Source organism: Coloeus monedula, assembly GCF_965178545.1.
Source record: "Coloeus monedula genome assembly, chromosome: 17".
NCBI classification, from domain to species: domain Eukaryota; kingdom Metazoa; phylum Chordata; class Aves; order Passeriformes; family Corvidae; genus Coloeus; species Coloeus monedula.
Genome location: NC_138797.1, coordinates 7,898,177 through 8,038,221, shown reverse-complemented (window position 1 = coordinate 8,038,221; position 140,045 = coordinate 7,898,177). Strand labels below are relative to the sequence as shown.

The following is a 140,045-nucleotide window of genomic DNA, read 5'->3' as shown; positions in this document are numbered from 1 at the left end:
CATGATTCTATGAAAATTCCTGTTGCAAAACACCTGCCTGCAAGCCCTGAGCAGAAATCCAGCCCTTTCCTGTGTGCCAGTGCTGGGCACAGGGACAGGACATCCCAGAGGTGCCAGGAATACCTCGAGCGGTGTGAGCTCCTCAGCTGAGCCCTGAGGGCAAAGAGCCCAAATTCGGCCACTGAAGCCCCACATTTGCACCCTCAGCCAGTGTGGTGCTTGCTGGGTGGTGGTGCCATTGCTTTGCACTCCCAAATGGGATGATTACTTGGATTTCAGACATGGAGGTGCAAGAGAGGACTAAAACAGGGGCTTGCTTTTAATCCCTGTCGTCTCAGCTCCTAAATTAACACTTTTGGAGCCTGTTCTCACTTGATTATCACCCGATGCCGTGAAATCCTCTGAAGACAGGATGTCCTACTTAACAAATCAACTCTGTATTAGGTAAATATACATTCTGAAGTTTTAATTAGTCCCATGCTACAATACAGAGGTGCCCTGAGTACTCATCTGGAGCATCTGCTCCCCTCTGCACCCCAAGCCGAGCTCTGGTGTGCAGCAGGAGTTTTGCCAGAGCCAGCGGCAGCAGGTGCCAAGATCCCACAACAGCTGGCAGGGAGCGAGGTGCCTTTGAGAGTCTCCTCCAAAGCCGTTGGAGGTTTCAGTGACAATTAGCAGAGATTTCTAAGGGGTCTTCAACACGAGGCTTGCACCCTCAGCAATCCAGAGAACAGAGCTGGCATCAGCTGCAGGTTTGCTGGGAAGAATCCCCACGTAGGAGAGAGCTCAAGGGCGCGGTGTCTTGCCAGCAGAATGCTAATGATGCTGCCCTAATGGCATTCCTTAAAATTGTCTTTTCATCCCGTGATGCCCAAAGTCAAGAGTTCTGGCAGATGGACCAACTTTTCCCAAGGTGCCCAGTGATTTGGGCAGCTGCATGAGTTGGGTGAGGAGGGTTCCTGTGCCAAGGGCAGTATGTCCATGGTCCTGCCCTCCAGCCTGCTGTTCCAGGTTTATCTCCAACAACTGAGCCATCAGCAAAGCTTCTGCCTCTGGTCATCATTGCCCCAGAGCAACAGTCTCGGATTTGGGGGATTTTCACTCATTTCTGCCACCCAAGGTAGTGCAAGCTCCGACCATGGGCAGGGTAAGGAGTGAAGGTGAAGGTGAAGGCAAAAATGAACGTGAAGGTGATAATGAAAGTAAAGGTGAAGTGGTGATGAAGGTGAAGGCCTGCTAAATCCCCCAAAACACCAGGTCTCCCATTTGCTTCCCAGTTCTGTTATTCCCTGTCCCTTCTGCTCTCTTCATCTGCTCTGCATTCCCATCCGTGGCTCCTTCCTAAAAACCAGTGTCATTTGCCCCCTTCCATTCCCCAGACCTCTCTTCTTCACTAAGGGGTGACATTACAACCATCTGATCTCTGCAGCACCAGGGTGACAACCCGTGGGGGACACCAGTTAATCCATCCCACCATCCCCACTGGGACCAGCACTCCCTGCATCCTGAGAGATGCAGCCAAAGGTGGGAGCAGAACACAGAGCATTGGGATGCAGTTTGAACTCTGGCATTCCCTAACTTCTGATTTTGCAGCCTGGCTGCGTGAGCAACCAGCTTCCAGATCCCAGAGCAGCATGCAGTGGCAATCAGAGCACGGCAAATCGATTCATGCCAGGCTGTACCTTGCAATGTAAATAATAAATCGGATTCGGTAGCAATTGAATGCAGCCCGGAGCCCTGAAATCGGGCTTGGAGAGAATAAGAACTTGAAGCTGTTGAGATGAAGCAGGGTGGTGTATGGCCATTAGCTGTGAGATGCTGGAAAGCTCTGCTTGGATAATGGTTTTCATTTGTGCCCATTCTGGGCACTGGAGTAACAAATTCAGCACTGGGATGATGGCAATGCCCAACCTGGGGAGAACCCTGGTGAGGATGGCAGGATCCATCATGCTCGAGCTTCAGTTCCCTAATGGAGAGCAGATGGAGCTGGACAAAATTATTTTGGCCCCAAAAAATTACAACACATGTAAAAATAAAACCCTGTAATTAGTGGGAATTCCATCAGGTTTCAGTTGGGATAGAAGAAGCCAGAGAGCAGCGTTCAACTGCTGCAGAGTTGCAGCTGGAGATGGGGCAGTCTCAGCATGGGGTGGGCTGAGCTACTGCAGAACCAGCAAAACCTACCCAATCCATCAAATACCCATGACCACCTTCTCAAAATACATAGTTTTTAATATATAAAAAAAAAATTAAAATGCTGGTTTTATGCTTATTACCCTTGCTGGGCATTGATTAGGAACCTGGCAGAGATGGATCCTGCCGTCCCGCTGTCCTTGCAGAGTTAACATCATGTGTGTCCTCTCATTGGATTAAGTTGCAAATTCACAGTTTCACTTGGGGAAACAAAAAGAAAAAACCAACTCTCTGTGCTGAGGGAAAGGAGATGATCAGGCTCTCAAATAATTACAGGCTGCCTTGAAAATAACCGTGACATGCCAAAATCCAATTAGAAATATATCTATATAAACCTCCAAATGGAAGAGCTTCCATCGTTTCAACCCCTCTCTGTGTCCCAGGGAGCAGCAAAGAGGGAGCAATGCTTTGGATGTCCTCTGCCAGTAAATCATGAACCTTGGGAAGGTGCAGATGTCACGCTGTGAGTGGCACAAGGGTTACCTGCCCAGCCAGGGGCCAGAGGACAGCACAGGTACTACCTGGGCTCTATAAACCAGAGCTCAGATGTGACCTGCAGCACCCTCGCCCTGCAGCACTGAGCTTTGGTTCTTTTATTATCAGCATGAAAATAAATTCTTTTCACGGAGAGATTTTCATAACACTAAATATTTCCATGCCTGGTTGAGATAAGCACCATCCATCAGCCCACACCAGGCAGGAGGCTTCAGCACGAAGCTGGTTTTGATTCTATCGCCTTGCTAGTGCCTCAACAAATTCATTTTGAAATCTCTGCACAAAAAAATCGGGGGTTGGGGGAGGGGGGGAGGAAATTTGGGAAAACCCTTCCATGGTGTTTAGCATGGGAGTGTCTGTTCCCAACCCATGGGGCTGTGGTGGGGGGGGTCCCCAATGCCCAGCTGCATTCACAGCCCCCAGGCCTGTGGTTGGGGGTGCCACAGGGGGTTTTGTGGAGGTGACATCCCAACAGGGCAGGATGTCCCAAGGCCACCGAGACCACGTGCCCAGCCACTGGTGGATGAGTGATTCTGGTTCCTCCCCCTCGCTGGGTGCTCCCTTTTCCTGCTGACGAGCGGTTTTCATTAACAAGCAGACAAGCAAAGCACCAGAGAAATTAGCCACTTTTCTCCTTGGACAAATAACTTCCGTCTGAAGGCTTTTCATCTCCTCCCTCTCATCCTCGCGGGGCGCGGCGGGAGGAAAGCTGATGTTTAATTACTTCCTTTATTCTCTGAAAAACGAACGTGCTGAATCATCCCAGCCTCGCACCCTCTCCGGAGCCCAGTGCTTGGGAGGGATGGGACCCATGGGAACACTGGTGCTCTCCCTACCCAAATCCATATGCATGTGGAGGGGAAGCTTGTTGGTCTGGGGCTCACTGGAGCCACTGTCACCAGCTTGTCCCCTTCCCACGCCATCACAATGTCCTGGGAAAAGGAGCCCTGGCTCATGCTTTGAGTGTCCCAAGCTGTGTCTCGGTTTAGGGCTTTTCCTCCCTGCTATTTAACTCCTGTTTAACTGTGGAAAGTCCTTAACCAGACATTAAAAGACCCAAAGTCAAACCAAAACCCAAGACAGAGTTGCTGGGGTTGTTTAAAAGATGCTCCACCATGGAAGGGATTGAGTGACAACCCAGGAGTGATGCTGGATGCTGTGAAACCAAGGATGGCTGGAGCATGGAGCAGGTGTGGCAATGCATGGGACCACCCCTCCCCACGCTGACCCAGTCTCAAGGTTTTTCTGAAAATCCTTTGGAATTTCAGATGGACGAGCAGTCTTAACTTCCCCAGGCACCCAAACCCCACCACAGTATCCCCAGGCCATTGGGATGCTGGGCTGGCACCAGGCTCATTTGCAGATGAGGGGGAAATAAATTCCATCCGCTGGACACGTGAAACCTTTCCTGGAGAAGTGCAATTACTACCAGAAAAATCATGGAACGCGCAGCACTTATTTTTAATAACAGCTTGGTGTAATCTGCACACATTTCTCAAGCGACATCAGCCTTTTCCTGCCAAGGCCCCTCTTTAAACGTATTTCTCTTGGAAAATTTCTGCCATGGCTCAAAAGCTCTGTGAATAGACAAAGGCTGAGGGAGAAATGGGAAATTCAAAAGGATGGAGACCACGTTCTTTCTTTATCTGCCTGCTACAAGCAGCATTGCCCTGCCTGCTCTCTCGAAGCAGGAGGAAGAATGCCAACTACCCCCCCCCAAAGAATTCTCGAGGGATCTTTTAGCAGTAGACTCTTTGCAGTCTACACACAGGGTTTGTGGCCCGATGTCCCCACTACACGCATGGTTCATGACTCGCTGTCCCCACTCCCTGCTTGGCAGCCTGGTTGGCTCACTGAATGTGTCAGCCCTGGCCAGCTCCCAGCGCAGAGCTGAGCCAGCATCCAGCCTTGTCAGGGGCTTGAGCCTCATCCAGAGCAGCTCCTGATTGAGCATCCAAAATTTTGAAAAGCTCCTATTGATTTGGGGAGCTGAATTTAGTTTTGGCAAGTGCTTCGCTCTCACACACACAGCTGCACAGCTCACATCCAAGAGGGTTTTATGCTGTAGCTATCCAAGGCCGATGAACAGCCACACAAACCCGGCACGAGGCTGTGCAAGCTCACTGCCACCTGCTGAACCTTCCCAGCCCACAGGGCAGTGATCATCACACAGTGTGCTTAAGATGAGTGTTCTTCCTCTTAAAACAAGTGTGAGGGTGCTGCCCTGTGCTGCCGTGGGTCTGTTACAGGGAACCCTTGCAAAGGTGGAGTATGGCAGCACAGGCATCTGCGTGTCCTTGTCCTGGACACCCAGAGGTGTCCCCACCCCTCTCCCAGCCCAGTGCAGGATGACCACAGGGTGCACAGCCAGAGCCCGGTCCCTTGGTGGCTGCAGGGATTGGCAGTGACAGTCCCTGTCTGTATCACAGCTGAAGACAGGCACCTACAAAAATACCTGTGGGGTTGTCCCCCCGGGGTAGTGACAGGTGCTGGTGACACCGTTCTGCTTGATGCTGGTGTGCTGAGCACCCATGAGGCTTGGCGGGTGCCCACTCATGCTGAGACCACCCACCAGCACCCACGGGGGTGAGCACCCTCCTCTGCCTCCCCCGTCCAGGGAGCTGGAGGTCGGGGGAGAGAAGAGACATTTGGGGAGGAGGGAAGAACCAGGTGTTTTCCGCTCTTTGCCCACTGCAAACATGACCAAAAACCTGTCCATGGTGCCCACTGCACCCTGGTGCCCCCAGGGCCCTCTTCCCCGAGCTGGAGAGAGATAGCGGGGATGATGCCCCGGGCAGGGATCGGGGGGTGATGCCCGCAGCCCCGGCCGGGATCGGGGGATGCTCGGGGATCCTCGGCGCGGGCGGCAGCGCGGGGCCGGCGGCGGGCGGAGCCCCCGGGGGTGGCGGATCGCGGCGCCGCCCCCGGCGCGGACACCGGGGCGGGGCGGGCGGGAGCGCCCGGTGCCGGCGGCGGCGCGGGGGGCGCGGGGCTCCGTCCCCGCCCGAGCGCGGCGCCGCTGCCGGAGGATGAGCTGCGGCCGGCCCAAGGACATGGAAGGTACCGGGCGCGGGCGGGGGGGCTCAGGTGCGCGGCGGGACGCGCTTCCCCCAGCCCTGAACGCGGCGGGCACGGACCTGGGGATCCACTGCATTCGGGGGGCTGCCCTCCATCTCTCCCCGATGCTGTCCCCTCCATCCTGGCGGTCTGTCCGTCCTCCATCCCCCTGTGCTGCCCCCTCCGTGCCGGGCGTCCGTTCTTTATCCATCCCCCGGTGCTGCCCCCCTTCATCCCGGGGGTCTGCCTGCCCTCGATCCCCAGTGCTGTCCTCTCCATCCCGGGAGTCAGTCCCTCCACGCTCCCCTTTACTCTCCCATTCCGGGGAGGGTCTGTCCCCGTGCCCTACCCTTGGTATTGTGGTGTACCAATGAAATGGGCTGGAATATTTGGCTAGAGCAAAGGGATGCAGGTGTGAGGGCAGGGCAGGCAGGCCTGGGGGTGCTGGAGCAGGGCAGGAGCCCTGGGAAGAGCATGTCAAGGTGGAAGGGGGCTCACTGCAGGCAGGGGTGTGGGCTCCCCCTCCTGCATCCTGCCCGGAGAGCCTGTCCAGAGCCACCTGGAGTCCTGTCCGCTGCCCTCACCCCACACTCTCACACTGTCCAACCCTACAGAAATCCCCTGTCATGGGGTGCTCAGGGACCTCTTGGCAGTACCCATGGGAGTCTCAGGAGCATAGATATCTCAAAGGCATACACATTCCCCCCCAAACACTGTGCCCACTCCCTCAGCGTGTGCCCAGGGCACCTATCATGCTGCACAGGGAGGATGGAAAGGACATCTGCCTTTTGTTCCCTTCCTCCTCCGTCCTCGGGAGGCACCAGCAGTGGGCAGCCACCAGCCTGAGCTCTGTCCCTGTGCGGGGCTCCCATCTCATCTCCACAAGCCGAGAATTCAGAGGGAAGCGCTGGGGTGATGCTCACTGCACCCAGGGCCTGAGCCAAGCACACCCCAGGGGAACTTGGAGAGGCTGGAGGGGGTGTCAGTTCTCTTGGAATCTGGTTTCATCTTCCTCAGATCTTAGAGGAAGATTGCTCAGTGCAGGACCTGGTCCATCTTATAGGCATAGCTTCAAAGATGGGATGTGTTGGGGGATCCTACAGAGCATCACTGGAATGATCATCCCCGGAGGCTCCACCAGCACAAGCAGCAGCTCTGCCCTGCACCCAGGTGAAGCCACATGGAAGGGCCAGAGGGGACCAGCACAATGGCAATGCCAACTGAGCTCATGGCTCATGCAGACGCCACTAAAAGCAGGATGAGTTTTTCACAAAGCTGCTCCCTGAATTGAGCAAGTTCCCTGTCCTAGGAGTCCTCAGAGACTTCCCGTCCCATCCACCCTTCACCTGCCTGGAGGAACACAAGAGGGACGACCAGCTCCCCGAATCCACCTGCAATTATAAGCAAATCCCTCACTGTATTTGGTGCTAAATGTCTCTTTCCCTCCCAAATGCGGTGTGATGACCCACCTTTAAGGGTCGTCACACACGGGTAGCCAGGCAAAGCAACGAAGTGATTTCATTCCTTGTGAAGCTTGTTTCAAGCTTCTCCCGTTAATCCCGGGAAGCCTGTCTGACCCCGGGAAGCCTGACTGCCCCCATTGCGGCTGCCTGCAGACATGGCCCCATCTGGAGGGCGGGTCTGTGGGACAACCACACGTGTGATGGCATCAAAGACACATGGATGTTCTGAGGCCATGCTGAGAAGTGGTGGCAGAGGACAGAGCAGGAGTCAGGCAGTCTTTGCTTGTCCAAACACTTGGCTCCCTTCGCTGTGCCCCTGCCTGCTCCTCCTGCAGCTTGGCCGCCTGCCAGCGTGTCCCCCGGGCAGGTCCTGGTCACCCGCGAGCAGGAAAAACCCGCGGAAAGTCCCCTGGCAGCCGGTTTGCTGGTAGTGATCAGCCCGGGCCAACTCAGGAGCCACACAGAAATGCTTTTGCCGGGGGATGCTGCCACATCCTGCCCCGAGGTGCCCACCCCCGGGAGGTTTCCCGTCCCTCTCCCCACCAGCAGCTGCTTCTGCTCTGAGCCTCTCCAGCGCTCACGTTTCACCAGCCATAAAAGTGTCTGGAGAGGGAATGGGAGCGGGAGCAGCGTTGTGCCTGGCGAGGAGAGGGAGCGGCGTCTGTCCCTGCCACCGCTGCAGACCCTGTCCCACCGCCGCTGGTCCCCCTGCGGTGACCCGGCCCTGGCCTCCCGCTCCTGCGTAGCTGGAGAGATGCCCAAAATGGATCAAAGAGCCATGGAAACAAGCCGGCAGCGATTCCCCGGCGGCAAGCAGGCAGTGGGGTGTCACTCACAGGGCGCAGGCAGACGGGACACAGGGACCCTGGACCAGCTCTCAGGGACTTGGGGCAGCGGGGTCACAGCGGCTGTTTGGGGACCTGAGCTGAGCTCTCCCCTCCCCTCCCCACTCCAGCTCGGGCTCGGCCAGCCTGGAAGCTCCTGTATTCCCGTTTCAGGATTCAGCACAGCCTTTGCTCTCCGACCCGCGCTGCCTCTGTGGAAACCCCACTTCTGCCCGGACCCCAACATGACCATAACCATGATGGCTTTGGCCGGGAGCAGGTGCAGCCCCCACTGAGCCCCCGGCCCCTTCCCGTTAAGGTTGTTCAGCACCACGCTCCTTCTTTGTTTTTTCCCCCGCATCCCGGCTGAGGTGACCCCGGTGCTGCCACACTCGTGCCATGGCTCCGCTCGACCCCAGGGCACTTTGATGCCCCCCTAGGCTTCCTGTCCATCCCAGTGCCAGCTGGCCCTGCCGCCGGATTAGGCGGGAGCACGAGAGGAAAGCATCGAGCATCTCTCCGGATCAAACGCCCACGGGGCAGTGGGGAGGGGGTGTAATTCATCCCCCTCTCCGTGTGAGACCGGCTCGGGGCTGCCTGGAGCTGGGATGAGCGTGCAGCCGGTGCTCAGAGGCAGTGGGAGGGAGGCGTTCGGGGGAATCAGTCAGGTGTGGACGAGGTATGAGGGGAGGCAGGGATGGAGCCGCACTCGTGACAGCGGTGCCGAGCGCTCACGCGCATCCCTCCTCCTGCCGAGATGCAGCAGGGTCGGCCATCCCTCTGCTGCGTCTCCACCATCCGCAGCTCGCAGGGACCACCCGAGCCAGGTGAGGGGTCTGCAGGGCATGGCCGGGGGGCTGTGGGGCCAGCGGGCCTGGGGGAAGATGCTGCATGTGCATTCCTGGCCGGAGGGCACAGCCTCCGGCTTAGCAGAGAGGGGCGGAGGGGATGGAGGGCGGCTGGGTGCTCCTGGGGGTGCTGTGGCTACTCCCTGTGCAGGGCAGGGGAAGGAGGGGAGAGCCCGTGTTGGATGTCACCCCCATGTCCCTGCGTGGAGCCAGCCCAGGGCTGTCCTGACACGGGGCTCCTCTGTCCCGTCCTTTCCTTGCTCCAAAATGCTCCCACATGCCCTGCTCAGCAGCTTCCTTCCCGTCCCAAGTCGAGTGCTGCTAGGTGATGGGAAAGTTGGGACCCAAGGGCTGGGCTGGGGGAGCTGAGACTGTGGAGGAGCTGAGACTGTGGAGGAGCTGCTGGAGCCAGGGCCTCTGGGCTGCAGGGTGGCCACTGCCTGCCCCGATTGGGAGCCATGCCCCCGACGCTCCCGGACCTGCCTTTCTTCCCAGCTTGTTTTTCCCTTCGACTTTCACCCCTCTTTCCCATCTGCTCCCACTCCTGCTCCTGCCTCCAGCAGTGTTTGCTGCAGGAGCAGAGGTGCCCATGTCCTGCTGCTGGTGCCAGATGCTCCATAGCTCCCTATGGATATGGGTCCTGCTGATGGCCAGAGCCCCCTTACCTCTACTCCTTGTAGCAGGTCCTGGCACAGCTGAAAGACACAGCTCTGGCACCAACCCCTCCAGACCTGCCAGGTTTATATCCACTGCAGCACCCAGTGGGATGGGCAGTTTCCAGCTAGGAGGTATCCCAGCACAGCTACAGTGCTCGGTGTGCCGGGGACAGGACAGTGGCATCTCAGACATCCTTGGCTGGTGGGAGCACAGCCCACTCTGGTCCTCACCCGATGGGCTCAGGGTGTCTGAGGCTGTTGGAAGTCATCAGAGACATCCCCATCTCCTGGGACAGGTGCAGAGACCACCCTTACCAGTCCTGTCTCTGCTCCCTGCTGAGCCTCTCCACTGATATCCCTCCACCTTGTTTTCCATAAAATCATTCCCCCAGCCATCAGACAGGTCCCCTGCCTCAGTTTCCCCATGGCAATGATTCCTGCTTGGTGTGTTTAAGAAGCAACACTGTGTGATGTGGTCTGGGTATCCTGGGACAACCTTTTCCTGCTCTATTTTGACATTTTTTGTCCAGTTCTCTTTGTCTCTTCTCCTATTGCATAAAGGTGTACTTGAGTGGTCTCTTTGAAACCTCCTCCCTCTTAAAACCCACTAATTAGGAAAACGAACTGCATCAGGGTTTCTCCAGCCCTCCCGCTCTCCCAGGGTGGTTTATCCTGGAAGTGGGTCTCCTTTGGGTGCTGCTCTGCTCTTGGAGGTGGTTCATGACTTGCCTGGTTCCCCGTGGTGGGAGCAGGTGAGCTGGGGGATGCTCTGGTCTTTGCTTCCGCGGATCAGAGCTGCTTATGTCGAGCCGTCTGGCTTTTATCCAGAGCAGACAGAGCATGAGCCCCTAATACCCACTCACCCTCCTCCCACGGCAGCCAGGTCCCTTCAGCCGCCCTCAAGGAAAAGCTTTGCAACCTCATTGCAACCCCAACACCCCCAGCTTGTTAAAACACACGGAATTGGACTTCAATGATCTTTGTGGATCCCTTCCAGCTCAGGATATCCTATGATTCTATGAATAAGGGACAAAAAGCACTTGTGGGTAAATGGCTCTTCGTGGCCATTATTGAAGGGCTGGTGTGTGTTCAGCCATCACTGGGGTGCACAGCAGCTGTCCCCAGGCACCCATGGTCTGTGCTGGAGGACCAACCTATGTTCCCTTCCCCACCAGGCTGCCCAGGGAGGGTTCCTCTGCTCCCCTTCCCTTGGTGATGGCAGTTTGCTGTCAGCCTGGTCCATGGAAAGCAGCTTCCCTTGGCCTCCTTCTGGTGCCTGTCCCAGCAGACTGACAGTAACAAGCAGGAGGTTCTCACCACGTGTCGGGGATCAGCTGTGGGTCCCGCGTCTGCTCGGCTGGCGGGTGTCAAAACAAGCGTCACTCGTGAGGGGTTTGTGTGGGCAAACATCTTGTCGGGTGCCTGCTGGATCCCAGCGCCAGCTGGCAGTTCCTGGGCTGGTGGATTTTCTTCCTGGCAATGGGAAAGGAAGGTGGGAATGGGGAGGTTTTGGAGAGAGGGGCCCACAGCCTTAGTCCAGCAGGTCCTGTGGGGTAGAAAAAGCACTTTTGGGTGCCCAGGCGTGGGGCAGATGGGCACCACGGCCGTCTCTCACCCCCCTTCCCTCTGCAGCCGCCGCTGCCGCCTCTGCTCACTTCAGCTTCTGCCGCAGCCTCCTGGAGCACACGGTGTCGGCCGAAAACCTCAGCTACCGCCTGCAGCGGAACCCGGGCAGCAGCCTCACCTGGCACGACGGCCGCAGCCAGCGCCCCGACGGCGGCCGCACCGTCAAACTCCTGCGGCAGCCGGGCACCGATGGCTCGCAGGTACCCCCACACCCCACCCCGGCGTGCCAAGGGGAACACGGCTCCTTGTGTCTGCCAGATCACGGACACCCCGCAGGAGCATCTCCTCTTTCCCTGCAGGATCAGGCCTTCAAATCTCGTTTTGCTGAAAGTCCTCATGATTATTGGGCATTTATAGTAATATATACAAATATAAAAAGTTAAGTTTTTTCATCAGGCTGCGGGCTGTGCTGGGGTGAACTCTCTGTGTTACCTCCCCTCTGTCTCCCACTTCCCCTCTGTGCATCACCTGCCTTCCCACCTGGAAGGCAATGTTAATGCAATTTTGCAGTAAATGTGCCAGGACCAAATTCTTTATAATGCCTTAAAATCGCTGAGTGTTTGGGTCTCTCTCTTAGCCAGGTTTCGGGCACTGTCTTCCTAAAATTTGAAACTTCATTGTTCTATGGAGGCTGTGAGCCAAAGGTTTCCATCCATTCACTGCCACACAGCCACAGGAAGGAGCTTCATCCCTGCAAGTTGCTCTTTGCAGTGCCCAGGGATGGCTTCCACCCCCCCGGTTCCCCCAGCCACCTCCTGCTTCCCTGCCAGAGCAGCCTCCCAGCCTTCCTGCCTGCTCTCCTCCACACTGGCGCTCGATATTCACGGCTGAGAGTTTTATCAGAGAGACAGCGCGGCTCAGCCGGCTGGAAAACGACCCCATGATCCCTTACACCTCCCCTGCCCCTCTGGGGAGCGCAGGGGCTCGCCTGGAGACCCTCCATGGGAAGCGGGGAATGCGCGCCGAGCAGGCAGCGCAGGGTTTAGGGATGCTGGGATGGCCCCCGGTGCAGGGCCGTGTCTGATGAGTGATGTGCGCGCAGCCGTGTGCGTGCCCAGGGAAATTGCCAGTTGTTTGCCACCTCTTCCCCCGCGCCTCGGAGGGTTAGTTGGATAATAGCTGTGGGAGGCTCTCGGTGAGCTCCCCGGAAGCTGGTTGTTATTCCCCCCAGCCCCTCCGCTTCTCATCATCACTCGTTAGTGAATCCAGAGCAAATCGCCGCCTCCTCCTCCTCCTGCCCACTGCACGCTCTCCGGCACGCTCAGCCGAGTGTGAAGGAGCCGCACAGCCGGCGTGGGCTGGGACTGCTCCTGCAGGCAGGCGACTCCCGGGATGCGTCTGGTGGAGCCGGGCAGCAGCCGGGGTCTCCCCCAACGGTGAGGGTTTGGTTTGGAAACTGCATCATCTGCACTGTCTATCGGATTTCCATCTGCTTTGGAGACAGACTCCTTAGTTATCAATGTACAGCCTCCCAGCTTTGCCTTATTCCCTCTTGCTTGAATGTTCCCAACGAGCTCTGCTTGAGGAAAAGTTCCTTTCCAAGCTCAAATGCTCCCCTGGGCACAGGCAGCAGCCCTACCAGGCTGGCTGGGCTCCATGGCAATGGCTGGCACGGGTCAGGGAACTCATCCCAGGCCCTGCTGCCCTCCACTGCCTCCTCTGCAGCATTTCTCAGGAATGTGTCATTAGTTTCAGTAACTGCGAGATATCTGGAGTCCCTCTTACACTACTTATCCCTGCTCCTATATTAGACATGCTTAATTAGCCAGCGTTCACATGCAGAGGTTGATGTTGGCACACCGCAGGCCACATGCTGTCGACCTTTCCCTTGCCGTGTGTCCTGCATCAGCTGCTGTTCCTGCTCTGTCCCTGCTGTGTCCTGGGCATGGGTGAGCCCTGGCAGTCCAGTCCCCTTGCACTGTGGGAAGCAGGGACCCATTTTCCACCCCAACTTGATCCAGCCTAGGACAGCCCCAGCAGCTTGGGCACAAGTGGATGCTTTGGAGCGGCAATGTTTGCTGGTGCTGCTCAAGGATGAAGTCTCAGCGTCACCAGCAGTGGAGAGCTCACCAATCTCTCCTGGGTGCTAAAAGCAGGGACAGGGAGATTCCTGCATCCTCCAGCCCCATTTCTCAGCCAGCTTGGAGGATTCACTAGGAGAAGCAAGCTTGTTCCCCTGCAGTCACAGCTCAAGATGTATGATTTGGTCCATACAAGATGAATCCAGGCTGCAACAACCTTGCAATGCCAGAATGGCTGAGATGGGGGAGAGAAAACGGAGTTACCGAGTGGCTCAGGGTGAGACTGGCCACTGCAGCAGATAGCTGGAGGGAGGGAAGGTGGGATGGAGGGATGCTGTCAGATAAGCCCCGTCTCCCTGTGGGCATAACTTGGTACTATGCATGGCATAGCCCAGCAGGTGGTAGAGGGTGACCAGGGCACACTCGTGTGCTGGGGACTGTGACCGTGCTTTATCCTGGGTGTCTCTGGACACAGCAGCACCCCAAGAATGGTCTGTGGGTTTCAGAGGTGGCCTCAGACACCTGCAAGGCTGCAGGACTTTGTTGTGATCAATCAGCTCAGTGTTGAAGGGGATTGAGAGAAAGGGAGAGTCCTTCCTGCTCCAGGGCACCAGCTGGCTGCCAGCTGCTTTAATGGGGACTTCTGGTGGGGATGAGTTTGCACCAATATCAACATCTGATGGGGATGGCTTTGCACCAGTTCCCGCTGTCCTGCGGGATCTCACGGGCTTCATCCCCACTGAGAGCTGCCAGAAAATGCCCATTTCTGCCTAGCGAGGGGGGAACCCTGAGGACCCCCCAGGACATCTCCTGAGCCTGTGCAATGCTCTGCTGGGCTTGGAGATGAGTAGGGGAGGGGAGCTGGGTCTCTTGTCTGCAGCAGGAGGGCTGGAAAGTTTGAAGTGTTGGCTCTATATACAACACAACAATGAGCTTGACCTTCCATGCCTACTCTCCCTGCCTCCCTCACTGGTTCCTCTGATTTCAGAGTGAGCCCAGAGACTCCAGAGGGTGTGGAGTTGAAGTCTGTCAGCATCACCACATGCAGCCAACCAGCATCTCCCCCATACCCATAGACTGACCTCTGTTTTCCTCCTTGCAGGGTTGAATCCCACTAATGCCCTTCCCTCCCACTCCCCTCAGGTCCGTGGCTGTGACCACTATGGCATCTACCACACCAGCCCCACGCTGGGCAGCCTGGTCAAGCCAGTGGTGCTGTGGACCCAACAGGATGTGTGCAAATGGCTGAAGAAGCACTGCCCACACAACTATCTCATCTACGTCGAGGCGTTCTCCCACCACGCCATCACAGGTACAGTGCAACCTCTGGACTGTTTGCTGTTGGATGTGCTCCTGGGAAAGGCTGGCTGGACGTTCGTGGTTCAGGAGATGGACATACCCGCCATTTCGGTCCCCTCTCCCCATGAGCTGCAGCCAGGGTGAGAGCAGGGGACACAGCGATGCTGACCCAGGCTGGGCAGGAGGCATCTGCCACCAGGGTGAGCTCCAGGACAGGCTGGAGGTTGTTTAAAATGATAAATTGGTTTGTTAAATGGGGAAGGGTCTTCTCATCACCTAGATTAATATAATAACAATATCCTTATAGTTTTTTAAATACTGAACATTTTTGCTGAAGAGAAAAATCTCTGCCCAGTTGGAGTCCAAGTTACAAAAGTCTTTGTCCAGGCCTGAATCCAGCTCCCAACCAAGTCCTTTGAGGAGACTCACCTCTACGACCTGCTCTCTCCCCTTTGCTCCCTGGGGACAGTGGCTTTCACCTCTGTGTGAGAGCATCATTCCAGTCCAACTTCAACATGTGCAAGGCCAGACTGAGCTCTGCCAGGGCCAGAGGACAGTGGCAGGGAAGTGAGGGCAGCAGCTGCCTGGGGGGGATGCAAAATCCTAATGCAAGAGCTCAGCCAGCCAGCCCTTGCTCAGGCAACAAAGACAGCATTAGCAAGTGTACGCTGGGAAACAAGGACAAAAGCTGGTTTAAAATCCCTCGCCTAATAGCCCCAGACTGGAAGGAAGCGGCTCGGTGGGGACTGGAGCGCTAATGCGTTGTGATGGGCACCCCCCATTCCCCCGGGACGACCAGCCTGCGTGGGGACCCTGCACTCGGAAAACATCTCCTCATGTGGGAGGTGGAGCGGAGAAATGGAAAGCTGCTGCCTGCGGGGATAGGTTACATGATTGGTGCCGGTACCTGTCAGAGGCTGGGGACATGAGCTGCCACCCAGCACTCTCTGAAAGTGAGGTCATGAACCAGAGTGGTTTCAGTTGGAAGGGACCTTAAAGCTCATCTCATTCCAGCCCCCTGCCATGGGCAGGGACACCTTCTGCTAGACTAGGTTTCTCTAAGCCTTTTCCGGCCTGGTCTTGAACACTTCCAGGGATGGAGCAGCCACAGCTTCTCTGGGCACCCTGTACCAGGGCCTTACCACCCTCCCAGGGATGAATTTCTTTCCAATATCCACTTTAACCCTATCCTCTGCCAGTCATTCCCCCTCGTCCTGTCACTCCATGCCCTACTTCAGGCAGTGAGAGAGCACTCCCTCCTCATTCCTCCGTGCTGATGGGCTCCCCTTTGTGTAGCCCTTTCCTGGAGCCATTCCCCCACTCCATGGGTCTGGTTGGGCACCGAGTGATTCCGTGTTTGCAGGCCGGGCGTTGCTGCGGCTGAACGGGGAGAAGCTGCAGCGCATGGGGATCACACTGGAGACGCAGCGCCAGGAGGTCCTGCAGCAGGTCCTGCAGCTCCAGGTGCGCGAGGAGGTCCGGAACCTGCAGCTGCTCAGCCAAGGTAGGGCCAGCAGGGCAGGGGGAGGCTCCAGCGCTGGGCTATGGCACACGGGGATGGGCTGTGGTGTACAGGGCCAGGCTGCCACACACAGCCCAAAATCCGTCAGTGTCAGTGGCATTTTGCACGGAAGGGAAGAGATTCTCCGGGGCTGGCAGTGGGTGAGCTGCAATGTGCCACCCTGCAGGCTGTTTATTCCTTCCTCTCCCACCTTGTTCCAGCTTCTTTTGGAAATGTCTCCTAGCTGATCCGTCTGTTTGGCAGATTGCACCAACACTGTGAACCGAGCTCCGCTGGGATGGGCCGTGCACCGCCGATATGAGACCTGAGCCACACGCTTGGAATAAGAAGAGACAGCTTCCCAGACACTCCGGGGCTCCTCTCCTGCTTCTTCCTTCTCTTTCTTTTAAAGGAATACATTCCTGTGCAGGGATGGAAGGTTTCTTCCAGCAGACGTGGCTCTTGGCTGGAGGAAAATCAGCAAACCAGCTGCTGGGACAGATGATGAACTTCCATCCACCTGAGCCTGTCGGTTCACAGGGAAAGAGATGGAAAAAAGGAGATGGCAAAAGGCAGGGATCAGCACTGTGGAGAAAGGGAACGCGGTGATTCCAGGGACAGCTCGAAGCCATGTGCAGGACACTGAAGCATTATGCACTTGGGCAACATCCCAGCACCCGGCAACTCGTGTCCTTGCCTCGGAGCTTATTTAGGGAGCTTTGGTTTCCTCATCAGACTGGGCTGTATTCCAGCATCTGGGGAGGTGACGTTATCAGTAGCAAATAAGATGATACAGTCAGCCAAAAAAATTCAAAGCAGGGCCAAGACCCCAGCACCCGGCTCCACTTGGTGAGTTAAAAAGGGAGCTGAGTCATCAGAGCTGGAAAATCTGGGAGTAAAAGCAGGGTGGATGCGCCTGGAGGGTGCCATGGCCTGGAGGAAGCTGTGCCAGGAGCTGATCCTTCATCCACGGGCAGACAGGGGAGCCCCTGCAGGGGCTGTGGGGAGCAAGCAGGGGGGTGCTGCTGGGTGGTGCTGGGTGGTGCCCAGGGTGAGGCTGGGGAATCACTGGGTGCCAGGTCCTCCCCAGCCCTCATGCCCAGCCCTGCTCTGCTCCATGCTCCCACCAGCTCTGCAGAACTCTGCTCATCCAGGCATTGGCAGGTTCTTGTCCTGACTTCCTGCCCAAGGGCTGGCAGTGGTGTCACCAAAGCCAGGCACCTTCCTGATGACCTTCACCATTATTTATGGTGAAAGTGTTTGCTGTTACACACCCTGCCCCCCAAACTCTCCCATATAGAGCTACAGATTGCCCTTGTGGGCAGATAAGGAAAATCCATGTGTAAATCAGGATTTTGGGCCGAGGTGGATGCTGTCACCTCCCCACATTCCACCTCAAGTGATGAGGGTAGGGCTGTGGGTCATGGGGGGTCCAGAAACAGCAGCACCCTAAAACCCCTGGGGCATTGGGATGTGGAGGCAGGTCACAGTGCCCCCTGGCCGGGCACCCTCCTGCCTGCTTCTCTGCTGGTAATAAATTAGAGACTGTTATTTTAACTCACTGCTCTTCTGACTCTTCCCACACCTGAACCTGCGCTGCAAATATGGTCCCTCTGGTCCTTCCGGGGACGGTCAGGAGATGTCTACAGCCCTAAATCCCTCCACACTGGGCTGAACATGAAGCCTCCAATTTTCCAAAATCCAAATTTTCTCCAGAAAGGCATAGTCTGATTGGTGCCTGCAGCTGAGTGATCCAGACCATGCAGCCAACACATCCCCTCTCTGCCTGTGGGTCAGGGGTCTGAGACCCTCAGCTCTGTCTGCAGGGAAGCAGCTCCAGGGCCCTGCTGTGTGTAGCCCCTGGTACCCCAGGATACAGGAATTAGAATTTCCTCCTGTTTCCATACTGACCTTTTCAAATATGCAGCAAAATTCGCTCTTCTCACCTCATTGGAGACTCACGAGCAACAGAGCTGGGAGAATTTATTGAGTTTGAAGAAAAGGAAAAAGAAGCCAGGAAAAAAGTCCATCTTCCCCACGGTGGGGTTTGTTTCTGTCCTGCTGGGGAGTCCGGGGGGAGCAGTGGGAGAGGTGGAGAAGCACAGGGAGCTGGGGGGTGGCCGGGGGCACCAGAAACCTGAAGAGCAGAGGACGGCTGCGGGTGTCTGCACATCGTTAGAGGGAGGCGCTGAGCTTCACTCCAGAGCTTGGGAGTCACACAGGGAGAAATGTCTTCTCCAGGCTCCAGCTGGGCTCATGCGGTAAGCTGGTGGAGATTTGGCTTGGAATGCAGCTGGGGTGCACAGAGCCCAGGTGCACAGCTGGGGCTGCCTTGGAGTCCCTGGAAAAGGCAGGGTCCCCCCCCCCAGAGCCTGCCTCAAAGCCCGGCTGCCCCTTGCTGTGCTCCTGAGGATGCTCTGGCTCCCTCCAGCTCCTAAGCATGTAAGAAAGGAGGCAGAGAAGAAAGCAGAAACCCCACCAGCTGCACTCGGCCAGAGCATGGCCCCTGTTCAGGTAACTTTCTGAGACCCACCAGCACAGGATGGGGCTGGAGGAACTGGGTGAAACAATATTCCCAGGGCTGGCAGGAGGATGCTCTCCTGCCCCCAGTCCCCTGCGCTGTGTCTTCATTCTGGTGAGGATGGCGATGGTGAGAGCAGAGCCATCTTTCCAGGCCGGCTCTGAACTACTGCTCTGGCAGTGTCTGGTGCCACCTAATGCCCATGGCTTGTCCAAGAAGCACCCAGGACTCTGCCCAGGGCAGCAGGGAAGCATCTGGAGCAGCCCTGACATGGTTTTGCCTTCTGTAGCTCTGGGCATACAGCAAAATCCATCTGCATGGTGGATCCAAGGAAGGGCAGTCCTCCTCACAGGCGAGAACTTGGAGTGGTGAGTACTGCACCAGGACCCTGGGAACTGGAGGCAGATACTGCTCGGGATCCTCTTGAACTGAGACACAGCTTGGTCACTCCTCATCTTTTGCTGAGCAAGAAAAATACCTTCTATTTGTCCAGCACTTATCTGCCAGCGATATTCCAGGCACTGCCCCAAAACAAACAGCACCAACAATGAAACACAGATGAATCAATTCATGCAATATTAAAAGCAGACAACAATTAAAGTAAACAGAAAACCCCAGCAAGCATCAGTCAGTCCCTTGAAGCAGGCAGGAGGATGCAGGCAGCAGCACCAGGCACAGGGGCAGGTGATGGCCACACAACTCCTGTCTCTGATGAATTTTTTTGCCACTTCGTTTGGTGGATTTTTTTTGCAGTAGGAGGGCCAATGTGTCACTGGCATCAGGAGTTATGTTCAGCATCTTCTTGTTGTAGAAAGGAACAATTCAGCAATCCCTTCCCAGTGGCAGAGGCAGTTTGAAGATTCCAGAAAGGTTTTCAAGCAGAAAATAAAAAAGCCAGCAGAGATGCCCATAGAAAATGCATGCAAATTTGTCTGAGTAATTACTGAGCCTGGCTTGATGATGTAAACACCTCCAGCTCTGAAGCACTGCTGATTGTGGCTCTGATGCAGGGAATGCTCCCCATTCCTCTGACACTGAAATTCACGCCTGGTGCTGAAGGCAGCCTGTGCTGCCCCTGGCTGAGGGGGGTGGGAGGACACGGTGTGCTGGGCACAGGGGTGGCAGCGCCTGCAACTGGCTCTGCTGAGTTGGAGCCGGTTAAAATTGGAATGCCTGTCCCCAGTGGATTGCATGCTCCATCTAATTAGGACCCTGTCATCCCATCAGGTGCACAGGGAGGATTACAAACCACCCCAAGTCGTTGGAAGGGAAGCTTGATACGAGCAATGTGTGCTGGCAGCCCAGAAAGCCAACCCTGTCCTGGGCTGCATCCCCAGCACCAAGGCAGCAGGAAGGGGGGTTTCTCCCCCTCTCCGCTGCTCTGGAGGGACCCCACCTGCAGTGCTGCCTCCAGCTCTGGGAATTCCAACATCAGAAGGATGTGGAGCTGCTGGAGTGAGTTCAGAGTACAAATACAAAGATGCTTCAAAGGCTGGAGCACCTCTGCAATGAAGACAGGCTGAGAAATCTGGGGTTGGTAAACCCGGAAAAGAGAAGGTTCTGGGGAGATCTTAGAGCAATTTTCCGTGCCTAAAGGAGCTCTAAGAGAGCTGGAAGGGGACTTTGAACAAGAGCATGGAGTGACAGGACAAGGGGGAATGGCTTTCAACAGGCAGAAAACAGCGTTAGGTTGGATATTAGGAAGAAACTCTTCCCTGTGAGAGTGGTGAGGCCCTGGCACAGGCTGCCCAGAGAAGCTGTGGCTGCCTCATCTCTGCAAGTGTGCAGCAGCCTGGAAGGGCTGTTTGGGTGCTGCTCCAAGTCAGAGCATCCCAGGGAAGCGTGAGGCACCAGCGTGTAGCAGGGGGACAGTGAAACAGCGACTCCTGGGATGCTTCAGCAGCCACATCCCAGCGCTGGCACACCTCCATCTACCTCATTCCACAGCCCTGGTCCCCATCCATCTGCCTGGTGCTGGAGGACAAGACAGGTCTTGGGAACACACACACAGACTCTCACGGTGATGGCAGCAGAAGTCTTCTGCCCCAGTATGTTCTTGCTGCACATCCAGGACTAATCAATCTTGATTCATTGCTAATGAACTTGAAAACAGTGTTGGGATGGATCAGGTGCCACTCAGGGTGAGATGGATAATATAATTAAGATTTCCTCAAAGGTCCCGTTTTTCTTACCTTGTTAATTAAGCTGATGTGGGGCCCTCCATGCAGAATGCATAATGAGAGGCTGCCAAGACAGAGATGGCTGTTAATGGGAGGTGATACAGGGGGGAAATCTGGCCTTGACTGCAGGGCTGGAGATATTTGGGCAACTCTTTGGGGGTTTGGTTCCCCAGAGCAGCCAAGAGCTGATCTCTGCTGAGAACTCACAACATGCTTTGCACAAATGCATTTGGAGCACACAGGGCAGAGCGTGCAGTCACAGGGATGCAGGTGGAGGTGTGTGGGCTCATCCCTGTTTGCTGGAGGCTGAGCATGGTAGCAGAGTGTGCAGCTTCCCAAAGCACAGCCCAGGGTGAGGGGACAGGGCATTTCCTGCAGAAATCCATGAGCAGCCCTGTGGCCTCAAGGAGCAACTCACGTGCCAGGGCTGGAGCCTGTGGTGCAAGAAGGGGAAGCTGCTCCACTCCCCATGGCCCAGGCATGTTTTTGGTACTTGCACTCTGGTGGTGACTTATGACAATGAATTAATGGCCTCTTAATAAGGGTGACACTTTTCTTAATTAGAAAGTATCAGAGCAGGGATAATTGCTTCATTTCATTTTGTTCCCCTATACTACTTCCTTCCTTTTTGGTCCTCATTCTCAGCTGCTGGATGCCCTCTGAATGCTCTGCCTCCCTGGAACCAGTAACACTCCCAGGGACTGTGGGCATGACACAGAGGCAGGAAAGATGGAGAGAAGTGAGTGTGGGTATGGCTGTGGAGCTTTCACTGGGACAAGGATGGAGAGGGGTGGGTGTAGATCCAGCTATGGTGGTGCCGCTTTCACCAGGGTGGTGCCAGGTTTGCAGCAGTGCCAGGTGCTGGCAGCACCTGGGCAGGGTCAGAGCAGGTCCCCAGCTGTTTTTGCTGGGGTTGGTGGGACATGGGACTGCCTGGCATGGATGGAGAAAGGGGAAGGCAGCATCCACAGGCTTGAAGCCACTGGAGGTAGGCAGCAAGTGGTGGGACTTGGGCAGCCCAGGGAAGGCGACAGAACTGAGATAAACAGTTGATCCAAAAGGAGCATCAGTTGGGTCGACCAGAGCTGTTCCCCAGCATGGATGCACCAGCAGCTTTGCTGCAAAACCAAGTTGAACATCCACAGCATTTCTCTTGGGCCTTTTTTGGAAAGGCAAGTTTGGGGTTTGGTTTTGATACAACATTCCCAGGCAGCACATTTGCACATGCTGTTACTGGGGCCTCCAGGAGAATCCTTCACATCCCCCACTGAAAATGAGCCACTTCACTTCCCATCAGAGGATGCCTTTTCTAAAACTAGGAAGGATTTGATGAAGCCGCATAGCCTCATCACCAGTCCTGTCCTGCATCCCCACAGCTCCCACTGCCCTCCATGGGGTTGTTGGTGCCCCAGAGACCTGAGCCCCCAGCTTGGGATGGGTCCCCATGGGACATGCCCCCCATGTTGCTAAAACCCTGTAAACCATAAACAGCAGCCTCAGGGCTCCTGGGAGCCTCATTCCTCCTTGAGGCAGGAGCTTTTCCCCCCTTAACCTTCCTTCTTTGCACTGCAACCATTTTGCTTTGTCGCCATATCTAAAATCGAATCTGTTTGGATTTTCTCTTGCTCTTCTTTTTTTTCCCCTTTTGCTTACATTTGCTGAGTGCATTCAAGCACAGGGAGGGGGGGAAAAATAATAAAAAAAATCCATCAGCATAATTCCTGGCTGTCGGAGTGATGGCGGGCTCCGGTTTCCAATCAGCGGCCCAGGCTGCGGAGCAGCGTGCGGGAGGAGGCTGGGGCTGGCCCGGATGCTGCCGCACAAACCAGCTGCAAATCCCTCTTTGTTCGGGAATCACTCTCCTTCAGCCAGACCAGCCTCTGCACAGCCCGTCCTGCAGATGTGTGAGCATGTGGCTGCTCCAAGGGGCTTTGTCCCCCTGCCACTCCAAGGATAAAGGGGATCCAGCAGCCAGCTGCGATCCTTTATCCCAGGATAAAGCCTTGGGAGATAGGGAATGTTGAGTCTCCCATGCTGGATCTGGGCATCAGTCATGTCCTTTCCTTCACCTGTCTCTGTGCCTGGTGCACAGGGCTCAGCAGTCATGGGCTGAAGTCTGCACTCCCAGCGCTCCCAGTGCTCCCAGTCCCACGCATTGAGCATCTCACCATCCCAGCAGTGGAGATGCTGGCCCTGCACAGCCCCATATGGACAGCAGTTAGTGGGAGTTTTTGGGATGTCTCCAGAGCAGCAACACATGGAAGAGGCTCTCCAGACCCAGCACACATTTTATTCTAACAGACTTAAGAGTCTGAAAGGTGGGCAGCCCATGGGTCAGACACTGGCACATGTTGCCCAGAGAAGCTGTGGATGCCCCATCCCTGGAAGTCTCCAAGGCTAGGTTGGACGGGGCTTGGAGCAACCTGGTCTAGTGGAAGGTGTCCCTGCCCGTGGCATGGGGAATGGAAATAAAGAGTCTATAAGGTCCCTTCCAACCCAAACCATTCTGGGATTCCATGATCCTAAAATGTGCTTTTAAGTTAATTTTGAAGTGTAAATGCCCCATCAGCCAGCCCCATTCTGGGCAAGGGGCATTGTCCTGCCTCCAGGTCCCAATATCCCGAGAGGATCTGCATCCAGAAAACCAGATTATTTCCTGCCTTTCCTTAAACGGTGTTTTTTACATTTGTGGAGTTTTAAACTCTTGGCCAGGTGTTTTTACAAGCCAGAACTGACCCTTGTTGGGGATACCCAAATTGCTGCTGGGTTGGGGTGGAGGTCACTGTGTTGGCTGCATCCTGACAGGCACAGGGCAGCTCCGGGAGATCTGCTCAGCACCAGCACGAGAGGCTGGAGAAGCAATGTCAGGACTGCATGTAAGATGGCAGCACCTAGCTGATACAAGCTATGTAATTGTTTTTTCCCTCATCTCCTCTTCCTGGGGTCCATATCAATTTAATTTACATGCTCAATGGCTTGGACTGCTTCATCCCCACTGCCAAGCACCTTCTCCAGCATTTACAGTTGCAGTGTGTGCTCGGCTGTCACTCCTTGGCCTCCTTCTGCCTCGAGTGGTGGCAACAGTGGGAACGGTGGGAACAGTGACCAGAGGGCCAGAGCACTGAGGAATCACCACGTGACTCCCTCCACAGCATCATGCTGGTTTGAGAGGACGAGCTCTCATCCACAACCCACCTCTGCAACAAAGCCACGGTGCAAGAGGAGATGTGATGGTTTCCTGTGAGCACATGGAAGAAGGCAGCACCACTGCCCCTGTTGCTCTTCCTCCTCCTCCTCCTGCCTTTCCCAGCACAGCTCTTCATGTGAAACAAAGCACTCCTCAGCATCTGCTCAACATTTGCTGTTCTTTTCAAGTCCATTCATTGGCCCCCTCTGCTCAGTGGAGCCTGAAAATAACAATAGAGGGTGCCTTGATATTGCATCATTTTGAGAGGTTCGTACCTCATCCAGCCCGTGGCTGCCTGCTCCCCCTGCCCCTGTCAAACCCCAGGGTGGCTAGGCTCCCCTATCTCCCCTTGCCCTCATCCCGTTCCTGGAGATGCAAAATTGTGCTTTGTGGATGCAGAAAATGAACATGGTGGCACTTTTGCACACGTGGAGCAGCTGCCAGGATGAGCAATGGACACTGCTTACAGTGAGAAGGGGACCTCGAAAGTACCGAAGGTGCTGCCTGGTCCCAGCAAGCACGTGGAGCTGCCCAGTAGCCACCCTCAGGCAGCCGAGCTCTCCCGGGAGGCAGCTCGCTGGCTGGGAAGCGAGGCCGCCTTGGATATGCCTCATTTTATACAAAGAAGGTGGGTTGTGCCTGTCCCTCCCATCCTGCTGAGCACCCTCCGCTCCACCGATAATCATACCTAGCAATTACACCGAGCTTTCCCTGCTCTCTGCAGACGTTAATTAAGCTCTTTTCCCGCAATGGAGACAAAGAGGGGAAAACCGCGGGGAAACTCCCGGCTTGGGCTGGGCTTTTTTTTGCACAACTGTGCCACAGGGCCTCCCAGTTCCCGGCAGCCCCGCAGGAGCCACGCACCGGTGATGGCAGGCAGGGTGGCCCTGACAGCAGTGGTTGCTCTGGGTTCTGCTCTCACTTGGCAAAATTTATGTGATTTTCCCTCATTTCTGGGCTACTGCTGGATCCTGGTGTGGCTGTGTACTCCCGCAGCCAGTAACCGAGGCTGGCTCTGCCCTGAGGCACCTTCCCAGGTGCCACCAGCTCTACAGGGGTGACATCCCAAGCCTGCGTGCTGGGAAAGTGTCCCATGGACATCGCAACAGGCTCACACCCAGCATCATTCCCAGGGGGTTGAGGTGGCTTTACAAGGGGACCTGGAGCACCCTGGGTTTAGATGGATTGATGGATGGGGAGGGCATCCTGCCTGCACTTTACGGGCAGGATGCTGAACAGGACACCCTGGAAAGAACAGTGACATGCAGGACACTACCAACACCTTGGAAGGTGGGATGATGAGCAGGACACCCTGGAGCAGAGGACAACGAGCAGGGCACCTTGTCGGGCAGAACGACAGGCAGGTCATCCTGTCCGCACGTTGGAGAACAGGGTAAGGGGAAAGGTGTCCTACCTACGACCTGGAGGGCAGGACAACAGGCAGAACACCCTGGAGGGGAAGATGACAGGCGGGACACTCAGTGCCTACACCCCGGAGGGCAGGAGGACGGGCAGGACACGCTGCCTGCAGCCCGGAGGGTGTGACGGAGGGCAGACACCTTTGGAGGTGCGGATGGGAGCTCCGCACCCTGCCCGCATCCCGCAGAGGCAGCGCAGCGCAGTCCTGCCCGCACCGGGTCCGTCCGCACCTGCCCAGGTCAGCCCGGTCCGGGGGGCACTGCCCCGTCCCGCCCTCCCGGGGCGGCGCCCCCGCCCGTCCTCCCGGTGCCGATCCCGGAGCCGATCCCGGAGCCAGGCGAGGCCGGCGCGGCCCGGTGGCGGCGGTGAGGGGCGCGGGGCCGGGCGGGCCGGGCCGGGCCGGGCCGGGCCGGGCGGGGCGGGGAGCGCGCATGAGCCGCGGCGGTGGCGGCGAGGGGCGGGCGGGAGCGCGGCAGCGGAGCGCGGCGCTGCCGCGGGTGTGGGCGCGCCGGGAGCCCCGCACGGCGGCCCGGGGGCGGCGGGCGGCACCGCCTGGCCGGCCGGGGGGTGCCGGCCCTGCGCGCCCCGCACCGCGGCGCGGCCCGCCGAGGTAAGCACCGAGCGGCCCCCGGCCCGCCCGGCCCCGCGGCGGGGACCCCCGCGCCCCGCTCCGCTCCGCTCCGCTCCGCCCGCCGCCGCGTCGCCATTTTGCCGCTCGCTCTTCCCCTCCCGGAGCGCGGCCGGGCCGGGCCGGGCCCTCCGTCCCCTCCCTGCCGGGCCCGGCCCGCGGGAGAGCCCTGGCCGCCTCCCGGGGATGGAGCGCGGGCCCGGGGGGTGACAGGCCCGGGCGGCGCTGCCCGCGGGGTGACAGCGGGGAGGGGCTGTGAGGGGACGGGGGTGGCACGGTCGGGCTGGGAGGTGACAGGGCAGAGGTCCCTATGCCCGGGAGGTGACAGCGAAACCGGGCAGGGCAAAGCTTCCCGCGCCCAGGAGGTGACAGCGGCGCCGGGCAGAGCTCCCCGCACCCACTGACCCCCGGGACAGGGGACACCCCGGTCCCCGCGGCACGGTGAGGACTCACTGTGTGCCAGGCATGTGCGGGCGCTTTTGCCTTCATGTCAGTGCCCGAGGACAGAGAGGGAAGGGACGGGATAACGCGCCTCGAACAGAAACTTTACACCCTCAAAAGCCTCATCTGCGCCTGGTCAGAGCCACGTGCGGCAGGAGCGGTGGGTGCATGCCTCGGGTGAGGCTCTCCTCCTGGAGAGCCTCCATGGATGTCACTCGGTTTGGGTGATAACGGCGGGATCCACCGTGTCCCTCCGGAGCTGCCTGGCCACCAGCCATGCCCAGAGATGCAGCAGCTCACAGGGCTTCACCTGCCACGTGCTTCCCTCCAGGGGAAACCTCCAGTGAGGGCTATTCTTCGAGAGGAAGTCTCTCCCACTGCTTCCTTGTCTTTATTCCCTGTAAGTTTCTCACAGCAGCTCCAGTTCTGCCAGGAGTTCATGGCAGGGAGCATGGCTGCTCTGACAGGGACAGGGATGGCAGTGCCCTTTGGCATCCATCATCTGTGCTGTTCTCATCGCATCTCTGCTGGCACACAGCTTGTGCTGGGACAGGCAGCTCCCTTGGCTTTTGGCATTCTGTACCTCTGGAGCTGTTGTTAAGTTCTTGATGATAGGTGGAGCAGATTGACAGGTGACGACACAGTTGTCATGCAGCAAAGTCCATCCGTGGCAATGGGACTGGGGTGGGAATCCCGGCAGGAGAACTTGGGGTCAGAATCTGCAGGTGACTTTTCCCCTGGTCATGAGAGGGTTGCAGCCATCCCTGGCTGCGTACATGCTCCTGCAGGCCTGACCCAAAGTCATGGACAGGCATTTCTACATGGAATTATTTCCCATTTCCCATTTTATTCCCAATTTCCAGCCGCGCAGGGCTGCCAGTGGTTTGGGAACAGCGCCTTTGGTTCCCAAATGTCACTTCCCCCTTCCTGCAGCCGTGGATTTCCTCCTTATTCTTGCTCCCAGCCGTGTGGGCTTGGCCTCCACTCATCACACACTCAGGAGCTTTTTTTTTCCTGGAGCTGGAATGGGATGTTTCAAAAATGTTGCCACAAACTTCTAGAAAGTTACCTAAAAGGAGCTGGAGGCCTCATGAGATGCTACCAGGCCCAACCTTCTCACACCACATCCCACCCCTGGATCATGGCCAGAATCCTGGATACCTTCTCTTCCCATTACCAGTTGCAAAAGAGTTTTCAGCAAAACCTTAAGGAAAGTGTGAAAGAGCACAGGCTATTGCCTATTTTCGGTGTGTGTTACTCAAAAATGACTGAAGTTTGAACATTACCAAAAAAAACCCACAACGGGCTGCTTTTTGCTCTGTGTCTCCAGGACAATTCCTGTGTGATCCCTGGGGCCGGGGAGCAGATTTTGGCTCTTGTTAACTGGTTGATGAGATTTTTATTTTTCATTTTGCTAAAAAATAAGGGGAAAGTGCAAAGGAGTATTTGGTGTGAAAAAACAGAAGATTCAGAACCTCTTAAGCTGGGCAGAGAGGGTTGGTTTGAGGGGACAGATGTGTTAAGGGGGATGAGAGGTGTCCAGCTGCTGCAGCAGGGCTGAGCTGGGCACTTTGGATGTTTTGGGAAGGGATAGTCGGGGTGATGCTCAGTGGTGTGCAATGTCACGAGGTGCAGGAGGTGAGCACCCAAGATGTCAACAGGGTCTGCCCTGGCTGTCACCCTTTGCATGTCACCTTGAGCTGGCCAGCGAGGCAGACATAGATGCTCTGTGCTCCATCCCCCTTTGCATTCTGGCACTAGCCCTGCCTGGCTAAAGGTGTCAGCCGTGTGAATTTCCTCTCGGTTTTCACCCCGTTGTAAGCATGGAAATCTTGTGTTCAGCTTTCACTTTGCTGGTCTTTTGTGAGTATTTTTTTTTGTTTCCTTTTTTCTTTGAGCAACTTGAGTGAGGACTGCTCAGAGGTGCCAGGAGGCAGCATGGGAAGGGAGGGGACTGGCACTTTTATCCCTGGAGGACTGGGGACAGTAGCAGTGCCCACACTGGTGGGAGTGGAGCAGTGGCTTGGGAAGGGACCGTGGGGACCCCTCTCTGTGCCTGCTCCAGGAAGGAGCTGCTTGCAGTCAGGCTACAAATTCCTACCCAGCTCTCCCACCAAAAGAGCCCAAATTAGCTGAATCAGCAATCCCCATGTTCAGCACCAAGTGCCACAGAACCAGTTGCCAAGGCTGGAATTTCTCACTTGATCCAATTAACCTTTGTGTCCATGCAAATGACCACATACCTGTCACCAGCCGAGCACATGCTAGAAGCTTTTGCCAGTTGTTCTCGGAGCATGTAGGCTGCATCCCACATGGAAAGTCCCCAGTCCTACACAGGAAGTCCCTGGGGACACCTCAGAAAGAGCTGCTGGACCCTCGTGTCCCATATGTTGGTGGCATGGCTGGCAATCCAGCCACACAGGAGATGCTTCTCCGTCCCTCTGGGCATGAGGACAGACAGGATGAGTGTGGATGCTTTGGGAATCAGCTCCTTTGAGTTAAATGATGCTAAACACGTGGGAGGAATTGGGAGTGATGACTCAAATCCGTGTTTTAAAAAACCCATGGGTGAACTTCATCATCCCGTCCCAGCCAAGGTCTCAAGGTCATGGTGGCCCAAGGAATCTCTTCCCAAGGGCCTGATGCTCTCATTGTGAGGCATGGAGGACTTCTTTTCCCCAAATCCATATATGGCATCTCCCAGAGCAGCCCCCATCCTCAGATGTGCCTTTGCTTGTGCTGTTGGGAGGGGAAGAAGGAACTTGAAGCCAGAGGCAGAGCCAGTCATGCCATGGGCTTCCTCTTGGCACTGCTGAATTGGAGGGGTGTCCTACTGCCCACTTCCATCAGGAGTGACAGTGGGCCTTGTGCGATAATTCCTGATGTTCATTCTTTATAGAGAAGCCAAATTGAATTATTAATACAGAAAATTCAGATAACATTAACAATTCTCAGTTTATAACAGTTTCCCATTAATAAGGAAAATTGGAAATTTATCATTACATCTGTTCATTAAAACTCACTATTTTTTTTTGCTTTTGGTGTCTTAAATGAAAGTGGAGAAATAAACGAAGAGGAAAAGCCATTTATTCACTACTTCTCTGGGCAAAGTCAGCTCATAATTTTTAATAAAGTCTTTGCCATTGTATGTGAAGGGGAAGCCAGGCTGTAATGAAAGCAGCTTTCCAGCCATGTCTGTGGCGTTCCTCAACTGTAGAACAAATACTCGGAAGCACGTCCCATTTCTTCTCTTTGTGGGAATCTTGAAGCTGCGTGATGGTTTTCTTGTTTCCCTCCCTCCCCAGCAGCTCTCCTTGCTTTCACCATGTGTTGTTCCCAGCTCTGAGGAGTGAATTTTAACGCCTCCCCTGCTTCTTTCAGAGATGGCGGATTCTTATACCTGTAAAGGTGGAAGGAAAACTGCAGGCTCTAGCAAACCCACTGCCAGCAAAGAAAGCAGGACAGAGACAAGGATAAACCCACCGGCAGAGCTGCCCAAGCTGGGTAAGGAACTGATTTGTCCTTTCCAGCTTTTCTAGGGGGTGGATGGGGCGGAGGGGATGAGCCCAGTGGCAAGACGTGGGGCGTGGCTGCCGAAACGAGTGGCCTGGGTCTCGATGTGTCTCTCCCCCTCACTTCAACTCAGCAGTGAGGGCTGTGCTGGCCAAAAAGCCCCAGCCCTGGGAGCTGCAGGGAGCTGGTCCCTGGGAGTGGGAGGGGTGGAGATGGTCTCTTCCTTCGGAGAGGCGTGTGTCTGGCTTAACGAGATGGGTGTCTCACCGCCTATTTATCGTGTTGGTAGCTAAGTGTTACATCAAAGGATGGAAAGGCTTAAATGAGTTCAGACCATCTGCTGCCTCCCGTGTCGCGGCCCCCAGGAGGGAGGCTTGCGAGCGTACGAGCCCCGGGGGACCCTCACACTAAGGGCTGTCATGCTGATGGATGGTTGATTTCTCTATCCAGGAATCTTCAGGCCCAAGGAGATTTTTCCTCCTGTCTGTTTATGCTAGGCAGATCCCCTCTGTGAGATACTTTCCCTGCCTTTACCTGGCTAAGGGCAGCTCAGGATGCTGAGGGGTACCTGCACCCCAGGAGAGGGTTGGACCCCAGCAATGTAGCTCAGACAGGGCTTCCAAAATCAGTGGCCTTGTGGGGAAATGCGTGTGCCCTAAATGTTTCCCAGATGCCGCTGTTACCTTGAGGGGATTGAAGCCATAATTGCTAACAGAGGAGGATAACTTATTGCTAAAGGGAATGAACTCCAGCTGTCCGCAATATGAACACGCCTGTGTTCAGGAGACCGTTTTTCCCTGCACCACATCTTATCAGCACCTCATTTGCAGGGGAGCTGGTGTTGCCTTCCAGAGGGGAATCTCCGTCCTTGGTAGGACAGAGAATGGCCAGCCTAGAGCTGGGGGGGCCAGGCAGGCAGCAGGAAGCTGGGGCTGGGCAGCAGGATTACTGGGACAGCGGCTCCTCCAGCACGGCTGGTGATGTGTGCTGTGTCTGTTTGCAGGAAATGCAACCAGTGACAAAACCGAAGGCAGGAAGAAAGGAAGACCCAAGGCTGAGAACCAGGCACTGAAAGACATCCCTGTGAGACCCCACACACTCCAATCCCCGAGCCCTCCCTGCTTCGCTCTTGTCTGACGTGCCCTGCACTGTCCACTCCAGCCAGCCCCATTCCAGGGTTAAACCTGCCTTCCCTGTGGTTTAATTTTCAGAGCAGCCTTGTCTTGGGCTGAGCAAGATCTTGGTCCCTCAACCCCTCCATACAGGCATCCAGCATCTTCTAAAACCCTGGTTAGGGAGCTGTACCCCTCTCCAACCTCACTTTTCCAGGGCCATGTCCCGATGACTGGATCCTGTCACAGCCATGTCAGGTTTAGCTAATGAGCCGGCAGCAATGGCACGGGGGTGATTTATTCCCTGCAGAGTTGTGCAGTTTAATTCCTGCCTGGTAGCATGGACAACACATGGAGCAGTTTGTCATGAGAGCAGGGGCACGGGGTGATTTATGGACTAGATGAAATGTGGGGTGATTAAATCAGCCGGGTGACTTCGGGCCTGATTTATTCCCCAGCCTGGCAGGGAGTGTGCGTGTGCTCTGGGAAGCACGGCAAGGTAACAGCACGGCAAGCCTCAGCAGGAATCATTAGCCTATGGAGCCTGCAGCATCTGTCCCAGCACCTCTCACTCGAGTGAGCACTGCTGCACTGAAACACATCCCTGAGGTCCACTTCATGGCTGTTTGGTGGAAGGGATGGATGGGAATGATCAGAGGTCCCATGTGCCCTCCCAGCTCCCTTGGGATGAATCAGCACACGCCCAAGGACAGGGTGTTCACTCAGCTATCTCTTGTTTCTCCTGTTCCCAGCTCCCCCTGATGAACCAGTGGAAGGACGAATTCAAAGCCCACTCTAGGGTGAAATGTCCCAATTCAGGCTGCTGGCTGGAGTTCCCAAGCATTTATGGCTTGAAGTACCACTATCAGCGCTGCCAAGGGGTAAGGAGACTGGAGAACTGTCTGTCCTTTCCAGTGGCTGGCTCTTCCATTACCATCTGCAGGGTAAAGCTGCTCTCAGGCCTTAAACCCCAGGAGAAACATGAAGTTAGAATGGGGAGGGCAGAGATGGGCCAGGAGCAGTTCATGAGGTGTGTGTGTGAGAGGAACTGAGGTCTCTGCAGCTCATTGTGAGGTCTGGTCCCTAGGAATCACGGACTTTTGGAAACTGTTTGGAAGGGCAGAAGGGTATTACACGTGATTTGGATTCATGCCTGTGTCAGAAAAAGCCTCTCTTTTGTGGTCTAACATCTGTGCTCACCTTCCTCTCCCTGCTCCACGCAGGGTGCAATCTCGGAGAAGCTGACATACTCATGCTCCTACTGTGAAGCTGCCTTCACCTCCAAAACCCAGCTGGAAAAGCATCGGCTCTGGAATCACTTGGACCGGCCAGTGCCAACCAGCAAAGCGGAAAACAAAGTGTCCAAGGCCATTGGAAAGAGCAGTGGAAAGAAAAGGTACCAGGCTGTGGCTGGGCTGCATGGCAGTGGCATAGGGATGGCTGGGAGAAGGGGAATGTGCCTGCCTCCATTCCTACAACCTGGGCTGGTGAGGGGGGAGAGGTGTCAGGACACTTGTCTAACAACCCCTCTTTAAACAAGCCCTCTGTGCTTTGCCCTAGAGCTGCTGAGAGTTCAGCTTGCCCCACCATCCATCCCAAACAGGCAAAGACGGAAAAAGCCGTGGCCCAGGAGCACACGGAGAATGGCGAGTGCCTGGTGGAGAGCCGGGAGAGCAAGGAGTTCCAGATTGCAGCGGCTGAGGCAATGGCAGCTGCCACCCCCACGGCCAAGTCCTCGAGTGGCAAGGACGCTGGGCAGCAGCGGGGCAGCCAGGCCTCGCTGCAGGAGGAAGATCCCGAGAGGATGAAGCACAGTAAGATTAGAGCCCGGGGCTACGCTGGTTCGGGAGCCCAGAGAGAGGTGTCCCACGGGAAGGGGATCTGCTGCAGCCAGCACTGCTGTGGCTGTCTCTCTGAATCCAAGGGATAGCCAAGCCTTGTGTCCTGACCCTAATAACTTGCCCCCACTCTCCAGTTTCTTGCAGCTTCGCTGGGAGTTAAAACTCAGTTGTAGCTGTGGTAGAAATATTTCTAAAGGACCTGTATGATGGTTGGATTTGATGATCTTAGAGGTCTTTTCCAACCTTAACAATCCTGTGATAGGATTGGAAATTGATTGAATTCCTGGCAGCACAGCAAGCTACCATGTCAGCCTGTCTGTCCTCACTGAGTGTGTTAGGTTAAACTAGGATGGTTCTAGCAAACCCATTTTCCTGAAGGATTGGGACGGGATGAGGAGTCTCTATCTGTCCATGGCCACTGCAGAGCTGGTGTAGGGCAGTGGTTGTCCCTGTCATGGTTTGGGGTTTCACTGCTTGCAGCACCAAAGCAAACCACCACAGCCACATGTTGGAATTGCTTGGCTTTTGGCACTAGACAGAGCCACCAGTTCCACTCCTTGAATTAACCCTGAAAAACATATTTGTCCTGGTTTTGTGGGGTGGGAAGCAGCAGTCTGTTGGTGTTTAGTGGGTGGGTGCTTCATTTGACAGCCCGTGACCCACTCCTGACATGGAGTGTGTGCCCACTCCTTGCCCCAGGACTGATGAATCCCCCTGGCAGTACAGTTATTTGACCAAATCTCTCTCTCTGTTTCTCTCTTTTGAGTCAGGAAGGAAACAGAAAACTCCTAAGAAGTTTACGGGGGAGCAGCCATCCATCTCGGGGACGTTTGGACTGAAAGGTAATACAGGACGGCTCCGTATAGGGTTGTACCTTCTCCCCAGGGCATTGCAGGGAAGCCCCTTCCCCAAGATCCCCCCTGTGGTGGAGCCAGACAAAGCCCGAGAATCTCCCACTGGAGGAGCTGGCGCCTTTTACCACAAGAGAGTCATAAAAGGAGTGAAAAGCAGCAGCAGAGCTGGGACTGATAACAACCCTGTCTGCTCTGTTCTGGAGCCTGGTGCTGGGAAATGAGGGAAGAGAGGAAAGGATCCGGGTATGTTCATCTGTAACACAAGAGTAACGAGCTGCTGACACCAGCAAGATATGAGAAACATCATCTCGTCACCATCCCACCATCCTGGGATGTCACAGTGTTTCCAGTGGCGTAGGGAAGGAATTCTGCTGCGTAGAAAGGCTGGTGACGCACCCATCCCTCACACTCTGAGGGCTTGTCGCCCACATTCAGGAGGATGAATCCAAGGGAGAGGAGACATGTTGCCGGGATGTTTTCTGAGAGGAAGCCCAGGAATTGGCTGCTGCAGCCTGACAAAGCAAGAGCAAGTGGGACTTTGGTCATGCTCCATAAATATACCCAACTGGGCTGGGAAGGAGGGGGAATCCTGGACCATCCCTGGAATGAGAGCAACTGGATTCAGGCTGACTATGGGATACATTCAGCCAGAGAAATAGAAAGCGGATTTCCAGGCACTGCAGGAGGCAGCACCTTCCAGTATGAGGCACTCAGGGGAGAGGCACTAATGGCTTTGAAGGAATTGAACACCGACAAGCAGGCTGGATGTGGTCTCTGTGATTTCCTTTCCTCTGGCTCCTGGGAAGTCTGGGCTTGTTTCCTTCATCTTCCCCACAGAGCCCCTGCTGGAGACTGAAGCGTCTGCTGTGGGTTCCTGGAGAACAAGGTGTCCCCATGACCCACTGCCTTAGATGGAAAGTGAAGATGGGGCAGGCATTCCCAAAGTTCCCTGTGGCAGTCACTCAACAAACACAAGGGTGCCCCAGCACATCATGGGGTGCTGTCTCCATTCAGACCCTGGGTTTGCAAGAGTCACCACCCCCAGGTTCAGGGGGATGTGGACCCCTGTGGGGCAGGTGTGGAGCTAACCCTGGTACTTCAGCTCATTGCCTCCAGCACCTTCTATGGCAGCACAGGCACAGGGCTGAACTGCGTGTGGATTTGGGGGATTTGATCCAGGGGAGTGAAACAGCCTTTCCAGTGCAGGAACATCAGCAAGAACATCCCTTTTACACACTGAATTTGCTGTTCCAATTCTCCCTTTCAGTTTCTTGTAAAACACCCTATTCCCTCCTCCCCAGCCTGTCTGCCTGGCTAGAGGCATCCTACCTTGCTTTGCCATGGAGTTTCCATAGTTCATAAACTTGTGTTGGGAGAAATGGTGCTGTTTATAAAACAGCACAAGCTGTTAGAATATTGCTTGTCATAATTATGGATCTAAGCCTACATGTACAGCCTTGGCAGACATGCAGCCAGCTCAGTGTCCCTGGCTTAGAGGGAGAGATTTTTTACCTGCTAAATGCAAGTTGCTCTGAAGGTATTAAAGCAAGTACTGAATAAAAATCCTCTTTCTTTACAGGTCTTGTCAAAGCAGAGGACAAAGCAAAAGCCCATCGAGCCAAGAAGCTGGATGGAAATGCCAACATGGAGGAGCTGAAAAAGAAACCTCCAGGAGTTGGTGTGAAGAAGGAAACATCTGTGCATCTACCAGCAGGTGAGGCTGGTGGGGGCAAAGCACAGGCAGCAGCTCTGTGTGCAGTGTAGCTACTTTCTGTGCACTACCCCAAGCTCGCATGGTCCCTACCTTCATGCCGCCATCCCCACCTTCACCTGCAGCTCGTGGTCCCCACACCCCTTTTGGCCCAGCGGGTTGTTTACTGGGTGAGTTTTCTGGCAGGTTTGTCAGGAGAAGCAGCACAAAGTCAGAGGTAGGAGCACAGAACTCCTGCCCTTTTGAGATGTAACACAGATGTAGGAACAGCCTCTGGTGCTAAAATGTTAGTGCAGCCAGAACTGACATCCTGAGGGCCACCTTACCTTCAGTTCACTGCCAGATCAATGTGATGAAAGTGCTGGGAGTTGAGAGCCAAATTCCACCTGGCTTCACTGTGAGTCAGCATGTGACCCATGTGGTGATGGCATTTTTCTAACATCATTCCCATGAATGACACCAGTGCATAACTCTGAGCATAATTACGCTTCCCTGAGCCTCGAGGTGCAGCCTACAGCCAGCACAGGTTGCTTGCTTTCCCTGAGAGCTCTGACAGCAGGAGGAATGCAGGATGTGCAAGATAAACACAGCTGCACTGCCTTGCACTGCTTTCAAATTCAAATAAACAACTCTCTGATCTCACAGCCATGTAAGAGCATCCAAATAAACAGACTTGGCGGATTTTATTCAGCCCAGGCTTCCCTTGGTGGAAGGTCAGAACTGCTCTGCTGAGAACACGGCGTGAACTCTGGGCCTGGGAGCTGCTTTTGGCCCCACATATCTCTTATTTTGGGTTTTTTAAAGGCCGGTCACAGCCATTCAAATAAACAGATGCCTGGAAGCCAGCAGTCCCCCAGCTTCCTCCGTGTCTGCCGGGAAGAGGATTGCCAGAGAAGCTTTCCAGGCACACGTCCGGATGGAGCTGAGACGCTCACCTTTGTTTCACTCCCGCTAATTGTTTCATTTGGCAGGGGGAAGTTATTCCAAGCAGGGCAGGATCAGGTGGCTGGGGGCATCATCGTGTTTTAACTCCCAGTGTGCAGGATACCAGCGGGGTTGGGAAGGTGAACCTCCTTTCCCCAGGTCAGCAGGTCTGGTAACTCCACATGAAATGACCCAGTGACCTGGTTTGCTTGGGCAGCTGCAGGAGAGTAGGGCAGGGACAGCTGCATGGTTCGTGTCCAGTTCTGGCTTTGCCTGGGAGACTGTATCTCTCTTTTTTTAACATCAGGAGCTTTCCCACTTCACTGCTTTTCAACTTGTCAAATCAAGTAGCCCAGGTGTTACATCCAAGGCTGGATGTAACACCTCTCTCCTCTCCCTCACCAGCAAACCCTGAGGACCAGTGGCAGCGGGAGATCAGCGAGAAGGGAGAAGTCTCCTGTCCAACCTGCAGTGTTATAACCAGGAAAACTATTGTGGGGCTCAAAAAGCACATGGATGTCTGCCAGAAAGTAAGGCCTCGGTTTATTCAGTCAAACACATGGGTTTTGGAGGGGAATGGATGTGTATATGTGCCACTCCTAAATGTACAGTGGTGTTCCTCAAACAATTTCTGGACTGTGTTTGATAGAGCACTTGTTGGTCATCTTCAGCTTGGTGGCTTGTTTGCATCAACCCAGAGGGATTTGGACACTAATTCTGAGCAATTCTGAATCCCTTTGCGGTCTGGGCCCCTTGCCCCAGTATCTCAGCAGAGTCAGGTATTTCTAGTAGCTAAACAAATAGTTGTAAGGCTGCAGAGATTGTTGGGGTTGTCTCTAATCTGTCCTCCTCCAGAGCCCTGGCTGTGGGGTTTCACTGTGTACTGTGCCTTGTATCAGGCCAGATAAACTGTGGTTGCATGAGAGCATGTCTCAGGGAGACTGAGCCTGGATGTGCTCAGGCAGGTTGTCAGGACGCAGGGGTTCAGTAATGGTGCAGTGAAAAATTGTCTCTCTGCCACACCACCATCCATCAGAGCGCAGGATTACGTCTTCATCCGTCACCTGGCGGAGCCGTCGCCACAGAAAGCCAACATAGGATCGATGCCTCCTGCTTTGAAAATATGTGGCTGGGCTTTGATTCCACATTCATTTTCTGTAAGTGCTTCCCCAGCCATTGCCTTGCTGTTTATACAGCAGTGGGAGGCTGCTCTCCCTCCCAAACCTCATACTACAGCAATGCTGGGCAGAATCCTGCTGCCTCCGATATCTTCCTGGCCTCAGTGGAGTGGGGATCCTGGCCATCACTGGTTGTATTTCCTCCACTTTGGAGCATCTCCCAAGCCAGGCTGGCTCTGTGCAGGCTGCACAGCCAGATGACCTGGTGAACACAGCTCTGCTGGAGCAGTCAGCAGTGTCTTCCCTGCTGGAAATATGCCAGTGGGTGTTCAGCCAAAGATTTGGGGCTCCAGCCCTTGGAGTGAGTGTTCTGTCACCCTTCCTGAGAGGGACAGTCCTTGCCAGAGCTGGTTGTGCTGCTCCAGGAGCTGGGATGCTTCAAGGAATCGCAGGCAGGACAGTCCCTAAGTTCCAAGTGTGTGACCACAGGTGCAGCTCTCACCATTCCATCTCTGAGATGAATCTGTGGCACAACCTTAGTGAGTGAGACCCTGCTGCTACAGGCACATGGGATCCCTATCAGAAGTCACCCTGGGGTTCAGCACCCCTTCTTCTTTAATGACTGATATATTCCTTAGCTGGACAATGGGAAAATGATGTGCAGGCTTCCAAAACTCTTATAAAAAAATGGAAATTGGTTTCTCTGTTCCATGTTTGTCACAAAGTAGTCTGCACCTGTTTGCTTTGGTTTTGGAAAGGAAAAAACGGATGGAGAGGGTTGCAACATTCTTGAGCCTGAAGGAGGCAAGGGCGGTTATATCCTCCTGGTATCCCGGGTGGGAGGGCTTGCTGGAATGTGGACGTGGTGTTGACCCGAAGAGTAAATCCCAAATTAGTTGGTAGTGGCATCTGGTAAGTCAAGGAGCTGTTAGCATCCACCTTGTTAGGATCAAGCCCTTGGATCCGGGACAAGATTAACTGATGGTAGCACAGGTACCATGAGTCACTCCCAACTCGCTGCAGTGAGTCTATTCTTCATTTTCCGGGAGTTCCATAATGAGGAGAGATTTGCAGATCCACCTTCATTGCCTCTCCAGCTTTTAGTCATGTCTTGATTGAAGAGAGAGTAGTGAAGGTGAAGCATCTGGCAGGAGAAGCAGGAATGACCACAGCTTGATAGGCAATGGCTCCCTATTGAGATACTCTGTGTCTTGGTGCCCAGAGCATGAATGTCCTGAGGCGTATATTCTCGTCCCTGCCCCAGCAGAAGTCAAGATTTGTTCACCCACTGTGCAAGTGCCCCTTGTGCCTTGGGGTGTGCAGTTAATGCATATCCCCATGCATTCAGGAGGCTGAGTTGGGTCAAACAGCAGGGCAGCATGAGGCAGGAATTATCCTCCTGTGATTGTGTCCTTAATTTCACACAGCCCAGGCACCCAGAAATTGCACTGTAAGCCAGCATCTGTTTTACTTAACAGGACTGCAAAGCACAGTCCACTGGCATTGGTAGATCAAAGCTTCTCCTCTCTCTAACCCTTTGACAGGAAGAGTAAGACACCAGATCCAGATGTCTTCATCAAGTGAGGCTTTAAATCTAAATCCAAAATGGAATGTTTTCCAAAAATTGGGGCATGTGGGTTTGATAACAATATCCAGGACAACAGAGAGAAAGCTCTGAGCTGCAGGCAGGGACTGGGATAGGAAACAGGGACGCTGTGTTGCCTGCTGGGTCCCACCACTGCGTACTGCTGCAGCAACAGCTACCCGTGGGGTTATTGACCACCAGCAGCAGCAGCACTTGGAAGGATGTGGCCTCTCTGGTGACTTGCCTTTAATTCCTTCAGCTGCAGGATGCCTTGAAGTGTCAGCACTGCAAAAAACAGTTCAAGTCCAAAGCTGGGCTAAATTACCACACCATGGCTGAACACGTCAGCAAGGTAAGGGAGCTGGGCTGTGCTTGTCTTCTGCCTCCTTTCTCCATGCAGGTGATGAAGCCATCCATCAAAAGTCCTCTTTCTATGGTCTTTGTAAAGGAGGGATCCACCTTTGCAGCATTTCACACACTGCTCAGCCTGGATGGTGGTCTTCCCCCTTCCTGCCAAGGAAAGCATTTCCTTCCCAGGTAGTGAGTTAGGCTCATATTGATACTGATAAATAGAGCAGAGGACTGAAAAAATAAAACAGGATTTCAGATCCCAGCATGGGGGAAGATCCGGTGAGTACCGTGAGGCAGATTTCGAGTGGCAAAGCTCTGCCTCCAAAACTGTGCCTGCAAATCCACAACTGATGGGTTCTGCCTTGCACGAATCTCAAAATCTGGTCTTTAGCTCTCCACTGTGCATGGGAGAAGCAGCCACAAAATTTATCATGAATAAAATTTTGCAGGCGCTAGTGTAGATGCTGTTCTAAAAGTCTGGTTTTGTACATCTCTGAGATACCATGGCAAGGCATAACTACATTTCTGCGTGTCCCGGGCTTACCAGTTGTGACTTGTCTTTTACCTGTGCCTTAATCTCCTGCTCTTCAGTCTTGCTGGTGAATCCTCTGTGCAGGAACTGCTCCTGCGTTTCTCAGCTGGGCCTTTAGGTGTAATCACAGGAAAGACATGAGCAGATCCGGCACATAACAACGAAGCAGTGGGAGATCCAGCTCTCCTAATGAGAGGTTCCCTCTAGCCCAGGGCAGCTCCCTGCAAGGCAGGGGCTTTCCATCCACTCCTGGCACAGAGGACATGAGTAAATGGTTGACTCTGTCACTTCTGTTACTTCCTTGTTTCCAGCCTGTTCCTGTGGAAACCGCTGGACTTGGTGAACAGGAAGAGCGGGAAAGGCTGAGGAAAGTGCTAAAGCAGATGGGAAAACTGAAATGCCCCAATGAGGTACGAGAACAATTCTTGTTTCTCGTTCTGTGAAAAGGTGGAAGGAGTGAGTCCCATGCAGAGTGGGACATGTACTCTCCAGGCATCCCTTGGCAAGTGCTCGATGTTTCCACCTTAGCTCAGCCATCCCAATCCCTGTCCCACTGGCTCTGTGCACTCCAGCAACGGGACAGCCCGGCAGGAGGGTGGGCACAGGGCAGACTGGGGAGCTCTGGAGGGCAGGTTCTGCCTCCTGAGCTCAGGAAGGAGCACAGCCTGTCCTGGGCACAGCGTAAAACCACACCAAAACCAGAGCCAAGCTGGTTGCAGACAAGTCACGAACAGGTAAGGGAGGCGTTGGCAGAGGTTTGTCCCGTGGGTGCTTTGCTCTCCATGCAGGCAGTGCCTCCCCAGTGCCTTCCCCTCCTGCTGCCTGCTGTGTGTGTCTGTCCAGAGAGCTCTATCCGTGTGTTGGGGCAGAGAGTGCCAGGGGCAGGGACTGCTCCTCCCATCCCTCCAGGGCACTGTCGTGCCTGTGCATGGCTCTTTGGGGACTGTCAAATTCTCCAACACTCAGATGGGATGGGCTGGAAGAGCTGCTCTTTGGAGTGGGCTCCTCGGGAATGTTCCTCCCTGGAGAAACGGCACCCCAACCTTTTCAACACGGGCACGTGAAGCCCCAGCCCTCCTTAACCCTCCCCTTCTCCCCATCTCCACAGGGTTGCATGGCCAACTTCTCCAGCCTGATGGGCTACCAGTACCACCAGAAGCGGTGTGGGAAGCAGCTCGCCGAGGCCGACAAGCCTGTGTTCAGCTGCCCACACTGTGGCAAGAAGTACAAATCCAAGGCTGGCCACGACTATCATGTGCGGTCAGAACACACGGCCTCGGTGAGCCCCCCGGACGCCTCCGCAGCCCGAGGAGCGGGGCCATCCCCCCCCGGGGGGGACTGCAGAGCTGCGGAGCCCGTGGGCAGGACAGAGCCGGGCAGGGCCGGGCCGGGCAAGGCAGGTGCAGACGTCGGGCCAGTGTTGTTTTCTCCCTCAAATCACCATGCACACGTGTTGTACCATGCAGTGTCAGGGGGAACAGGGTACACCCTCTTCCACCCCTCCAAAAATGCTGTTTATGGGAGTGGTCAGCAGCATTCCCTTTCCCCAGTGCCCACAGGGCTGTGCTCCAGCCCACCCTGCATCCGTGCTCTGCAGGAAAAAAAAACAGACCTCAGGCTGCTCCCTCACAAACACCGACTGCTTGCCAGCACCGGGGTGGCAGGATCTGTCCCTGGGGAGCATCCCTTTCTGTTCTGTTGATCCCTACTGGCAGTGCATCCGACACTAATCACTCCCTAACTCTAATAACAGGAGATATTTATACACATGGGAGCATGGAGGGACACAGTCTATGGCTACTGCTTGGCTGAGGGAGGCGGGTACTCCCTTTGCTCCCATGCTCCAGTGCAGAGGCCCAAAGCAAGTGTGGAAACACACAGCCCAAATCCCAGCATCCCCATCCTGGGGCCAGAGAGCTCGCCTGTTCTCTCGTCATGCCCTTCCTGACTCTGTCTCTCTTGCAGCCTCCAGAGGAGCCAGAGGTGAAGCCAGAGCCTGGTCCCATAGAAGATTTTGAGAGGACCCCGAGCGGCCGCATCCGTCGGACATCGGCCCAAGTAGCCGTCTTCCACCTCCAGGAGATAGCAGAGGACGAGCTGGCCAGGGATTGGACCAAGCGGAGGATGAAGGATGACCTGGTGCCTGAAACAAAGCGGGTGAGCAGTCTTTAGTTCTCACTGTACACAGAGATCCTGGGATTCTAGCCTGGCCCCAGCTGTACACAGAGATTCCAGGATTCCAGCCTGGCCCCAGCTGGTTGAGGCCCTCACATGTCTCACTTGCTGTGCCTTAAATTAATTAGCTGTGATGGCAGATTTATTGCTGAAGAGCCCACCCAGCACAGGCTGAGGCGCTGTGGTCTGGAGGCTCCCAGCAGCAGGCAGCTGTGCCCTTTGGAGGAAGAGGTGGTGCACTGTGGAGAGACCAGGGTCTGGCCCCAAGAGTGTTGGGGAGGGAGATCGGTTCTGGTCCATGCTGAGCAGGGAAGTAGAGGCTGGCAGCCAGGAGGAGCACGTGAAGAGAGCAGATCGGATCTGAAACCGCCTCCCTTGCACTGTCAGAGAGCAAAGATGCCCCAGGCAGAATTCCCTCCCTTCCATGTCTCTTCCTTAACTTCTGGGAGATGCTTTCCTGGAGGTAAAGATCCTGCAGCATCCCAGAGCAGTGCTGCTGGCAGCAGAGGAAGGCGGAGAGTGGAGACAGGGCTGAGCCCTGCAGGATCCAGCAGCAGTGCACTCGTGGCCCAATGTTGTGGGGTTTGCACAGGGCCCCAGCAGGCTTGAGCTTTTTGTAGGCATTGGAGTGAGTACACGTTAAACCAAACTTCCCTTCTGGCTGTGGGAGGAGGTGATTATTCATGGGAGTGTACTAAAGCTGAAATTCCCTCCAGGTATGCTCCTTCTGGACTGTAAAAGGAATGAAGCAGCAGTAAATCATAAACCTTTTCAGTGCAAAGGGGAAAAAAGAGAGGGAACGGGAGTTTTTTTGTTTTCCAGGACTCAATGCAGAGCTCTCCTGCAAGTCTCTGCATGAGCTGCAGCCTGTTTCCTGAGCAGGTGACTCTGCAGTTATGTGCCAGGCCTGTTCCCTGCTCTGAACAGTTGGGCATCTCTTGCCCAGTGCTCTGAAATTCACCCTGGCAAGATATTGGGCATGTTGCAAAGATGGGAGTGAGGATGAGAGGACATCAGGAGAGTGTGAATAGTCCCACCCCAGAGGACTTACCCCAAGCCATGAGAACAGCCCAAGTCTCAGAGCCAGCTTGGAGAAGTGATGTGGCTCACGTCAGGAAAAGGGGTGGCAGGACAGCAGCCTTGGGCCAATATGCCTTCCTGCTCCCACAGCCTGTCCCGTGCTGTCCTGGCACCTTTGTGTGCTCAGCAGAAGTGCCACCATGGTTCTGCAGAGATTCAGAAGAGCTCAGCCTGGCTCAGCTCTGGTCTACACATGGTGGGCAGCTGGAAAACCAGCACAGGAACAAACCAGCAGCTTCTTTACCCTCCTTGGCACCCCAGTGAGGCACTGGCACAGAAGGGGACCCAGCTACAGCACTGCCATCCACCTTGGGGCAGAGCTGGGTGTTTTAGGGCCAGAACTGCTTGCAAACATTTTATTTCCCTAGTGCTTGGTGTTGCCATTGTTGTTTTCCAGATGTCTTCAGCTGCAATGCATTAATAACATAAAAAACCCAAGCCCAAAGTAGCTGTTTCATTTCAGATACTGCGGGAGAAGAGGTGTGCTGCTCTCTTCTCCCCTCTCCAGTCTCAGCTCTTGCATTCTTCTCTTTCCTCTTGGAATTGTTCCCTTTACTCAGGACTTTGGGTATTTTCTTTTTGAGTTGAGGGAGCAGCCAGGACCCCAGGCCAGGACAAGGGCCACATGCTCAGGCTGACATACAAAGGCATTGTAAAGGTCTCAACACCGGCGTAATTGCTCCATGAAGTGCTGGTGGGTTTTTTAATGAGACATTTCTTGTGTTCAGAGTCTGATTGTTTGACTGAGTCCCATCTCAGTGCTAAAAAGCAAAGAATTGCTGTGAGGTTGGCAGAAGCAGTTTTGCATTGAAGTTGGGCAAGGGGGGAATTGGATCAGCTCCCAGATGGCAAAACAAGGCTCTTGGGTTAGAGAATCAAGAGACCTCAGGCTCTGCATGAAATCCCAGATGGATTTTGGAGGAAGTCAGTGCAGTGGGTGAATCCATACATAGCTGTGCGTGTGCCTGTGGGTTCGTCTTGCAGTGACTGTCACGTTCCCTTGACAACACTTTATAATCTGTTCAGTCTATGACATTTTTTCTTGACGAGCGATGCTGGGAGGAGGTGGGAGGCAGGTTCTGCCCAGGGAGGCTGGTGGGAGCTTGCTGACTTCAGCACGCTCTGAGCTGCTCTGCTCAGCCACGGCTTGCATTGCTCACGACCGCTCTGCCTTTACAAGTTGGTTCAGTTCAGGGTGTAGGAAAAAACCTCCCAGCAAGTGCCCAATTTGACCTCATTACAGCCCCAAAACAGAGCTGCCCTCAGAACTGCCTGTGGGACGGCCTTGTGCCACATGGGGGGCTCAGAGCAGCCAGCAGCATCCCCATGTCACCACCTTGCCGAGCATGTGTGGTGGCTGTCCCTGAAGGAGCTGACAGCCCAGAGCCACTGGAGCAGCAGGAAGATAACAGCAGTTCACCACGACCAGGGCACTGGGACTGGTGGGAACCAATGGAAATCCCAGAAGAGCCACCACGCCACCTCCTCTTTTTCCCACTGAGCCATACCCAGCCATTGGGAGTACACTGCTGGGCCTGCAGAGCCCGTACTGGACATGGAGAGAAGTGGGATGTCAGGGAGCAGCAGCAGATTGCAGCTGCTCCTTCACCTTTTCAGCAAGCCCTAGGGATTTCCAGGATTCCAGAGAGAGAGATGCTTCCCAGCTCTGATCTGTAACCAGTGGTGGATGGATACACCTAAACTTGCTGCAGCACAGGACAAGCTCCATCCCTGAACTCTCCAGTTCCCCACCATGGTCCCAGCAGTCAGTGTGGATTTTGAGGAAGCTGATGAAGAAAGCCACCCCTCTCCATCCCTTTTCCAGGCAGCAGAACGTTTTCCCAGGGGAAGGCACAGCTCCTCATCAAGCCCGTGGGATACGAAGGTTCGCAGCCCCACGGCAGGAACAGCCCCAGTGCAGCCCCTGTGCTGTGGCCACGTGGCAGCCGGTCCCAGCCGGTGAGAGGGATGCTGGGTTTGGATCCCGTTGGTGGCCTGTGGTGGGATGCGTTCGCCTTTCCCCGGGAGGATGGATTCCTTCACACCAAAGCAATGGCATCAGAATAAACGATTGCTGCTCGATCCCAGGCCCTGCGCTGCCTTCGGTCTGCGCTAACCAAATCCAGCATTTCTAAATATACACTGGAGTCTTATTTTCTCGCTCCGATCTTTATTTGCCTCCAGATAAGCTGAAACAGATGGGGTGTTTCACAACAGCCGCTTGCTGGGGATGTCAGATGGGGAAGGGCACACCCCTGCTGCTTTTCTGGGAAAAATCCCCTCTCCAGAAGCTCTGCGAAGATGATGCTGACCCTCCTCTGGCCTTTGCTGGGGCCATCGCTTGCCCATGAGTTGCCCATGAGCAACCCATGAGGCTGCAGGTTCCCAGCTCACGGCAGTGGGCTCTGGGGTATAGTGGGAGATGAGGAACAGTCTCCTCAAGCAGGGGGAAGAGGCATCTAAGAGGCAGAAGGGGAGAAAATGCTGTGGAAATCCCACTGTTTCAGAGTGTGATGCTTTCTTGGTAGAGCTTGAGGTGGGGTTCCTTGCTTCAAGGTGCTGGAGGTTGTGATGGGCTCACAGGGAGGGATGTAGAGCTCCACTGTGGGATACATGGACATTCCATTTCCCTCCCCATGGCTCAGGGTCTCAGTGTCAGTAGGGGCAGCCATGAAGTCTGCACATCCCCGTGGAGCCTGCTGGCGTGGTGTGCCAGGGATCTGGAGCAAAGGGCAGCCGTAGGCCAGTCATAAAGCTAAAGGGGAAAAGTCATCTCCAGGCTTGAGGTTTATACTGGAACCAGGATAAATTCCAGAGCAGAAGAGGCTGGCTTGGGTTTGTCCCCCAAAACAATGGCCCTGCAATCCAGGCAGGAGCCAGGCTGAGCCCTGCGGACTCATGCCACTGGGGGCCAAACCGGATCCCAGCTCCAGCTGCGGGGCCAAGTCCATCCTTCCTCCCCTTGCTCAGCAGAGCCAGCATGGTGTGACCCTCCTGTGGGACCTGGCTGCTGGCCAGCACCCCTAGGTGCGTTTTGCCTTCATGGCATCATCCACAACCTCCACAGGAAGAAGAGAGAACTGTGCCTTGTGCTGGGGACCTGGGTGAGGCTTCAGGGGCGCTCGCTGGCTGAGACGTCCCGCATGGTTCTCATTTACTGCGATATATTTTGGGGAAGGGGAGAGCTGTCGAGGGAGCAGAGAGGATTGAAATAAGAAAGTTAATTAAATAAAACCGTCAGTCAAAGGAAACAAACCTTCCCAGCCCAGCATCCTTCGACTGTTCAGAAGAGATGGGCTGCAGCCAAAACCAGTTGTAGTCGTTTAATGATTTGGCCATGAAAATTTTCACTTACAGGCTGTTTGAGGAAAATAAATGGAAAAGAAAAAAAAAATATAAAATATTCCATGCCTGGGGCTCCCTCTTAATAGAGACATAAAGATGACTTTGACATTCCCAGAACCACAGCGCCCTGGGAAGACATGGGATTTGCATGTTATTGTGCAGGACTGTTGGAGGAGAGCAGGGAGGGATTTTTCTCTGGAGTGGGAAAGCAGAGCAGCAGAGTCCACATCTCTGAACATCCCCCCTCGCCTCCTCCCCAGGGATGCGCGAGGGAGAGGTTGTTGCTGGGGCTGTGTGCGGTTACCGTTAATGTTTGCTCATTCATGGGATTGATTGGGTTTTAATTATGGAGGCCTTTTGGCATCCTGGCTCTCGGTATCAATGGCAAAAAGGGACTCCTGTGTTCTCCCCTGGAGGTGGCATTGCCTTCCCTGGGCTGGGGACCAAGCTCTTGGTAGATGCACCATCCCAGAGCTTCAAAGAGCTCTGCTGGCATCTCCCCCAGCCGCGAAGCACGACAGAATTGCGGCATGCTGGGGCTCGGGGGAGTTTTCCACATCCACATCCGTCCGTACCAGGGCTCACGGCGCCATTTCGCAAGGCCCTGTGCCCCTGCCCTTCACATGGAGCCCGGTGCTCCCTGACCCGGCCGTGCCCCGCCACGTGCCAGGGGGAAGGCTGCAGGGGCACATGGATCACTTCAATTTGAGTGGAAAGGAATAGCTGGCACCTGAGCCTTCTACAACGAGCTTCCCTTTGCAAGGGGGTTTGGGAACAGCTGGGGGAGCTGGACAAAGGCAGATTCGCAGCTTTATCGGCATGTTCAGGAAAAGTTACAGCTGGAAAAGAAATCCAGCCAGCTTCCTGCTGCCTCCAAACTGCCAGCTCCAGGTCCTCAGGGGCTGTTCGGCCCTCTGCGAGCCTTTGCACCTCTGCGAGCACCTTTTGGTCGTGCATCCTCTCCATCCAGCATGGATGCAGGGATGCAGTTGTGCCCCATGCTCGGAGGTGCCCATGAAGAGTGGCACGTTCTCACATACCCACACCTGCACTGTGCCGTCTGTGGGCTCACCCAGCACTGCTCCCACTCAGGGCAAGTTTGGGACCAAACAACATCCACTGGCTCTAGCAGAGCTCACCAGGCCGGGCTGGGAGTTGTGCTGGCATGGTTGTGCAGCCCAGAGTCCCCTGCAGACCTTGGCACGGTGGCTCAGTGTCAGGCAGGGACCAGCCCTGCAGGTAGGGCCAGGAACAGTGGCTGGGAGGCCCGGAGGTGCCTGAAGCTGCCTGGAGCTGCCACAGCTGCCTTGGCTTGTGCTGAACACGCAGAACTGGAGTTGAGAGGGCCGGCCTGCTATGCTAACCCTCAAAGTCGCTAATAAAGCGCTAATTAAAAGCACTTGAAAGGACCAGCCCTGCAGAGACACAAGAGTTTAACGGGTTGTGCCCATTCATCCATGGAAGGCAGCCATGGAGGCTGGGCCCCTCTGCCTAGTGTGCAGGGTTGTTTATTCCCCTGGTTATAAAACACGGCAGAAGGGCTGTGCTGACACCAGGCACCGAAAATGCTGGGTCCAGTCCTGGCCCTGTGGGCATGGACCCGGGAGCAGGAGCCTCTCCTCTCCTGTTTGCCACGGACTCCTTGCCAGTGGCAGGGCAGTGGGCAGAACCACCTCCCTGGCCTGCAGTGCCCGAGGGGAGAATGGCATTTCTGGGGAAAGCCAGAGTAGTTTTCAGCCCCGATTCACTTTGGGGCGGGGCAAGACCCGTGTGAAGAGGCAGGACCGGGCTGGGGTGTGCAGCTCTGCTAATCGACTGCTATTGTTCACAGCTCAATTACACCCGACCAGGGCTTCCAAAGCTCAATCCCAGGCTGCTGGAAAACTGGAAGAACGAAGTGAAGGAGAAGGGCCGCATCAACTGTCCCAACAACGTAAGGATTGTCTGTTCTTCCATGGGCTGGCTGGACTCAGTCTGCAGGAGGAAGGGGGGGTTTTGGGGGCAGAAACCCACCAAAAATGGTTCTCATTGGGCTGCTGATCATAGAGATGCTCAGACCGTCATTTCACCTCCTTTCCCTGAGCTTGCTGCGGTGCCTGGTGAAAGTGTGTCCCAGCTTTGGGATCCACCAGACTTGGGGACAGGGCCACCCTTGGGCTGATGGTGCAGCATTACCCAATCTGGGCTCTTTAGCTGCATTTGGGAAGCTCCCAAGATCCTGACAGGGTGAAGGCTGCTCATCCCGCACAGCCTTTTGATGCAGAGAACCTGCTTTTCCCAGAGTTAATCGAAGATAGATTTAAGCCGAGCTTTTTAAAGCCCTGTGGCAAGCACAGACCTCAGGGCATGGTACGTGTGCCTCATCTCACTGTGAAATACAGCCTTGGCCCGAGCTGACAAGAGAGGTGAACCCCACCCTGGTGCTGAGCCTGGATTTATCGTCCCAAACAAAGCCTTCCTAATGGGAGTTCTGAAGGAGACTGTTCCCACAAGGCCAGGGGAGCTGGGCTGGCTAATTAATGTCATACACGGGCACTTGGAAAAGACATTGCTCAGAAACTGGTCATGCTGCTGCCTGGGTGATTCCTCTTCTCCATTAAGCCTCTGCTGTGGCTCCAAGAACTCCTGTAGCCCAGCAGGACCTCCCGACAGCTCACAAATGTAGGTTTTCCACGGAGACATTTAGGGGAGAGGTTTTTTCAGCCCGTTGTAGAGGGATTTGGCCACATGACTCCCATTAGCACTAATGGGAAACGTGTGACCAGAGCCCTCGGCGCCTCGCAGAGCGTTAACCTCACGCTGCTCAGCCTGGACCGGTGGCCGTGCTGGTTCAGCAGGCTCCTGGCCACGGCTCAGAGGAAGGCAGGGGATGAGGGGGATCGTGTCTAACCCTGCTTTGTTTTTTCCTGCAGTGCTGTGAAGCCATTTACTCCAGTGTCTCGGGGCTGAAAGCTCACCTGGCCAACTGCAACAAGGTAGGTCCTGCCTTTTACACCCTTTTCTCAGAGGTGGCTTTGGTGTTGGGTTTTCTCTTCCCCCTAGCTGGTTTGGAAGGAACAAGCCAAGGGACAATGACACAGGTTAAAGGATGGTGGCTGCTGGAAGGCTGGCTGGCAGTGCTGCTCCCAGTGAGTTGTCACCAGGCAGATGGAGGCAGAGAGGCTCGAGCTGCGCAGATGGATTGGAGGGGATGTAGCTGCCATTCCAGGTGTAGAGAAAAGGTGCCACAACACAAACTTCTCACCCAAGTACCCAGACTTCTGACACACAAAGTGTCTCGGGGACACGGCAGTGGGACTAAGCCCTCCTGCTTCATGTCCTCCTGTCCCACAGCAGCCCCTGCCCCAGCTGGTCTCTGCAGCCCCTGGATCATTCACAAGCCCTTGGCTATCCAGCATGGCCAGCACCTCACACAACTGCGCGTCAGCCACAGCAGCTCAGAGCCAAGGTGCTGGGTGTTGGAAACTGAATGTGTCTTGAGGCAGGTGGGAATCAGGAGTCTTCTTCCATCAATTTGGGCAGCCTTACAGCCCCTCTGGAAGCCCAGCTGGAGGGATGTTGGTGTGGTGCCTCTGGGATAGGCTGAGACTGGAAGAGGCAGCTGGTTGTGCAGAGACCAGTGCCCTCCCACTGGATGGATGGAGCAGCCCTGAGCTCCAGTGCCCTGCAGCTGCCCCAGGGGAGGGATCAAGAGCTCAGTGTAGGTCCCTCAAATTGGAACCAAGTAAGAGCTGCTAAAGCTTTATACCCTGAAACATTTCCAGCTGCAGCTTCCATTGAATAGAGCTTCCAGGAGGCAGCTCCAATACGTACCCTGTGGTTATTAAAAACACCAACTCCTGCACTCCTCCAGCGCTAGCTGGAACAGCAGCCCTTAATGAGATCATTTAGAAAATGGGCTGCAGGGATCCAGCAGGAGAAGCTGGATTTATGCAGTATAAAAGAGCAAACACAGAAGACCAGGACAGCTCCTTCTCTGAGAGAAAATGGAGCTGGTTTCTGGGTGGTTCCATGCACAGGAAGCAGCCAGGATCTGCATGAACATTTCCATGAACCACAGAGCTGCACCCTCTGGATCTGGCACAGCTGGGGTCAGGTATTGGGACTCAGCAATGGGAAGTTGCTCTGTGACCCTGCACTGCCATCAGCAGGATTCTTCCCCTTAGGGGAGAGGATTTACTTTGAATACATGTGCCAACAAATTTGGCATAAATAAATCACAGCCCCTCCAGAACGGGTCTGTGATTCCCGCTGTAAAATCCTGCAGAACTGGTTGCAAAACATGATGCCTTAGCAAGAGCAGAGGCCGCTCCCAGGCAGCACCCCATCTTCAGTGGGGATTGATGCACCAGGATGATTTTGCACAAGGATTCCTGAAACCAGGCCTGTCCTCTCCCGAAATGAGAGACCCGTCTAACTCAGGATTTACAGCTATGGAGAAATTCCCAGGGAGGAAATATATGGCCCAGAGGGGCCCATCCATAACCCCCTCGTCAATAGAGAGCACATTATCTCCCGCGTGCCGTGACCTGCGGCAGAGCCGGCAGATCCGTCATCCCACCAGGGCGCTGCTGACAGGAATCCAGCAGTCACCCTGGCTCTCTGACAATGTAACAGGAGAATTAGGTGAGTGCTGGACATAAATCCAATGGTGGTTCAGTCCCAGGGGATCATAGATCTGCTGACAGCGAGGACACAGGGCGATGGCCCCATCACCTGATGTTGGGGACACACAGACATGCACGAGTGGCATGGACTGAAACTCAGAGAGAGCACGTGGCTGTGAGTTCCTGGCCTGGCACCGAGGCTGGCAGAGATGTGGTGGTTCAGACATGAGTGTTTACTTTGTGTCACTTTGAGGTCACAGGAGCATCAGGGCCAGGGGAGGGCCACCCCTTGGGGCACTTTGAGCTCTGCAGGAGCTGCTGTGTCTTGCAGGGGGACCACTCAGTGGGCAAGTACCGCTGCCTCCTGTGCCAGAAGGAGTTCAGCTCCGAGAGTGGCGTCAAGTACCACATCATCAAGGCTCACTCGGAGGTAAGGAAGGAGCTGCATCTGGACTGGGCTGGTTCCTGCTCCAACACACGCATCCTTGGGATGTCCCTTTCCATCCATCCATCCATCCATCCATGTCTGTTAAGAGCAGAGCACAGTGGCAGCTCCTAATCAGCCTGGGGGGTTCCTCCCTATTCCCCTTGATGTCCCTGACACCCCCAGGCTCATTGCAGCTGCTGAACAGTTTGACCTCTGGGAGGTGATGCCAGTGGGGTGAGGGGTGGGCCAGGCTCGGGTTGTGTGTGCTGGTGCTGGTACTGGTGCCAGTGCCTGCCCCCCGACAGTCACTAACCCCCGTGTCACCCCACGGACACAGAACTGGTTCCGAACCTCCTCAGAGGCCAGCCGGAAAAAGAAAAACAGGGAACAGCTTTCTTCCAGCAAAGAGGAGAAAAAGAAAAGCACAAACGGGAAGAAAAGGGGGAGAAAACCCAAGGAGAGGCCTCCAGAAATGTCCCCGAAGGGCAGAGAGAGCGTGGCAGCAAAGACTAATCACAAGAAAACCCTCGAGCACTGGGAAGGCTCCCGGGGCAGCCCCGAGGGGGACGAGCTCGTCCCCAAGCCCCCGAGCCAGCGGAAGGGAGGAGCCAGCAAGATGCCCGAGAAATGAGCAGCTCAGAGACTCGTCTCCGAGGATTCGTTTACAGCCCAGGGTAACAGGGTGGGGGTCTCTCCCAGTTTTATGTCCCCTCCTCCCCATCCCACCTCCCCTTGCCCCACCCTCCTCTCACCCTCTTTTTACAAAAAGAAAGGAAAAAAGAAAAAAAAAAAAAAAAGACAGAAAATATCAATTAACCACTTTAAACAAATCACGGACCTTGTTTCACACTGGAAAACAAACAGGATCAAGGAAGCTGGAACGTTCTTCACCCCCTGCCCGTGTACATACCCCTCGGTGGGGTCAGCTGCCTCCCCCGGCCCGTGATTCCCCTCCCCTGCGCCAAACTGGTGACTCTTGAGCGAAAGAGAAGTGCAATAGCAGCGGGGTCCCGTGGGCGGGGACCCTCCCCCAGCGGCTCCGTGCCAGGGTGGGAGCTGCCCACCTGTCCGGCGGCCTCCCAGCTCCAGGGTGATGTTTCCAAAGATGTTTGACCCGGTCGGGCGGAGGGTCCGGCAGCGGATGCTGCGGTGAGAGGGGGAGTTGGCTGCGCTTTTCCTGCGGCCGCAGGTCGGGGGGAGCGTGTTGGGCAGGGACCAGCTCCGTGGGGCGGCGGCTTGGCAGGGTTTGTGTGCGTGGTGCGAGGCACAGGCAGAGGAGGGGAGCAGGGCTGGGGGTGTGGGAGGTGTGAGCAGCAGAGGGGGGTGCTCTGGGACGGGTCAGGTTAGAGGGTTTAATGGGAAGTTGTGGGAATGCTGTGGGCACTGTGGAGAGTGGCAGTGCAGCCATGGAACCAGGGGTGCAGTGAGGGAGCTGTGCCTCGGTGCTTGGGTTGTGTTTGCCGGGCATGGAGTGCTGGGATGGCAGAGACACGAGGCAGTGGCAGGGTCAGGGGGCTATGGCAGCCAGCGAGCTGTCCCCCCCCCCCCCCCGGCCTGGGGGCATCCAAGGGTGGTTCAGGATCCCTCTGCTCAATCCTGAAGGTGTCGATCACCCAGGACGGAGGAACGGAGTCTCGGTTCCCCAGCTGTGGCCACAGGAGGTGTGTGACAGGGATGGGGGCAGCATCGAGAGACAATCACGGGTCCTGCTTTAGGACAAGCCCAGTTGCTGCCCGGGCACCTCGCATTCCCTTTGTCCTTTCGGGCCGGGACCCACCATGGGGGGAGTCTCTGCTCCCAAAGATGCATCTGAGCCCCTGACCGTGCCCCTCGGGGTGGCAGGCCCCTGTGATGCCAGGCCCCTGTGGTGCCATCCCTGCTTGTACTCTTGCCCTGGGCTCTTTGCTCCTGTGCTGACACTATCACACCTCGCTCCAGCCCAGGGGGAGCCATCCCAGACTGGGATGTGCCTGTCTCCAGACAAAACCAGGCTACCTCGGTCCTTGGGAAACGGGCACGTTTCCTCTCAGTAACACAACAGAAAACCTTAATTCGGTTTTTCCCCTATGCAGAGCCAGGAAAGAGGCATCAGAGGGGGAGCTTCTGCTTTTGCTTTAATCAATTCAAACCTCAGTCCTCGCTTTCCTCACTGCTCTGTGTCTCCTGCCAAAGGCTCGATATTGAGCAGCAGCTCAGTCATAATTAACATCCTCCACTGGCACGTTATTCCAGCTGGGGAGGGGGGGCAGTGGTGGCTGAAGCCAGGGTGGCTTCTCAGGGAGCCAGGGCTCCTGCTCTGTCCACAGCTGCAACACCTGGATCCATCATCTGCATTGCCCAGCGAGCTGGGCACGTGACTGCTGCTGAGGGAACTGCCTGAGCATTGCTGGCTGTGCCGGGCCTCGAGGCAATTAGTGAGAAAGCTTAATTAGTCACTTCGGCTCAGCCTGGTCTCTGCTTGCACTTCATCGGATCTGTGTTTGGATGGTGTCACTGGGGTAGATCCTGCCTCCCTGGGGAAAGGGGAGAGCTTTGGGAGCTGTAGGACAGCTTGGAACAGCTCCCAGGCAGCAGCAAGAAGGGGAGCACAGGCAGAGCTGTAGGCCTGGCACTGAAATCTCTGTGAAGGGGTAGAGGGAGCCACTGGATCCCAAAATCACATCCTACCATGGAGGGAAACCCCCAGGAAAGCTCCATGCCCCGGCCTAGGGAGGGGAGGTCTGGGTAGCCCAGGCAGCTGGCTTGGATGGTCACCACACAATCCCCACTGTCTCCCCTTGGGCATGGCCTGGGACTCCATTCTCATTAACATGCAATTAATTGGCTTGGCATTGATTAAATTAACAGGCAGCACTGTGCTCCATAGGCAGGGAGCCCTGGGAGTCAGGGTGGGGTAGACATGGGAAAGGGCCGGCTCAGGGGGTCATCGTGGGGTCCAGATCAAAACCACCTCCGCTTCTATAATGAGAGTGTCTGGCAGGAGCAGGGACAGGAGCGGGGACAGCTGCAGTGGCCTCACAGAGTGACACCAGCCTGGAGGGGACCCCAGGGACCATCTGGGGTCTCAGGGTAGGCAGTGGGAGCAGTGGGCCTGGTGCTGGGGCTGTCCCTGCCATCCTCAGAGCACTCACGGGCCCGGTGAGGGCAGCACTGTGGTGAGGCAAGAATTTCTATGAGAAAGTGAAATTTTCAGGATTTCCCCCCGCCCCCCAAAAAGATGTTTTTCCCACTTTTCATCACTCAGAGAGGAACATGTTCCCCCCCACCTTCTCCATAAGACATCCTTTACCTTCCTGCTTGTCCAGGGAAGGTTCCAGAGCAGTGCTGGGATCAGCAGCAGCTGCAGGTGCCACAACAGGTGAGCGGGCAGGGCCGAGTGACACCACAGTGGCATTGCTGGGGGCCAGTAGATTGTGCCCCTTCAGGTGCTCCCAGTGAGGCAGTGCCAGAAGGGAAACCACCACCTTTATCCAGAGGGACAGGCAGAGGCTGCGGGACCAGATGGGGGACAAGGTGTCCTGTCCCCTTCCAGCCCATCACCTGTGGGATTTGGGGATTTTGTCACCCTGGGCACAGTGACACTGTGTTCCCGCACCTCCACTGTTGGGGAAACCCACCATCCCATCACCCATGTCCCCAGGGAAAGGGCTAAACCTCCATGGGAGCAGGGATGGACTGCAACCCTGTGGGAAGACCTCATGGAAAGCTTGGATGGGCCGGGGACTGCTGTGGCTGGGGAACCCTTGGCACTGACACCATGCCCTGGCTAGGTTGGCTGTGCCACTCCAGCTCTGGCCATGGTGGATGGAGCTGCCTGGGCCTGGAGCAGCTCTCACCCCCGGGAACCTTGGGAGCATTTTGTTCTTTTCTTTCTCTCCTTGTGACACCCATCCCACGGCATATCCGAATGTTTCTCGTCGATGCCAGTTATTAGTGCATAAGTGTATTTTGGGGAAAAAATTAAAACAGAAAAAAAAACCAAAAAAAAGGAAAAAAAATTTTCAATTTATCACTTGTAACCATATATATAAATATATAAATATATATATTAAAAAGTGTTTATTTGCAAAAAATAAAATTGTTTTAACAGTAAACTATCTTATAATAAACTCCCGATTTGTGATGATCTGTTCTTTTGTTAATCATTGACAAATCCTCAGTTGGAGAGTATTGTCCGAGCAGCTCCGAGCAGCGCCAAGGCGCTCCCTGTACTGTATGTATGAAACAGCTGTATCGAATAAATGGTTATTGATTTTTTATTAGCACTGTCGTCACTGTTATTGGGCAGTTCGGGGGGAAGGTGGGACATGGGATCTGGTGGGTTTGAATTTGTCCTTCCTTTGTGGTGGTGGCTGAGGGGACCCCCCTGGTTGCTGGGGATGGAGTGTGTAGTCACCATCCCGGGGGTGCCCCCAAAACCGGGATGGGGAAGGCAAGGACTGGTGATGCTTCCTGCACCAGCACTCGGCACAGCCGGCAATCCTGGTGCCAGTAGGATCCTGGATGCCAACAGCCGAAAGCCCAGCTGCCCCCCACTCGCATGGCAGAAATTCCCCTAAAGCTGCTCCCAATGCACCCATCCCAGCAGCAGCGTCCAGCGTCCCCTGGCCCCAGGGGCCACATCCAGCCCAGGACCTCTCCTCCCTGGGGAGCTCTGCGGGACCCGGGGCCATCCCCCGGCTCTCCCAGCGTGGGAATAAATCCTCTTCTGCTCCCTAATGGCTTTTTTGGCTCTGAACCCAAGTCAGAGACAGATGTAGACTGAGCTCGCTGCTGGCTGAGAACGCAGCCTTTCCCCTGGGCGCTCTCGCCTCCCCAAAGACGGGTGGGGACCCCAGGAGCGGTGCTTGCCTTTCCCTCCCCAAACATGTGGTACCACAGACCTCAGCCCCGGGGGAACCCGGCGTGATGGGAGCGCGGTGCCGAGGAAAACCAGATCCCACCCAGCCCGGGACTCCCACACGGCCGGGGCCTCCCCAGCTCTCCCCAGTGCCCAGAGACGGTGTCTGAGCCCGGGGTCACCTAAATCGCGCTGCCCCGCAGCTGCAGGGTGTGTTGCACCCCTCAGTCTTGGGCAGGGGTGCTCCTGCGCAGCCGCCCCATGGCGCCCACAGGTACCCACTGCATCACTTTGAGCCCCACAGCACCCAACCATGCCCAGAACACCCACCTATACCCCAAAACATCCACCTGCACCCCACAACCCACCCCATGTGCCCTACAGCACCCAGGCGTGCCCACATAGACCCATGTCCCCCCACAGCTCTTACCCATGCCCACAGCCTCCATTTGGCCCCCAGAGCACCCATCCACACCCCAAATCATCCCCAAACGCCCGCCCTCCCGTTCCCGCTCGCTCTCCATCCCGCACTACAAGTCCCGGCGATCCCCGCGGCAGCGCCGCCCCCGCCGCTTCGCGCCGCTCCGCCTCTCCCCGCAGCACCATGGCCGCGGCCCCGGTGCCCGAGGGGGCTTCGGTAGAACCTCATGACAGGTAAGATACCTTCGCTTTCTTTTCCCCGAGATAATCCCTCCGCGACGGGACCGACACCGCGGCGCCCCGGAGCCGCCGGTTCCCGTTTCCCGCGGGCCCCGGGGGTTGCGGTGCCGGTCCCGTCCCCCCCGATGCCACTTCCGCGAGTGGGGCCTCCCCGAGCCCATCGTTCCGTGAAATCCCTTCGCTTTTCCCAACAACCATTTCTTCCCACCCCCGCTTTATCCCTTGTTTATTTACATCCCTTTTTTTTTCCTTTCACGTTGTTACCTTTTCCCTTATTTCCCTTATTTTATGGTTTTGCCCTTAATTTCCCAGCAGATAAACCACAGCCTCCCATTTTCCAAGCTTGCTGGTACATGCATCCACTCCACCAAGATGAAGAGTGGGACAACCTAAACTTTTCCACCCAAAAACCCCATACAGGGTAACTCCCCCCCCCCCCACAGTCATGTTTCCCCTCTATTTTCCACCCCCTTTTCCAGCACAACCCTCAAGGGGCTGACTGCTCCCAAACATCAAATATCTGGGAATTGCATTTGGATCATCACTGGTGCGCTGGGGATGTGGCAAAGCTTATAGGGATGGAGCATCCCTGCATCCCTGTTTGTAGGGTACCAACACCCCACAGCACCGACCGACCAACCCCGGCGTTAGTGCCAAAGCATCCTGCCTGTTCCCATCCCTCATGTTCCCATCCTGCATGTGCCAGCAGCTAAATCCATTGCTGGCAGCTGCCTGTGAGTCAGTGGGAGGATGAGGATGAGGATGAGGATGAGAGGAAGGAGTGTCCCTGAGTTGTGCTGGCCGAGTGAGGGATGAGTAACTGGGTTGTGTAACAGAGCCCCTTCCACTGTGGCTTCCACTCGCTATAAATAGCAACGGATAATTGGGTTTGCAGAGGGAAATATTTGTCCTTTTGTGGTGAGGGAGCAGAGACCATAATAGAGCTGGAAGGGAGCACCTGGAGCTGCTGGGATGAACCATCCGGCTCCAGGCGGCTCTGGCCAGGACAGAGCTTGGGGCAAGGCTGGGTAAACCGGGAGGGATGTTCCATGGGTTCCAAGATGGGCATGGGCATGACGTGGCATTGGGGTTGCAGCCAGCTCCCTCCACCCCTTGTGCGGGTTCCTTCATCCCTCAGGCAGGTTCATCCATCCCATGGGCAGGTTCCTTGATCCCTTGGACATGTTCCTCCATTCCTTGGCTCTGTTCCTCCATGCCTCGGGTGGGTTTCTTCATTGCATGGGCAGGTTCCTCCATCCCTCCCTTGGGATGGTTTCTTGGACAGGAAAGGCCCAGCCAAGGGCCAACATACACAGATCCAGCCCAACAAAGCTCAGCTCAGTGATGGAGGGAACAGGTTTGACCTCCACACTCCTGTGGGTGCTGCTCACAGGGTGGGATCTGGGAGCAGGACTCTCTCCTGGGAACAGGCATCCTTCCACCATGGGCTTCGTGTGTCTGCAACTCTTACACCAATCCACTGACAGTACTTGTGACCAAGCCAGGAAAATCCACATGCAGTCCAGCTTCCATCCTTAAATTCCAGGGGAAACCCACCCAGCAGCTGCCATCACCAGAAGGGAAAGGGGATCCTGGCCTTCGTGCCTGCTTTCCTCTTTCTCCCAATTTTATGTCTGCCATTAGAGGAGGGATTTGCTCTTAAAAATCACCTGAAAGAAAAAAGTCCAAAACCCAGGAATTTCAACCTGTGCAAGAGCTCAGAAAGTAGGAAGGGGCTGGGGAAGCAGAGGAGATTTGTGCCGGCAGGAAGGCTCATTCACTGCTGGCCTTTGGAGCCAGTGTGTCCCACCTGGGAGCCCAGTGGGAATGTCGTGTGGGATGCCGGGATACTTGCTCCTGTCGCCTGGACATTTAACAAAGGCAGGAAAGGTGGCAGCAGGAGCACACGATAAGGAACAATATCCCTGGGCAAGGGCTTCTCGCACCGTGTCCCGCATCCCTTGGCTTTTTTTTTTTTGCTTCTTTAATGAGAGGGAACAGAAGTGGCTCCGGAAGAGAGTTTTATTTTTAAACTTCTGAGAGAGCTTTTACAGCAAGAGGGGAGTCCAGGCAGAGATCAGGGATGCAAAAGTTCCTTTGATCATCGCTCACTTCCCTGACTTTGGGGCAGCAGCTGCGGCTCATGCTGGGGACAGGTTACCCCAAAACCCTCCTGTCCCTGTCCCCTGCCTCAGGACCAGCCCCTCATTCCTGGTTCACATCAGGTTTCCATCTTTTGAGGTGATGCTCTGCAGGTCCCATTGGTGAGTAGGAGAAGAGGGGGTTTCCTGAGAACTCTGTGAGGCAGTGTGTTTCCCCTGCCTCTGGAACAACCTTGATGGCTCGAGGAGGAGGCGGGAAGGGTCTTTTTCTGTTTCTGGCCCCATCTCCAGGTGTTGGTGCTAAGCAGGAGGGAGCACCTCCCCAAAACCCCTCAGCAGGGGGTGCACAGAGGCCAGGCTCCTGTCTCACCATGCTGGGGTGGGCTGGGGTCTCACTTGGTGGCCATGGGACTTTGTCAGGATGCTCCGTGTCCCTGGCAGAGCCTGGCTGCCCTCCAGTGTGTCCTGCACCACTTCCTCCCTTCCTTGGCAGCCAGAAGCTGTGGGCTGAGGGCTGCACTGCCCCAGCCTCTGCTCCAGGGCTGACCTGAGCTGCCCCTGCCATGGTGCCCAGCATCTCCCACCTTTGCCACATGTCCTGTCCTTCAGCAGCTGCCTGGCTCCCTGGGCTTCCCGCAGGATGCCCAGGCTCCCTGCCCTCCCTGGAGAGGCTGATGCTGGGAGAGAAGCCGGCTGGCCCGGGGGGGGCGAGGGGCAGCTGGCAGGGGGTGCTGAGGGAGTGGATGGCCGGGCACAGCAGCCAGCGGGATGTTATTCTTAGCCGCCCGCAGCCCCAGGGTGTTGAGTTTCACCCACTTGTTTACTCCAGGGCAGAGGGGACAGTGAGGGGCAGCTCTTGGGGAAGCTGAGTGACTGGGGCGGGGGACCCTCAGCCAGACCTTCACGGATGGGAGCCAAGGGAGAGGGGTGTGAGTCCTGGACCAAAAAGCCCAACATGGCCAGCAGCCCCCAGCCCTGAGCCCCAGCTGCTCCACCAGCTGCATGGGCAGTGCTGGCTGGCTACCCCTGCCTTGGGGTCATCCCCTCCTGCCCCCCTGCAGCCCCCTCCCCAATGGTGTCGAGAGCTCCCTGGGAACTCACCAGTGCCTGTGGATGTGGATGTCACTTTCCAGGTGCCCTCCCTGCTGAGCCCCCACGTCCAGGACAGCCGAGCACCCCCAGTCTCAGGAGCAGAGACACCGCGGCTGGTGTTTATTGCCTGTGCTGGGGGCGGTGAGGGGAGGTGTCACCTCACCCCCAACCCCCTCTCTTTTTCTTTAATCAAGCCAGTGCTATTAATATCAGGTAATGAACGTAATCTGGAGGTTAAGCTATCCTCTTATGCTGCTGACCGCCTCGCAGCTCCCAGGCATAGACACTCCCCCAGCTCTGCTCCCTTCTCCTGCCTCCATCTTCCAGCCCCCCAGATCTGCTTGGGCTCCACCTCACCCCAGCCTCTTGGGACCCTTCAGTGCCCATTCCAGGGAGACACTCTGTGCCTGGCTCCGTGCCCCAAGAATCGCCCTGGGAGCCCCTCTGGCATAGCCCCACCCTCACCCTGGTAGTGCCAGAGGTTGTGGGACAGGAGCTGAAGTGTGGACAGGAACAGGGGCAGGGGGTGACACCCTCAGTCCAGGATCACCCCTGGATCGGCGGCAGGGGGACATGAGCAGCCCCCCAGCGTTCTCCAGTGTCCGCATCTCGGGCTGCTGGGCCCTCGGGCCAGATGGCGGGTGAGTTTTGCTTCGGTTTTGGGTGGGATTTGCTGGTTTTCCTGTTTGTTTGCTGGAGTGAACTCTCGGTGGCTCCTGTCCCAGTCCCTCAGCCCCAACTCCCATCTGAAAAGATCAGCTTCCCATGGGGCATGGCTGCAGCCAGCCCGGCACCTCAGCAGGCTGTGGGGGGCTGGCAGGGGGTCCACAGGGCTGGGAGCTCGGTCAGTGGGTTGTTTACAGGGCGCAGAGCCCAGGACATGCTCTCCTGTCTGCTGCCAAGTTCAGGTTTGGGGCTGTGCCATCTTTCCTTGCTGCTGTGGGCACTTCTTGGACCTGCTGCCTTTGCGCTCCCAGCCTAGCACAGATCCAGGGTGCTCAGGGGTCTCTGAAGGCAGCAGGGTGCAGAGAGCCTGAGCACAGGGCACAGGGATGGGGATGGGAACATGGTGGGGAAGGAGAGGGGTGTCCCTCACACCTCAGTAAATCCATACCTGGACTAAGCAGGAGCAAATGCTTCCTTCATTTGTGCTGGCACAGCAGTGGAGCTGGAGAGCCCTTCTCAGGAGCAGGACCTCCCCCAGGCTTCCTCTGAGATGCTCCAGCAAGGATGCAGCAGCCACAGGGAAGGCAGAGCATCCCCAAAAGCTGGGGACAGCCTGGAGAGAGCTGTGGCAGCCAAGCCCTCCAGGAAGGCTTGGCAGGAGAGGGATTGGCAAGCCCAGGGTGATGTTTCCTTTCCTATTTGCCTGGCTTTGGCACCCCAGGGGTTTGCTCCACCGGGGAGGATCCATGTGGGACAAGGACCCTCCTCTGGGAGGGCAGTGGCATTGACTTCAGCTCTGAACAGAGTCCCATTCTCTGGGGGCTTCACCTTGCGAGTCAGGGCATTGCAGGGGCTTCAGCACTGCTGCAGGGAATTTTTAAAGAGGGATAGGGAGGAATGGCCAATGGAGATGGCTGAGATCGTCTGTCCCTTTGGAGCAAGAAGAGCCCCTTCCTGGCAAAGGCAGCCGTGGAAAACATCCACAAATCTTGAAGTGTAACATTAGGAGAAAAGGCATGACCTTTGGAGAACTCCAGGGCAGTCCTGCAGTCCCACAGCCCTGCTTCTCCCAAATAAATCATGGGAAATGTAGATTTGAGAGGTGTAGAATATCAGCCACCTGTAGAGGCACTGATGGTGTAGATGGTACTGATAGAAATAGGTAGAATTTTGGTGAAAGTCCAGAATTTGGATGAGGTAAGGCAGAATGCCAACTCTTGGAATGGGATTCAGGTGCTGCATCCCAGAGCAGCCCCAGGTGTGTGTGTGGGGGATGGCTCCGCTCCTCTCCCAGGGGTGTGTGTCCCTGCGTCCCACAGCGATGTCTCCTCTGTGCCAACACCCTGGGTGTGCTGCAGGCACCCTGGAGAGCAGAGTGGAGAGGTGACACTTGGGAAGGCAGGGTGGAGCTGTGGCTGTAATTCTGGGCACTGCTTGTAATTCCGGGTGGAGCTGTCAGAGTCCAAACCTCTTCCTGGCAGGAGCTGGATGATGTTGATGCTGGTTGGAGGCAGTGGGAGCAGAGCTCAGCCTTGCTCCAGCTCCACTCCAGCTCCAAAAAACAGAGCTTTGACCAACTTGGAGTCACTTTGGGAATAGTGGTCTCGGTCAGGATCTGCAGGCTGGCACAGCAGAGCTTGGTGCTGGGTGACACCAAGGAGCAGAGCATCCCGACAGGTTCGCCTGTCACATGGAGACTGACGTGCAATCCTGGAGGAAAACCATCCGAGCAGCCCACGGCACTGCGCCGGCAGCACGGCTCTGGAATAACCACGGTCCCAGGAGAGGGGCTGGGATGCGGATGAAAGGAACCGCTTTCTTCTCTGGTAAACAACCGTGTTTTTGTCATCTCTGCTTTTATCAAGCCAAAGTGACGTTGTTTATGCCCCAGCAGTACCGGCTGCTGTCAGCCCCGCTCTGGGAGTAGCACCAGGGGGTAACGGCTGCTGCAGCATCACCAGTGGGAGAGGAGATCCAAACATCCCACCTGGGTTTGCTGTTCCTCATGGAAGGAGCCATTTTTTCACAGGAAGACACCCCAGAAGGTTTCCTGATGGGTGTCATCTCCTGAGGTTGCTTTTTAAGAGTCGTAGTTGGGGTGTTTTGGGCTCCTGGTTGAACCCAAGGCTGGCAATGCTTGGAACTGGCTGTGTGTGCTGATGGGCTCCAGCAAGGGATGGGGTGTTGGTGTCTTGAACTCTTGTGGGGGACTCTGGGGGTGCACAGTTTAGGGTGGACATCAGTGGGAGAGGTCCTGTAACAGGGGCAGGAGCTGCAGCCTGCCTTTTGTTAGCAGGAGTTCGGCAAACCCAGGCAAATCCCTGTCTCCTTGCCTGCTCCACAGGATTGTGCTGGTGCTGGAGGTAGGGATGGTGTGCTGTGGGCATCCTGCCATGCCCGGGGGGTTTGCCAGGGGGATCCCACCCTGCCCAGGGGGCTTGTTTGCCATGCAAGGGTGGGGATTGCCGGGTCACTTCACACACAGATGGCCTGTCTGAAATTTTGATCTTTATCTAAAATTGTTCTAAAAAGGGCTGGGGGAGGGAAGGGAATTAATCTTCATACCAAAACAGCTTAAAATCAACCCAAAATCTGTAAAGCCCTGCAGTTTAAGCCCTTTCAAGAGCAAGCCATAACAGAGCAGCAGCAAAGCCCTGCTGGCTCGGCCGGCTGTACCAGTGACAGCTTGGAGCCAGTGGTGCCCAGATCTCTTGGTTTCCCTTCCAGCCCAGTCATGGCTGGGGAGAGGAGCAGCATGAGCCAGGAGAGCCCTTTGCACTTTCTCCCAGGGAGCAGACATTCCCCTGGGGCAGCGGAACAGGAGCAGGGAGGAGCAGGCACTGGCATAAATAATCCTCCTTGTCCCTTAGCTGGCCAGGCAGCGCTGCAGCTTATCTCCTGGCCAGAGGCTGCTTATCGCCTCCCGGCCACAGCTCTCCTCCTGCCAAGCTGGAAAGGGCTCTGGAGGGTGCCTTGTTCCTCTCCCTCTCCTGGAGGGAAGATAAGGGAGACTGTTCAGCAGCTGCAGGGCTTTGGGTGAGCTCAGAGCTCTCTCAGCTCCCAAGGCAAAGCTGATGGCTCTGCCCAGCACTGCCTAGGTCTGCCCAGCTCACAGGCTTGTCCCTGGGGGCTTCAGGACAAAAGGGTGGGAGAACTAGAGCTTGGGTGGGAGTGGAGTGCTCAAAGTGGGGAGAGAAAAGGGATTGGGGAGGGGGGGGGATGAGGATGGTTGTGCTGTAGCCCATGTGTTTGACTTCCATCCCCAAGAAAGGTCCCTCGGCACATCAGGGCGTGTTGTTGCCCCCTGTAACACACCCCTCCATGCTTTGAGAGCTCACTGGGGGATTTATTTCACACAGACGTTCCTCAAACAGCAGGAGTTTAGGGAGGGATGTTTGCATGGCACCTCTTCCAAGTTAAAATTGCTTCTGTGTGAGAATTCCTCGGTGTTGGCCGTGGGTCACAGAGATGTGGGTGCTGGTAGTGCTGCAGCACAGCTGTGCTTGGCTGTCCCACTCTTCCATTGCATCCCTCACCTGTACAATAGGATCCCCCAGGACCCCGCTCCCACACAGTGGGAACATGTGTCCTTCCCCACCCCCGGTAACTGTGCTCCTTCCCTTCCCCACCCCAGTAACAGCAGTGCTGAATCCCTGGACCGGCTGTATCCCGCTGTGGGCTCCACCAAGCCCCCTCGGAAGCGGACCACCAGCCAGTGCAAGTCTGAGCCCCCGCTGCTGCGGACCAGCAAAAGGACCATCTACACAGCGGGCCGGCCACCCTGGTACAATGAGCACGGGACACAGTCCAAGGAGGCCTTTGTCATAGGTAGGCCACCTCCACGCTGCCCAGGCAGCATTAGTACCACCTGCCCCATGGCTCTTCAGGAGATTGCGGTGGGTTTCCTGCCCCACCACCACCTTGGAAATTTGAGGTTGGCTCCAGCCTGGACAGGAGCAGGGGGAGTCCCTGTGGTTAGTCCTGCATTGACTGGGTGGGCTGAACCCAGGAGTGTGCAGGGGGGGTGATGGATTATAGGATACCACACTCTTTGCTTCTTGTTCCCTCAGCTCCTGTTGCCTGGGCTGTCATGAGTTCCTAGGGATTTAGGCTGGGCTGGTTCCCATGCCAGCACTCCCCGTGTTACATAACCATCTAATGATGGGTTTCCCAGCTTTTGCTGGGCATGTTGCTGGCAGTTCCAGTACATGCCATTTGACATTTTCAGGGATAATCTCTTGGAGTGCCTGTGACTTCCCTCTTTGGAGGTTCCTCCAGCTTAGTGCAAAAGCTCAGGGCCTGGGCTCCAGCCTATGGTGGGAAGGTCTGTGCCTGGGGTTGGTGGCTTCATCATCTTTTCCCTGGCAGGCCTGGGAGGAGGCAGCGCCTCTGGGAAGACCACGGTGGCCACCATGATCATTGAGGCTCTTGATGTCCCGTGGGTGGTTCTGCTGTCCATGGACTCCTTCTACAAGGTGAGGCTGCACCCCTGTTGGCCTGGCCAGGCTCCTCAGGCTGCCACTGCCCAGAGAAGCTGTGGTTGCCCCATCCCTGGAAGTGTTCAAGGCCAGGTTGGACAGGGCTTGGAGCAACCTGATCTAGTGAAAGGTGTCCCTGCCAATGGCAGGGCATTGGAATGAGATGAGTTTTAAGGTCCCTTCCAACCCACACCAATCTGGGATTGTGTGGTAACCCCTGGTGAGGAAACATATTGTGGATTTAGGGTAAGCATGTGGTTTTCCCTTCCAATGGCTCTTGGGGCAGGGAAGAGGTGACTGGGCACGGCAGTGGGGAGGGAACTGCCCAGCCACATGCCCTAAGCTCTGCTCTGTGGCAGGTGCTGACCAAGCAGCAGCAGGAGCAGGCAGCCAGCAACGACTTCAACTTTGACCACCCTGACGCCTTTGACTTTGACCTCATCATCGCCACCCTGAAGAAGCTGAAGCAAGGCAAGAGCGTCAAGATCCCCATCTACGACTTCACCACCCACAGCCGGAAGAAGGAATGGGTATGGGACACTGAGGGGGTGGGACAAGGTGGGGGACAGCCAAGGCAGGGGAGAGGGGGAGCCAGCTGGACCCCTCCAGCCCCTGCCCTTTGCAGTCCGATTGGCGCTGTCACCCTCTGCTGTGTGCCTGGCTCAGGGTGCATTTTTTGGTTGAGCTGTCACAGTCACAACCCAGAGAGATTCCCTGGGACAGGGCACCTCTGAGCAGGTGATCTGTGCCTAACCACATCCATTCTGACTCCACAGAAAACCCTGTATGGCGCCAATGTGATTATCTTCGAAGGCATCATGGCATTTGCAGACAAGGAGCTCCTGAAGGTGAGGAAGGGTTTCGAAGCAGTTCCAGGGTGAGATGGTGGGAGGATGCTCTCTCCTGAGGTCCTGCAGCAGGGAAGTGACCTTCTCTTCCAGGATAGACCAACTGCTGCAGCACTTCCCTGTGCAGGAGAAAAAGGCTTTGACTCTGCAGTGGCCAGGGAAGAGTCCCTGGAAGAGGTCAAGTGTTTCAGCAAATACCTCGATCTCAGCCGTTTGTGCCCAGGAAGCAGGAGCCGAGTGGTGACCTGGTTCCTGGCAATGCTGGTGCATAAACACAACTAGAAATAGCCCACCTCCACACTGCGTGCTGTGGCTTGTACAGCCATAGGCAAATCTGCTGAACTTCTACTGCACAGAGCCTGGTGTTCCTGGCAGGGAATCATCCAGCACTTCAGGCTCTCTTGGGGATTATTTGGATTTATCATAGAATCAAATGGTTTGGGTTGGAAGGGACCTTAAAGTTCATCTTATTCCACCCCCTGCCATCGGCAGGGACACCTTCCACTACCTCAGGTTGCTCCAAGCCCTGTCCAACCTGGCCATGAACACTTCCAGTGGTGGGGCAGCCACAGCTTCTCTGGGCACGCTGTGCCAGGGCCTCACCGCCCTCACAGGGACAAATTTCCTCAATATCCCATCTAACCCTGCCCTCTGGCACTGCAAAGCCACTCCCCCTTGCTCTGTCACTCCAGGCCCTTGTCCAAAGTTGCTCTCCAGTTCTCTTGGAGCTTCTTTAGATATTGGAAGGGGCTCTAAGGTCTCCCCGGAACCTTCTCTTTTCCGGGCTGTACAACCCCAGCTCTCTCAGCCTGTCTCCATCTTTGCAGCCGTGACAAATGCTGCAGCAGGCAGTGAGCCATGCACAGACTTAGCCAAGCTCTGTCTAAAGTTACCTCCCTTGCCAAGCAAGCACTTGGGTTGCACTTTTCTGGAGCAAGGATGACCTCCAGTGGACAGCTGGATGAATCCCCCAGGAGACTCCACTCAGCATCCACACTCCTGCCTCTCGCAATTCAGGGCAGAGTCATGAGCTGCCCTGCTATGCTGGGATCCTTTCCAGCATTAATTCCCTGCCTGTGGGAGGGGCTTGGAATGAGATGATCTTTAAAGTCCTTTCCAATTCAAACCATCCAAGGATTCTTTGATTAAGAAGCCCGTGCTTGGTGTGTGTCATGGACAGTAACTCCTCTTGTCTCCTCCTTGCTCTTAAATAACATCCAGCCAAAGTTTTGGAGCTGGTTAGCAGTAGGGACAGAGTTGGGAGCAGGACAAGTCTCAGGGGACACGAGAGTAAGGTGGCAGCAGGGGAGTCACAGCAGCACCAGCCAGGTTCCAGGGAGAAGCTCTGCGCAGGAGGGAGCACAGCGGATCTGGGCACTTTTAAATGGGTGCTGGGCCGGGTTGGGCTCAGCCCCGCCTAGGGCAGCAGGGGGTGATGGGTTGAGTCCCACACCTGACCCAGTGGGATTTGTCCCCTCCACTCTCCTTTCAGCTCCTGGATCTGAAGATCTTTGTGGACACGGACTCAGACATCCGCTTGGTGCGCCGCCTGCGCAGGGACATCAGCGAGCGTGGCCGGGACATCGAGGGTGTCATCAAGCAGTACAACAAGTTTGTCAAGCCCGCCTTCGACCAGTACATCCAGCCCACCATGCGGCTGGCAGACATCGTTGTCCCCCGAGGTACCTGCCCAGGGCTGTCCTCAGTGGCACCCCTGAGACCCTTCAGAGACCCCAGCCCTCTGCCCTCAGCTCTGCCAGCCAGTCTGTCTCTCTCTGGCTGGTGAGGACACAGAGTGGCTGTCCCATGCCAAAGCAAAGGTCCCTCCAGCTGAGGCTCTCCAAACACTCCCCAAAAGCATGGGGAAAGTCTGTACATTTCCCTCAGCCAGTCTCCTGCCCTACGAGCTCCTGCAGCACAGTGATTTAAGAGCTGGAGGTGACTTGAAGATATCCAGTAACAGATTATAGAATAAGAATTTAATAAAAGCAGAAATGTCTCCTGCTTCACTAGGAAAGAGCGGTTTGGGGAAGCAGTATAGTTTTGAACACAGTGGGAATTTAGGGAAGAAACATGGAAAAAACCTGTGGTGCTGACCAGGGTGACTTTTCTTTCCCTGGTATAAAGTGTCAGGACAAGAGGAAACAGCCTCAAGTTGCACAAGGGGAGGTTCAGCTTGAATGTCAGGGAAAATCTCTTCACCAAAAAGGCTGTCAAGCCCTAGCACAAGCTGCCCAGGGCACTGGTGGAGTCACCGTCCCTGGAGAGATTTAAAAGGTGTGTGGATGTGGCACCTGGGGACATGGTTTAGTGGTGGCCTTGGCGGTGTTGGATTAATGGTTGGACTCAATGATCTTAGAGGGTTTTTCCAACCTTAACAATTCTGACTCTCTGATACTTTTGCTTTTGGGTCACTGCAGGGAGTGGAAACACTGTGGCCATCGACCTGATTGTTCAGCATGTTCACAGCCAGCTGGAAGAGGTAAGAGCTGCCCAGTCCTTGGGTGGTGAGGGGGCTTCACAGCCTTGCCTGGCAGGGAGCCATGCTCTGGGTGCCCAGGTGGGAATGGCCTGGCTTCTCCTGTGCTCCAGGTGTGGGAGTCCCTGTGAACTCCTCTCAGCCCTCTCCCTCACTCCAGTGAAGGAAACTGCGTTCTCCCTGTGCTCTGGTTGGTCCTGGCTCCTCTGCCAGCTGTGGTCCAGCAGCAGCTTCCTTCCCTCCCTGGGACAGCAAATCATCAGGGGACAAACCAGCCACCCTCCCATGATCCTAGGGATGTGTCCCCCTGCGTGCATCCCTCCCAGGGCCAGCATTGCCCCAGACCCTCCACTGCTCCAGCTCTTGGGCTTCTCCTCTTCTCTCCCATGCAGACATTGCTGCACAGGCTTTCCAGTCAGGAGCCCACTTTTCCACTTCTGTGCTGTGTGCAGCTCTCGGGTTTCAAAATCCTAAGTCTGGTCACGTTTGAGCCCCAGTCCAGGCACATGCTCCATCACTTCCCCCCTGCTGGCTTTAAGTTTTCTGTTTGTCCTGGGCCAGTCCTGACTGGTGTTTTGGGACCCTGCAATGAACTGATGGCATTTTATGTTGCTGTCCCCGAACAGCACAGCCTCCTCCCGCCCCACAGTTGTAGCTTTGGTGATGTTTCAGTTGTGGAGATGCTCAGAGTGATGTCCTGGGAGGTGGAGGGAGCATGACCTGGAGATAGATGCACTGGAAAGTGTAGGGCTTGGTTCTTTCAAGTCTTTTTTGGAGCTCCCAGGTGGCAGGAGCTGCTCAGGCCTGGGATGGGAGCTGGCACACCACAGCATCTGGCTTCCCGTGATAGAAGGATCAAGAGGGACTGCTCTTGGGCAAAGGTGTCTTGGCAGGTTCCTCCTCCTGGAGTACCTGGCTGCCTGAATTCCCAGCACTAAACTCTGGCACGCTGGGAAGGTGGTTTCTAAACCCTTGGTCACAGGAGGAAGGATCAGAGCCCTAGCATCCCTGCTAGTTCCAGGCTGAGGAGGGCACCCAGCCCTGAGGCAGAGTCCAGGAAAGGGGAAGGAATGGCTGTTTCCCCCAGCTCCTGGGATCCAGCCAAGGAATATCACAGCAAACCCAGCACCCCCAGGGTGCTGCTGTGAGCCAGGCAAGGGGTTGGCTTGGGGGGGACTTTCATTGACCTGGGGAGGGGAAGAAGGGCAAAAGGCTACATGTGAATTCAGGAAAATACTCCTGTTTTTCCTTTTTTTTTATCTTGAAACGACCCTGGTGTTGACAATGCTTAATACCGGTTGCGTTGTGTCTTTGTGTTGCTGCCGCAGCGTGAACTCAGTGTCAGGTAAGAGCCCTCACTCTGTCCTGTCTGTGCAGCTGAGGCATTTCCAATGCCAGGCACCACTTGGCCTCACCCCGACCTGCGGCGGGACTGGCAGCTCGCGTAGCGCACGGCCTCGTCACGCTCCACAGTGACAAAAGGCCACCTTCCCCTTGGCTTTGGGATGGCAGGAACAGGGTTGCTCCCCAGGGAGGTACTGCCAGCTTGAGTGCAGACCCCTGAAGCTGGGACAGGGCCAGGTTTATAGCTGGGGATCCCTGGTCTCTGCAGGAAGGGAGGCTTTTCATCCTGAGACTCTGTTTTATTTCTCTTCATCCTCTAAGATGAACAGTTTTCAGAGCCACTCTCCATCCCTAATGATTAAATATCGTTAAACATCAATTATTAGATTAGTCAAAGCATCTTGAAAAAAGGGTGGAGAGTCACTTTTTAAATGGGCAGATAGTTATAGGACAAGGAGGAACAGTTTTAAACTAAAGGAGGAGCTATTTAGATTGGGTAAGAGGAAGAAGTTCTTCCCTGTGATGGTGGTGAGGCCCTGGCACAGGTTGCCCAGAGAAGTTGTGGTTGCCCCATCCCTAAAAGTGTTCAAGGCCAGGTTGGATGGGGCTTGGAACAACCTGGGATAGTGGAAGGTGTCCCTGCCCATGGCCCAGCCCAAACCAGTCTGTGATCTTGAGGGTGGTGGGAACCCTGGACCCCTTGCTGCACGCAGGGATCTGCCTGGTGGCACCCAAAGGAGCGTAGCAGCTTCACATGGCCAGAGGTACCAACTTTACCACAGCTTCTGGAGGATGCACAGCCACTTTTGGAGGACTGAGAAAATCCTGCTGCCTAAATCCAACAGGATTTCTAATTTCTCAGTATCTGTAGATGGATGCTATAACATATATGTTGATTTACTAAACCTCTTCAGAGTGTGGCCCCAGATGGGACTTCAGCTCTCTTGCTTCCATTAAGAAGCCAACTAGGCTTTCAGGTATTCTTGTAGGAAGCGGAGGGAATGGATTACTGGAAATGGGTTTCATTTAGATCTCCATCATTGAATGGAGATACTCAAGTCAAGTAACCTTAAAATTTACATTTGGCATACAATGAGCTTTTAAAATAACTGAGGTGAACAGGGAAAAGGCTCTGCTTTACTTATTTCTGCCTTAGCCAGTCATTTCCTAGACTAGACAAGTGGATGTTTTATTTTATTTCCCTTTGCTTGTTTTACACCCTGGGGCCTGACATTTCCGTACAGACACGTAAGCTTCCCTCTGTGTCTGGAGGTCCAGGTGGGAAAGTGCTCTTTAGTATGGAGAGAAATCTGTTGCTTTAAAAAATTGCAGGAATAACATTAGAGAGGAGAGTAATATGTGTGCAAATATGTATGTGTATATAGAGATAGATAGATAGATAGATAGATAGATAGATAGATAGATAGATAGACAGATAGTTATACACACATAAAATTTCCTTTCTCCTCTTTAATCAAAGGGGTGCTCGGTACAGGTGATCTTTTTCTGCACTTGAAAATCAGGTATTTAATATATCCATAAAGTATTAGAAGTTTTATGATAGCGAGTTTGGAAAGGTAACACTGACCTCCCAAAACACCTCCATGATCACTATAGCCGGTTTTATATTCTGTTTAAGGCTTCCATTTATGCCTTTGATAGAAAATCTGGAAAAAAATTCCTGCAAAAACACAAATCTGCTGCCACTGCTGGAGCCCCAGTGCTTTACTGCTGCTGTGGTTTCCCCTGCTGTCTCTCTGCAAGAGGAGTGGGGTGGATGGAGAGTCACATCAAGTGACATGTGCCTGGCAAATACGGGCTTTTCATCGCAAACAATTCCCCATCCTCTTGTCTGGAATGGCTTCATCTAAATGTCACGGTTGTTGTTCTGAAGTCACTGCTGTTTGGTGGCAGTTGGGACACAGGGAGGGCTTTGTGCTGGTAGGATAAAACCTGAATGCTCAGATCTGGCCCCTGTCTGAGGTGTCTCTGTGGTCCTTGTGCTGCAGGGCTGCCTTTTCTGGCCAAGGGACTGGCTGGGACAAGCAGGGAGTGCCTTTCCCCACTCAGGTGGGTGTATTCTGGGGAGTTTAAAGCAAGTGGTGCCTTCCTTGGACATGCAAGGCTTGTTTTCATCCTGAAACCCCTAGCTCCAGAGGACCATGCTTGCCTTCCCAGTTATTCCCTCAGAGCACAGGTTGTTCCTTAGCATTCTTGGGATATTTCTTGTCCAGCTTCCCCCATGTTTCACTGTGCTCATGCTGGAGATGTAGTTCCATACCAGCCCTCCCAGGTGGGTATTCCTCCTGGAGCCTGGCAGCAGGAGCTGCAGCAGCCAGCCCATGCTGAGGCACAGTGCTCCCAGCCCAGCCTGTTCTGCATCCCTCCTGCCACGCTCTCCCGCTCCTGGAGCCAGCGCTCTTTCCAGCCGGTTCCCCTCACCAATCAATATTCCCCACCCCCAAGGTCCCGATCAGCTTGGCGTGCCCTTTGCCAATTGTGTCTTTAAATATCAACCCGTGGCGCAGTTTAATAGCCCTTGTTTGAAATGTCAGCCCTGAAAGGCAGCCGTGTACGTGTTTGAAATGCCTTGACTGCATCATCTCCTTTGTAGCTCGATGTCTCTTGTCTGCTTCCTGCTTGATAGCATGTTCCACAAAGAGCTGAGGATGCTCCCTGAAGTCTTCCTGGGAGATGGTCACCCCTTCTCTCTCTCTCTCTCTCTTTCTTCTTCTTTCCATTTTTTTTTTTCCCTTTAAAGTTTTGTTCTCGGGGGAAAAAATAAGTTTCCAAAATAAGACGTTTTCTTGACGTGCTCACGGCCGCCCGTCTGGATGTTCCGTCACAGTCCTGTCTTGGCAGGGAGGGACAGGAGGCATTGCGCTCCCTCCTTCCCTCCCAGGATGGGCAGGGAGTGACAGCAGTGGTGGGATGGCTGTGGAAGGGCTGAGCTCTTCCCTCAGCCTCCAGTCCCTCTCCAGGTCTTCCCTGCAGGCAATGTTCTGTTCAGAGCCAGGTCTCTTTCCACGTTTCCAGTGCTGTTGGCTTTCCATGTTCTCCAAGGCTTGAGCAGATCATCAGCATGCAGGAGGGGGACACCCCTGTGAGCCCACAAGCAACTTCCCTGGGAGCAGGGCCGGTTGGGTGAAGTGGAGCCCTGGGTGAGGACTTGGCATGAGCCCTGGACATGTTGAGTACCAGGTTGGATGGGGCTTGGAGCAATCTGGTCTAGTGGAAGTGTCCCTGCCCATGGCAGGGAGGGTGCAATGAGCTGATCTTTAAGGTTCCTTCCCATCCAAACCATTCTAGGATTCTGTGGTTCTAGGTGCCTCCAGACTCCCAAGAGCCACCGTTGCAGTGTGGTACTGCCTGGGACAGAGGTGGGACAGTGTCCCTGCTGTGGCTCCAGGGCAGTGAGAGCAGACAGTTCTTTTCCCTCATGGAGCCGGGAGTGGAGCCAGTGCCATGGAGAGCAGTGGTGACATGACTTGGTCACCAAGGGAGGAGTGTTGGGTCTGTACAGTGATGGCCCAGGCATCAGGCAGGTCCAAGACCCATTGATCAGTTGAGGGATTTTTTTCCCCCTCTAATGACAGTGCTTTCTCCTCTTTTTCATGTCATGTTTGTCCCTCTCCTAAACTCTTGTGTCTCCTGTCTTGTCTCCCCTGAACATCCCTCCCACCGGGTGACCAGAGGAAGCTGCGCTGGGATATGTGAGGAGACAAACGCTTATGGCAGTGTTTTGGTTGTGACACTAATGGCGGGGAGTGGGCGAGGGCTGTGCAGGGTGAGCCGCCTCACTAACCCGGGCGGGGCATCTTGGGGCAGACAGCTCATGGGGTCCCGCTTTGCTGGGGCGGTGTGGGCCAGACAGAAGTGGGGGCACTTGAAAGAGAAGCTTTATCCCAAAAATGGGACCTGTTTCCCAGAAAGTACCACAGAGAGACCCCCACAACACTGAGTGGCTTCCAAGCAGGGTGGTATCCAGACCTCCCTGTCACCATACTGCATGGGTGTTGAAGGAAGGTGTGGAAAACTTGGTGACAGAATGTTGACAGCATTTCCTGGGGGTCTGTTGACAGCTCGGGGTGCAGGGGAGGTGTTCCCACTGCTCATGGAGGTTGGAAGACCCTTGGCATGTGTGGCAGGGAGCAGGAGTTGGGTCACATCACAACGGGAGAGGGGCTGCCCATTCCACTGGCATGGTGGGATGCTGTGACATGGACCTGGCAGTGATGCAGGGGAAAAGTGCCAGTGGCAAGCTCCGTCCTGTGCTCCTTGGTGAGCTGTGCTGATGGAAGATGACCCCACCAGCTCTTCTGGTTTAGGCAACAGCAGTTTGTCACCTGGGCAAACCCAGCCAAGGCCATGTGCTAAGGGTTTGTGGCTCTGTGTTGGGGGCCTGTCTCTGCCCCCTAAAGCAGGTGAGCTGGCAGCCCCCATGACAGCACCAGCATCTGCCCAAGGCAGGGCTCATGCCCTCACCACCACGTGTTGGGATTCAGGGGGTTGAGAGGGGTTTAGGTAGGGCTGTGCCCCTAGGATCTGTCCCCAGGCCAGCTCTGGCAGGAGGAGGGAAGGGAGGGCTGTGGGGGCAGAGCCGTGGGTGCTGCCAGCAGCACAGCCCTGGCACGGGAGCATCTCTGAGAGCTTTGAACCTGTGAGACAGCGACTAACAGAGTGAGCTCGCTTCACTGACGGCAGGGCCGGGGCCTTGAGGGCTGCTTGTCCCAAACCAACGATGGGGTCTGCACACAGCGGGCAAGCCCAGAAGGGAACCACAACCCATCCATGCTCTCTGCACGGCTGCCAGCTGTCCTGGCTCTCTGGAGCGTTCCCTGCACGGGGACTCTTAGCCGCTACACACGACTGGAGCTGGTAAAGCAAGAAGAAGCCCTTAAGTACCCACAGGCCTTGGGAATGTCTTGTTTGGTGTTGGTTGGCAAAGACCAGGAGATGGCTATGTGGATGGAGGCCTTGAGCTCTGCTCTCCTTCATGCCTATCCATCTTCTCTGTCTTCCTCTCCGCTTGCGTGCCTCTGTGTGCCATTAATCCAGGTTTCTGCTTGATTTGAAATCTTAATCATGCAGTGCTTTCATTTGCTCTCTTCTCTGCCTCCCTGACATCTCTGTGTTTTTTGCCAGATGCAGCCGTTGGCACATGTGTGATCTGATGTGTGGCTTTCAAACCCCAGCCCTCCTCCCAGACAAAGTTGCTTGTCCATCTTGCCCAGCCTTGTGGAAGCTAAATGTGACCTTCCTCTCATTACTGCCACTCTCACAGGGAGAAGTGACTAATGGGGCTCCATTGTGCGCTTCCCCATGAATGGTGTTCCCTTGATCCCAGAATAGCTTCCAGCCCTATTCGTTATGTGGAGTGAGTCACACAGAGCCAGTCCTGTCCAGCCATAAAGTCTTGAAGCTGTTCCCAATTTGGAATGCGCCAGGTGCTCTCTGAAATAGTCACATTCCAGATATGTGCCAGCACTGCCAGCCTGGATGCCTGTCCAGCTCCTGGTGACATCTGGCACTTGTAGGTCAGAGACAACCACAACAGCCCCTCCTCACCCCATGAGTCCAAGATCCATCAACAGATAAGACTCTGGAATAGGAGAAGGTTTTGATTTCATTGTCTACTTTCTTCCCAAATGGTGGAAACCAAGATGGGCCAGCCACCTTCAGAGAAGCTGTGGCTGCCCCATCCCTGGAAGTGTTAAAGGCCAGGTTGGATGGGGCTTGGATTAACCTGGTCTAGCGGAAGGTGTCCCTGCCCATGGCACAGGGCTGGAACAAGATGGTCTTTAAAGTCCTTTCCAACCCAAACTATTCCATGAACCTGGGTCAACTGCCCAGCAGGAAGGCCAGGTCCTTGGGCTGCAAGGTATCCCTAACTCCAGTGGCCCTGGTTTGTGGGAGCAGGTCCCTTTGCCATGACAGGGACCAGGCAGGGCTGGCTGCTCGCTCAGTTTAGCTGGATGGCCTCTGTGTGTGTTTGCAGTATGAGATAACATCTGGGAGGATGGCTCTGGCCATGTGCTGTGCTCCAGCCTTCAGGCAGCCTTCTCCAGACCTTCTGACTGTGTGTTTTGTTTTCAGGGCTGCCCTGGCCTCTGCCCACCAGTGCCACCCCCTTCCTCAGACCCTCAGTGTGCTGAAGAGCACCCCTCAGGTGAGGGGCATGCACACCATCATCAGGTAAAAAGCCCCTGCTGTGGCTCCTGGGGTGGGATGGGGCTCAGCTACTGGTGGGATGGGCTGGCCTGTCTGTATAGCTTGGAGACACAAGACAGGGCAGATGGTGGTGGCCCCTGCATAGAGGACCTGTGTAGTTACTGCTCAGTGATCTTGCCAATAATTTTTCTGCTTTTTACATTAAAACAGACAGCACAGTTTCAGGCTCAGATGGTGCAAACAAGAACCAGGAAGGGGCAGGGACTGCCAGACCCTTGCTAGCAACTCCTGGGACACATTTTGGTCCAGAGCTGACATTGCCTTTTCTCCCCCTCTAGAAACAAGGAGACCAGCAGAGACGAGTTCATTTTCTACTCCAAGAGGTTGATGCGGTTGCTAATTGAGCACGCACTCTCTCTGCTCCCATTCCAGGTGGGTTCAGGGCTGGTAGATGCTGGGTTTCTTCTCTGATTCCTAACCTTCAACTGCTGGGGAGCCAGGACAGTCCTGGTGCTGCTCCTCCAAGCTTCCCCATGGATCAGTCCTTTTAACCCTCAGATTAAAAAGCACCAGGACTCCCCAAGGCTGCAGAGCAATGCTGTGGCCCTGGGTAACAGCTCTTTGTCCAGCCTTGGTGTCCAAGGGTCCAGCCCCTGCAGCTGGCTGACTCCAGGGCCCCTGTGAGAGCCACATCAGAGCCCCTGGTAACTGTTTTCATGTGTTTCTTGTAGAGTTGCACAGTCCAGACCCCTCAGGGACATGACTACGAAGGGAGGACATACAGTGGGAAGCAAGTAAGTGGAAGCCAAAGCAATGTTGAGACCTGCCCCGTGGGGGTGCACTGGAAACCCTGTGGATGCAGGGAAGGACACCCCTGTCTGCCATCAGGCTGTGTTTGGTGCCTGTTATCATGAGTATGACACCCTGTACCATCAGGAAAGGCAGGTCGGTGACCAAGGGTGCCATCAGCAATGTCACTGTGCCACTTGTGCCCTCTCACTGAGGGTGGCAGCCTGGACTGGGAGTGGCGCAGCCCTCTTGGAAGGGATATGCTTTTGGGTTGCCCATTAGAGTCCCCCGCTGCAGAGACCCAGTGTGGGGTGGTGGCAGCTCCTAAACCATGCAACCACCCCGGCCGTGTGCTGCAGATCACCGGGGTGTCCATCCTGCGAGCAGGAGAGACCATGGAGCCGGCGCTGCGTGCGGTGTGCAAGGACGTCCGCATCGGCACCATCCTCATCCAGACCAACTGCAACACGGGCGAGCCGGAGGTAAAGCCTGGGGCCACTGAGGACATTTCCTGGTGTTAATCTGCATGCAGGGTAGGAGCATGGCTCAGGTGTTTCCTGACAGCTCTTCAGCAACCCAGGAGTTGGTCTTCGCAAGGGTTGAGTGCTTTGAAAGCTGCTCAAGTGGCTTTTTCCAGCAGGCTTGTGCATGCAGGGGCTGGTTTGCTGCCAAGTGTTTGTGCTGGCTCCGAGCCGACAGCTGGGGTCCCAGGGATAGAGAGGCAGGAGGAATCCTTCACCCCTCAAAGAGAAGGGCTCAGGTTGCTCCATTTGCCTGCAGCCTCTAAGCTGCTCTCTCTTTCCTCCACCCAGCTCCACTACCTGCGGCTGCCCAAGGACATCAGCGAAGACCACGTCATCCTGATGGACTGCACGGTCTCCACGGGCGCTGCGGCGATGATGGCAGTGAGGGTGCTGCTGGTATGGACGGTGTTGGGCAGGGGTTTGGCTCTGGAGCAACCTCCAAAGCACCAGCCACAGCCATGCTGAGGGGATGTGCCTGGAACTGGCTCCTCCATGGGAAGGAGGGTGTCAGGGCACACAGCACAGGCTTGGGTAACTCATCCTGAGCTGTCCCTGTGCATTTCCTATAGGATCATGATGTCCCAGAGGACAAGATCTTCCTGCTCTCCCTGCTCATGGCAGAGATGGGTGTCCACTCGGTTGCCTATGCATTTCCCCGGGTGAAGATCATCACCACAGCTGTGGACAAGAAGGTGAACGACCTCTTCCGGATAATCCCCGGCATTGGTGAGTGTCTTGGTAGGAATGACCTGTGGCGAGGGGATTTTTAGTGCTTCTGGTGGGGAGAGGACATGAAGCCCTGGCTGTCAGCAGCAGTTTAGGTCTGGCCTTACATTACCCAGAGCGCCACTGCCCCTCCTGGGTCCTGCTGCCAGGTGGGTGTCAGGATCACCATGCTGGCTCTGAGGTCTGCCAGGCAGCCATCACCTTGTCAGCAACAGGAGCCATTGCACATGCCTCCTCCAGCCCCAGGCAGAGAAGTCAGGCTGGGACAGCTGGAGCAGCCCTGTGTCCTCCTCCTTCCCTAAGCTGCCACCTTCCACCAGTTCACCCAAAACAAGCTCACTGTGTTCTTCTGTTCTCACTTCTGCTGTGCTGGGAAACACCTCCACCGGGTGCTAAGCCAGCCTACAGGCTGCTCCACTTTTTCTGCCACTCTTGTTTTCCTGCTGTTCAAGCTGTCAGATAAATCTGCTTTGGTCCCCTTGCCTGCTGTGATGAGGACAGGCAGGAGGATGTGTCCCAAGGCTCCCACAGTGTTGCACTCTGACTCTCTCTCTCCCCACAGGGAATTTTGGTGATCGGTACTTCGGGACAGATGCTCCTCCTGACTGGAGCGACGATGAGGATGCTCTTAGCACTTAGCTGGATGTGGAGGTGCCACTGGCACCAAGCAGCTTCAGCACCGCACCTTAACCCCTCTGTCCAGTGCAGATTTCTCCTTCCTCTCACCAAGCATAGATATTTTTTTCAAATCTTACACCGGAAATCTAGGGCATATTTTTTCAAAGAAACATAAATCCTAGTTTGACTTTATGGACAGTCACGTGTCCCAGCATAGAGTGGAGTTAATTTATTTTAATTTAAATATTTGCCTATGTAACTTATTTGAGATATTTTATAAAGGACAGTAATAAATTTTTTCTCTGGTTTTCTTGAACGGAGTCATTCTTTGTCACTTCCCATGACTAGAAGGATTTGTGACCCTTCAAGACTACAGTCCTGGGAGGGGAGATGCCATGAGCAGTGGTGGGAGGAGAAGAATACCACACCCTCGATCCAAATACTTGGTGCCAGAGTAGAGGCAGTTCCTCCTGTCTGAAGGGAAACCAAAGCTGTTATAAAGCGTCCAAAGGAGCTGCACGAGGATGGTGAAGGATGTGGAGGGAAAGCCATACAAGAAGCAGCTGAGGTCACTTGGTTTGCTCAGCCTGGAGGAGATGGAGACTGTCAGGGTCTGCAGCTTCCTCCTGAGGGAGGTGGAGGGGCAGGCACTGATCTCTGTATGACCAGGGCCAGGACCTGAGGGAACGTCTGGAGCTGTGTCATGGGATGTTTTAGGTTGGATATTAGGAAAAGGTTCTTCCCCCAGAGGGTGGTTGGGCACTAAAACAAGCTCCCCAGGGTGGTGGTCATGGCCCCAAGGCTGCCAGAGCTCAAGGAGCATTTGGACAACACTCTCAGGCACATGGTGCAATTGTTGGGGTGTCCTGTGCAGGACCAGGAGTTGAGCTCAATGATCCTTGTGGGTCTCTTCTAACTCAGGAGATTCTATGATTCTGCAAAGTTCAGTTTGGATCATATCACACTTCAGCTGAAGAAGCACGAAGTCCCTGTTGTGAGTTCAGCACCCAAAAGTGAAACAGAGCTCACCCCAACCCCAGCTCTTGCTGAATCAGAGCGGCTTGAGACGTGGCGAGGAGCACGTTCTGTATCTGTCCCAGGACACAGTGAACAGAGCAGGGAGACCTCAGTGGAAGGGAAGCCAGCCCCACATGAAGGGCATTCAGCCAGAGGAGGCTGTGACCTCCAAGGCTGAACATGGAGCATTTTGCTTTCCTGCAGGATTCAAAGTATCAACGCAACACATTTGTGCAGGAGATAAACATGCCAAGAGCAGCAAACTTACCTCTTGTCTGGGCGTCCCTGGTCCAGAGCCAGCTCCTGACGGGTCAGGCAAGGCTGCTGGCAGCGCAGGACTGGGAGGGGGATGCTCTGCCAAGCCCTCACCAAAATGGAGAGTCACCTGGTGATCACTCGGTGTGGGCTTGGGTGTGACGAGCCTGAAATAACCGCCACTGCTCTGCGGCACACTGTGTAAATTCTCAGCTAGATTTAAAAGAAAACACACACCCGAGTTCCTGCCAGCACTTGGTGAAAGAAGGAGCCCTCCACTGAAAGCCACGCTCAGAGCCAACAATGACACTTGATTAGTGTCTGCTAAAAATAGTTCTCTGCGTGGGTGGAAGGAGAGCTCATGAGCACAAACACGGGAGGACAGGCAGGCATGGGGGTTTAGGCTGGAGCAGCAGGTCAGCAGCGGTGGGTCACCGGGTCCATGGAAGAGCATGACATGGACAGGGAGATGTTCTACTTGGTTGCTCCAAGCCCCATCCAACCTGGCCTTGAATACTTCCAGGGATGCGGTATCCACACATTGCTTACCTGGGGGGGCAAAGCACCTCCTATTCCCCAGTATGCTCAGTCTCTGCCTTCAGGTAATGTGCAACAGGACAAGACAAAACAATTGTGCCGGGGGAGGTTTAAGAATGGACATTGGCAAAAATTTCTTCACCTAAAGGGTGCTCTGACATTGGAACAGGCAGCCCAGGGCAATGGTGGAGTCGCCATTTTTGCTTAGCAGATCCTGCTTTTACCTCAGATTTACACTTCCCCCAGTAGAGCCACATTTTCCTCACATCTGCACCATCCATTCTGTCTGAGTTCGAGAAGGGTTTGGATAAGGCTCTCGGGCACATGGTGTGATTTTTCGTCCTGTGCATGGCCAGGAGTTGGACTCAATAATCCTGATGGGTCCCTTGCAGCTCAGCATATTCTACGATTCTGTGATTATTTTGCTTCTGCAAATCAACCCTGTGCCCATGCCAGCAGCTCCCACAGGGTGGCTGCTCCTGCCACTGACAAACATGGAGCCATCCCTTCCCGCCCTGTGGGCTGCTCCTGCCACTGGAATATATGGAGCCATCTCCTCTCCTCCCACACTGTGCCTGCTTGAGGCAACCATGGCTGATTCATCCTCAAACGCTGTTTCTGGTGACTTCCACCCTCACTGCCGCCATTTGCCCTCACACCACGGCGCCATCTTGGATCCCTCACCCTCCCCGTCAGGCCGCCACGTTCCTCTCCCTCACACCGCCATTACCAGCGCTATCAGACCAAATTTAGTTTCAGGGCTACAAGGCAGAATTTATTTTGTTTGTGACAAACTGCTGGCAGCAAACGCCACGTCGGAAACACTGCGTGGGTGGCAGGCGGCTCCCTCCCTCCCCTCTGCCTGTGCCTCACTGCCCCCCCAGCCGGAGGCTCTGAGGCCATGCTGGCCACGGGCTGTGGTGGAAGAACACAATAAAAACCACTCTTTTCTTGCCAAGATAACGATCTAAGGCTTTCTGAGCAGTCCTGGCCATGAGGCTGTGTCACAGCAGGGTGGGGGATGCAGCAGGTCTCTTCACCAGCCCAAACCGCCCCACCAGGGTCACGCCATGTTTTCAGGTGGGAAAAAGGGCAAAAGTGGTGGTTTTTGAGCATGGCTGAGCCCAACACTCTGTAGACCCTGACCAGGACCTGACCTGGACCAGACTGCTCCATCTCCCACCTGCTGTTGACCAGCCCAGCCAGGAGCATGCGGCACACAGGGACACCATGGCGACCCTCCCTACTGCCTTCTCCATAACATGGAGACACTGGAGAAAAGGGCTGAAAAAGAAAAAAAGTCCTTTTTTTTCTCATTGTAAACCACACTTCCAGGTGTCTTATTAAATCAGACAGAAAAAAGACCAAAAATATTTGATTTATTGCTATCACAAGATGCCTGTGGGCTCAGCTGCAGCCCCCCACCATCACTGGTGTTCCACTTCCAGTGGCAAGACCCCCACTTCTGGCAATGTCTTCATCCTCCTGCCGCCATCAGGATCCCAAACTCCCCAGGCAAGATCCCTGCTCTCATCAGCCCCTGCAGCCCCCCCCCATCTTTGGGGTCCCACTGCCCATGTCAGGACCACCAGGACCGGCTGTGCTTCACTTCCTGCCTGGCATCCAGAGTGACCCAAACTTCCACTGATCTGACCCATGGCAGAGCCTCCTGAGCACCATCCCCTCACCACTAAAAATAGATCCGAGCGGTTAAAAAAAAAAGCCAACAGAAAAAAAAAGCCAACAGAAAAAAGTTGAACAATGTCTGCTTGACCATCAAAGAGCAATCACAGTCATTTCGAGGCAGGAACACCTGAGAGGAGGACTTTCAGGTTGTGTTTTCTCTTTCTGCAGCAGATGGGCTTGGTTTTCTCTGAAATAGATGAAATCTCTCCTTGCCTGAGGCAATGGCATGTGGAGCTCCAGTGCTGGGGGCTGCCCCTCTTGTGGGCTTGGTGGGGCTGGAAAGGAGCCAAGGGAACAGTGGGTCAGAAGACAAATTCGTTTTCCTTTTGAACTTGTTACCCGCTTGGTTCCTATTTGTACAGAAAGACACAGATCTTGTGGGTTGAAACGTGTGCTGGCCTCAACACTCATCTGAGAACTTGGCAATTCATTGCAGGAGTGGGCTGTGCTCAAGGTCACCTCCCAGACCTGGGTCTGGGTGAGCAGTGTGTCACAGCTCTCTGGACCTGGCATGTCCACAGCTCTGCATGGCACAATCTAGGCCAATTGTTAAAAAATGCTGAATTTCCATGTATTATCAACAAGGAGTTTTGTCAGAGCTGGCATCAAACACTCTGCTAGCGGAGGCGGGTTTTCAGAAGTCAGTATAGAAACGGTGGTGGAAAATGGGGCATTTTGAAGCTTTTGAATGAGTGATGTTGTGCACAGCGATCAGCCGATATATCCGACAGGCCATGCATGAACGTGTTTACCTGGTGCCACTGGAAAGATTTTCAGCAGCACTGTAAGTCAAACTCATGCCATCTTCTGCTTAGAGAGATTCTTGGCCAAGCTCACTCACCACAGAGGCATTTAGAAACATCAAAGATATTTAAAATACTTTATTTGACTTCAGTGCTTTTGAACAGGGGCATGGGGTGACAGGGGTAATGAGAATGGCTCCAAACTGACAGAGGGCGGGAAAGAAGTTCTTCCTCGTCAGACTGGTGGGGCCCTGGCACAAGTTGCCCAGAGAAGAGGTGACTGCCCCATGCCTGGAAGTGTCCAAGGCCAGGTTGGATGGGGCTTGGAGCAATCTGGTCTAGTGGAAGGTGTCCCTGCTCATTGCAGTGAATTTTCCGTTTGAGTTTGTTGAATTAGAGAATCCCACAATGAGTTGGAAGGGACTTTAAAGCTCACCTCGTTCCAGCCATGGGGTTGTTCCCCTCCAGACCAAGAGACACCTGCTCCAGATGGGCCTGGATCCTTCAACAGGTTCCTTATTTTCATGGCAGGCAGTTTTCCACCTTTCCCTTTGCCCTCCTATATTCTACAGCCAAAATGGTTCTTCTGCACACACTGAGGATAAATGAAAGGTAGAAAAAAATCGCTCTCCTCCAGACCTTCTCTCTGGGTTTTGCCTTGCTGGAGGATCTGCTGGCTGAGACAGAGTGAAGGGGGATACAGACAACCCCACAGCCTCTGGTCAGAGCAGGACAGAGCTTTGTCTTTTGGCTCCACTTAGTGAGGCAGCATTCGGGAAACATTTTTTAGTGTGGGGGTTGGGAAGGAGGATCTTCTTGTTGAACTGAGCAGGACCTCTCCATCCTCTTGGGGACAAGGAGGGGGAACCCAGAGCAGGCAGACTGAGACTGGAGGACAGGCTGCAGTTCCCACAGCCAGGGCATCCCTTCTCACCTCTGTCTCCACCTGACAGCACTTTCTCATTTTCAAAAGAGTCAAGAAAAGTCTCTGAAACACAGAGTCGTGTTGGGGTTTCATTTTTTGCCTCACTTCTCTCCACCACCCTGCCTGTCCAGTGTGTAATGGAAATTTTACCGCAGCCGCTCGATGAGCAAACAGGAAGCCAGCAGAGAGCGCGGCAGCTCGCTGTGGCCCGGCTCGGCTCAGCCGGCTGACGAGAAAGGCCATAAAAGCCGGCATGGGGGTGGCAGGGGGAGGAGAGCAGGCCAGAGGGGCTGGGGCTGGCAGCAGTACAGGGGAGCTGGTCCTGGGTTCACAGGTAAGGCAGGCACTGCCCTGCACCTTCTTTTTCTTCCTTCTGCAAATGATTCCTGAGTATTTTTGGAAGTATTTTCCACTGTTCTTCTTTGGGTCAATTGGGAGGATTCTGACATACTTCATTCTTTGTACCAAGCTTACTAAAACTTGACCTTGCTCAGAAAAACTAATTTTATTTGGCTTTTTCCTCTTCTTTTTTCATCTTTGCAAGCCCTTAATACAAACCTTAAAACCCCCCAAGCTGCTCAGATTTCCAGTGGAGGTATTAGAGAACGTAAAGCTGGGCAGGGGTTCCACAATTCCCTTGCTCCTGTCAGAAAGATTTTTCTTCCCTTTCTCCAAAGGAAATCCAAAGTGCCTCCATTGAATAGTCTTGGCTGTGCGTGGAGTACCCAGAGCTGCATCTGGCTCAGTCTCCACCGCAGAAGCAGGAGGGTGTTTGGACCCAAACAAAGTAAGAAATCCAGAAAGGGCCTGAAAACAGATCGCAGATTCCTTTCTTTGTGGTTTTTGTGACAGATTTCCAGGCTCACTCACTTCTTGCATGGAGCTCTTCAATGCCTAACTGGCAAAACCCTTCCCTTCAATTTCATACTAAGTTCACTCATTTTGATTGATAAGCTTTTAACATTCATTTTTCTTTCAACTCGCTGAAAGCAGAGTGTAGCCGGGTGAGGTTGGTCTCTTCTCCCAGGTAACAAGTAACAGGATGAGAGGAAAAAGCCTCAAATTGCATTAGGGAAAATCTGTTCACCAAAAGATTTGTCCAGCATTGGAACAGGGCAGTAGTGGGGTCACCACCTCTGGAGGGATTTAAAAGAAGTGTGGATGTGGCACTTAGGGATATGGTTTAGTGATGGGCTTGGCCGTGCTGAGGGAATGGTTGGACTACGTGATCTTAGAGGGCTTTTCCAACCCAAAATGGTTCTGTGATTCCATGATTCCCGGGGAGCATGCAGGGCAATGTGAGGAGGTTTGGGTGGCTCCCACATGTAACCCCCACCATAAAAACAGAGCCAAGGGGTGCTTCTTTGTTGTCTCCTCCAAATTCTTCAGAGGCTGGGAAATCTAGTCAGATACACAGTGTGAGGCACAAGGAACATGGCCGGGGGTTTGGCAGCTGCCCCAGCGAGGGGCACCTCGAGGACTGTCTAACCTGAGAATGGTGAAACATCAGGGTCAATCTCAGGTTCGTCAGCCCATGAGATGCCTTCTCCAGAGCAGGACGGGCAGCGCCAGCCCCCACCAGCCCCATGGCTGCCACCTCCACCTGGAACATGGAGAAGCACAGCAGGGAGCAAGCTTCGTCTGCACCCTGGCATGGCTGTTCGTGAGGTTGGGGAAGGACCAAAGTGGGTGTCAGTCCCCAAGGAGCAAAGGGAGGAAAATGGCCAGCAAATCCCACCTGTTCCTCAGGAGAAGCTGCTGGAAGCTCGGCCACACGTTAGCGCTGAAGGTGCCATGGTCGGCAATGCAGCAGCTGCCGCGTGTGAGTTGCTGCTCATGTGACAGGAGGCTCCGAGTATCAAAAGCACCTAATTAGGAACATCTCCGACTCCCACCCGGATCTGTGCCTCTGTGCTCAGTGAGTGCAGCCCAGGGGTGAGTTTGGCATCCCTGAAAGCATCATTAACACATCGCTCCTCATATTCCTCACTAGAGGAAGAGACAGTGACAACCCTAAAAGTGACGATAATGAATCCCCAGGCAGTGCACGGCACCCGTCAGCGCTGGATGTGTCAGTAATTTATGAAGGGAGCAGGAAAAAAAGGGTATTTTTAATTTTTCAAGTTGAGCTTCCTAAATAAAACACAAGTCCAAGATACACTTGTTGGAATCGCTGTCTTTCCTACAATTAAATGACTCATCCTAAAGATAAACGGTCTAAAATGTTACCAGCCACAGCGCAGGCCACAGGGGCAAGGGGTGAACTGAGCTGCCTCTCTCTGTGCCTGCTCCCAGCTATGCCAGTGGCAGTGCAGGAGCAGCAATCCCTGCCCAGAGCCATTGGATCACTCTTCTAAGACAAGGTAGCCCCCAAATCCCCCTGAGTGATGCTCTGGGCATCAGCCCCTCCTGCTGCACTTCTCCCTGCACCAGGCCCTGGCCCCTCCAAGCGTTGCTTCTGCAGAGCAGCCCCAGGAGATGGGGTAGAAGGGATTTTTCAGAGAGACCTCAGCCCCACATGTGGGGGAGCAGCCAAAATTGCTGAGCTGGACCCCCCTGGACCCACCAAGTCCTGGCATGACTTCAAAAAGATTTAAAACCATGCTGGGAGTCCCCATGAGCAGCCAGGCAGCACAGTGGAGGCAGCTCCATTTCCATGCTGGCCTCCAGTCACTGGTGGAGCTGGTTTCGTCTCCTGATGGGGTTTTGGGGTCTCATTTGCCCTCAGCCCCCAGCAGGTGTGGGGATGCCCTGGGAGCTGCAGACAGTGCTCCTGGCAGTGCAGCAGGGCCAGGCTCAGCACGGGTATCGGGGTAGGCGGTAGCACAGGGTCAGGCATGGGGGACAGGAAGAGAAGCGGGCTCAGGTGGAGCACTGGAAATGAGAGCAGATCTCGATGATTCAGTGAAGAAAAGGACTTTAAAAGCTCACAAAGACAGCAGGAGGCAGCTGCTCCCCCTTCCTGCCCACCCAGTGCTTGCTCTGCTGCTGCTGGGAGTTATTCTGCAGCTGAGGGGGCTCGGGCCCCCTCCCCCCCCGCTTACCACCCCCACAGACCTCTTGAACCTGTTCCAGTGACCCCCAGAACGCTGCAGAGCCCTTGTTTTTCATGTGGCTCTTGCCGTGGAGGAGGATGGAGGAGGGGGTTCTTGCCATTCATCCAAGTTCTACCTAATGTTGGTTTTTCCCCTTCTCTTGAAAATATGTTCCTCGGGAGGGAATTTTAATTTTAGACAGCAGTGCTTCTGCAAGGTGAAGGAAGTGACTGCTGAGCTCTGAGGGCCAGGCAATGGAGGCTCCAGCAGGGAGGGAAGGAGGGAAAGGCAAATGAATCCCTTGCATGGTTCCCTTGGATCCTGGGATGCAACCCCAGGTGTGTGTCTGTGCTAGGAACAGCCCGGGAGAAGAAGATGCCTTTGTGCTGTGTCGAAGGGGGGAAACTGTGTTCCAGAAGCACATTTTGCTTCTGCAGGGAAGTTTTCATCTGTGTGATAGCAGGAGAGGGATCACTGGGAGGAGCCGGGGCTGCCTTCACCAAACAGCTGCCGAAGGAGCCATCAGGAAAACTTTCCCTGCGACGTGAAACGCTGCAGAGCTCAGGGTGTGTGCCCCGGTGTGCCCGTCTGCCACGGGCACACGTGGCCCCGAGAGAATCGGGGGGCTCCACAGGGGTGTCCAGGGGCCAGGTGCCGGGAAACACTCCTGGTGCAAGGTGGGAGCGTGGGACTTGGCTGGCTGGTCCTGCTGCAGCCCGATCACCCCGCCACGCGCAGGGGGTCTGTCGTGCACACACATGAATTCACACACACCTCACACCCCTCCCGACGCCCCAGCTCCCCGTCACCTCCCGAACCCCCAACACACAGAGAAACGCCCCTCAAAACCTTTGTGCCCGTTTGCATACGCACCCCTGCACATCCCCCACACCCCCCCAGCCCCCAAACATTCCCCCCCTCACCCCACTTACCCCCCGGACTCACATGCCCATGAACCCGTGTCCCCTTCCTAGACTCTGCCCCCCCTCCACATACCCCCATGTTCCCCCAGACTCTCACCCCCCACGTGGTCCCCACACTGTCCCCTCCCTCCCTCTCCCCCGTCCCCCCATGTCCCCCCGACTCTCCCCCCGTTCAGCACCGCGGACAGATCCCGGCCCCGCTCCAATCACGTGGCTCCCACCGCCCCTATATAGCACGGGGCGCGGGCGGCACGGAGCGGCGCGCCCTGCGGGAGGAGCGGAGCGAGCGGAGCGCCGGAGAGCGGTGAGACGCGCTCGGGGACCGGGACCGCCACCGCCACCCGCCGGCAGCCCCGGCACAATGAAGGGGATCCCGAGCCCGGGGGTGTCTGGTCCCGGGGAGAGGAGGGTCTTATCCCGGGGTGGGGGGGGGGGTGTCTCCTCGAGGGGGGTCCCAGGCCCTGGAGGGTCCCGTCCCAGCTGCCGAGGGTGTCCCATGCCCGGGGGGAGTCCCATCCCGGGAAGCAGGGGTGTCCCGTCCCCGGGTGGGGGATCCCGGGCCGCGGGGGGTCCCGTCCCCAGAATGGTCCCGTCCCAGGGACGGGGGGTGGGATTCCCATCGGCGGGGATGGGGATCCCGTCCCGGGGGCCTTCATCCCCGGGGAGCTTCATCCCTGGGGCGGGGGTTCCCAACGAGGTGAAGCCCCTCGAGTGACCCCTGACCGCAGCGGGGGGGATGTGGGGGTTCGGGGTGGGCGGGGGGCTGCTCTTGCAGGCTTCTGGCCCCGGAGTGGCTGCGATGCGGGTCAGGATGATTTCAGCTGCCTCCGTCCTCGTCCTGCTCTTCCTGCCCTCGGAGACCTGCTCCCCCCTGCAGTGGCCCCGGGGTCCGTCCCGCAGGCTGACCCTGGCCCCCCAACTCACCTGGGAGTCCTGGATGGGAGCCCCGCGAGCCCCGGTCCCTGCCATCGATCCCCTGCCCCAAAGACTGTGCCAGTTCCATGGGGCAGAGCCCACCCCGGCCCCCCGAGCCCGGCGGGGGCTGCAAACCGGCAAGAGGCGAGACGGAAAACCCAACTCGTTGGATCTCACCTTCCACCTCCTGCGCGAGTTCCTAGAAATGTCCCGGGAGGAGAGACTGGCCCAGAAGGCGCTCAGCAATAAACTCTTGCTGCAGAGTATAGGAAAATGAGGGAGGGTCGTTGGAGGTGGGGGAATGAAGGAGACCGACCCCGTAACAAGACACCACGGCAGAGCGGAGAACGGGGGGGATGCCAGGGGCTGCAGCCGTGCCCAGGGAGTCCCCACCTTGCCTGGCAGTGTTCCTGTCACTGCATCCCACGTGTCGCTGTTGTACATTAAAGTCACACTTGTACCTGCCCTGCTGCTGTGCTCTTATGCTTCCCCATGGTCATAAACCTGTGGACCCAAACCAGGTCGCCCCAAAAACACCGGAGCACTCCCAGATGCTTCCTTGGGTGAGAAACATCAGCATAAAGAGCTCTGAGTGATGCAAGTAATGTCTCCCTGGCTGGAAGCTGAGATCCAACCAGGGCTTCTCCAGTACCCCCGTGAATGGTTCTGAAAGCTGCTGCTTCCCAACTTTGCAGCAAGTCTGCACCTTTTTGTGTCACAGTGGGTGCAGGAGGGGGACAGGGGAGCAGCTACAGTTCCTGCCCCAGGGACCCTGCACCCAGTGCCCATCCCAGGGATGGGTGACCTCTCCCACTTCCCAGCCAGCCCCACCGTGTCCCACAGCCCCTGCCTCTTGTGCTGAGTTCCAACATGCAAATAAAGAAAGAAAAATCTGATGGGCACTTCTGCATTGAAAACATTTATTTTACAACAGTGGTTTCCGATAACTTAGCAATCTTTATTTTAGTTTATATTTGGACATACAAGACACAAATTACCATGCTAAAACAGAAAATAATTCCTTCTGCCGTCGCTGCGGGTATGTACAGGAGCTCAGTAGTATCGAGTGTTACAATCCACGAAGTTCAGACAGCCACCTCTACTTACAGGCAACTCAAAGTATGGTCCTTTAGTAACATAACAAAATAGATATATGTCTATATTATAATTGCTTCTCAGATGCATTTATACTTCGATTGTGGTGGGTTTGTTTTTGTTTTTTTTTTTACTATTTTTTTTCTTTTTTAAAGATGGGCTCCCCCTATCCCCCACCCCGCCCGAGTTGAAGTGCAGTGCAAATGCAGGCGTGTCTCTCCCGGCGTCCTCAGCTCCCTCTGGCTCCATAAAGGGGCCAGGAAACCAAACCCCACGAGGAATTACACAGTTCAGGGCCTTGCTCACATGCAAAATTAACATAAACCGCCTGGGATGTCAGCAGTGACACCAACCGACCCATCCACACCCCGCCCCAGCAAGGCAGGCAATGGTGGGATGAGAGGGAGGAAGGAATGACAGCGATCGGCTCAGCATCCAGCAAGGAAACAGCGCATTTGGAATTGGCAAACTTGGGAGTTCATCAACCGTGATGGTGACAAACAGAACTTCAGCGGTATCAGCAGTAAAAATCTCTCCAATATTCCCCCATTTCCGCCGTGAAGCAGGAACCCCCGGTGTGCTGCGTGTCGGGAACAGCCCCTGGCAGGAACAGCCTGAGGAGGAGGAGGGCGGTGGCGACTCTATCCAGCATGGCTAGAGGGGACAGGGTGGGACTCACACGTACATCAGCCACAACCGTTGTGCCTTCACATGGATCACTGCCAGCTTCAGGTGTAGGAATTTCAGTAACTCCAAGTCCTTATGGAACCAAGCTGCAAGAGGAGGGACGGCGCCCGGCCGTGCAAACACCACCACACTGCTCATGTGGAAACTCCCCGAGCAGGGTGTGGGGAGCCGGAGGTACCTCTCCTACTCCTAGGACCCATTTATTTATACAACAGGCTCCTTCACTGTGTCCTCACCAGTCCCTCAACCCCACAGGTCGGGTTTGGGTTTTCCTGCAGCTGAGAGCAAAGAAGCACAACTGTGGCCACACAAAACTCACACCTTCCCCCTGTCTGGCTGAGTTCAGAGCACTACTTGGAGCCAAATCTCACGTTTTTACCACCAAAGAAAAACCCAAGGTGCACACCTGTTGTATAAATATATACATATGTGCATATATACATACATACACACACGTGATGCTGCAGCCCATGCCCTCAGCACGGGGTGGATCTTGCTCTGTGAGCTCACCCAGCCCCACTCCGGGGACTCCAGTGTGGTGAAAACTAGGGAAAAACCCAAATCCATGTGTTCTATCACAGCTGCAGTGCTGAGCACATTGACCACATCTAAACACGCCATGTGCCAGCTGCACAAGTTCCAGTCACTCCAGAACTGCCCCTGTGCCCTCTGCTAGGTCTCCCTTCTCTCCTCCTAAGGAAAGCTGGAGCACACAGAGCCCAGTTCTATCCAGAGGAGCTGGGGCAAGGGGCAGCTCATGGAATTCAAGTAGATTGTTAAATTTTTTGAACGGTTTGACAAACAACTGCTCACAGACTGCAAGAGAACACCCACAGGGCTGGGAGAGGGAGCAGAGAAGACAACGGCACTCGGGAATGAAGAGCCAGTTTATATAAGAGCTTCCTCTATACATATACATACATATATATATATAACCACCAGAAATTCCCAGCATCTATCCTTTTAACACGAAAATGAACTGTGCATGTAACATTGGCATAATGAAAGTTCATCTTCCAGGTTTCTGGCATTTGGCTTGTGCAAACATCAGACAGCCAGCTTCCCTCCCGTGGCTTCTCCTCGTAAAGGAAGTGTCTTGGAAGAACACGGGAATTGCAGTCTTGCTGAGTCCCAAACAGTCCCAGTAAGCCTCCAAAGGCAGCTTGTGGAGGGGACCATGGATCTTGCGGGAGCTGAACACGGACAAACTTCCTGCCACCTGGTGAGCTACTGGCTACAATTCTTTTGAGAGATTTTAAGCAGCTGTTGGTGCAATGAGACACTACAAACTAGATGATCTCCACTAGAATACAGAGAAGCAGCACCAGATGCTGAAGCATGTGAAGTTTATATCGACCTGACACTATAAACTATAACTGGGGGGTAACGGTTCAGTGCTCCAAGATTAATGCATTTAAACACCATTCGGAATTACTGACATGAGGTGGGGGCTGCAAACTGCCCTGACCACCCTGCCAGAGTGACCCGTTAAACATGATGCCAAGATACAGGTGCACTGAGTACAAAAAACCTGCAGCATAAATTTCCTAAATTATCCAGAACTGGCAAAAAGATCTAAGGACACAAAATAGTTGAGAGAAGCAGGTGCCTCTCTCAAGGAGCATGTATAGTACAGACGCTCTGGAACAGCCCCCCAGAGTGCACTGGTGTCCCCCCACACCACAAAACTGCCTCACAGATGGGACAGGAATAGTTTTTCTGTCAGGCTCCTGCCCTACCCGTGTGAGGTATTTTACAGGCTGACAGGAAGGGTTTGGAGAGCTGCACTCCCCTGACCACAGCCCTGCTGCAGGACTGGGTGTTTCTGTGCCATGCCCAAGCCCTCCTCCTCAGTTCTGCCCCTCCAAACCTCCAAGAGCATCCCACTTTAAGAACACTAGGAGTGCTAATATCTAAAGCAGTTTAAAAATATTACAAATCTAAAAAGAAGACTAAAAAGGGAACATGGCTCTAAAACGACACCCTATGGGACGCCACCGAGGTCTTACATAAATTTATATACAGATAAATATTTAAGAATTTCCTACAAAAATCACTAACAAAATGAGACTGGCATTTAAGGGGTGCAATGCCCCTTCAGTACAGTGCGTTTAGGATGTTCCCATCCCCAGGGAGGATGGGCAGGACAGATCCAGCACCTCCTTTTCCAGCAGCTCCACATGCCAGGAGGGACAGCTGGCACCTGAGCGCTCTCGGCAGCAGCTTTCCCTCCCACCTAAGCTAGGAATGGCTCTCCATGCCACACAGGGATAAATCAGTATCCTGAACACCAGCTCTCCAGATGGGATTCACCCCAATGGAGCTACAAGTGCTAAGAAATCAGTGCTGGAGAGGTTGGAGGAGCCAGATGGAGGCGGCTGAAGGACTGGAATGGAGGACTCAGGCAACTCGTACAAATGATACAACTTTAAAGAAACAAATAAATAAATAAAATCCAAGCTCAAATTTTAATTCTGGCAACACACTGGACAGAGATGGATAGTGCTCAGGTTTGATTTTGGAGGGAAACATTCTGCACTAACCCAGGTCAGGCCACAGCGCTGGAACGCTGCAGCTCTCCTCGCCCAAGCTCAGAACTCCTGTCTGAGCTTCTCTGCCAGATTTTAAACCATTATTCCCAATAGAACTTTGCATTTACTAGGAGTCTACTTGGCCATTATGAAGTGCAACTCGTGCTAGAGCCCAGGGTACTCTTGTACCTTCGCTCCAGGAGGGAAAAAGTGGGCATTAATGTACTTATGTGCCAATGACATGGTTTGGGCTTTAAAGATGGAATGTTTAAATCACTTCCTTACATAGTTCAGGAAGAACTTCATTAATACACAACAATCCTAAACTCAGAGATTAGACAGTAACACGGGCAAACTTGAAACAGCTTCAAAAAACATGAATATTCATCTAGAATTATGTTTTCCCATCATTCCCTGTAACTGAGATCTCGGAACGGTTTCCCTTGGAGCATCTAACATCACTCTGGCACATAACAGACTAATTTCCTGTTCACACACCACCCACAGACAGAACCGACAGGAAAGCAGTCTCTCTTCAGACTCATCCCTTGCTAAGCAAAGAACTAGAACTGCAAACTTATCCTGGATGTCATCTTTCCCCACAGATAACTGTTCTGCCTCTGGTCCTCACGTGCTGCCCACACTTCAGTTCCCTTGTCAGGAGCCTCTGGAGTGACTCCAGGTGTGTCACACACCTCCCTGGAGCCACAGCTTCCCACCAGCCTCTCTGCTTCTGTAGAAACTGCCCAGAGAGGTTAAGAAATAAGAGTATTATCCCAAATTAACAGTGACAACCAGCCCCCAGCACTGAGGGCAAAGCTTCTCTGCAGCGGAGCAACACCCAACAACCATCTCTGTCTTATCCACTGAGATGAACATGGGGACAGGGAATGGAACAGCTCCCGGGGAACAGCCCCTTCCTCATTCACTGACTCACTCTGATCAGCCACGCTCATTTACAAAGCCAAAAAACCTCAATACCTTTTTTTTTTTTTTAAATTGTGTTCTCAAGAACACAATTTGCACAGATATGGGCAATTTTAACTGGTGAATGTGGAGAGGACAAAGCCTGCACATGTCCAAGCATATTCCAGAGTGCAATTCTACACCAAGAATAGGCTTCAGGCAAAATCTACAGGGACAGACAAAGTGATATTGGGTTTAAGCCTAAAAATGGCTTTTTATTCCAAGGGGTCAAAGAAAGACATTAACTAAATAAGGACCTCAAGCCAAATCACACAGAAATGTCCTCAAGGCCATCCAAGTCAGGAAAAGTTAGAAGTATCTTGCAGTAAACCACCACATATCAGGTCTGTAAGGACCCTGGGCAAAGAAGAAAAGACTTAAGGAGTGTGCTGCTGAAACTGAGCCATTAATTAAAAGTAACAGGTTTTTTTGGGAATTTTTGGGGCCGGATGTGGTACTAAAATCATGCTGATCCGCAGCAAGCTCCCATGCAGGCAAACGTGCTTGTACCAACAGCCACAGCAAAGTCTGGGTGTGCAAGCACTCCTCACTGAGCACTGAGACCATGGGGAGAGCATGTTCTCCTCCCCAGCACACTGAACATGGTTTCATGGCAGATTTCATGTGCTCCATCCTTGCTGCTCATGCAAACACAGCAGGAAAATATATTCAGAATGGTTCTCTGGGTCCCTGCCCTTTCCTGGTAGTTTTTGTGCAGACCAATGGATCTTTACCCCGCTCCAAAGCACCACCTGGAGCTTAGCTGGTGAGGGAGCAGCAGACACAGAGGGAAGGTACCAACAGCCCCTCCACAGAAAGACGGGAAAAACAAATCAGGGAGATGGGGGTACAAGGGACAGTAGAGGCATTGTGATATAAAACCGTAACAATCACAATTAACGAGGCTGTAATTACCCGCTGAAAGTGCCAAGTGTGGGTTCTCTGGAGCTGTTCTAGATCCTGACTCTGTATCACCTAAAGCATGACTATGGACAACAAAATACACCAGCTGCCTAAAATGCCTTTTTAACAGTTAAACCTCAACAAACCTAGAAACCTTCTGTTTCTAGAACAGAATTCGGACTTGATTTTGGTTTCAAAATAGTACAGGAAACCTTTCAGTGGTTTCCACATAGTTGTTCCAAGGAAAAGAGAAACACTGGTGTAAACAAATCTAAATGCAAGACAATGTGCAAATTATACAATATAAACACAAAGAAAGGTGGTTTGTTCTTAAAAATTCATTTAAGTACTCCACAAAGATGTTCATGAGAAAATTAAAGGGTTAGTGTATTATAACAGCTTTAAAAAAAGACACGTAATACCCCATTTGCCTGTTAAAATCTTAACTTATTAGAACAAATTTTTAAAAACCAATTGTTTTTAAACATTTCTGCTGTTGCCTACTGTCTGCATTTTACTCATTTGCTCAGTGAGAGCCAGTTAACCAGTTTCACTTTAAGATTCTCATGCATTCAAAAACAAAGCTGCACTATTTGGTCTTTAGCATTACAGGAAAACAACTGAACTCAAATCAAAACAGAATTGTGCTTGGAGTTAAAATCCCACTGCCACCACCACAGGAGCCCATTCCCAGTTGGTTTTGGTTCCATTGTCACTGGAGATTGCCTCATACACAACAAGCTGTTCAATTTACTGTTCAAAGATTGGCAACTCTCCCTTTTTATTTTTCAAGGTAGATTTATTTAAGCTGAAAACCAGCATTAGAGAGGACTCCAGCTCTGCAGGACTGGCATTTTTTGGTTCTTGGCTTTGTAAACTTGCTTAGATAATAACGCAGGACTAGAAGGAGGAATGAAAGAATTGGTTTGTTGCACTCAAATGAAAATCCTCAACTTCTAAAGGTCTTCGACAGCTCAACTGTACAGAAGAACAGTGGCTTCTGTGACACTTTTTAAATCTCATTTTTAGGCCAGTACTGCCACTTAAAATGCAGAATGTCTCCATCGCACTGATATTGTGACAACTCAATACGTTACACCACAGACATGTAACATAACTCCATACATGCTATTAAAAAAAAAAACAAACAAAAGAGGAGAAAAAATAAAAGAAAGGAAACAAATAAGACCGTAGCTAAACTGCTTTAAATACTGCATGCTACAGCACTTCACGTATCATCGAGATACGACACTGAAAGGTGACAAAAGGCTGAAGGGATTACAAAATATTTTCGGCAGGTTGGAAAGCTGCCTTCTTACTGTGGCAGAATTATTCCCCCTCCCCGTTCTCTACTTCTAATGTTCATGATTCTAGTGTTGAGTTGGCCATGTATTTTTTTTTTTTTTATCCATTCTAATGACAGTGTTTCCTTAACTTAATTAAATCCATCAGTGTGGTAGCTGGGGTGAGAGTCAGCTGTGAGCTGGGTTGTCTCTGTGGCTGATGCTGGCTGTATCACAATAGGTGCGTCTGAGGCCTCTGAAAAGCGAAGACAAAAGGCTTAGCACACCAAGGAACAAACAAGCACTGTATGTTTTGGTAAGCACAAGTCACACCTCCCTACAACCCTCTGATAACACCATTTTACACACCTCTAGGAGCATGATATTAATTCCCTGATTTTCAGTGTGCACACAACAGCATTCACCTCAACTCTATGTGTGGAATGTTTACAATATTTCCTTCTTCCTGTAAAAGCAGCTGATCCTCACCCACCATTCAGCAGTGCCCATTAAAAATGTCATCACAGCATACACAAGGCTCTACAATATTTTAAATGAGTGGTTTAATCCTACAGAAACAGCTTCACAAACAGTATTAGAGCTACAAGGGTAGCAGTGTCAGTTCCTCTACACCTGACGCAGTTAACGCTGCCTTGACACCCTCAACCTTTGGGTACAAGAGCCCCTTTCTGAAATCCCACATGGTTGGCCTACATGTTACCCCAGGATGTGGAAGGAACCTAATGATGGTCACTGACCGCTCTGTGGCTGATCCCACTGCATTTAGTGAAGACTCTCTGGGAGTTTTTAGCAACTCTGTCTCTGGTGTCAGCATCACCCATGTAACTCTTGTGGCACAAACATTCCCTGCTCATCATCCACAGCCCAGGACCTGATTTCTCCTCAACCAGCTCACTGAGCACTCCAGCAGGGACTGATGTTCATCCTAAAGAGCTCGTAGGGTTTTCACCTACCCCTTTCATCTGACTGCAACTGTGCCTCCAAGTCCTCTGGAGAGACATAGAATTCCTGCTCTTCGCCTTCGGGAGGTTTCGGTTTACACTTCCCACAGCAACAATTACAGCAGCAGCACAGACAGCAGCAGCAGTAGCAGCCTGTGATGAGCCCACAGAACACAAATAAGGCCTGCAGAGGACAAAAACCACAGAAATAGTCATAACCTGTGTCTCCTGTGCCATGACCACAGAGTTTGTGAGACTTGGATACAGAATCAGAGAGAAAAACCACAGCAGTGCAGAGAGAGAACTCAGTAGCTACAGCTTTGTACTTCATCACTGAGAAATACTTGAAATTATGTGCAAAAGTGGCTATGATTCCCACATTTTACACTGAGGTGAATACTGCCAGCCTGGTTTGCTTGAATGATTCCTACAATTTAAGTTAAGTGGACTATTTTGCTGTATCTGGAAGAAGGTACAGGTCTAATAAGTGCATCTGTACTAAAATCCAGGTGTACAACAGTTCAGGACAGGCTGTAACATGCATAAATAACCCTGGAAAAGACTGAGCTGTACCAGCTGATGCACAGGTCATGATGTACCTATGGCAGGGACCTGGAGCAGCCCAAGACTGTGGACATGGCTGAGGATTGATGCTCCCAGTATGTGAGCAAGGCAGCTCCAAGCAAGCCAGGTCTGCCAGGTGCTTATCACAGTGACAATGGGCTAAAGTGAAGTCTTCCTACAGGTCTCTGTGCAACTGTTTGAAAAAATAATTTTACAGATAGCAAACCAGCAGGGTGATATAATTATTGTCTTCCTTAGGGGAATCAAGAGATGGAGGCAATGCTTGAAAAGGGTAGAAAAATGGACCTGTGCAATGAAATGCAAGATTTTCTCCTGTGTGAGCCCAAGCTCACAGTCAGGACTCATTTTGCAAAATTATTTAGCAGATGCTACTAGAGAATACCCCCCAAATCCTCATCTCTTCTAAATCTACTGCAAGAGTCCAAGCTTCAATTAGTAACCCAGGTCTTGCTTATTAGACCTGTATCACTGGAAGTTCCTAGAAAAATACTTCTGAACTCTAGATCATGACACAGTAAGAGAAGGTTAATTAACCCAGTGTCAGAAACCCAGCAATTTCCAAAGGTAAAACCAAGCACACTTAGCAAATGGAGCTCTCTAAGAGTTTCCAATACCAACCCAGAATAACTTCTGTGCCCTTTTATTTACCTTTGCCCACCAGCTGGACAGCACGAAGTATGTGTTCACATTTTCTTCACCAAACTGCTCTGCTACATAGAGCCCCAGAGACCCATACTTATCGTAAATGTTCCGCTTTGTGGCATCGGTCAATATTGCGTGGGCATTATTGATCTCTTTAAATTTTTCTGCTGCCTCTGGATTATCAGGGTTTTTATCAGGATGATATTTCAATGCCAGTTTTCTGCAGAAAGAAAAAAAGAGAATAAAAAACGGGGTTTGGGTTCCTGGTTTTTGATTTATTTTTTTCTAATTCTGTAGCCTGCCACTCAAGGGAGACTTTCAAGTTCCAACTGTTTTCCTTCATCTGTGATTCAATTTCCCTGATGATTCTTCCTTAGATGATAATAAAAGGCTACAGCAGTGTCTAGCTTAGTTCACAGGATTGACTTCAGACTGTTGGATTTGACCCTTGGAAATCCAATGGAAAAAAATAAGAGACATTGAATAAAAATAGGTTTGGGGTTTTTTTATCCTCAGCTCCAGCAATTTCCACCAGTAAATTTTGCTCCTGCTACAGCAAAGACACACCACAAGTCTAAGGTATAGCACCAAAGAGTAAATAAAAGCAAATTGCCACAGCTGCTTGAAGTGTCTGAACTGCTGCTTCTGCAGTGTCTGAACACAAAAATAGAACAGACGATCACTTGTGGTTAATTCACCAATTCCTGTGCAGGAACAAAGTACTTTTCACTTCAAGCTTTGCTAGAATAGAAAATGCTTCTGAGTTTCAAGATATCAGGAAATCACAACACACCTCCCCTAATCAGGCCAGATCTCTTACAACTAACAAAAAAATCAGATTAAGCATTGATAAATGTGCTAGTTCTCACATGGCCCAGGCTATTTACAGACATCAGTAGAAATAACTGGTCAAACACCTCCTTATGAACAGAAAATACATGCTCCCAAGTAGAAAAATGACACAGAGCCAAATGCTGGCAGTTCTCTGCCACCACGAAAGGTACTTGTCCTCCTACAGAAAATGACCACACAGTCACACACATGAGAAGAACAGGACATGTCAGCTTTGCAGTGGGGAAATGTTTAGACAAATATAAAACAAAGATGTGTGCAAGCACTTGGATGTGCCTGCAAGTATCTCACAGCATTTAAAACCCAGCCTGAGTGTGCCCTTGGGTCACTTCACTGTGCATGATGCTGCTCCAGTAAATCATGGTCACGGCTGCCACTTGTGCCCCAGTCTCAGGGAGGGCTGAAATAATCACAAAAGGTTTTATAAACCTGGAAAGGGCTTAGTCAGGCTGCAATAATTAAACATTTTTATTTCCCGTTTCCTACACATACACAAACCCCACAGCCCCTAGGCCAGCAAAGGATGTTCAGACTGAACATGATAAAGGAGCAGCAGAGGAAACAAGATGAGCTGAAGGTTCAGATAAGTGTGAAGCAGCTACATTTCACCCCAGGATCTCAAGGGGTTGTTCCTCCAAAGGAAAAACTCACAGTCTTTCCCCTCAGGAAGGTAAAATTATTTTCCAGCTGCTTGAAGATAAATTATTCAAACTTCCACTTACAGCTTTTAGGAAGACAAAGCTAATTTTTGAGAATCTGTGGACCTGGTTTATTCCTAGACTTCACCATGTAGTTGCCATCAGTATTAAAAATGTAACTTTGGAAGGGAAAAAGTTTATGTAAAAGTTAAAGACTAAAGGAAAACAATTTTGCAACGAGTATCCTCATGGAAAGATGATGCTGACCCCTAGTGTAATCCAAACACATTGCCACTGGTCACATCAGCAAATGCATTTCAGCAGATTTATGGGGAATGTGGAAAGGAAGAAGTTACAGGACTCTTTTTTTGTAGTTTTTATTTGGTTAGTAGGAAGCCATTTCATGTGCCCAACTCTTAAGGAAAGCGACACAGAAAAAAAATTGTCTTTTAAACTAATAACTCCACAAAGAGTAAGAAATTCTGAATAGAATTCTAGGAAAAAGTAATCACTGGTACTCTGTTTTCATCCTTATTTGTGTCTTTAATCTCTATCTCTGTGTGTCAGAAGTGGAAATGATGGACACATCTGTGGTCCCCCTAAGACAGACACGAGGCTACATAACAGCAAGAGTTTAACTCTGATCATGGTCTTAAAATTCTGCTCAAATTTAGGCAAGGACCTTCCAGAATGACACTCTACATTTGAGAATTTAACTTACTAGATGTAAGATGGAAAAATTTAAAGCCTAGGCATATTTTCACACCCCCTTTTGCAAGAAGCAACCACGTTTTCACCTGGTTTTCCCACATATTTTTCTTGCAAAAGGTCTAAATAAACCAACTCAGGCTCCTACATAAGTAGACCATTTGCTGAACACTGAATTAAAGCCATTTGTGCTGTTGGGACAGGTATAAAACTCAAAGCTTTACCTGTAAGACTTTTTGATATCATCTGAAGTGGCATTTTTGTCCAGCCCCAGCACGTGGTATAGCGACTCCCCAGAGGTAGAGAGCGAGCGTTGCCTCTGGTCTGCCATCTTGAGCTAACCTGAGGAGAGAACTGGCCCCTGTCAAAAAAATAAAGATTAAGAAATGTTTAAGCAAAGGAAAAAAACAGACCTCCTTATGCAAATCATCCTTTAAAACAGTGTTTGCACATCAAGATTCAGCTTTAATAAAACGCGCTTTGAAAAGGGAGGTAAAAAGTTATAAAATTCAGTGAATTATCAGTGAAAACAACTATTACATTGTTGGCACAACACCAGCCACCCTGAATCCCCACTGTATATACTCAACTCTTCTTTCCAAAAACCCCAAATCAACAGCTGAGGTGCAGCTATAGCTACATACTGCATAACACATCTATAAAGTCACCTCATCTTAATTTTAAGGTAATTTATTTGTGATCATACCTATAAAAACAACACAACAACAGAGAAGTTGCTGTTGAGGCTGCCTTTTTGCACCACACTGGCATTGGGATAACTGACTTAATTTGTATTATCTATCTCAGAAATTACATTAAAAAAAACAAAACAAACTTCCCCACAGCTCCCAAACCCCAGTCCCCCATCTTATCACCAACACCAGGTCAAACAGAATCCTTAGATAAATCCAGTGTGACCAAGCCTGTGCATTCCACAAGGATAGAGGCAATGTCTGCCCAGAGAACAGATCTCCTCTCTTGTAATTTAAAGTTGTGAATCCAACATTTAACATGCATTCTAGTTAAAATCATGCTAGTGAACATGGATTAACCTCCTGCTCCACATCCAAATGTAACAGACCCCAAAGGTGTCCCCTTTGCCATGCCAGGACTAGATCTGGTTATGCCTTCTCCCATCCTGAGGAGATCAGCTCTGCTGTTCTTTAGCTACAGAACTGCAGCCAGGATGAGCATCCAAGAAAAGACTACTGGCTATTTTTGGATTATGTCATTACAATTAGCCCACACCAGATTATGCAGCCTTTGAAAAAGATATTTAAAGCACCGGACTTTTCTAATTTAACTCTATGTCTTATATAAGAAAGTTAATAACTTCAGCTTTCACAAGGCTGGCTGAAAGCAACACACTCAGCCCTCACCCTCTGCACTGCCTGGGTGGAACTGTGACCTCACAGCTCACAAACCCACAGCTCTGCTTCCAGCAACACATGGGAAGAGTCACACCCACACAAGGGGGACCAAGTGACAAGGATGTGGACAGACACGTCACCACTGGCATGTTCAGCTCAGACCCTGCTGTTGATTCTCTGCCTCACTTGGCCTCTCTGCCTTTACATTCATTTAACACTGGGCACCAGCTCCAGTTGTTCTAACTGGAATACACTGGCTAAACCAAACTCTCATCGAATCTCCTTCAAGAAGCCTTTGGCACTTCTACCCAGTTTAATTTAAAGCTTCCTATAGGAAGATATAAATTATTACTATTAATAATAAATAGTCTAAACTCTAATTCTCAGGCTAAAAATTCAAACTACACCCCAAATCTGGAAGGTGAATGTGTGCGTAGGGAGTGAAAATCCTTTCTTTGCAAGGACACTTCAGTACCAAAAGCTTTCTGTATGGGAGGAAAATTACCGAGTGCTGCAAGACACAACACAAACAACTCACTTATTTCGGCACAATCTGATTCAGGGAAAGGAAAACCGTATTTCAGGAGAGAAACTGCACACCCAGGCACACAGCAGACACAACCCTCTGGGACAGCCTTTCCCAAAGGCAGCCTCCCAGCCCCCTCTGCCCTGGAGCTGAGGTCAAAGACCCATGATCCTCATATGTCTCTGGTAATCTACCTAATCACACCAGCCTGCTCCCACTGCTTCCCAGGCTCCCTGCTCAGCTCCTCCTGCTCTGTGACCATCATCACTTCCTCCCACCCTCCTGGGAACCTCCCTGAAGCTCCAGCACACCAGTCCCTGCCAGCAGCTCCCTGCCAAGGAGTGTCTGTCACTACTGCTCTTGGACAGGGACCTGAGAAGTCGGGGGGGTGGGGGGGAAAGCAGCCTGATTGGAATTTCACATGCTGACTTAGCCCTTCCAAGGAAGATACTGCTTCAAGCAGGAGCTTCCAGGGCATTATGGACATTTTTCCTAAAAGCTGCAGCTCTATTTAAACATAACAAACTTCCTGTAACATCAACCCAACATGCCCTTGGTGACAGATGCTGCAGATCACAGCCATACACCATGTTCTGCTTAACAAAATCTCTGCTGATAAATTAGGGTCAATTTGTTTAATAAAAATGAATTTGGTTTACCAGGCAGTATCTATCAGTCTGCAGGCACAGGGATACAATTCCACACTGCTGCAGCCTTAATTGCTTCCATCTGAACAGTGCTGGGGATCCACAGCTCAGTGTAATGGGATGTTAACATTTATTTCTCCAAACTGGTATGAAATGGACACATTGGCCTTGGCACAAGAGTGGAGGACAAGGCAGTGATGGGAATTCATCTGGGAAGCTTTTTACTTAAGGGAACAGAGGAGTATTATTACTAGGAATGCAACCTTTGGCTTCTTAAATATGAAACAGACAATAAAGGTGCAAGCTATTTAAGTTCCGAGTTTTCCTAAACCTGGGTATCATTTATCCTGCTGTTTTCACACGTGGCTCTAATTCACAGTCCTGAAAGCTGCCCTGTATTTTTAAAAACTGTTGTGTTCAGCAGCAACAAGCCATCTGCTCCCTTTTCTAACCAAGCAGGATGCCCTGAAGAGGTTTCTCTGGGAAGGCTCTGGAGAAAGGTAATCTCCTGGATTAACCAGCACAGTGTTTAACCATCTGTGTGCCACAATGTCCTGCCTTAGTCAGCTCTATCACAACAGGCAACTGCTTTCAGCAGCACCAGGTAAGTACAATTGGTACCACCTCGCTGAAAAGACTCAGATTAAACCTGACAGGTTATTTATGGAAGTCATCCTTAATGTTCTAAATATATCCATGGAAAATTCAACCTTAGAAACACTGATTTTCTTTCCATCTTCCCAGAAGAATCCCATCAAGTTTCATGAAACTGGTGATACCTTAGTTTCTGCCAGGTCTGCTGACCCTTTTGGAAGCTGTATTTAACTCATGAAAAAGGCAAAGGGTTATTACAGCCAAGAAAAAAAACAATAGTTCTCTGCCAGTTTAGGGAATTAAATACTCACAGAACATCCCAAAGAATGTCTGCACTGAAAAGGATGACAACAGATCTGGTGGCCAGAAGCAGGGAAGGTGGAATTAAACTCCATTTGATCTGCTGCAAGATGCTGCAAAGAATTTCCATGGAAGTTGGCAGTGAGGGGGATCAATTTTCCCAAGAAAACATGCTGAGCTGTGTGGCAGAATGGAGGGAGAAGGTACTGACACTGCTCACACAGACAGCAGGTGTTTGGGACAACACTGAACCACCACTGCTGGGTCCAGGAAGAACTACCTTGAAGTAAAGGGATGGAAGACTAATTCCATGGACAATACCCACAAAATGTCAGTGTTGTTAGCTTCTGGAAGCAGACTAACAGCAGTACTTCTCATCTCACTCCAAGGCTGAAGCACTGAGTATTTATTCAAGAACAAACTTCTGGAAACTGTAATCCTCAAATATCACTTTTCCCATCTCCCCCTGTGTAAGTCACACAGGCACCGCTGTCCCTTGAATTTCCTTGCTGGAGGAAAGACTGCTTCAGGAAGGAGTTGTGGCTGTTCAGCTCCACTGATCAAAATCAGAAGGGGCACAGGAAACCAAACAATGCTAGCTTTAAAGATATTACAACAGCAGGACACTGGGGCACAATCTCCAGAATTCTCATTTTCTCAGTGTCTGTATATTCATCAGTTTAAGTTCCTAAAAATAAAATAAAATAAAATAATAAAATCACTCCCTGAATGGATGTGGCAATGCACAGACCTGTACACAGGTGCTATTCACAGCATTACAGAGAACTGTCTATCTGCAGTGTGGGGAATCTGGTTGTAAACAGCTGTTCCAGAAACTGAACCCACTGTAAAGGAGAAAATCCACCTCCTCCTGACACTGTGAATGACACCCACTAGACACAGGATAATGACAGGTTATTAACCTTAATGGATACTCTCTTTGCAAAGGAGTTTCGTTAAAACCAGTGCACAACATCCTCCCAGTCTTCCAAAATATGACCAGTAACACAGAGAATAGAGAAATCCCTGAAAGGGAAAATAAGAACCAGAAGCAATGACCCAGACAGGAGAAATGCTGGGAGTGCTGGACAGAGGGAGGTCGCTGCTGTCCCAGCTCAGCCCAAACCTTCACATGTCTGTAGCACAAACTACCAGGAATGCTGTCAGGCCCTCTACAGTTACAGTTTTAAATGCATATTAAAAGATGATTAAGAGTCCAACTTGGAAATTATGTTTTGCCAGCACTTACAAAAATAATGTCTAGTCAATACTTTATTACACGACTTTAGAAAGCACTTGAGTATTTTAGGAAAGATTTGGATTCCACAAAGCACTGCTGCTAAGTGGTAAAATATAATGCTGGTTAAAGCTAAGATTTCAGCTTTTCAAAGATTTCCAGTGCAGAAAATTCACTACAGGTGTTAATCTAAAACAATTATTCTATCTCAACCAGTATTTATTAGTAAATGTCTAAATAAAACCACTGAGCCTGAAAGCACTTCAGTAAATATTGATTTGTCACAGAAAGGAAAAAGCACCACTGGCCTCCACATCCTGTCCATCTGTCTCAGAGTCACTTAGAGTTGTCCTCACAATCTGGTATTTTTCAAGGGAGAAAAAAAAAAATTTAAAGGGGAGACGAGAGAAGCACACACAAGATAGTGTTACCACGAAAAATATGAGGTGTTTTAGGCTTGGCTTCCTGAGGTAGTAAGAGGTTTTTATAGGAAATTTTGAACTTTGTTTCCTCAGCAATATTTTGCATTTAAATGAGAAGCTACAAGAAGTAAAAAAAATCCAGAACTTACCTGGTGTCTATTTCGAGTATTCTACGGTAAGTGATAACAACCTTCACACACTTCTAAAACTGATTCTCCTAAAGATAAAACAAAAGCAAATTAGTTGTTCACCAATTCTGAAGTTGATGGCTCATTGAAAAATTATCATCACACTATTGGACAGTAAAAACACACAAGTGTTTTATAAATATTTGTACCATAGTAAGTCCCCACAATGTAAATACTTGTCTTTAGAAATAATAAACTGTCAAAATAAATGACAAATATTTGAAAACAGATTCAAGGCCTCTACGGCGTGATCTATCATTTCAGTCTCTTTTCCCCAACCTGTTATCATGGGAAAGACATGACTCTGAGACACACCTACCCAGCTGCACGGAAACTCTAATAACCATTATCTGTTTAAGACTTTGGGCTTTTTCAACTTAGGCCTTTGTGAATATCTGCACTGAGAACACGAGAAGCATGTTTTTCAAGTCTTGGTAATCTGTTGTGCTCTTAGAGAGAGACTGTAAAGCAGCTTAGCTAACACAGCAGACCCCAAGCTCCAGCACCGGAGCAGCAGGCACAGCCTGCTCTGGGGAGCAACACCAGCTCCTCTTGCCAGGACAAATTTCCACCAAGAAAACAGCAGTGTCATTCAATTCACACTCCCTCATCCTGAAGCAGATCACCCAAAGGAAAAAAACAGTCTCATTTTGGCGTACAAGGAGGGAGAGAACCTGAGAGGACCCAGCAGCACACACAAGGTCTTTCAGCGGTCAAGGCTCCAGATCAGCCACCACAGGGAAATAACAGAGCAAAGGGGCAAGAGCAGCCTAGGAAATGCTACATGATGCTATGGAAAAAATCAGGGAAAATCACTGCAACAGATTAAAACACCTTTCTGATTAAGCAGCCACAGGACACATCTAACCCACATCACCAATTATAAAGTCACTTACGTATTAGATGACTGAACAATAAACCTCGCGAGCAGAACTTCAGAGCAGCTTTTACCTGGCAAGTCATTGCTTAATTGTCATACAAACCCTTTCAACAGCTGTCCGAGAACAAGCTCTGAATGCACTTGAGAAATAAACTCCCCATTGAATTAATAATTAGGCCTTTCACGGGCTGGAAGGTTCCAGCATGGCAAACAGAGATGTTGGGAATACACCCAGGGAGCTGCTGGCATTGCTGCCCACAGCAGTTGCTTGTTGCCATCTGTAAGAAGCTGCCTGATCCAGCAACACATCCCTAAGTGGGTATGAATGAAACAACCAACAATTCAATAATCAGTTTATTGTTAATGGATCTGTTTAGTTCCTTTGATAGGAACTAGCAAAGGACTTTTCCTGAATAATGACAGGGCAGGGAGTTAAACTTTCCCACTCAGAGCCTGTGCAACACTAGAGGGTGGACTAACTCCCCAAGGAAAAATGTCCTATTTTGTGAAGCTATAGAAGCTCCCAGGTCCTCTGCCCACAGCTTTCTTCATTAAAAAGTAATCCACAACAAGAACATTCTTTAAGCATTCATAAAAAGCTGAAGATTGTTAATGGTGTTGGCAACCAGATTTATGGCTTCCTACCCAGATGAAGACCACTTTTAATTGTGCCACTGATTCTCTTTCAGACAGCAGCTCCAGATCCAGGTATGTTGACAGTCAAACTATGTTCAATTTGTGGAAATAATATGAGTAGAACAGCAGAAAAAAGCAAAGTCTAGATGTACTTTGGAGACAAATGTACTAGAAAAAATGAGCTATCCTGCTAAGGTCAGAATTGGGCATATAATGATGTAAATATCATACAATGATGTGCGGATAGAAGGTTCAAATACAAGATTCTGGCCCAGGCCTCATCAAAACTCCATCAGCAGAAAAGTTAGTATTTTTTACAGCACATATATATATATATATGTATATATAATAACCAGCCATATAGAGACTCAAAATATACAGAGAAATGTTGTCTCAATCTGGATGCAAGCAGCAATACTTCCTTCAGTCTCACAGCTATGCCAATACCAAGTTTCATTAAGAGCAGGCAGCCTGATTTACAGCTGAAAATAACCAAACAAGACAAAAATAAATTCCCAAGGAAACAACTTCTTGTAAAAATCAAAGTATACGAGAAACGCATGCCAGCCACTTCACATCCTCCCTTCCCCAGTGCATCCTCCCTGCCAGCACTGAGCCAGCCCAGCACCTCCCAGGGGTTCGATCCCTCAGCTTCTGTTGCAACTGGCATTCCAATTTAGTGACTCAGGAATGTTTTGATCTCCCTAACCAATCTCATTATTCAGCAGGCCAGATCCACTGACCCAGAGCTCTACATAATACCCTGTTTGTAATTACTTGTAAATATCCCCCTTCCTTATTACATGATATTCGCAGTCCAAACAAAAGCAGAGAAAATGAAAGGACAGATGCTGGAAAAGGAACTGGAGCATTCAAAACCCACAGCAGTGCATGACACCCAGTTCAACAACACACACAAGAAAGAAGGAAGTCTGCAGAGGGGAATATATACCTGTTTAAGAATCAGAAAATACAGAAATGAGTACGAAAATGAGATGAAAAAAGATTAAAGAATGATGAAGACAAGAACAAGCAAAGCTACACAAATGCAAACTGAATTCAGCAACACATTAAAAAGGTGGTAAGTTTTGTAACATAAAGGAAGAAATTTGCTTGGGAGGTTGTGTGTTCTTGCAACCATCTTGTTCATAGCAAAACCAGCTCTTCCAGCCTTATTTCTCCTGCAAATTTGAATCCAATTTATGTACTGTTGTATCTTCCCCATATACTGGAACCATAAATATGCTCAGCACCCTTTCCTCCTCTAACCTAGAGACAGATACTCCCTTTTCTTTCCAGAAATCAGGCATGTTCTCAGCTCTACAGGACAAAAAGCACATGTCTTTCTTGAGAACACAAACCTCTCCTGAGAGATGCAGGTGAACCCTTTTTACTGAATAATTCTACTGACAGAATTGTCCTCATCCTGCTCTATATGTTGTTATCAGAAAGGGGGAAGTATCTTCAGGATACATTGCTTCATAACCCATCTCCATCATGGACAGGAACTGTTATCATGGTTAGCAAGTATTTAAAGAAATAATGCTGCAATTAAGGCAAATAAAATAAAGTAAATCAATATACAAAATAGAAACTCCCAAGTCTTTATTTTCACACCCTTACTTGCTTATATGACTTGCAAAATGAATCATTACTGGAAAAACAATGTGAAAAAGCTGAAGGCAAAGCAGTCTGGCTAACAAGTGCCTGCAAAAGACCACTACTATTTTACAGCACTCTTCTTCTCCCTGTAGCTGTCTCGAAATAAAGATTTTTAACCTATTAATTGGAGCACTAACATTTACTATTTCATTAAAGCATCCAAGAGTGTGTTTTGGTGTTGCTTATATTTCTTATATCCCAAAAGCCTTTCAGCTGAATTTTGCTATTCAGTTCATGACCTTTTGATAAAGATCATGTGAGAGATTTCATATCCATCAAAACATTCTGTTTTAACATATAGGCCCTGATGGAAAGCTCAGTATCCAGGGAATTAATGTAAATGCACACATCTCCTAGAAAAAAAGAACTTTATTGTGTTCAAGTCCATCTGCCTTGGGAACAGAGGACAGGTCTCCTACACTGAAAGACTGTGACACTAAAAACGTCACTAAATTCTCTGGAGTTCTTTTAAAAAATAAAAACACAGAGCTTTTAAATAATTGAAATCCGGAACAATACCATTTTTCTGCTAAATTCAAGTCTGAACTCATGTAACATCCACCTGCTGACTGCAAGAGAGGTTACACTGAAACGTGTGACAAATTTAACTACAGCGACACAGTGTTGTTTCTCTAATGAGCTTAGCAGATTAAAATGTAACCATTTAAGTCTGATTGACCAACCTGTTATAAAGACTTGTGACCTTGTACCCTACACAAGAGTAAGATTCGAACCTACTAAAGAAGGTTTTCCATATTAGGGGAGAAAATACTAAGTATTGGATTTGCATTTTCTATCCTCTCTCCTCAATTAAAATAATTACTCTAAAAACCTGGGGGTGAGGGGTTAGTGGATGCCTTACTTAGGATTTCATTGCTCCTATTTAATCCCTCAGCAATATTAAATTATTGTTTATGACATCACAGCACTTTATGTGCCGAGTGCAAGTATCACAAACTGCATATGGCTATAAAAAAACCCTACATCTGCTTACTCAGTTAGTTCAAAATCTCTGGAAAATCAGCAGCTCTGTTTGCTTTGCTCATTATTACTCTTAGTTTTTACTCCCTATAAATAGTTTTTGAATCATTGTGACTACTCACAGCAAGTTCACTAGAACAAATCAGCCAACCCACAACATTCCCTGCTGTGGGTGGAGTGATGCTGATGCCACTTCTTCTGGAGAAAAAAATACCTTAAACTTCTTCAAAGGCATAAAGCCCCATTTCTGCTAATGGGTTGTATGAAGTACATCAATAAAAAACCCTCATACTGCTAATGATTATATCAATATAGTCTAACCCTTCAAAAATAAAAGAACTCTTGGAACAGATGGGTCTGCTCACATAAAAATGAGATTTACGCTACTATGTCACACCTGTAGGTAAGACAACTAAAGGCTTTTAAATAGGAATAAAAGAAAAAAGAAGTCTATTGTCTCATTTAAGAAAAGGTTGAGAAAATCTCATCAGTTGTCAAAACATGAAGCCCTTGAGAGAGTGTTACAAAAAGAGAATTTAAGGAGACAACGTTGATCCAAGCAGCCCCTTTTTACAGCACAGGAGGCTTTTGCCTGGTCAAAGAGAAGGAACAAAGTGAGGTTACAAAGTACAGCAAAAAAGCCAAACAAGCAGTCTGAGACACAAAAGGAACAGACAGGAACACATCTTTCAAATTACAAGTTGGTTGGCAAAGGGCAAGAAAAAGATTTATCCAAAATTAACTTGAAAGGGCAGGGGAAGGTGGCTCCTCTCTGTGCTCATCAACAGCAGCAGGAGATGGAGGGGAAAAAAGTTCTTTCCTATTTTCTTTTCCTATCAATTGTGAGGCAGATGAAAAGGTAAATGAGGGTTTCCCCCTACACACAATTTAAACAATTTAGAAGTATGGCCTTACAAACTGCAAAACATATACCAAAATTATTTTACACCTACCTTGGTGTTAGAATTGCTTTGTTCTCAAATAGACACCATAAACACTCTTGGCAATTTCAATCATGGACAGTTCTTGTTAAAGACTTTGAAATAAAGACTTTATTTTAATGAGTAAAAAACCAAAAAGGAAGACCAGCTTATAGCAACAACACAAGGCAATACCTGTATCTAAAATGATCCAGTCTGGTGCTTCCCTTTTGAGAAACTTCACCTATTTTCAGATTATTAATCTCTGTTCTTTAATGGTTGTCTCCCACCAAGCACACAAATCTTGCACTTCAAAAAGTTATGAATAAAAAGGCAAAACAAGCAGAATTGAACAGCAGAACTTACAAAGAATTTATATTTTCCAGAAACAACCACCCAGCCAGGTCAGGAACAGAAAAGCCAAAATGCCTTTATACGATTACCAGGAACCCAATGTCACTGCCTCTGTCAGAGCCTATTTCACAGGACATTAGGTTTTATTCTCAAAATCAAGCTTATTTATTTAATAATACAAGCAGAAAGTAAACTTCCCCCACCATTTACTTTTACCTCTTGTATCCAATCAGGTCCTCCAGCCTAAGATGATGCATAATTATTCAAGCAGCACATGTATCCACTCAGTTAAGTTCCAGAGATTATTTCTTCTGCAAAGTTAAAAAATTAAGTATATCTGAAGATCCTCTCTTCTCCTAATTGCTCAACTGGATTTCCCCAGTTTTTGTGGAGGGTGGGGAAGAGACTATTTCATTATTTCACTTCCTTACAGAAACTGAACAATTGGTGTCGTAAAAGATATTTTAGGCTTGAAAAAAACAACGATAAGCCCAAATAAAAACAAAACCAACAAAACATCATCGCGAGTAAGTAAGGGGTGCTCTGATTAGAAATGGGGCACAGGCTGTAGATGAAACTCCTCTGACTACTGTGAGGGGTGAGCACAAACCCAAACAAACCAATACCCCCAGAGACTATCTCCAGGATACAGAGATATATAGATATAGATATATATGTCATGGAAGACATTCTTCACTTCATGCCACAGATTCCTCCCCTCTGGATGGTGTCAGGTGTTACAGAAAATGGTTTAAAAGCCACAATTATACGAGTTTCGTACCTGCCCCATTAAAATCCCCAGCACGTGGACATTCAGAAGCATGAAAGGAGTTAAAACTACAGAATTCCATGACAAAACCTGAACTGACCAGTACAGTTTGTGTTACGCAAACTTTTACTTGTTTTGGCAGGAAAATACAACCAAGTTCCTTTTTGAAGGCTGGGTGACACCAGAGGTGACACCTCCGTTGCAAATATTTCTGTTTCTTTTCAGGTGAATTAAACCAGAGCCCATGTCCAGGGGCAAACGCACAGTAAATCACAGCAGAAAGCACCTTGGGGTAGAGAACACATTTATTCCCAATGATTTTCCCAGTGATCCCAAATTCATCCCTATGAATACAATGCTAATGTCACAATATTCTTGTAATATCCCCAGAACATTACCCAGTACACTCCCTGTATGTTGGAGTCAGCTCTTTTAGCTACAAATACCCAAACAAATCACAGGGCTGGATTAAAAACAGTTTTAATTTAAACTGGCATTCTCTTACAGGAGACAAACTCTTTGGTATTTTCTAACCATACAGTGTGGTTTCACCAACAAAAAGATTTATTTTATACTACTCCCTCACAAACCATAACGATATTTATTTCCCCTGTTCTCTCACTCTGCATACATTTAATCTGCAGACTGCCTGATGAAGGATGTCCTCAGTTCCACCACTCAGTCTAGCAACAGTATTTCATGGCTGCTTAAAAAAGAAAAAAACAAAGCCAGTCCATAATTCAGAAATAATAAGGCAACAAAGAATGTATTTGTCCTACTGATTTTCCCACTACCTCATTGGTGATTTAATAAGAAAAGACACAGCTTGAATTTCAGACCATAGACTTAGTTTGAAAACCTGACACTTCAGGAAAAACCATGTTCAGACTTTAATTGTAACTGAGTTTTCTAACACCGTAATTGGGTAAGAATTAGAACACATATAGATTTTAAATACTAGGTTTTCAGACAGGAGTCACATCTCAGAGGGCTTAGAACCAAAAGGCCACTATTATACTGGGGCATAATTTAATCACTGCCATTCCCAAGGCCTTCCAGTTTCAGCACAAAGTATGGAATTACCACATTTAGTCTTTTTTCCACCTAAATAACTGATAATAAAGTCAGAAAACTCTATGTATAATTTTTGTGACTGATGTTTTTATTTCTTCCTCTGATTTTCACTAACACTGGAGTGTGACAGATGTCTCTTTGCTCTGCCTGTACCCCTGATGTATTGCCATCAGTACAATGTCAAACCAGGGTCATTCCTACCTGTATTCCCCAAACCGAGGGTATGTCCTCCTGGAGATCCTTAACAGGAACAAAATTAGTTGTAAAATAGCACCTTTCCTCATTTAGGGTTATTTCATAAATAATATTCTATACATCTACACATTTAAACAGCCTCAGAACAGCAAGAAGAGTGAATGTCATCATAGACCCTTTTTAACAGCAAGAGGGACTCCCTGGCCTTCATATGGAAAACATCAATGGAACAAGTCACAGGAAGAAATGTGGTTTTCAGACAAGCTGCAGGAAAACAGGGTAAGGAGTTGTGCATTACAGGACAACCATAGGAGATGCTGGGTTTTCATCATCCAGGATGTTGCATCCAACATATATTCCAGGCCAGGCCCATAAAGTCATGTTGCCTGCTGGCTCTCTTATCCAAAGCACTCAGGGAAATAGTAAGGCAGGCTTGGGAAAATACCCTGTGCACCTTCCAAGCACCTTCTGATTAACTCTGCCTGCCTGGTTTTCCCAAGTCAATTGCGAAGAGCCAATGCTGCGCGAATTTAAACGCGCAACAAGAACGAAGTGAGCGAGTGTGGAAATCAGGAACTTTGTAGGAAAAGAAAAAATGAGATATTTATTAAGGAAAAGAAATGTTTTCACTCGTTACTGTCCAGACAAAAATATCTCTATTGAACATGCATCTATTTTACTCTGTGATAAAAATGGTCTACTCCAAGCAAGAATGTTATTTCCCAGCATTAACATCAGGGCCTTCAGAAGAAGGACTGACTGACCAGTGGTTGGTCAAATCAAACCCCAAAATGATACAATAAGTTTTCTAAAGAAAAGAAAAAATTCTAAAAACTCTTCAGACCCTATTTTTCCTTCACCACTCAGATTAGAAGAACTCCAAGACACACCTCAGAATCATACACGCGGAGAAAGCAGGGTCCCTATGTGACAGAGCTCGTTAGGAACCACACAGAAAACATTCCTTGAGTTCTCAAAGAACAGCAACTCAGAATGAACCTGGAACTTAAGTCTATTCATTGCTCTGAACAGTAACTGAATCTGGCCTTTAATTTCAATTTAAAACAGGAATATATCTGGTTATAGCTTCCCAGAAACAGGTCACCTCAGATTTCAGTGGATTTCATGGTCCCTTCCCTCCTCCTCAAGGAACAGCAGGCAAAGAGATGCCAGGAGTGCTGGGAAGAGTGTAGGATCCAGGACCTTCAATCAAGGTGCCACCAACCACTCCAAACCTCTTCCACAGCTCACAGTACCCGTCAAGGGCCCCTGCCCAAAATGCCATGTAGATCAAATCAGGTGAGGCGTATCAGATGGGTCCAACGTATCAGACCAAAGCTGTCACCAGTCTGACCTGGAACTACGTCGGGATAACTCCAGTCCCTGGTGGACGTGGACTAGAGCAGATCTTAAAAAAAACCAAACCTACCACTGCTTCAATTCCCTGTCCAGATGATTTCACAGGGATCCCACATGGCCTTTCTGAAAGCACGTGAACACTTATTAATTTTATTCCCCGTCCACCTGCCTTTATCACAATGTCACGTCTCCCAAAGACAGACTGCCACACTCCAGATTCTGAACAGGAACTTACACATCCCATTTTGTCTGCTCATCCCCCTTCCTGTACTTCTAACTATCAGAAGCAAGAGCATCAGCTTCCATGATGACATTAGAACTACAGAGAAGAAAAATGAAGACATCCCTTAAAATATTTTTAACAACAATCCCTTAATTGCTTACTCTCAGGAAATGCTGGAAGCAACCTGAAATTATAAATATATCACTTGATGGGGCCTAGCCTTGGTAGGAGTTTCCTGCACCTGGCATATTCAAGATTATGGCAGATATTACCATTAGTAACTGCCCACAACATCTGGAGTTTGGATCCCAAGTCCCCCGCCTCTCTACAAGCAGCTTGAAACCTAATTATGTGTTTCCAGTAAATGTCCCTAAATCCTCAAGCCATGAGAAGGAGATTCGTAAGGAAAATTCCCTGAAAACTGACCCAGGCAAAGGCCCACATAAATAAAACTGCACAGCAACAGAAAAACCTGCTAAGATATAAAATAAGTAATGGCAGATGGAAAGGAAAAGATTTCTTCAAATTTTCATTTGAAGTACAGCCAAAAAACTAAAGACATAAAAGGGGAAATGCAAAGAGAAGACCTCTGTGAGTTTCTGCTTTTTGGAACTGCATAATAGGTCACTGTAATGACATCAGAGAACTCTGGGCTTCTCCTTTCCCCACTGCAAGACATGAGCACTCCAGAGGTTCTGTATATTCAGTTTTTCTACAGATTGTTCTTTAAAACCACAAAGGTTCCAGAATCCCTGACACCGAACACAACTTTAGTAAGACCCAGATGAAACCAAGGAAGGACTGTGAACCAAAGCAGAAGCAGAACGGTGTAAGTGCTCCTAGAGCGAGCTGTTAAAACCAGTTCCTGACAGATAAACAAATAAATATTCTCAGAGGGAAAGAGGAAGCACAGAAGGCAGCAGGGAGAAACATGGGGTGCTGGTGCTTTTCTGTCACTGGTCTTAGATACTGCCTGTCATTGCAGCCAGATCCACTGAACTATTTTCTTGCATCACTCATTGGTCAGAAGCCATCACCACAAAAATACAGTTAATGAATGCAGACTTATGTCACAAAACAGAAAAAAAGATTTCTTAGTGATGCTTTGCAAAGAGGTAACCAAATGCCACTGGGTTTTTTGTTTGCTCAACCATTCACCCAACAAAGTTTAGATCATGGCACTGAAGTATATTAAAAAGAAAAATAAATAAAGAGCCCAATCTTTCATTGAGAAACTCTATTCTCATTACAAAACCCTTGAGCAGATTATGAAAGAGGAGATGGCAGCTGCTAATTTAACTTAGGCCTAGAGGACTCGTTCCGTTTGCACCCCTGTGCACCACAAACCTTCAATTTTCTCCTTTCAATACTTGCACAAGAAGATGAGAAACTTGCACCCAGAGGAAAAAGGCACTTAAATTTTACTGAATTTGGCCCTACAACACACTGGCACTGAAAACACTTCACCATTAATGAAAGAGGCAGAAAAGGGCTTTAAAAAGGCACATTTCAGTGCAATGCAGATACAAGATAAGTGGAATTAGGAGGAGTTGCCAGGACAGAGGAAATTTGAACATATGCTAAAACAATCTTTTTCATGTTCTCCCAAAAAAACCCCTATGTATCACCAATGCATTAAACCCCCACAATTAATGCCACTAATTAGAATTAACTACTCTATGCACAAGAAAAATGGTAACCCTTTTTACTGGCTACCATCACTTTCTTAAAAACATTTAAGCAATCTTTTGGGGCACTTTCTGGAACAGGTCTTTCTCTCAGTTTGCATGGCCCGAAACAGGAAGCAAAGTGCCTCTGAAGGTAAAACATGCACTTTCCAACAACTGTGCTTTGTACGTTTTTATTGACTAAAACAATATTTCAACTGAGCTTCTAAGGAAATCCTAAGATATCACAACATTCAAACTCCTTTCTTTCAAGACTCAAAGCAGCCACTGGTTAACCAACCAGCATCACCACAGAGCATCAGTACTTCTCAATTCAAATCACTTCAATTATCAGAGCACCTGGAAAACAACTTCTTTAGGTTAAAAGAAACAGTGCAATGCTTCGCTTTGGTCCTGGGCATTGGTAATGTTCCTCATCCCTCCCTCTGGATTCTGCCATGACCCATCTGTCCCATGGCCCAGGTGGCCACACCTGAGACAGGGGATGGGCTCACTGCGGGACTCTGTGCCATCTGCTGATAAGGTGGGGGTCACCTCACACAATCCCAGTGATGGCCCAGCTGCACACTCCCACTCCTGGAAAATGTCTTTTCCTCAGGCCGGTGGGGAGCGACAGAAGATCCTCATCTTCCCAGGCAGAGGCAAAGCCAAACAAAGAAGACTTGCACAGCTCAAGAGCAAACTGTGAGGGAAATCAGTTAATGTATTAAAACTACCTTAAATTAAGCCCCCTGTTTGTGGTTTGACAGGAGAGCAGTGAAGTTACCAGCAGATGCCGGTTTCATGCTCTGGGCAGGTACTGGAGTGCTCAGTCCGGGTATAAGCTCTGCAGAAATGTTCTGGCAACCCATTCCCAAACATACTGAAAAATATTTTGATCTGGTTATTAACATTAATGGTCCTTAAAAAAAGATTAAAAACTGCCAAACTGCTAAGAGGAAAATATGGGAAATATCAGAGGCCAGTTACAGCACTGTTGTTCTAAGTCAAGTCATTCAATGGATAGACAGGGTCTGCTGAAGGCCCTTCCAGCCTCCAGTTGTGCCTGCTTTCCCAGAGAGGATATTCTGGCAACTGAGTTCATAAATTCAAAAAGTAAGAGTCAGAACAGCAACTTTTATATTTAACCTAAAACATGATTTCTTAACTAATCCAGTTAGACTTCCATTCATTTTCCTTATCACACTGCTTAACACAGACAAAAAAAGAGGAACTACAATGAGTAACAGCATCAGTGCTGACAACCACCACCTGCCAAATGCAGAAGCTGTGAGGCCAAGGGGTCTCAACATCAACATTCGTGCTGTCAGGCTCGTGGAATCCCAGACTGGTTTGGGCTGGAAGGGACCTTGCAGATCATTTAGTTTCAGCTCCCTATCATGGGCAGGGACACCTTCCACAAGACCAGGTTGCTCCAATCCAGTCTGGCCATGAACAGTTCAGGGACGGAGCAGCCACAGCTTCTCTGGACAACTTGTGCCAAGGCCTCGCCACCCTCACAGAGTGAGAGAATTCCTCCCTAGTAGTTTTCTGTCAGTGTGAAGCCATTCCCCCTTCTCCTGTCACTCCAGGGGCTGGAGTCTTTTAGGCACTGGAAGGGGCTCCCTGGAGCATTCTCTTCTCCAGGCTGTACAAGCCCAACTCTCTCAGCCTGTCTCCATAGCAGAGCTGCTCCAGCCCTGGGAATATCTTCGTGCCCTCCTCTGGACTTGCTCCAGCATGAAAGTTCTTAAGTCATACCCTGGTACTGCTCCATATTTTCCAAAGTATGATGATCCAAACTCCCTTGCTGACTCCATGGATGCCTTCACGCAGCACGGTGAGAATGGTGCGAGAAGCTTGTCCACACCACAGCCGCATTCCAACCCCTGTTCCGACCATCCACTGCAAACACAAGCCTCTGGCAGGCTCCAACCATCCTGGGCAACTTCCCTGGTGCAGCCAGGTCGGTGGTGGTGCCACCTCAGCCACAAACCACATCAACTGCCAGCGACCACTGCAAACCAGGACACACTACCAATGGAGAGGGAAGTGGATCACTGGGTGCTTGGGAAAGACTGAAACAGGGTTTATGCTTCCTGGGAATAATCAACAGGGACTACGGTCTACACTAGGACACAAAGCATGCTACAGAACATTACTTTTTGCAGACACTCACTGATAAATGATGATTAAATATAGCACATGGCCACCCTGTGAAGAAGGAGAATCTTCCACTTGAGCCTCCAGCCTGCAATTTTTCAGTGTAACACATCCAAAATTTAGGAATAACATGACCATGTTGCAGCATCTTCCCTTACATTTAAATGCTGCAGACAATCCCTACGATGAAATAAATGAGGGAGGGAATGAAGTATTTATTTATGCTTACAAAAAGCTGTTTGGCTGAAAATCCCATGTCCAAACCCAGAGTTCCCCACAGAGCACATTCTGCACTGCCAGCAACATGACGAATTTCTCCAAAGCCCTTAGAGCATGGTGAGAAAACCACAGGAAGCTGTTCAATAAAAATAAACTTCTTTTCATCTTACATTCTATATATTAATTTCAATTTCTCTTCCACTCCAGCTTTTGCTTCCCTTCTTTTTTCCCACCGAGGGCATAGCATACTTGATTTATTAGAGCTAATTCATTAAAGCAAATGAATTTGGCATCTATTTCTCAGGATCCCTTAGTCAGATTAGGATTCTACCACATTCTATCAAAAGCAAACAAAAATGCAAACACTGATCCTAAGCAACCTGAAACCAACAGATGCCTGAGAAGCTGAAAACGCCTCTAATGAAATTGCAGTCAAAAGAATAAATTCCACTTCAAGGAGGCTGCTACAATTCAAGAATTTAAATAGGTCCAATCCTGATGCATTTCCAAAGGAAATCCTTGCAGCCCTGCATACTTTGGAGAGCTTAATTTACCCAGAGAAATGGGTGAACCACCACTGCTCAGCCACTGGGTGACTGCGGCCTGCAAGTTTTTGCTTCAAAAGCAGCAAACTAACACAGTATTCAAGCACACACACACAGCAGTTCCCTTTCCTGATGATAAGCTGGCACAAGGCAAATATCAGCAGGAAGAATTAGATTACTTCACACCAGTCTGAGATGATGTACCAAATTCATGCCCTTTTTTTTTAAGCCTTACTGCAGCACAGACAGCTCAACAGCAACATCTCACAGTGCACAAAAATTAACACCCCAACAAAAACAAACCTAGAAAAGATAAAACCCTTTGGCTTTCCCTCTTATGTCAGACAGGATGGCCTTCACCTTGCTCCCCAGGGAGCACCGGCTCCATCAGTGCCCACACTCCACTAATAAACTCAAGGCTTTGTGTCACTGGTGTGGAACAGTCAGGTATTGATACAGCACAAAAGCAGGAGCGAGGCGCTATCAGGGAATCCGCTGTCTCCGTTCGGTCCAGTTGCATTCCGTATCTCCAGAATTACCTGACTGGAATTCTTAATTTGAGAGCCAGAAGACACTGCACGAATAAACAGAAATATGCTGCCTTTGCAAGTTTCACGTTATAAAGGCTGGATTTGCTTCCCGCTGCTGGTACGTCATTCATTAAGCACCTCATCAGCCCAGCGGCTACTAATTATTTTGTTAAAAATTTAGCAGGACAATGTAGGGAAAGGGAAGGGAAAATCACGCCGGCTTCTGGAGCGAGCCAGGGTGATTCACGGCTCCCACACATACAGATGACTTTCATTTGGAATTCACCTTCCCAGGCCTTTTGTTCGGGGTTTTTCCCCCCTGCTCCGAGGAGGATGGGGAGGGAGGGAGGGACACGGGCCCCGCACCGCCACCGGGGACCAGGGCGGGGGGTTCCCGGGGCGGGGATGCTCTGCGGGCGATGCCCCTGGGCAGGGAAATGCCGGCAGGCAGGAAGATACCGGCGGGCACATCCCACCCTCCCCCGGTCCTCCCGCCTCGCCGAGTCCCCCCCCCCCCGCCCCCGCCACCGCCACCGCCACCAGCTCCATCTTGGCCTCCGCCCGCGGCCCGGCCCCGCCGCGCTCACCTGCGGCCCGCGGGCGGGCGGGCAGAGGCCGCGCAGCCCCGGCTGGGCGGGGGCGGCCCCGCGGGGCGGGGGCGGCTCCTCGGGCGTCGCGCGGGGCCCGGTCGCGGCGGCGCGCGCGCTCCGCCCTAAGCGCCGGTGCCGCCGCCGCCGCCAGACACCGACCGGGACCCGGCCACGGGAGGGGGCGGCGCCGGCGCACTGCGCATGCGCATCTCCCGCACGCAGCGCCCCCGCCGCGCGCGCGCGGGCACGCGGCCGCAGCGCCGGGAGCGCGCGGGGGGAATCCTAATGGGAATAGAGGGGGCGGGGGAAGGAAGGTGGAAAAGCGGAAGGGAGCGCTGCAAAAGGGATACTTCCCTGACCGGGAATCGAACCCGGGCCGCGGCGGTGAGAGCGCCGAATCCTAACCACTAGACCACCAGGGAGCGATGCGTGTGGGTTTTGTTCGCGGCAGTTGACTCGTTAGCTCCGCGGCCAGCCAAGGGCAGCGGCACTGAGCCTGAGGTTGCGGAGGGACCAGAGGCTGTGGCACAAGGAGCGGGGGCTGCCATCCATCACAGGAGCCGGTGACTGGTACACGCACCGGGGGCTGCAGCGGGGTCCGCGGCTGCGGCACAAACATCAGTGGAGCCGGGGGCTGCAGCTCCCCACACGCGTTGGTGGCAGCTCCCCACACGCGTTGGTGGCCGTGGCACAGGCAGCGCTGGGTCCGGAGGCAGTGACACAGGGGTCTGCGGGCCTGGGGGCAGAGGTACAGAGGCTGCAGTCAGGCCGGGACAGTGGAGGAGCCGGAGGCACCCGTGTGCTGTAGGCCTGGGGGTGCACTGCCTTTATGGTGCTGTCCGGGCACTCAGCCCGCTGCCCGCACACCGACCCCCAGTTCTAGGTATGCTTTGGGTAGCACCTTCACCTCCGCCCCTGTTCCAAGAATCTCATCCTGCCACCCCACCCATCCGGCCCGGCACCAGCCCTTGGGGTCCCCAGGAGCTCAGTGCAGAGCCGGTTCCCTTTGTGCTTACAACTGGAGCAAAAGAGGGGGTTTTAAGCTCATGAGTCTGTTTTTCCCAGTTGCTCCTGGCATTCCTGGCTGTTCCCTGGGAAACATGGCTATTTCCAAGCCTTGGGTAAAAGCACAACTTCCACCCATCCAGTTCATCCTGGAGCAGGTGTCCCTGGAGTGGTGACTCCAGTGTCAGTGCAGGGACACTTGCTTCAGTTATCCCTCCCGTCACTCCGGCATGGCCCTGCTGACGTGTGGCTTCTCCGTGAGGCTCTAATGGCCTTTCCCGTCTGCTGCCTCTGACTCATGTTTTAAAGAGATGAATGATGTTGGATCCTATTTACCAACAGAGTCATCACCATGAATCACACACCCACACCCTCTCCTTGCTCCAGCTCCATTCCCAGCCCAGCTCCTGCACCTTTCCCCCTCCAAAACACCAGCTACTTGCAGAGCTCCCCAGCACTGACCTTGGATCTTGCACAGAATCTGCACCCAAGAAAAGACGCTGAGCCCACCCTAGCACCCACAGGGGTGCAGCAAGTGGGCCCAGACTGGCAGCCGGGGTGAGCACTTGGCTCTGGACACTGCCCGTTCATCCGGGATGAAGACAGGGTCCCACTGCTGGAGGGGTTGTGCAGCCCTTCTCACAGCATTAATGTCAAATTCCTTAAGAAACACTTGCCGTGGTTTTGGCTGAGGGTTGGGACATGGTGCCAGCAGGGAAAAGTGGCTCCTTCCTACTTTTTGCAGTTAGTTACTTTTTGATTCTGCTGTTTATCTGCTTTTGTGGGATGGAGCGATCTGCCTTCTCATCACCGCAGCCCAGGTGCTCCCAGAAGCATCTCTCCTCCAGGATCAGGTCTCATACCAATCCCTCTGTCTTTAGCCCCACTTGCAGAGATGTAATTTTACCTAAGAAGTGATGTAGGAAAAATACCTCCAACCTCCAAAACAAACACCCAAACACCACAAAATCAAACCTGCACCACCAAGCAGATGCCTCAAGCCCAGCTGGACATCCTTCCTCTGAAAACAGCACACTGAGGATGTCTGCTGGCCTCTCCATAACCTATTTGCCTGCTCTGCACTGCCCTTTTAAACTTGGAGCCAGCAGCTCCCAGCTCCAGCCATCCATCCATGGCTCCCCCCGTGCCGTGCTGTTTGACTGCCAGAGCTTCCATGGAGGCAACTGATTCATGCTGCCAAGCCACGCCAGCACCACAGCTGCAGCTTTTCCACATTAGAAGTTTCTCCCGCCTCAGCTCCCACTGCCAAGGTCACTGCCAGGACTGCAGTCCCACGCTTCCAGGTCAGGAAAACAGCGTGAGGAAGTTTGGAGTTCACCTGCAGCACCAGCGATGGAGTTTGCAGCTCCCCAGCCCCGAGCACAGGCACAGCTCGGGAACCAGCTTGGGAACAGTGTCCAGCATCTTGGAAAGGAAACATCAGACTGTAAATACTATTTAGTACATTCCTTCATGAGAGAGCATCCAGAGAGCCAGCAGACAAGAAGCTACAGGGATAGGATGGAATATTTCCGTTGCTTCTCACCTCACACTGCTGCAGGCAGTTGATATTTACCTGACGAGTTTGTAACGTGCACCCAAGAGAGGATTTCAGTGCTGTTAGACAGAACAAGACAAAGACATTCACCCCATTTTCTCCCAAAGGAATCCTTTATTGACAAGTTTCATCAGTCTTTATCTTAAAGAGAAACAGTTCCATACCCAAGCTCCTGCAGTCTCCATTTCACTGGCTCTGTTCCTCACAGGGAGGCCAGTTCCAGTCAAACGAAGAGTGCCTGTGAACGACACTCTACACTCTACCTACGGCCTAGTACATCTGCCCACTAACATCTCATCCCATGTCCCCAGGTCTGCAGAGGGAGGGGAGCAGGGGGGGAAGAAATGGAGATTAATCAAATCAGTGTCAAAACTTGCTTCTCTAAAGGATCAGAGGCAGTTCAGTCCCTCCGGGGTGAAACCACTAAAAACTACCCAGATATGTACATAAGTTTAAAGACCTGAGTAAGTCCCACTTCGCCTCTAAGGCACAGAATTGCTCACTCTAGGTATTTCTACGTGGAGGCACCTTGCCTAGAATAAGATCAGGCCTCTAGGAGAAAACTTGGAATTTGTTAGCTCCTGAGCAATGAAGTTGGACATCAAAAGAGCAAAACATCCAGCCCCTGGAGGGACTGGGTGAGCGCCATGACTCTCTGCCAGTTTTGTAAAACAAAATTAGAGCTGGGGCTTTCAACTGAGAAACCCATCCAGTCACAGCCAGATGTACCAGCTGGAGGAGCCCTCGGAGAGCAGAGCAGAGTCCCTCCAATGGTATCCATATTCCAGCCTTCAGAAATTCCTCCGCCAAAACAAAGGGATAAGCTGAGAAGGGAGAAGCAAGTTTCATACACTCGGGAAACAGAGTGCACCACTGAATTTAACACAAGAACTGGCTTTATAAACATGCTGCTATGACTGCATGATGCAAAACTCCAGTGCTCAACAACCAGCTTTAGAACCCTTGCAGTCTTCTCTACAGAAAATAAATCATAAACAAGTAAAGCGTAAGGTGATGTAAGGCTTGCAATTCAGCTTCAGAGTCCAAGGGAGCATCACCCTAATATGATGCCAAAGCTTTTTGTTTGTTTGTTTTTAAGCTTTATTTCTTTAAAGTTCATTGCATTTAAAAATAAAGATTCTTAGTTTTGTTAAAGCTAGAGCATTAGTGTAACAACGAGGCAGCTGCTAAGTGAAGTTTACCTTTTAGGAGCCCAGGAAAAAACCCAACTGTTTACCATTTACCCGACAGCTCCAATGAGAGCCAGAGAAAACAGTAACAGGAGAAGCCTGCAAGCTCCCAGAGTAGCCCACACAGGGAGCCAGAAGCTGAAGCTAAGGTACCCATGCACTTGGCTTCTCCAGTTACTGCCCTCCTCATGCTGCCCAGGGCTATGTATCTGCTCCAAGCTCTGTCAGACAAGGGAAAACTGTTCTCATCTACAGCAGTGGCATTTCTGAGCTACTTTAAGGAAACTCCAGCTTACACGCTCTCCCAAAAGGACAGCAGTGATACATTTAATCTACAAACTTTAGTGTAAAATATTATTTGTGTACAAAACTTTGCATTCTCTTTATTTGACTTGGATCCAGCAGCAGTGTCTATGAATGAAGGATGGATCTCTCCTGACTGGCTCTCAGCCCCTTCTTGGATTCGCATGTTGTTGCTGTGGTGAAGGTTTGGGAGGGAGGGGGCTCTTCCAGTTGTGCACAGCCGTGCAAAGACACATCCAGGTCTAGAAGGGAGCGTTGTCTTGTGGAGGCTTGTCCCCAGCTCCAGAGGGGGAGTGGAGGCCATCAGTGCTGTTTTCCCTGCTGCCCACCACTCGGGACTAGAAGGAGAGAAGAGAGTGAGGACAACAAGAAAGCAGCACTGGGAATACCAAGTCAATTCCCCCTTGTCGAGGTCACCTACTGTAGCCAAGACTTCACATATCTGAGAGGCCATTTGCCCGAATACTAGTCTACAAGAAAAACATTGCAGAAATTAAAGTTTCTGCACAAGGCTTCACACACTGTGTTTACACGACAAAGCAGACTGTTACCTTTATGGTCCCAACTCTATCTTCAAAGGACTTGAAGGTTGCAGAATTCCTTGAAGAAAGAAGAGGGGAGAAAGAAACAACAAATCAAGACAAGTTAGTTCTTAACCATATCAAATGGCACAGTGTGACTGGGCTCTGTGGCTGTTCCCCTGCAGTGACACCATCACCCAGAACACTTCCAGCTCCTCACAGCCTTTGGCACAAATCTCTCAGGCACGCCAGGCAAGAACACCACATCTAAACTCTGAAGGAAAACATTTACACCACGTGCAATCTATTCAATTGCTCAAGCTAAAATGTTGAGGGAAACAAGCCCTAGTTCACTGAGGAATCAAGGCACAGTAAGTAGAGAAGAAATCAGCTCTTAGCTTTAAAAAACTTCCAACTGAAAACATTTTGTTTTAAATAGTGGAAAGGAAAGCTGAGAAAACAAAGGCTTCGGTTTCCTGTATCACATCCCATGGGGAGAAAGGGCAAGGGCCATGTAACTGCACCTATCAGCAGCTTTATTTCTACAGGGGTGATCATTTGCATCAGGAAATGCTCATGAAAATCACAGGTAATGAATTAATCAGAGCACTTCATATTTCTAGCAAAGAAAACCAGGTCAATTGTTTGACAACCCAACAAGCTGCTTCACTGGCAAAGGATTTCAGGGAGTGCTCTGTACTGAGCTGCCAGACCAGGCAATTACTCATAGAGCTGCTTCCCCAGGCCAGGCTGTGGGAGCGCTGGGGCTGGGAGATGACTCGCCTCATCTCAGTTATTTTTGTTCCAAGGAATTGCTTTAGATTTGCAGCCATAAAATAACCTCCACTGATCTGGAAAGAGGATGAACAGAGAGTTCTGTGGGCCTTGTCCAGCCCTGGCAGTCACTTCTCCTGCAAGGCACCCTGAGGGAAGGCCAAGGAGAGGGTTCCCGTTAGGATTCACCTTGGTATCAGCAATGGCTGTGCCATACATTGTGACAGAACTGTAATCCTGCCCTTCAGGGACATCTGAAAGCTGCAAGCTTCAACCAGACTTCGGCAGAGGTGCAACACTGCACTTAGTCCAAGAAAAGACAGGTGCTAATGACCTTAAGAGATATTAAAAAACCCTTTAAATAGTCAAACTGCAGGCTGTGGTTAATCCATGCTCGGAGAGGGGCCTCCTTGAGAAAGGAGCCAGTTGTACAAGTCAGAACAAACCCTCCAGCAGTGATGGAGGCAGCTGTCCTCCCCCCAGCCCCACTCAGGATACACAGGCATGTGCTACATTACCTCATGGCTGGCATACTTATTGAGTGGCGGATGGAGTAGCCGCTGCTCGGAAGCATTCAGGACAAGGAGGAAAACGTTAATGACAATTTGACACTCTGCAAAAGCAGCCTAACCCCGGGTCTGAAGCACTCCCTGTCCACACACAGGCTGCTGTGGACAACCCAAGTGGTAGGAGCCAGCCCTCTCTCCCCTTATTTAACAGCTGCAGCCCAGAATTAGTTTTCCAGACACAGGATGGCCAATATTTAACTGCAACTGTGATACAAAAGTCAATCCCAGGGCATTGGTTTGTTGTAGATTTCTCAATCTGTGTCAAAAGTTTAGGTAAGGCTTAAATAACCAGCTTCCCCTTTAAAGTCTGCAAGGGCCTGGCACAGAAACAAATGCTCTTTTAGAGCCTTGAACAGTATCTTACCTAAGGGAATGTGAGATGGAGTGAGCCCTGGGAGAGGCCACAGGCAGCAGAGAGAAAAAGGAAGAAATGGTCAGAAACTTGCGCAGAGTTAAACACCAAATGCAGGGACACGGTCACAAAATCATGGGACAGCAAAGTCAACTACCCAGGAGAAAGCCTCTCAAAATAAATCACAGGAGCAAGCAAAAAAAATGCTTTTCATTAACTCCAGACAAGCTGTTTCCCTAAGAGCAATAACACCACCTACATCAACTTAGAACCCAGCTGGGGAGGGGAAGGAGTAGATGTGCAACAGCAAACCAAAACATTTTACCTACCCCCATCCATTGCTTTCCCATGGGTTTTTTAAGCATTTTTTTCTAAACTGAAGGTTTTACAAAGCACCAGCTATATTGCTAGAGATACCTCCTTCCCCCATTTCCCCCTGTGGTCTCTCACACAAAGACAGCATTGCTCAGACTTCTGGTGAGGACTTGCGTAAGGGCAACCTGCAATGGATACCTGCACGTTATCCTGCCAAGCCTGCAAATCTCAAAGTTACAGCTCAAACAACAAATGCATTGCAGGCTAATAAAGAAAAGATTAAAGGTATCATGTTTACCCTGTAACTTGGTTGCCCATTTTTAGGCTGGGATTTTGCAATACAGTAGCATCTCAGCAGTCTGAAACAACAGACTGAGGTTTCCTACTTCTATTAGGAAGATTACCAGGATGCTCTAAAGGAGCTTCTCCTGCCAGAGCAGTGTTTTATTCCACTTAAATATAATTTTTGTCTCTGCAGCAGGAAGCAGTCATGGCAAGCTGGATGTGAAGTACTTGGCAACGAGTACAAGGGCTTTTCCTAACAGCCAGAGCAAAGATGTTGGGCTCTGTGGTTTCATTTCCCCATATATCCAAGTCAGCTCTTTGGCAGGGCAGATCCTCGAAATGCTGCCTTTGCATGTGAAATAAATTAACTTTCTACTTACTCTTGCTTCAAGGAGAACAACACAGACAACACATCCATGCACCATGCTGCTCCATACAGAATACCACAAGCACTGGTTTCTTGTTCAGTATCTTGGCCTGGACCTAGCAGTAACCCTTTTCCTCCTTCCATAGGGATTGAAAGTTTACCTAAATTCCAGAATCTGCAGGCACTTCGGGTTCAGGCTAACATTTCATAATGAATTTGCTTGTAGCATTATGTACAGCAGCAAACTTCATCAGACACCATGAAGTGCACAGGTGGACAAACCCACAAGGCAACAAAAAGAAAACACTTCCAATTCTGCAGTTTACTGGGATCAGTAAAATGCAGCAACAGAATGTCTAAAAGCCAGTTTACTTTTTAACTGTAGGTGGAGATAACAGAGACATCTGAACAGGCCAAGACTTTAAAATATCCCAGTCACGAAGGTACATTTTCTCCCCTCAGAGTAATCCAGTAGAGCATTAATGCAGCAAGCACACAGTTACAGCATTAACTTCCCAAGGTTAAAATCCACACACCAAAATTATTTTGACCAGACTACAACAAGTCTAAAGATTTAACATGTTACTTGTATTTAAAAGCAATTTGGTCCAAGCATTTTTAATGGAATTAGGCCCATGCCCTCAGTGTGTGGAGGCTCTGTCCCATTCATCACGCCTTCCTTGCATTTATCAACCGGTGAAGGCTGACTAAACAAGGAAATCCCCTCTGTTATCTCAACACTTCCAGTGCTGGAAAATAAACTCGCTTTACAAGTGAATTTGTAGTGTAAGAAGGAAAAATAACAGAGTACAGTAATGGAGGTCAGTGTAGCCTACAAGGCCTGTAACAGAAATTTCTCTGGGAACAGAGATCATCCCACTCATTCAGAGCAGTGATCACAGCAATACAACAGACTTCACTCCTCATCAGCTCTGATCACATATCAGAACACCAGAGTTCACCTGGCAAGGGTGAAAAGTGGGACAGTTCCTGCAAAACCTTATGCTCAGAGTTAAACCTTCTTCAGAATCAGAAATAGGAAGACTTGGATGCAGCACAGGAGATAGAAGTCTGTTTATATATGCAGAGAAAAACTGAAAGTCTTAAAAAAAAAATCATTACTGTGTTCCCCCACAGGGCCACATATACAAATCCTGCTGAAATAACTTTGGCAGGGATTCCCAGGTGATAAGACAGAAGCTGCCTCTATTTCATAACACCTCACCCAAGGTATTAGCTATAAAAAGGAATGCAGATGTTGAAGCTGAGCAAAACCATTGCTGCAAAGGCGTGCCTCGTGCCTGGGCCAGTTGATTACATGGCCAGTTGTCACAGTGACTGTGCCAGGCCAGCTCTGCCACCAGGAGAGCACCCCAGTATCCCCTCTCTCCATCACCTGCTCCTGGGATGGCACAAACATTTCGGCAGCTGCATGACCTGCATTCTCCCAGATAAAAAAACAACAGGCAGGAGCAAGCCTGTCAAAACAGCTTCTGCCAGTGGCAACCCTGGTTCAGGAGTTCCCCGTGTGGTCCCAAAAAAAGCACAGTTCCCATTCCTTTGCTGCAACAGCCTGGCCAGACTGCAGACACCAGGCCCCAAATTCACTTATCAGTTTGGCAAAATGTGTTCCCACCACATCTTGTGCCAGTAGCTGTAATCTGCTGTGATTACATGAAAGTCTCTTTTTCCAGCAGACTAGGGAGTTTCCAGGAAAGAAAAGTTACAACTTGAATGCTGGAAAGGGTAGGAAGCCAGCTAGTCCTCTGCCAAATTCAGAGATGTGAGCTACTGAAAACACCAAAAAATACCCTCCAGGAACACAGTAACTAGCTCACTGAGGACAGAATCAGAATAAATCAGCACTATGTGATTAGAGGCCAACAAGTTCTTACCACTCAGATACTCCCAGCCACAGTGGAATAGGAAATTCCCTACAAAGAACGACAGCTACCCATTCAATCCAAGGTCTGAGACAGCACGTTAAATACAAGCTCTAAAAATCCTCCCTTAGTAACCTAGACAGGCTGTACATCCAGAAGTAGCTCTCAATTCCAAGAAAAACATGGTCAAGGGATTCTGCATGAAAAAAGTGGATGTTACCATTAGTGGGGAAGAAATCTTTAGCTTAAAGTTCTGAGCAGGTAAATCACCAATTCTAACCTTGAGCTCTGTACAGCTGAGAAACTCACAGAGCAAGAACCTCAGCCAGGAGAACCTGTGCCTCTTGCCAGTTTGGAGAGGTTTATATTTGCAATTATTTCAGTGGTCATGTACTTAAGGAATGGAGATAACCCCAACCACAGAACAAATTGTCAGTGTTGTCACAATCTTCTGAATCAATTGCTATTTTCCAACCAACATGACATAACTGTGCCTGGAAGACATACTGCCCTTCTCCATGGAATGTCAACACCCGGGGCTTGAAACCACATGGAATGCAGCAAACAGACTTTGCCCTTTCTGTTTTTAATCAGAACAGAGCACAAGAGGGATGACCCCTCTCTAATCCAAAGCAGTTACACTGAGGAAACACACCTCCATAATCCAGTAAGGAATGGAAAAGGGAAATTTTAATTCTAGTTTCTTACATATGACATAAAAGCTGCAGTGAATCCACATGACAGTAAAAGGGAGAAGGCTGCTAAAAATGTTTGGTCAGTTCTCCTAAACCAAACCAAATTTAAATGCCTTAGAACAGGCTTATCCCCTCAGTAAATCTTCAGTAAATGCTTAATCTGTCCTAAACTACAGTGCACAGGGCCACACAGAAGGTGGCAGTCCATCAACAGCAACGTGCTGCCAACTAAACAGAAAAATGGAATAAAGCCTAGTTATTGTCTAAAGTCCCATTCCTGTTTGAAACCAAGATCAAAGCACCAGAGTGCAAACCAGAAATCTTACCTCATGTCACCGAGCTTCCTGCTGATAACAGAACCTACATTGGAAAGGGCTGCTGAAGTCTTCTGTCCCGCCTGGGAAAGGGTTTCCTGGGTCTTCTTATAACTACATGGAAAAAAATCATAAATTGAACTAACAGGTTGGATCCAAAAGTGTCCCCCCCATTTTGAAAAAGGACCCCATATTAAAGGAAAGAAGCTGGGTTAGTGAGCTGCACTGACTTCACTGAAAGAGCCACTTCCAGATTTGCATATATTCAAATATTTGAAGTTTTACAAAAGCAGGAAGTATAGGATTAACCTTTCCATACACTCACCTTTCACTTTTGATCATATGTTCTTAAATCTAACAAACATTTGCTAAAAACCAAAGCAAAACAAATTTTCCAAATGGAAGGTCTAACACCACAGCACTGTAGCCTAATCGCTCTGCAACCATCTTTTGGTGTCCTGGAGAAAATAAATCCAGGAACCCATTCCATACTATCCTTGCAGCCTTGAGGAAGCCATAGCATTTGTTGTGGTGTTATGTTTCGGAGGAAAGAGGCAAGAAGCAAGACCATCATCACCATACAGAAAAGAAATGCAGGAATTGGCATTAGCTCTACAGCAGCAGCTTAGAAATAAACTGGTAGAGAAGTTTCCTATCAGTTACCATTAACCACAATAGGTAAGAAGTCAGCTTTTATTTGTCAGCTGATATTTGAATTTCTACCTGAGCTTGAAACACTTGAGAATCTTTGTTTCCTTCAGATGAGACTAATCTCAAGAACAAAGATTCTTTGTGTCACTTTCATTAATTCGTTCTCTCTAAACTATTCTACAGTTGATGATTAACATCTAGATTTATGTCATTCTTCAGACTACAAAGAAAAGACTCAGGCTGAAAAACAAGTTCAATATTTTAAGCTTTTCTTATTCCAAGTATTTCAGCTTGAGATTATTTTTTTGCCTGGTGAGGACATTTAGGAGAAGGGCATTATAAACAGCCTAATGTTCTCTCATGCCTGAGCTCCCCTGGCTACAAACACCATGGTGACAGATGACTTACTCACATCTCCTTCTCTCTAGGCAGAAGTGCATGGACAGCACCACAGCACCCAAACTGGACTTGAGCAATTCCAATTACAACATGTTGGTTTGTTCAGTATTTTTTTTTTAATATCACAGCCAAGTATTTCTGAATCATGAATATACACAAGACTTAGGCAGAAAAGGGGAAAACTGCATCAGTTTTTCCTTCTCTCTTCTTGCTCCTGAAAGAAAATTCTCTATAACCTACACATTTTTCAGACCAATTCTTCTTGAAGTCAACAGTTCCAGAAAAACCTGAGCGTGCCCCAACAGCAAGGCCTCAACGTTGCCTCTGCACAGCACAATCTTCTGCACCTCAGCACAATTTAGGAGTGAACTGATCAGCACCAAGGCTGCTTGATCTCACACAGGGATTGCCTTCTTAGTGCAACCACGGTGCTTGAGGAGGATCTCAATCCCTGCCTTCAGCAGCCAGGCTCCTCCCTGGCTGAGCCCTGTCATGGGATTTGATTTACAGCTGCCTAACAAATATCGAAAACCTCGTGCTCACCAAAGTATGCAGTGCTGACTCTAGGTCTGCTTGGCACTCAGAGCTCAGCACTGAGGAATGGTTTACAGCCTCAAAGGACACCATCGTGCCATTCACACTGCAAAATTCCAGGTATTATGCCCAGCTTCAGCAGATAAAGGCCAGAGATTTTCCAATTGTGTTTTCCACACCTGACAGGAGAATTTTTACTGTAACTGAAGAACAAGCACTCAGGTGCTGCTGCTTCTGCCTGAGTGTGCTCCTTCCTCCAGCACAACTGCTTGTGCTGGCACAGCAATCTAGATCAAGGGAACAATCTGGATTAAATATAAACTTGGAAGCACAAAAAAGCAGCAGCTGGATCAGATGGCCAGCCCAGTCCTGCACCCACAGCTCCCACACACACATACACACCTCACTGCTGCCAGGCAGGAGGCAGAGCCAGGCAAGCACAGGGAGATGAGCAGCTCTGTAACCCAGAACTGCCACCAGACACACATGTGGAGCTGCAGCTGTGACAGCCAGGGACCAGCTTATACAAGACTTTAATGCAACTTAACTACACCCAGCCCTGACCTAGAAGTTGCAACTCTTCTCCTACAAGTGCCACAGCCTGGTTTTCCATGTAAATTCACAAGCACTCGCTTTCTTCCCTTAGCCCCAGCACAAAGCACAATGGAATAATCCAAATCTGAGAGTAATAAATATAAGCTCTGGCTAATACCCCACTTTACTCACAGGCAATTGGCTGCAGCAGAAGCCACAGAGATGATCTCTGCCCTGTGCTGTTCATCCTGCGGTATTCCAACATTTCACTGCATCTCTCTCCTATAAACCCTGACAGGAAGGAGTGAAATCTGCACCCTCAAATCCTCCTTTATCCATTAACACCATCTTCCACTCACTTGCTTTTATCCAGCAATCACCATTTGAGCTGTCTGGCTAAAGACACAAACCGTGTCAGTCACCTCACACTCTGGTTACAGTGAAAGCGGATCTAGGAACAGACTGGGGTGGGTTCTGCCCTGTTTATGTATTGCTTGCAGAGGGAAAGTCTGTGGCCAGGAATGGCAAACACCAGGAAATTCCACAGCACACAAAAGCACCATAAGGTCAGGAGTCAGGTCCACTCCCAATTCACTCAAGAGCCTTGTTAGCTAGGGAGCAGAGCAGCTCTGAAACAGAAAAGACAATGCATTTGCATAAAAAAAACCCAAAACCTCACCCTTGGACTTCTTGAACTTGCCTCTTTGCACTCACTGAACTTAATAGAGAGAAGTAGAAATTCTGATTGATTTCTGAAATGTTGCTGGAATCTTTCAATGCCCCTCACATCTCTATTTCAATCAGTCTCGACCTTGCCAGCACCAACTGTCACTCTGTCCAGTGCCAAAGCAAGCAGGAAAGCTAAGGTGCCACAGCTCTTCAGGCCCTAAGTGCTCCACAAAAAGCACGTTTCCGCCACATTTCTGGTGCTTATGAAGTACAAGGAAACAGACAGAACCAGAAGTTTTCTACTCTAACAGGCACACCCAGGGAGGGACTCTGATTAAACACCGCTGGAGTCAGTCACTGTCAGCAAGCACAAAAACCAAGGTCACTCTATTTAGCAAGTGAAATAGTGACAGTTTACAGCTTCTTAATCTAGAGAACACAGTTGAAAGTAGACCTGCATACTTCAAAGTTTTATCTGCAACTCCTAAATTTTATCTCTGCTCCTCTTTCACCCGTGCTATGAAGAAAACCGTGCATTCACACATGCTGCTGATAACCAGCCAGCTCCAAGGACTGCATCACATACCCACTCCAGAGAACAGGAAAGCTGGCTCACACCCAAGACCTACCTTCCCACAGTTGAAATCAGCTCTGAAAACAACGACACAATCTACCTGCTCCCACTGCAGCACTGTAAGGGATTGCCCTACATACTGTGGGAAAGGCGCAGTGAGAAGGACAAAGGCCAACTTCCATAAAATCCTTCCATAATTTAGTCCAGAAGAGAATTTAATTTCAGGCATTTAGTAAAAGCACGTCTAAGGGAGATTTGCATTAAACAACTGGAGTAGAACAGCTGTGAGGTTTAAGCTGTTTGAGTCTATTTGTGGCCCCAATGTGACAGGAAGCTGCCCAGCTCTATTTTCATCAGGTACCACAGCAGAAAGCAAAGCTCCTGCTCCCTGCAGAGCATGTTGGGGTAACAAGAAAGTCAGTCTGGCTATTACACTTCTCAGCTAAAGGTGTAATGTGCAGCACACAGGTCTCAGCTACCCAGGGGTTTCAGTCAGCTCCTGAGAGCAGGCAGGCATTTACAGAGAATCACTTGGATACTGACCTGAGGAAAAGCTCCCTCTCCCAGCAGAGGCATTTATTGGGTTAAAAAAGTAAAAGCTAGGAAAGATAAATGTCCAAGTAGATCTAGTGAAAGCAGAGGACGGGGAGCAGCACAATTAGTGGCAGCAAGCTGTCAGAAGAAAGCATTTGTTAAGGCTGAAGGTTAAGACACTCACGCTTCTGATAGAGTTAATTTTTCATTCCAGTCCTCCAGTGTGCTGCTGGCTGAAAGATATCTACAAACACAACTGAGGTTAGAGACAGCTCCAAGATTCACTACAGATGCTTCTTCTGACACTTTACACATTACTATTGACTCTTTACACTTACAGTATCAGAGGCTTTATTTCTCTGACAACAGCTTCAGCCTCTCTGGTACAGCCAAAAGGAAAAGAGCTGTTTGAGATGCAGGGAGACACCTAAGCCCCAGTTTCTTTTGTTTAAGCGTGTTCAAACCCTGAGCACAAAGAAACAAAGCCTGCAGTTTAAAAGGTGTCAAGAAATGACAGACTTTGCATCTTCTGCTCTCTTCCTACATCTTCTCTTGCTGGTCTGTAGCAAAAGCACAGAGCAGTGAACTGAGCTTAAGGCCAAAAAAAATCAGATTGCCACACCCAAAGCTGTAGTTTACCAATACAGCATGAACCAGACAAACAATAAACTTTTGTTTTTCTGATCTTTAGAAATCATGTTTCTCTACACAACTCTGCAAAAAACCAGTACCTTAGGGGTTGTGAGAACTAACACTGGAGGTACAGAACACACACACTACAGAAGGTGGCTGCTCCCACTTCAGACAGCACACAGGTTCTCAAAGGAGGGGACTTATCACCCAGAATTCATTTGCCCCAATTAGATCAGTGCCACCTTGCCTAATGATGTGATGATCCCAATCCACATTTTCCTCTTAGCTAAATTATCTCCTTCAACACAAGACAAAGGGAGAGAAACTTCGGCACAGAAAACACTCAAGGGCTCCTGAGGTTCAGCTATGCAGCAGGAATCAATGATTCGTGTCTACCATCAATGGAGGTCTAATATAATTAAAGAATATATTCCAGAAGCAAAAGTAGCCAGATGCTCTTTGTCTGCATTTGTCACCTGCTCGGATACACAGCAAAGATTAAAATTCATGGCTTTCTAGTGCTGACACTGGCAAAAGGGTCACACATCAATGCAGCAGGCTCAGAAGCTCATGAACACGCTGGCAGCTGCACAGCCCCTAATTCCAGCTAGAGGGAAGCACCTGTATGGCCAATTCTCTCCCAGGTGGCCATACAGAAAGGCAACAGCCAAACTGACTCCTACCACATTCCTGATGAGAAGAGAAATAGTTTCAGAGTAAAGACAGAGGTTTACTAATAAGACACCTGATAACAACAGACTAATCTCCAATTACCAGCTGAAGGGAAATTGTGGTTAAGTTTTGTCCCCTCCTTCTTTTATATATAAATTGTGGTCTGGTAACTGATTGGAATTTTTCTTCTGCAATAGCAAGACCATGACAGAGATGATGGCAGTAACATTTACTCATCTCCTCTGCAACTGAGGGATGTTTATAGCTGGAAGCCAGGCATCCTAGAAGTAACAACCCTGCTTCACCATGCCTCCAGCTCCCAAGCAAGCCCTGATGCCTGGGAGAACAAGGAGCAGCACAAATCGGGGAAGGCAGCAAGGAACAAGGAGGTGATGCTGAGGAGCCCGAGGCACTCACAAGTCAGACTGTGTCACTTTGTCATTCCACTCTCCAAGTTTCTCAGATGTTTTCACATAACTAGAAACAGAAAGTGTTAATGAATATAACTTTAATATTCATTTTTTAGAAGACAATGACACAGATTCCAGTGACAAAGGAATAACAGAAATGGGGCAGGGACAGAGGAGGGAAGATAAGGAAAAGGGAAAGAACAAACAGCAAGCGAACAGCTCAATTATCTGCTCTGCAGTATTGCTGTCAATAACTCCAAACCCCAGTTAAGTTACAGGAGACTTTTTAGCCTGAAAGATGCTTCTATGGGCACCCAGAGTCCCTGACACCCAGTGCAGGGACAAACTTACCTCATGGACCCTCCTTTTGGCACTGTTGAGCATAGCAGTGACCACACCCTTAATGCCTGTTCAGGAACAGTCAGTCTCACTTCACATATTTAGGACAAGATGACTCTGGTGAAGCACACTAATACCACAGATTTTTCTCCTAGGAGGTGCAGGCTATACAACCCAGGGAATGCTTCTGAACTGGCACAAGCTGTGAAACTGCTTGCACTTCTCTTTGAGCCTGAGTTCAGAACAAGGTAGGAGCTGCCTGTGCCTCAAAGAGCAGGCAGAAATAGGCAAACTGAACCAGTAAGTGTGATCCAGATCTCTAACACCACAGGAAAGAGCATCGAGCAACAATTTATCTGGATCACAGACATGAAAGTCCAGTTTACACAGACATAATTTTTTTTTAAGTGTCTTTTACTCTATAAATCCATCAGAGGAAAAACCTCCAGCCACTCCAAAGAGCTCTGGAATACCCTGCTGGGAAGTGTCACACAGAGTCCTAGTTAAACACAGCTGCATCACAAGCAATACTCACGCGTTGGAAACTTGGACATCGTGCCAGCTTTTGGACAGGTTTTGCTTCAGCCCATCCAAGGGAGTCAGACCCAGCTTCCTCTTCAGCTCTCCACAGTGCCTCTCTTTGGCAGCCAGAACTTGCCTGAGAGTACCAATTTCTTCTTCAACCTTAGAGAGAGGCAGAGGTTTGTGTTAAATCACAGTTTAGTTAAACACCGTAAAGTAAAACAAGTTTTTACCTCCCTCGAAACTAGCAACATTTCATTAACATTAATTTTAACAATTGGGAAGAACATCAGGTAAAGAATTATTCAACTCAACATGAACTGTGTTGGGATGGGAGGCCATTCAGACTCCACCTCCATACAAGTCACTGAACTGGTGACTTAGTGACACTGAGATGAACAGAACCCATTCCTTGTATTGTAATTTCAACAGTAAACGTGATTCAGTTGCCAAACCTCGTTAGCTAATATTTTATCTTATGATTCTTTTCCTCTGATGTCATTAAAGCAAAGAGTTTTTCCTCAGAGATCTTTCTTACAACACTTTCAAAGCACTCTGGAGCTGTTTCCAGGCAGAGCAGGTTCATTTCTACCTTAGCTGCAGCTCAGCAAGCCCTGCGTGACCACCTAGTGCAGCAAAGTCCTCCCCTGCCAAAACCTGCAAGTCAAAGAATCACCACAAGATTCTCACATGAAGGAAAGGACAACAGAGAAGCAGCTGCAATTACCTTCAGCCACGTTTCAGACAGAAATGATAACCTGACCTTTAAACCCCAGAAGGTGCTCAAACCTTAGGATGTTACATTACAAACCCTCAGCTCTTCGAAAGCATATGGGCACCAAAACCAGTTGTCTGTAGAGTGTAAAAAATATTTAAGAGAAAAAGGTAGGAAGAAAAACACATTAAGTGCTCCAATGTTTCAGTTTCCTAAGGAAAAGTGGCTTTCTTTTGCTTAGCATTTGCCTGAAGTGTTTTCTCGCTTCACATGGAGCTAAAATCCTATACTGAGCTCATGGCATCAAAAGCCACTTATTCCCTTAGAGCTCTAAATTAGGCTGTTCTGGGAAAGAGCAAACAACACACCGCAGTGTTTGAAGTATCTGCCAGCTTTGTGCACTTTAACAATTAGCTGAGAGACCTAGAGGTAGCACTGCAAAATTAAAAACCTAAAAAACAAATCCCAGCAACAAAAAACCCAGTCCTACCCCTGTGGCTCCCCTTTGTTCTTTCCCAGAACACAACCAAGGCACACGCTGCCAAACAGAGCCCCCATTACCTTGGCGAGCTCGGCTCTCAGCTCCTCCTCCTCGGCCAGAGTCAATCCCTCGGGCGCAGCGCCCCGGGCCGCGTTATCCACGGGAACATCTGTCATGGCATCCGCCAGCAGACCTTTGTTGGGAGAGTTAAGGTTGATATCTGTCGCAGACAAGGAGCAGAGGGCACTGAATAAGCAAGCGGCAGGCGAGGTGCGTTATGCAAAGCAGGGCGGGGGGGCGGCAGAGCTGCGGGAAGGGGCTGCGCCGAGGACGGGAAGGGAAACCTCCGGTGGAGTTTCCTCCACGAGCATCGATCGGAACCGGCAGCAGCACCGGGCATTCCGCGGCCTCACAGCTCCCGTGCCCGGCACCGTGGGTGGGGACGGGGCCCGGCGGGGGAAGCGGCGCCAAGGAGCGATCCCCGGCCGCTCGCCATCCCCGGGGCCGCTCCCACCTCCCGGGGCCGCGTCCCCCATCACGGCAGCGGCAGCTCCCGCGCCCCCGTCCCCGGGCTCCCCCCGTGCCCGAGACCCCCCCTCCACCAGGCGCCCCACGCCCGGAGCGCAGCCCCCGCTCGCCCCCAGCCCGTACCCTGGTTCGCGCTCTCCATGGCGGCGCCCCGGGCCCGTCCAGCCGCCGCCGCCGCCGCCGCCGCCCCCGGTGACGCGCTCAGCACGCGCCGCCCGCCCGTTCCGGGGAGGGTCGCGGGCGCAGTGCGTCACGGCCGCGTCGCCACGGTGACGGTGACACGTGTGTCACCCCCCGGCACCGGACACGGGAGTGACGTCATGGACGGGTCAGCGCGGCCGGGCGGGGCCGGCGGTGCCGTGAGCGCGGCCGGAGGGCAGGGGGCAGCACTGGCACGGGCACCGGCACATGGGGCACGGCCCGACACACCGGGCGGCACCGGCACGGAGCCCCGCGGCCTTGGGGCAGCGCCGGCACGGGGCACCGGCACATGGGGCACGGCCCGACACACGGGGCGGCACCGGCACGGAGCCCCGCGGCCTTGGGGCAGCACTGGCACGGGGCACCGGGGATTTCCTTGCCTGCCACGGCCCGGCCGCTCTGTACGACCCCCGAGCTCCGCTCCCCGGCCCAGCCTCCCACCGAGCTCGTTAATTAGAGCTGATCATTCACCGCGGTAACGAGCCGCACTGCCTGTCCCCTCATCCCGCCTTCGGCGTTTGGGGCTCCCGTTAGGTCCGGCGGTGGCTGCGGTGCCAGGAGCCTTCCCGGCACCCCCAGCCCGCCCTGGGTGCCCGGTCACAGGGACCCCCAGCCCGCTCCCGGTGTGCAGCTGCCGGGACCAGGCCGCTGCCCGCTCCAGATGTGCCTCATAAACCGGATTCTCTCGCGGTGCCACCTGCAGTGACA

General features: G+C 51.6%; 6 protein-coding genes across 9 annotated transcripts; 4 read left to right on the top strand and 2 right to left on the bottom strand.

Annotated features, from left to right (window-relative positions):
• Window positions 1–8,713: 8,713 nt before the first annotated feature.
• SAMD10 (sterile alpha motif domain containing 10) lies at window positions 8,714–16,312 on the top strand (the record flags this gene model as incomplete). Its single annotated transcript, XM_082292754.1, is given in 6 exon segments — window positions 8,714–8,769; window positions 8,771–8,859; window positions 11,169–11,362; window positions 14,327–14,495; window positions 15,846–15,986; window positions 16,248–16,312. Coding segments are annotated over 6 exon segments (714 nt in total).
• A 9,519-nt stretch (window positions 16,313–25,831) lies between these two features.
• ZNF512B (zinc finger protein 512B) lies at window positions 25,832–52,557 on the top strand. Its single transcript, XM_082293072.1, has 17 exons — window positions 25,832–25,900; window positions 29,741–29,863; window positions 30,876–30,955; window positions 31,737–31,865; window positions 32,208–32,380; window positions 32,545–32,798; window positions 33,596–33,667; window positions 35,259–35,393; window positions 36,720–36,844; window positions 39,277–39,369; window positions 40,212–40,310; window positions 41,009–41,296; window positions 41,866–42,057; window positions 48,332–48,433; window positions 49,413–49,475; window positions 51,439–51,537; window positions 51,872–52,557. Exons 2-17 carry the CDS (start codon window positions 29,743–29,745, stop codon window positions 52,163–52,165), a joined length of 2,319 nt encoding a protein of 772 aa, XP_082149198.1. The 5' UTR covers window positions 25,832–25,900; window positions 29,741–29,742; the 3' UTR covers window positions 52,166–52,557.
• Window positions 52,558–60,504: 7,947 nt separating this feature from the next.
• Window positions 60,505–79,187, top strand: UCKL1 (uridine-cytidine kinase 1 like 1). 2 transcript variants are annotated; one of them, XM_082292847.1, is made up of 15 exons: window positions 60,505–60,869; window positions 64,529–64,722; window positions 65,263–65,369; window positions 65,732–65,902; window positions 66,149–66,220; window positions 67,713–67,902; window positions 68,641–68,702; window positions 70,028–70,044; window positions 76,140–76,238; window positions 76,553–76,646; window positions 76,946–77,008; window positions 77,363–77,485; window positions 77,816–77,923; window positions 78,097–78,253; window positions 78,816–79,187. In XM_082292847.1, exons 1-15 carry the CDS (start codon window positions 60,802–60,804, stop codon window positions 78,890–78,892), a joined length of 1,602 nt encoding a protein of 533 aa, XP_082148973.1. In that variant the 5' UTR covers window positions 60,505–60,801; the 3' UTR covers window positions 78,893–79,187. The 2 variants fall into 2 exon arrangements, with proteins under 2 accessions (XP_082148973.1, XP_082148972.1); XM_082292846.1 differs by lacking the exon at window positions 70,028–70,044 and adding an exon at window positions 73,737–73,756 and having other exon boundaries at window positions 60,508–60,869.
• Window positions 79,188–88,791: 9,604 nt separating this feature from the next.
• Window positions 88,792–89,184, top strand: LOC309579585 (uncharacterized protein; the record flags this gene model as incomplete). Its single annotated transcript, XM_082292991.1, has 1 exon — window positions 88,792–89,184. One exon carries the CDS (start codon window positions 88,792–88,794, stop codon window positions 89,182–89,184), a length of 393 nt encoding a protein of 130 aa, XP_082149117.1.
• Window positions 89,185–90,189: 1,005 nt separating this feature from the next.
• DNAJC5 (DnaJ heat shock protein family (Hsp40) member C5) lies at window positions 90,190–120,925 on the bottom strand. The gene is made up of 6 exons (XM_082292776.1): window positions 120,808–120,925; window positions 106,005–106,072; window positions 100,984–101,120; window positions 98,568–98,781; window positions 97,347–97,518; window positions 90,190–96,628 (listed from the first exon to the last, which is right to left on the bottom strand). The coding sequence occupies exons 3-6, from the start codon at window positions 101,088–101,090 to the stop codon at window positions 96,525–96,527; spliced, it is 597 nt and encodes a 198-aa protein (XP_082148902.1). The 5' UTR covers window positions 101,091–101,120; window positions 106,005–106,072; window positions 120,808–120,925; the 3' UTR covers window positions 90,190–96,524.
• Window positions 120,926–123,467: 2,542 nt separating this feature from the next.
• On the bottom strand, window positions 123,468–139,397 carry TPD52L2 (TPD52 like 2). Of its 3 annotated transcripts, none has more exons than XM_082292696.1 (9): window positions 139,260–139,397; window positions 138,689–138,828; window positions 137,426–137,574; window positions 136,559–136,618; window positions 130,954–131,055; window positions 127,095–127,121; window positions 126,680–126,721; window positions 125,418–125,466; window positions 123,468–125,204 (listed from the first exon to the last, which is right to left on the bottom strand). In XM_082292696.1, exons 1-9 carry the CDS (start codon window positions 139,276–139,278, stop codon window positions 125,109–125,111), a joined length of 684 nt encoding a protein of 227 aa, XP_082148822.1. In that variant the 5' UTR covers window positions 139,279–139,397; the 3' UTR covers window positions 123,468–125,108. The 3 variants fall into 3 exon arrangements, with proteins under 3 accessions (XP_082148822.1, XP_082148823.1, XP_082148824.1); XM_082292697.1 differs by having other exon boundaries at window positions 138,689–138,801; window positions 139,260–139,369; XM_082292698.1 differs by lacking the exons at window positions 126,680–126,721; window positions 127,095–127,121.
• Between the last annotated feature and the right edge of the window lie 648 nt (window positions 139,398–140,045).

Coding starts and splice junctions, on each gene's coding strand:
- TPD52L2 (XM_082292696.1), bottom strand. Junction 126,722..127,094: donor TCCATCTCACATTCCCTTAG/GTAAGATACTGT, acceptor GCTTCCGAGCAG/CGGCTACTCCATCCGCCACT. Junction 125,205..125,417: donor ATAGAGTTGGGACCATAAAG/GTAACAGTCTGC, acceptor CTCTCCTTCTAG/TCCCGAGTGGTGGGCAGCAG.
- ZNF512B (XM_082293072.1), top strand. CDS start 29,743: ATGGCGGATTCTTATACCTGTAAAGGTGGAAGGAAAACTGCAGGCTCT. Junction 35,394..36,719: donor ATCTGTGCATCTACCAGCAG/GTGAGGCTGGTG, acceptor CTCCCTCACCAG/CAAACCCTGAGGACCAGTGG. Junction 42,058..48,331: donor TGGTGCCTGAAACAAAGCGG/GTGAGCAGTCTT, acceptor TATTGTTCACAG/CTCAATTACACCCGACCAGG.
- DNAJC5 (XM_082292776.1), bottom strand. CDS start 101,090: ATGGCAGACCAGAGGCAACGCTCGCTCTCTACCTCTGGGGAGTCGCTA. Junction 97,519..98,567: donor TGTCCAGCTGGTGGGCAAAG/GTAAATAAAAGG, acceptor TGTCCTCTGCAG/GCCTTATTTGTGTTCTGTGG. Junction 96,629..97,346: donor GTTGCAGTCAGATGAAAGGG/GTAGGTGAAAAC, acceptor TTCGCTTTTCAG/AGGCCTCAGACGCACCTATT.
- UCKL1 (XM_082292846.1), top strand. CDS start 60,802: ATGAGCAGCCCCCCAGCGTTCTCCAGTGTCCGCATCTCGGGCTGCTGG. Junction 77,486..77,815: donor GCAACACGGGCGAGCCGGAG/GTAAAGCCTGGG, acceptor TCCTCCACCCAG/CTCCACTACCTGCGGCTGCC. Junction 77,924..78,096: donor TGGCAGTGAGGGTGCTGCTG/GTATGGACGGTG, acceptor CATTTCCTATAG/GATCATGATGTCCCAGAGGA.